This window comes from Adiantum capillus-veneris, chromosome 24 (assembly GCF_014529385.1).
Source record: "Adiantum capillus-veneris isolate H3 chromosome 24, ASM1452938v2, whole genome shotgun sequence".
NCBI classification, from domain to species: domain Eukaryota; kingdom Viridiplantae; phylum Streptophyta; class Polypodiopsida; order Polypodiales; family Pteridaceae; genus Adiantum; species Adiantum capillus-veneris.
This window is the reverse complement of record NC_140954.1, coordinates 135,119,481-135,263,659: the sequence shown is the minus strand read 5'-3', so window position 1 is coordinate 135,263,659 and position 144,179 is coordinate 135,119,481. Positions and strand designations below refer to the sequence as shown.

The 144,179-nt window shown below is 42.2% G+C and overlaps 1 protein-coding gene and 5 pseudogenes across 2 annotated transcripts in view; 2 read left to right on the top strand and 4 right to left on the bottom strand.

Moving 5' to 3' along the window:
- The window catches only part of LOC147427196 (uncharacterized), a 2,350-nt gene extending 2,241 nt beyond the window's left edge, over positions 1-109 (top strand). The window contains exon 6 of the mRNA XM_086498660.1: positions 1-109. This exon is cut by the window's left edge and continues 487 nt beyond it. The gene's annotated coding sequence lies outside the window, so the exon portion shown is untranslated.
- Positions 110-31,240: 31,131 nt separating this feature from the next.
- Positions 31,241-32,804, top strand: LOC147427195 (25S ribosomal RNA; annotated as a pseudogene).
- A 5,178-nt stretch (positions 32,805-37,982) lies between these two features.
- On the bottom strand, positions 37,983-39,162 carry LOC147427194 (putative phosphoribosylformylglycinamidine synthase, chloroplastic/mitochondrial pseudogene; annotated as a pseudogene).
- A 7-nt stretch (positions 39,163-39,169) lies between these two features.
- Positions 39,170-106,932, bottom strand: LOC147427193 (putative phosphoribosylformylglycinamidine synthase, chloroplastic/mitochondrial; annotated as a pseudogene). Its single transcript, XR_015186148.1, has 9 exons — positions 106,549-106,932; positions 41,010-41,060; positions 40,831-40,884; positions 40,695-40,751; positions 40,403-40,627; positions 40,223-40,331; positions 40,077-40,081; positions 39,817-40,012; positions 39,170-39,719 (listed from the first exon to the last, which is right to left on the bottom strand). The product of XR_015186148.1 is annotated as a putative phosphoribosylformylglycinamidine synthase, chloroplastic/mitochondrial (transcript).
- A 20,008-nt stretch (positions 106,933-126,940) lies between these two features.
- LOC147427192 (uncharacterized) lies at positions 126,941-129,046 on the bottom strand (annotated as a pseudogene).
- Positions 129,047-131,893: 2,847 nt separating this feature from the next.
- On the bottom strand, positions 131,894-134,081 carry LOC147427191 (uncharacterized; annotated as a pseudogene).
- Between the last annotated feature and the right edge of the window lie 10,098 nt (positions 134,082-144,179).

Genomic DNA, 144,179 nt, shown 5'->3' with positions numbered 1-144,179 from the left:
TAGTACACAAACGTGTTTGGCACTTTTATAACGATCGTTGCATGCTTTGTGCAATGTATTCAGTGGCATGGTTTGTAACTTTTATCATTGGATGTCGTACTTTTTGTTCCACCAATCGTTTTCTGCAGTTGTAATGTAGTCTTACTGATCGATTTGTTCCAGTCATATGCCTGGATTAAACTGCAGTTAAGTGGAAGTGTTTTTCTTAACTTTACTAGAGCTGATAACAAAACGTTGAGATGGTATTTTCTCTCCTTCAGTTAGTCATGGCCATGGTGGGACGTCTACGTGCGTTGTATCGTCTCATTCATTATGTTACTGTATGCTTTCATTCGACTATTGTAGGTGTAGGATTCTGTTTACTTTCCTGTTGTTGTGCAGGTTAAAAGTTGAGCTATTGATCAATAAGTGTTCATTCAGGCTTCATACCAGACGTATACATATTGAGGCTTCTGTTAACAACCTTTTAAGATTTGCTGTAGGAATTTAGTCGTTATGTTGAATGTCCTCAATGTGCTAGCTTCTCACAATTCGTGGTAAGTGGAAAAAGAGAGATGGATTTCATCTATTTCGATTAAGTTTCATCTATTTGCACAAGAGCAAAGAAAAGAGATTAATGCTGTTTTTGGTTTCATGTTCTTTCTTTTAGAGGCTTTTGTGGAGCTTGATTGTGCGTGCTACGGAGGTTTCTCACTGGTTTTAAAGTTCAGACTTCTTGTAAGCTTGTGAACATTCATGTGGGATTGATATAGAGTCATAGACCAAAGAGGGTTGGTGACATCGGACATCCTTGTTTAATCCCAAAAGTGCAAGAAATTCCTCTTTCCATGTGCGATCGACATATCACCTTCTAATAGATTCGAGAAATCGTAAGCACAAACTTATTTGGGACTTTGATTTCTTCCGTCCTCCACAAATTCTTGCGTGGAATTATATCAAAGGCTTTCTTGAAGTCCACAAAACAACAATACAATCATTTGCTTTTCAATTGACTTTTTGTCAGAAACGTGCTTGTTTTTTTACATGCTTTCCATTCTTTTCAACCCGATCACACAATTTCATTTCCATTATGCATCCAAATAACTTTACCATAAAAGACTAGATCATTATAGCTCAATAGTTATTTACATTCTTTACATCCTCACTTTTATGCAAAAGGCTTGTTCCAATTAGTGTTTCACAATCATGAGGCATATCATCTTGAAGCGCAAGGTTGAACATATTACACATGCAATCATGTGATAAATCACCTGTCCATTGGATCATTTCCGGTTTGATACCTTGATGATATCCCGCTTTGCAAGTGCCCAACTTTCCAAGCTTGCCGCACACGTATTCAATACTAAAAGCGAAGGGTCATGGAAATGAACCATAAAATGGCATGTTTTCGGTGGTTGGTTTCTCATATAGTTGCTCACAATGCATATATGTATCCATAAGACTCTAGTTACTAGTACTCTCAACCCACTTCCCTTTCAAGTTTCTCCAAAATCTTTTATATACAAGTGTCTTTTCTTGAACTTGAAAAGGTTAATGCTCGACTTTTCATGTTCTTCTCTTCTTTTGAATCAATGCTTTGTATACATGTAAATGACTTTGATAGTTATCTTTATCTATAGTTGCATTTCTTTGGAGCATTTTGACACTCCTTATCAAACCATCTTTTTCATGATCTACATTTGTTGATACCATGAACATGCTTTATGACAGAGCATTCTTCGGCACAAGAACAAATAACTTTTCTTGAAAGCTTCCCATTTCGTTTCAATGGTATGTCATATTGGAGCTTTTTTATCCATAACACTTGCTCAACCATTTCAATATATATTTGTACCTCATAACTTTTCTTTACTTTGGTTGGCTTTTAATGCTTAGTTATTTCTCTACATATAAGGTCAATACATAAATTTTGATGGTTTGATAGAGAGTCTCTACTTGTAAGCGCCAAAGCAGAAGATCTTCGGCCACACTCAAGAGAGTTGCAAGTGGTATGTGAGTGGGGACAGAGTATGCGTGTAGTGAGTGCGGGAAGAAGAAGACATATAGCATGTGGTAGAGTCCATTCTTCTCATCCACTCCTTTTATTATTCTATTAAACAAATAAGTGAATTGTGTTAGTGATGAGTTAAGTGAGTGCCTGGCTTAGTTATCGTGAAACCCCAACAAACTCCCACCAAACTCCCACTTGAAGGTCAACGTGGCTCAAGTGGCTTATATATGTATAAAACTCTACAATTGTGGAGCATGCATGTGGATTCACCCTACACCCATCATCTCAATGCAATGTACAAACCGCTCTGAGGCGAAGCTCTTTGTAAGAGCATCTCCAGGGTTATCATCCGTACAGACCTTGATTAACTCAATGTATTTGTTAGCAATATATCTTGTATCACATGATACTTGACCTCTATGTGTGTTTCAACTTTGAGTGAAACATGGGGATCTTGGCTAACGTTATAGCATATTGAGTATCACAATGCAACACTGGACACTAATGAATGCAAAGATCCTCCACTAAATGAGCTACCCATACAACGTCCTTTGCTAGCACTAGAAACTGCAATATACTCTGCCTTTGTGGTGAAAGATGAAGTGCGATCCCAAAGACATGACCTCCACGAAACGATTGCTTTGGCAACATTAATATACAACTAAATGTGGATTTTTGATTATTTATACAACTTGCATAATTTGCATCTATGTAACTCACTATGGACACATCGCTATTCCCAAAGATTAAGCACTTGCTCATTGTATCCTTAAAGTATTTCAAAATGTGCTTCATTGTAGGATTTGCCATAAATGTATTGGGTGTGTGACAAACGCACCACCAACTAGTGGAAACCCCCTTTACTTTGGAAGCCTATACTTTGACATCATCGATTATGTCATTGGATGCTCTCTCCCTACTCCATAAAAAAAGCCTGAGCTGCGCACTTTGTATCATGCATTTGCCCCATCATTTGAGCTACTTTGTATTCACCATTTTCATTTAGTTTATCATTAATTAAATCCATGTTTTGCTATTTCCATTAGTGTCAAGCTCTCTCTCTCTCTCTCTCTCTCTCTCTCTCTCTCGTAATTTACTTACTAACTATGCCATAAATGGTCCACTCTCATTTCTGCCATAACCCAATTTCCTTTCATGTGGTATCAGAGCCAATGGTTCCATGCCTAAGCCTATAAATTTCTCTAAGCTAAACCAAGCGAGTCCTCTTCTTGCTCATCTTGGTTGCATGATCAAGACCCCTTTGCACTTTGTATTGATTATACTCAACATACTTTTCATCGCTCTTTAGCATTATTCATGCAATTTAATAAGCCTTTTGATCCTTGCACTTAGTTAGTCACATTTGCAATTAACATAATAAAGCCTCGTTTTGGCATCATTTTGGTTCATGTTGTGGAGATAGCCCTCTTCCACAACTCTTGGATGAGCTTTTAATTACCAAAAATTTGAGGTCGTTAACACGTTCTAATCTCTCACTAGGATTAGGTGTGTGTGCAAAGAGTTTTCTTGTTGAGCACGTAGGCATTCTCCCTATTAGTAGAAAAAGCTCCTTTTTTTAAAAGATATGCTGCTTGCTTGGCTGTCCTAACCTTGCCTTTCCTTGTCACCCATGAGCAAGCGAGCACTTCTGTAGAAACCCATCATCAAGGCTAGCTGGCAGTAGCGATTTAGAAAATCACAAAAAATAATTGGTACCATTAGTAGCATAGAATTATTGAGGAGGTAGTAAGGTAGTTGAAAGCTACCACAACTGATGTGAGTCACACCTGTAATCCTCTAGGCACTCGTACATGGCCGCATTGAAAACACTTCCACTTGCAGACCACACGCCTATCATAACATGTACCCTTCGGCCTTGCCATGCTGTCAATGAGTGCTTATGAGGCGGGGGACAACCACATGAAGTTCTCCATCCAACCCTGCAATATATATGCCCTTGATATGCTATATATAGATCCCTTAATTGCATGTGAGTCCTAGCCCTTGGCTTGTCATTGCTCCCTTCTTAGAGAAGAATTTTCGTCCTCAAAAAAGAAAGTTTTGATATCTTCATCAGAATACTACTGCTTTCCACAGTGGCACCCCTCACGGGTCCAGTTGTTCATCTGAGTCATACATGGTTCAATAGGAGGCTCAATGAAACCAAGAAAAACATCTTCATTCTTCACATTGTTCTCCATTTGTAACTATTTGTGTAACAGGCTTGTATGTAACACAATATGTAGACTCTTATTTATAACTCATATGAGTACTTCTAATGAGTTACAACAACTAAGAGATCTCTAAATGAATAATCAAGTCTCAAACTTTTTGAAGGTGCTAGAATATATAAGAATACCTCTTCTCCACTTTCCAAGAAAGTGACATGATGACATAAGCCATCAACATAGATTAAGTACTTGACTTACTGTCACTTTCAATCAATAGGCAACACCACCGTAACTAGTGATCAAGGTTGACAATCTGTGAAAGGGCTAAATCTAGTTGCAAACATGCTTTGGATCATGGTAAGTAAACTTTAAACTAGAGAGATAACCTTTCCAATTGGATTGCTTTTTACTAACATATGCTCTTAGCATATCCTCTAGCATGATATTAACACTTGGAAACTACCTATCCATCTCTGGATGACTGACAATACTCATATTGAGTTGTTTCTTCCCAACTATTTATAACACTCCTCTATAAACGTGGGTCTCAATTACTCCCAATATGTCTGAGTAAGCTATATAATCAATACAAATTATAAACAACCAACTTGGTCAACGTGATAGATTGAATAGTGAACTAAATAAACTTTACAAAGTTTAGTCAACTTATCTACAAGCACCCATACTAAGCCATGACCTTGTATGATGATTGGTAGGTCCACACGGATTTCCATAAAGATACTGCATCTTCGGTGACGAATGCTTCATAATCTATCAATTTCATGAATTTGCATGCCTCTCCAAATCTACCTTTGCTAAATACTAGGGCCCATAACACCTAGTGTGTATGCATTTAGCAAAAATTGATCCAAGCTTGCATTTTTATGATAGTGATTGCCAATGCTTATGAACAATGTTATGCTCATAACACATGTGGAAGAGGAGGGTAAATAGCTTATGAAAAGAACTAAATAGTTTCGTCCATTGCAATCGCTTGAAAGATGTGCTTACATGTTTGAACCATAATAGAATGTGAGAAATAAATCACATCTAGGTACAAACAATGAAACATTTTCATTAACAATACATACCCTTACTATATGCACAAAAAATCATCCATTAATGTTGTTTAATAGTGTTCGGAAATATGACGTAGCTAAGTAGATATTTGAGTAGGTTACTTAATGGAGAGAGATAATTTACACACACAAGAGATTATAGAGTAGAGAGAGAGAGAGAGAGAGAGAGAGAGAGAGAGAGAGAGAGAGAGAGAGAGAGTACACACGATATACATGGTTCACCCAATGTGGGTTACATCCACGGGAAAACAACCACTTAATGGCTTTAGTACTTCAAACAAGAAGTAGGTTACAAAGGGATTATACCCTTAATAGAGCGTCCGCCTTGCTTCACTCTCACCACCTCACACCCACCTTGTTGCATCAACTTCACACTATGTAATGTGTGTAGAAATGGCCTCCTTTTATAGGCCAAAAGGGCTGCCCTCTCTCATGAGAGGCAGCCATGTGTAGCCTCCCTTGTGTAGATAAGTCCAAATCGGACCCTCCAATCCGCCCATGTGTGGCCGCCCTTAGGAAGACAAGTCCGCTTTTGAATTCGGCCACTGGCCACCGGCCATTGACCAACCGGCCAACCGACCAGTCGTTTTTCGACCACTTTCCGGCCGTCGTCCGACCATCATATTTCAAGAAGACCTGGGAAAAAAGAAAAAAAGACCTGGGAAACATACCCGATCCAACAAAGTTCCAAGTCATTGACCCTTTCATCTAAGGCCAAGTGATAATGTGATCCTAGTTGTAGCGATTCTACCATGATAAACATAACACATGAGTCCAATCACAATAGCATATTCAATATGCACAAACAATCTTCTCCAAGCATCAGACTGCACAGGATCTCTACCCTTACACGTCGACCCTTTCATCTAAGGCTAAGTGATGTAGGTGATCCTAGTCTTGTAGCGATTCTGCCATGAGGAACATAACACATGAGTACAATCACAACATCATCTTTCTTATGCACAAACGATCTTATCCAAGCATCAGACTATATAGGGTCTCTACCCTTACACATCTGCTATAAACCATCAAAACCATTTCATGATGAAATCCAAAACCACAAACCATATTTCACATCTCATCACATGGGTGATCACTCCACCCAACTCTGGGTGATAGACATCCAATCCTGCAAAAACAACTTTAGCACATAACATGGCAACATGACCATATCCCAAAACGAAATCCAAGATTTCACAATCAAAATCACAACCATACTCCATGAGGGATTTTAGCCCTTGACTATAAGACATATTTCATACTAACCCAACTCCCATACTTGGAGTTTGGCATATCCACTGCAATCAAACTGAGCCCACAAACATAGCCCTTAAAATATGAACTTTTTATGCATAAAAGATGTTTGACCAGCAACTAAACATGATATCAAAGTCCAATTTTAACAATGTATAACCATGCATAAGTGATGCAGTATGATTGCAGCTCACCTCCCTAGCACATAGAGCTAGTTTGACCTAGAATGGCAGAAAGTAATTTATTTACACATGCACGTCACATGACATCATCCCATCAAGATAATCATGATGAAAAACAGCCAAGTCACTTTGATCAACCATATAAGCAAAGTCACTTTGATCAACCATATACCATAACATCACACATATGCGAAACTTTTTGATATTTTCAAGTGCATGTATAACGTGCAAATGAAAGTAATCCAATACATCAGTCTCAGCTCCATAATATAGATTAACACCTTATCACATCACTTTGGCCGTATGAGACTCATGTAACAAACGGTAACACTGAAAGAAAGCCGCCTTATTCATCGTACGATTCAGGATGACTAACCATACATCCCCATATAAGTTCATGAGTATCAAACACATGAAATCAACTCATCAAAACAAACCATAAAACATATATAGATAGTTCACCAACTCACAACGTTATATGATACTCCGCCCTACATGCATAGGTAACTCCATACATGGAGCAGTGAATAACACACACTCACGAAGTGATCTCAGAGATTTAAATACATTCATTAGCAAGTTTAATCAAGCTTTTGATTGGCTAAGTGGGTTCTCTCATCTGATGAGTCAATATAGTGGTCCTCCAAGGAGCCTGGGGTCTAAAAATTTGGCTATGCAGTGGACAACAAGCGGTATTTTGATTATAAGTCTTTGCTCGTGCGAAATTTTCACATGATGCCCTTAGAGAAAATGTTCTAAATGATGTGTTTAATCTTTGGTTTGAAGGGTGTGGGATGTGTATCTAACCTCACTATCCTATCTTATTGCAGTTTTAGCGAGAACCACGATTAAATTATCAATCCATGGGACGAAGCTAACTCAACTAGTGAATAGAGGCTACAAGAGGTTGTCAATATCTCGGAAAACAACTAACAACTCGCATCTAACTCAAGCTACACACAAGTGACTAAAATCATCAAAAGCCAACTGCTCATTGGCAAACAAATCACACCCGTTATAGCATCAAATAACATCCAAATGTAAACGAAACTTCTAGGACATGTTTATAAGACCTAAGCACACATGCTTATGGTCTCAAGCCCCACTTTAGGTCAAGTGTCAAAATCGCGATTATTAACAACAGTGGATTTTTTACCTAGTGGATTTTTTTAGCAATGATGTCCCAATACCCCGCCTGTGCTTAGTTTTTTATTTTCAATGTGTAAATTCCTACTTATGATGAAATTAGGCCGCGGGTCAGCGATGCCAAAAGCTACAAAATATTGTAAAGTGTTTACGTCAATGCATAGACCTCTTACCTGCGGTTGCAATGCAACAAACGCGACTGCAATGTGACAATCGAGGAGGGAGTAGGAAGCGCGAGAAGGAGATAAGTGAGCGCCGTTAGCTCAAGATGTGTATTTCATTATCCAAAACTTACAATAACTTACAAAAATTGGCTTTTATACCTTAGCCAAGGTTTTTGGTGGTCACAACTAATAATTTGGGAGCTCTAACTAAAGATAGGCAATGAAAGGTTGATACAATCTGGAAGCTTGCAGCCCCAACTCATCAATTACAAGGTTTATCCAAAAAATAGGAGTTACAATATTTTTTATTTATAAAAAATAATAAGTGTTTTTATAATGAGAGCTTCAAAAAATGGTATTCGTGATATCCGTGTTAGCTTGCTGCTAAAATTTCCCCCCTCCTCGCATGTGTCGTTCCTTGACACAACTTTATGGGCTGAAGTAGTCTTGAGTTTGACGGCTGGCGAGGCGGTCTTTAAGTGACTCTGTTTTTGAGCTCCACTGTTTAGTAGACTACAAACTGTGATGTCAGGTTGCTGATCACTGGCTCAAATATTTTCGTTCGCCAAGTGAAGAATCTTGTGTAGAATGCTTCCTCAAACGCCAGCATATTGTGAGAAGGTAAAAACAGACATCTAGTGTAGAAGCCATAGAGGACTTCTTTGGAAGGTTGGCCACTGAGATAATAGCACAAACCTTTGTTACCATCGAGGAATGACATCCAAGGGGTGCCTACTTGCTCTGGCTCATGGAATACTTCGATGCAGGTGAGCAGCATTCGACAAATTTTATATATCATAGCACAAGATAAATCTGTTAGACTTTTGAAAAATGACATGGCGCCCGTTAGGGTTTTTACCATGTATTCTTCAGTCAGTGGTCCCTTTGCTAGAGCAGGCAATCTGGGGTAATTCAACCAAGTTGGCCGCTTCTTTGTTAGTGCCTCATGTGCTATCTAGGTCCTTACTCTTGGTACATGACGTAAAGTAGGATCCTTTTGTAGGGCCACAGGTGCTGTTGTGAATAAAATCAGATACCTTGAATTCTTGTTCAACCAGCTTAGCCTCCACTTCGGGTGGTCTTGATCTACGCCCTCGACTTGCATGTCGGTGTAAAGCCTTTCTTTAACTTGTAGCAACTTCATCTTTATTAGACAATAGGGCAGGGATTATTGGTGCCATTGTGCATTGATTTGATTGGGAGTGAGTTGTGTGACATTGACGGAGTGAAGTACTCTCAACTCCCAATCCATTGCTTCCTTCCACTGATCATCTACCTCTTGTGTCATTTTTTCCTTTAGTGCATCTTCCTCAACCTTTGAGAGCTAGACCATTGGCAATGTGTCTGCTTCGGTAATGTATACTTGAAACTCCTCCTCGCCACTTAGCTCTTCGGTTGGCTGTGTCTCCATCTCAGCGAATGAAACTGAGGGGATCTCTATCTATGGTTTCTCTAAAGCGCCTGCCTCTTCTTGTGTTTCCGACCTTCCCTTTCTCAATAGCTGGATGATTCTTTTAAGTTCTCGTATTTATTTCAATAGCTCGTCTTCTATTTGGACCCGCATTAAAGCTTGGTCTCTGTGCTGAGACTGCTCCAATTTAAGCTCCAACTTGAGGTCCTTATTCTTTTTCTCTAATGCTTTGTAGACCTCGTCTGTTCTTTTGATTGAGGCCACTGTGGGATTTTTTCTGATTTGCTACAGGAAAATTGCTTGATCATTTATTCTTTGCTCTGAGTACTGTAGGGAGGCATTTGCTACATCTAACTGAAACTTCATCTTCTAAACTAACAGGGTTGTAGTTAGAAGTTCATTTGTAACTTCTCTCAGTTGTTCATCTTTTGCTTTGCATGCATCTGATAATTTTGTAAGCAAATCACCAAGCTCCTCCATCTCTTTCTGCTGCTTATCTCTTGCGAGCTGATGTTGTTCAGCTTTCGCTTTCAACTCCTGCACTTGTCTTTGTAGATCAGTGATGACGTTGAGTCGTTCTAACTCCCCTTGGAGTGCGTCAATCACCATCTCTAATTCTTTGGCCCTTGTGCTACGGCTAAGTGCTGCTGAGAGAAGTCTTTTAGTCATGTCCTGCATTTGCTTAGCATACTCATGAACTTGCAAGATGACCTCATCATTTGATTGCCAATCTTCGTTTCTTGCCAGCTGACTTGATGTTTCTGCAGATTCTTGTGTATTTTTTGGCGGCGTCATGGCGGTTGGTTGATGTTGCCCTTGTGGTTGTGGCTGATCTTTTGTCATTTTGTCATCCTGAGGCTTCGTGGATGCCTCGGCCTTCTCTTGTTGTGTTGAGGTAGAGGGTGTTTCCTCGGCCTCCTATTCTCTTGGCTGCTCAAACTTCTTGTTGTCCTCTGATGGTGTAGAACTGGCTGCCCTTTCTAGCTCTTTGTCGCGCTATTTTTGTTGCTCTTGTGTAGATTCAACTGCCTGTTGTATTGATTCAGCTGTCTGTTGTGTTGATTCAGCTACTTCTCTTTGTTCAGGCTCTGTCTCCTTGCTGGGCTCAGGTTCTTTGGCTTTATCCACCATTAGTGAAGGTGGTGGACTCGGCATGGGGTGATCATGTTGTTTAGAAACAAGTGAAGAAGGGTGGGGAGACAGATCTCCTTGATTAGGTTGTGCTTCTCCTTGTTCCTTAGCTTCCTCTGCGTGCTTTTGTTGTTTTGCCGCCTCTTTCGCTTTCTTTGCCGCTTCTTGGGCTTCCCTCAGCTTGAAGGCTTCTGCTTCTTGATACATCTTTTCCAGGGATTCCGTGGGATCTTCAACCTGCTTCCTGGTATGATGCTTGGTTCTTGGTCCTTTAAGCTCAATGGGTACCCAATTTGTTGGGTCCTTGCCTCGTGCTTGGCGGCCGCATTTGTATGATTGCTTTTCTTTTTCAAATCTGGCTTGCTTTTGTACAGGTTCCTCCTAGTGTGTTTCCATGGCTTCTCTCTTTATTTCTTCAATTCGAGCTCTCCTTTCCTTGTTATCCGAGCGATCACTGTTGTGTCGTTCTGGCAAGCTCTCAGCAGACTCTTCATCAGACTTGTATGATCTCTTGGTAGATCTTGTAGCTCGACGAGAAGATTGTGCTGACAGTATCCAAGTGTTATGATCTGGGCAGGCGAAAAGTTGTCGGCCATGCCGATGGCATGGTAAGCAATCCTGGTCAAAACCTCTGGTGCACCCAAATATGTGATTTTCCCTTCTTTCTTTGTCCCTTTCAATGTGGACAAAACATATTGTGCATGGTCAATTGATTGCCTGGTTGTTGATTTGAGAACTTGTGTAAAGGTCGTGGCAGCCGCATGATTTGGTGTTGTATACCTTGGCGATCTTTTGGCAAGGAAGTGGAAATGCTGATGGTACAACATTGCGGGATCTTCCACCTATTTGTGGATGAGATCGGCAAATGTTGCAGCGATGGTTTCCTTGGTGAAAGTACCTATTGTCTTTCTATCTCTTGCCCTCATTGTCATTCCCTCTATTGGCAGTTTGAGTACCTCTGCTACTACCTCCTTGGTAATTACCACTTCAAGTTTATTCCCTTGTGGGTCAGAGATTTGAGGGGTTCCATCTTCTTTTATCATGGAAAAAAGCTCATAAGCTTTTTGGAAGTCCACTCCACACGGATCTTGTTCAAAAAATTCTCTTAGACCAAGCCTCCTATTGGCTTCTTTGGTATGGGGCTTTGCGACGACATCATGTACTTCTTTTGGTAGAAGTTGCAGCTCTACCTGATGTCCCTCTTCGCTCTTGAATCTTCCGATGAACACTGTGGTGTTATGCTCTTCTCTTGAAAGATAAGTTGCTTTGGCGGTTTTGACTGTATCGGGGTCCATTTGGTATGCTGTTAGCTCTTGTAACTTTTCTTTTTGGTTGAGCTTCTTCTTGGCCTTCTCTGCTGCTTGCATGGTTTTTGTTCAATGAATAGAGTGTCAAAGTAAGCAGATTTGACATATTTTTCTCTGAAATGTCCTTCAATCTAAAATGCTGACAACTTTGGTCCAATTTGCTTCAAATCAATTTTTGAACAAGCATAGATGCATAAAAACATGTAAGGAACAAAATTATAAAGTCCAAACAAAAAATTGCAACAAAAGTAAATAATCGCGATTATTTACAGCTGGGTAAATTTTTCAACTTTTTGCAAATTTGGCATTATAAGCTTGAAGTATATACCAAATAGATACTCTAAGTGAAATATGGGCTCATTTGGATGCATAGGATGAAAATGGTGCCAGATTTAGGCTTTAGGTCTCTGAAACAGTAGTTGTAAAGAGATTTTGAAATTTTGAGCTCCAAATTTGTTCAAACTTGGCTAGTGGACTTAGGACATCATATACTTTGGATGTATGATGGCAAAATTGCAAATTTCTCCCATTTTGTCCAAAAAGTAAATGATCGCGATCATTAACTTTTCTACCAAAATAAACATTTTTTGGTACAACTTGGTCCTAAGCATTGTATAGACCTTGTGTATGGGATATGGGATGATTTGGATCAAAAAATGTGACCCATAACTCAGAAATTGGCTTGCAAAGACTTCTTTGCTTTTTTTGGCAAATTTTCAAGTTATATGCGATCATTTTGGCTCATACTTGAATTTTGGCATGTAATAGGTGTGTATAAATGATATGTGAGATAAAGATGCAACTTTCAAGCCAAATTAGTGCAAAAGTAAATAATCACGATTATTTACAATAGTCACATTTTTCTTGCAAAACTTAAAATTTTTGACCTAAACACACTCTATACACCTAAAACAAGTCCTAAATTGAATTTGGTAAAGTTTGGTCTTGCCGGCATCACTTTGTGCTTTGTCGACTCTAAAATCACCAATTTTTGTGACTACACTGCGTGTTGAGTTGGTCTGTCACATTTAAGGCTATGGACTTGTCCGCAACATAGTTGTGAAGCAACTCATCCAATTTTGGCTCATGTGGAGTCAGTTTGACCCCGTATGTCAAATTTGACGATTTGTAGACTTCGAGCCGTTTTCTGCTTTTCAAGGGCTTTGCTTGATTGATTTCACGCATTGTGTATAGACCTCGTAGGTAATATGTCTGTGGAGTCAGAACCCAATTATGGTATCTGCCAAAAACCTAGCTTTTCTTGGGACCCCCTCGACCCTTGCCGAATGGTCAACTGTTGATATAGAAGTGTTCTAATATGTTGGGGCATGCTACAATTCAAATCTCATCTGATTTGGTTGAGCTAACGGGCCGCTATGGTCGATTTTTGGTCGTAGGTCTTCGTGCACTACTCGGATTCTAGGGTTTTTTCTAGGGGTTTAGACTAGCTTCCAGCCGTATAAAATGGATTGTTGATGAGTAAAGAACTTACCCCTCATGTATTGTGTGAGACGGTGCTGAAAACAGGCGACTGTGAACTCCGAAAAGACGCGCGAAAGAGGTCGAAAAGCTTTCTCTCCAAAGGCAACAAGTGGAAATGAGGTGGTTTTAGCCTACCTGGGATATCTATACCCGGACTTCCCGAACCTTTTTTCCCTAAATTCCCCCGTTAGTCCTACTAGCCCGTGAAATCTAAGTTATACTCAAAAATTTTCCCAATCAGGTTCTTGTAGCTCATTCTGCAAGAGTTCTGCAAAAGTAGGTCTGGCCGCCTAATTTAGGCTTCCCGCTTCCATCTTCCGATTTCATTGAAATTTTTTGTGCTTGTCTTTCTTGTCTTTCCGATCAGCACCGTGTCTTCAGTTTTTCCATATGAGCTCCTTTGCTATTTATTATTAATTTTTGACCTGTTTATTGAAAAAATCAAAGATTATAACAAAATGCGCTAAAAAAGCAAAGTGAAAATCCATTGAAAAACATAGCTTTATTGTTTTTTGTTGAATTTCTCCATTTTTAAGTCTCAATATCGAGAAAAATGATGAAAGATAATAAAAAAGGACTTTTTTGATGATTTTCTAGTAGTATATACGTCTAAGCTGTTGGTAACACTTTTGACTGTTGTCGAGCTTTTTCTCACCATTGATATCTCGGTTTGTCTTGGTCAGAATGGTGTGGTTGAGGTTTCCGAGGCTTAACTCTCCATTGCTAATTGGTTTTGCAGTTTGCAGAGAAGATAAGTACTCTTTTTCCTGCCAAATCCATTTCGTGTTAGGTTCCCTGCTCGAAGATGCTCGTCTCTGTGTTTTGACCTTTGGAACCGTCTTTGGTATTGTCGATGATGTTTTGGGCACCCATATTTGAATCGGTTTGTCCTTAAGCTGTGCCTTTGGTACCCAAATTTGCCCGACTCCTTGCATGCTACCTGTAGCATTTGCTTGTTGATAGGATGGAGAAGATTGGTTGCTCCGTGGTTTTCTTTGCTGGCAAGATCCTTTCCATTCCTCCTTGCTTGGTGCAATTGGAATCATGAGTTGCCCGCCTTTAGGCAATAGCTTGAGCTGATTTGTATCCCAATTTGGTACTGGTTTGTATGTCCACAGCCAAGAGATTCCTAGAATCATTGTCTCATTCATGTGTTCATCTGGTAAGCATACAAACTGATGAGGGCATGAACAACCATGTACTATCACGTTTAAGTTGACTACTCCCAATGTTGGTGTTGGGTTCTTGTTGCATCCTTTGATAGATGCTATTCCTGCCATCAATGCTTGACTTGTTGCTTTCTTACACGTGGAATAACTGACTGCATTTACTCGAGCTCCTGTATCGACCAATGCATTCATGCTATGATTGTTGAGTTGTACTTTGATGCCAAGGTCCATTCCATCTAACCATTCCTCATCTGTTGACATTGCATCTTTTGGCAATTCCCATTGTCGGTCATCTATTTCCAGGGTGTTGATGGAAATAGGTTGATGGTTCTTGATAGAAGCTTTTCTTTTGATTACCCGAAGCCGAGCTTCCTCTTGGGCTTCATCAATAACCTGCTGTCATTTTATCTTCCTCCTTTGCTTAGCTGCATGTATTTATTCTAGCAATTCATTGGTTAGTGGCAAATTGTACTTCTTTAAACAACATCCGCTAATCCAATTAGCCATTGGTTCACCATCCAGCGTGGATAGCTTAATTGCTCCACTTGGAGATACATCTTCAATAATAAACGGTCCATTTTCCTTTTTCTTAAACTTGGAAATGTGTTGCTTAAGGGAATAGACTAAAACTGAGTCCCCTTTTTTGAATATTTTTGTAATTAGATGGGAATCAAAACATTGTTTTTGTTTCCGCTTTTGTGCATAGATGTGAGCTACAGCAGTTAGCCTTTGCTCATCTAGCTTCTCTAAATCTTCAAGTCTTTCTGACAATTCATGTCCAGTCCACTCAAGATTCTTTGCTACCCTTAGTGTCGGCAATAGAAATTCTATTGGCAGTATGGCATCAAGACCATAAACAAGGTTAAAGGGTGTAGCATTTAAAGCTGTTTTGAATGAAACTCGATAAGCCCATAGAGCAACATGGAGATTCATTTCCCAGCCTGTCCTTCCTGAACTAATCACTTTGGTCAATACCGAGCTAAGGATTTTGTTCGTATGCTTAGTTTGTCCATTTGCTTGTGGGTAATAGGGAGCTGATTTGTTATGGATGACCATAAATTCATTAAGCAAATACTCGATTACCTCATTGAGGAAATGAGTTCCCCGATCACTGAAAATTTCTATTGGTAGTCCATATCTTCTGAACACATACTTATATAAGAATGCAGCAGTGGTTTTGGCATCATTCTTTTGAGTTTCTTTAGCCTCAGCCCACTTGGTCAAATAGTCCGTAGTTACAATAATATATTGAGCTTGGGTTCTATAAGCAAGTGGCTGTATTGGCCCAACAAAGTCTATGCCCCATTTTGCGGAAGCTCTAGTCCCCATCGTTGGTCTTAAGGGCATGCTATCTACTCGTGTTGGCATTTTTGCTCGTTGACAACCATCACATCTTTGAACATACTCTTTAACATCTGCAAATAGTGTTGGCTACCATATGCCTGCCATTAAGATTTCTCTTGTGACGGTCTCACTAGAAAAGTGACCTCTAACTAATCCAGCATGTACTTGTTCTATAATTGGAATATATTCGTCTTTATTTGCACAAAGACACAAATGTTGATCCTTACCTCTCCGATACAATTGGTTTCCAATGAGAGCATAGTCTCTTGCTTCAATTTCAATTTCTCTTTGACAGCGTTTACTCATATCCTCAGGAAATGTTCGGCTCGATAAGTCAGTGACTAAATAGTTACTCCACTTAGGAACAGGCGACATTTGAAACAATGTTACATGAGGTATAGGTGTTTGTTTTTTACATTGAGGACAATCCTTTATGAAAGATCGAACATCACTCCTCATAGTTGGCTAGAATACTCCAAGTCTCAAGATCCTTTGCATAGTTTGGTCTTCCGCAAAGTGAAGTCCCACTATGGTAATATGTGCTTGATTTAGGTATTGGTTTTTCTCTTCAAGATTAATGCATAAGAGTAATATTCCATCTTGGTTTCTTTTGTATAGCCTACCAGCTAGTAATTGATACATAGCCGATTGCTCAATTAATCCGATTGTAATAAGAAGTGGTATTTCCAAATCCACTTGAGCTATGTTCAATGATACCATATTTTTCGACCATCCAGGTATCATTTCCACAGAGAACAAATATTGGGAAACAATCCTGGACAAATGATCTGCTCTTTGACGAGTGGTGCCCTTTTTTACAACCACAGTGAAATCGAATTCCAGAAGAATGATGAACCATCTCACTATTCTTTCTGTGCTGCATGGTTTGTTGACCAAGTACAATAAAGCTTGGTGGTCCACAAAGAACACATATTTTTTTTCTAATAGGTAATGTCTATAGTTTTTTATGGCATAGATCATTCCTAATCGTTCCCTTTCAGTGGTGGTATAATTATTTTCTGCCATCTTCAACTGTCGGCTAGCATAAGAAATAGGGAAGTCAAGTTTCCCGTCTCCTTGTTGAGCTAGTATACAACCGATGGCAAAATTGGAAGCATCTACATGTATGTGAAATATCTTATTCCAATCTAGTACTTTCAATATTGGAGCTGAAGTGAGAGCTTGCTTAAGCTTCATGAAGGATTCTTCACATGCCTTGATCCATTCAAAGTGCGTGATCAAGCTATACATGGGTTTGCAATTATAGCATACATGTAAAATGAACTGTCTGTAATATCCACAATGCTCCATGAACGCTTGAACCCCCTCGACTGTTATTGGTCTAGGCAAATCAGCAATAACATGATTTTTTTCCATATCAGTAGCTATGCCATTTTTAGACACTCTATGTCCAAGAATTTTTCCTTGTCTATCCATGAATGTGCACTTTTCAGGATTTAGGCAAATCATATAAAGTCTACATTTTGAATTCTTTTTGAGGTGTTCAAAATGGTCAACCCGGATTGATGAATGTATGCATAGATCATCCATATAAACTTCCAAGAATTTTCTAAGATATTCTTTAAAATCATGGCTCATCAATCTTTGAAATGTGGCAGGAGCATTAATTAACCCAAACGGCATGACCCGATAGGCAAAAATACCCCATTCCGTTGCAAAAGCAGTTTTATGCTGATCTTTTGGGTCAACCAAAAGTTGATTGTATCCCGAAAAGCCATCTAAGAAGCTGTAAGCTTCTTTACCTGCAACTCGTTCTAACACATGCTCAGTGATTGGAAGAGGAAAGTTGTCTCTAATGGTAGATTCATTCACTTTCTTGAAATTGACGCACACTCGTAATTTTTCATTCTTCTTGGGTACTACCACAATTGGAGACACCCAATCTGTGTGTTCAATTTCATAAATGAATTCGTCTTCCTTTAGTTTTTCAATCTCTTCTTTGATCTTGCTCGTAAATGTTTCATTGTATGTGTATGGCCTTTGTCTACTTGGTTTCGCATCATCTCTCATGGGTGTGGTATGTTGGCAGATTTCTGGATCAACACCCTTGAGATCCTTGTAAGACCAAGCAAAGATATCTCGGTATTCTTTTAGTAAGCTTAGTAAAAACTCTTCTTCTTCTTCTGTTAGGTCATTTGCAATGTAGACAGGCTTAGGCTCTTCTCCTGGTTCAGCCAAATCTATCTTTTTCACGTTTTCAGGCCCTTCGTAGGACTCGCCCTGTTTTCGTAGTTCGCTAATAGGTTGTTCAACTATGATTTTTTAATCTTGGAGAGTATACTTTGTGTAATGGGATGGAACACTCATTACATCTTTACCATCCCTTCTGTGGTTTCCATTTTGGTTTTATATATCTCCTTTAGAGCTTTTTTCAGCTCTTGATATATTTTTTTCGCTCAACTCGTATGATGGTTGACTCCTTTTCCTGTTTTTTTGGCTTTGCTTGGATATCCTTCTTTGTTTTTCTCGAGGTTTTTGACATTTTTGGATTTTTGTTTGAAGGATATCTTCCAGTGATTTTGTCCTTGACACAATCATGTGCATCTATCTGCATCAGGAATTGTGTTCTACTGGAGACTGATGGCACAGGTCTAGCTTTCACATTTTTGGTGTCTCTTTTTCGTCTACACCATTTTTGTCTTCTCGATTTCTGGTTAGGAAAGTCAAAAAACTTCTCTTCCCCTCCTTTCATGAGTAGCTTAGCTCTCACATGTTCTTTTTCTGACCCTGAATCTTCTGAGGTAGCTGAGTGTTCTTCTAACTCATCTGTTGCAGGGTAGTAGAGGTCTAAAAAGACTTGTTGAGCTTTCATCAAGTCCTTGGGTTCCTCAATTTCATCTTCAATGTGGAGGGTTGAAATTATTTGGATGGGAATTATGTCATAGCCGTCCTCATTGCAAAATTGAGTAGGCATAGATGTATTCACACATACATCCATTGCTGCTAAAATTTGAGTCCACTCAAATGGCTCAAACACATGTTCTGGAAAGGGTTCATGTACGTAGACTTTATCTGTGCAATCCCTTTCTAAGGTACGTTCTTCTCTTTTTAAGCTCCCGTTTTCTGAAGCTCCGCACATTCAAATAGGAGTGTCTTTGTTTAATCAAGAGGGAAGCTTAGTTTCAGTCGAAGAGACTGCATCGAACTCTTGTATGGGCGTTTTCATGACATCTCTATAAGTGTGATCTTTTAAATTAACCCTTGTTATAGATCCCACTTGCTTCAAGTACAGATAGTTGTTTCCCCAATCTTTGATAAGTTGTACCTATCGCATGAAAGGTCTTTCCAATATGATTTTGTTATTGAGTTTCTTCTCAAAGTCTACTATGGAAAAAGTGTGTTGATATTCAATTCCACAGGAATTAAATATCACTTTTTCAAGCAGTCTTAAGGGTCTTTCAATGTGTCCATCAGCCAATTGCAATTTCATTCGAGTTTGTCTAATGGTTGGTTGTCCCCAGGATTCCCATATTCCATTCCACCGGAATTAACTATCACTTTTTCAAGCAGTCCTAAAGGTCTTTCAATGTGTCCATCAGCCAATTGCAATTTCATTCGAGGTTGTCTAATGGTTGGTTGTCCCCAGGATTCCCATACTGCTTTCATGGCTATGGCTATGCTTGCTCCACTATCCAGCATTACCATGGTTTCTATGTCATTATATTTCACTGGAAGGGTGGTGTTTCCTTCTTTCCCTTCGTAATATTCTCCAACTTTGCTCATTGGAACATATCGAATCTCTTTTTTGTCTATTTCGTGTTTCAATCTTTTCAAATTTTTTACGATGAGCCCCGTTATTATCACCTTCTCTAGGGTTTTCTTTAGATCATTCCATAAATACGGTATGATTTTTAACAGTTCTCTCAAAATAAGAGTGCATTGGATGGGTGTAGACATGATTGAATGAATGTTGTCTACTTCTAGGGTCTGTTCTGCTCTTTTTACTTGAGTGATCTTACACACTATGGATTCATCTTCGTTATCTCCCAAGTAAGAGGGTAATGTTTTCAAGGTCTATGGTTTAGATATCCCTGAAGCTTCAGATCCGCAATCCCCATACAAGGATTGTACATCCATGTCCATATCAGGAGGTAGGTTGTCTAACCAAACTTCCTCTATAGGAGCTGACTTTAGAGTTAGGCTCCCATCATTGATCTCTCGAACTTTTTTCCATAAGTGTCTTGGCCAATCTTCCTCTATGAATGGAATTCTGTCTAAGGCATTTTTGATGTCCGACACTATAAGTTCTGGCTCTTTTGGTTCAAAGTGAGGTTTTACCACCACTTCGGATTTTTCTTTAGTGTCTCTTACCACAAGCTCCTCCGGTTTTGCCATACTTTCGAGCTTGGGTGTTTGTTTTTCCAGCATTTCTTGTGTGATTCTTACCAAATTTTGATAAGCTTCAAGCTTAGCTGCTTCCATGTCTGGAGAAGGATAGTTCTTCCATTTGTTTTCCATGTTTTGGCCTGCTTTAAGTCCCGCTTGGTAGGCTTCCAAGGCTGCATTAATAGGCTAAAAAATTTTATCAACCAAAATTAATCCTCCAGAGTTTACGGTTGTTTCTTTGTTTTTGCTTCTAGGTTCTTTTACATTTTCTTGGAATAGCTTCTTTGCTTTCTCCTCAATTTCTGCCCGTTATTTCTATTTCCTCATCTCATACCTTTTGCTTCTGCTTCTTTTGGTCTTTTGAGAGGCAAATTTTGTGTTCTTCAAATCATCAGAGGAGTTATGTTTCTTTTTCTTAGCCTGGGTTCTAGTGATTACCTTGATTGGAACAATTGGTTCACTCTCAGATGAGCTACTAGGTATCACTTGGACTACGCTTACTATTGTTTTACACTTATTTAAAGTATTTTTAGGACAATCTTCTGGGAAGTGTCCTCCCTTTTTGCAACATTGTATGCAATAAGCTTCAACTGGCTTGAGGTTCTTGTCAGGCTCTGGGCATTCATTTTTCCAATGATCATTTGCACCACAGTTGTGACAATTTCTCGTTCTTGGCTTAATCATGGGTCTTACCATAGGGTGTCATAATAATCAATATCTAATTATCCTAAATGATTTTCTCATGTTAAACTGATTATTTAATATGGGAAAGTGCCAGGGGAGAAAAAGCTAGAATATTGGTTAAGTTAGCAGACCAGCCATAGTACGGATCCAAAGGGGGGGCCATCTGCAAAAGAGCTATGTGCAACAATGGGATTAAAAGACCCTAAGGTTCAACCCATTAAGACTTCCAAAACGCTAAGGTTCCAAAATTCAAAGGTTGTGTCCAAAGGTCAAACTTTAGGGAAATTGGATGCTTTGTGTGTGCCCCAAAAGTCTTCATCCATTCCTACATAGGAGGGGGCGAGCCTTGCAAGTAGGGGATGAGAGAGAAAGTCACACACACACACACACACACACACACACACAAGCTCCCTTTACACAAAGGGAATGAGGGACACATGTCAGCTCCCTAGCCCAGATGCCCACAAGGAGTACTCAAATCCTATTGGATGGCCTTGGAGGTGGACCAATGAGAATTAGGCTAGAGTAAATCTAGTTTGATTAATTTAAAAACACTTAATAAAAGAACCAATAAGAATTAAGCTCTCTATAAGACTATTGGATAGTCTCCCAAGGGGTCCAATGAGCATTCAACAGCCCAATGGCTTGCCTGATTCCTATTCGCCAGGAGGCAAAGGGGTCCAATGAGAGTTTAGTTGAATTATTAAATTACCTAAAGCTCTCACAAAAGGGGCAAGGGGGACACATGTCAGAAGGCTATCACTTATGCTGCTTAATTGTCATTGGCTAAGCTTGGCGAGGTCCAATAGGATGCTAGCATGAGTAATTAGCAAGGGGGGCCGACCAAGAGAGAGAGGGGGCTGATTTTTGCAAGGCATTATTGACACACACACACTCACACAATCAATGTGTGGATCAAGAAGACTCTCTCTCTCTCCTTCTCAAGCTTTAATGGAAAGCTTATCTCTTACTCCAAGCTTGTGAGAAGGGAGGCCTACACCAACAACTCTTGGCTTTGTGATGCAAATCCAACCAAGAGCCAAGCTTCAATGCATGTTCATCTCCTCTATCATGCTAATTACTAAGCTAATCTATGCTAATATGAGTGATTATGTGAGGAGATGTACATCTTTCTCGTAAGAATACTCCTTCTTCCTCTCAATCTACTCTCATACCCCGCTAGCTCTCACCATCTTCGAAGGTGTATGAGGTCTTGGGTCTGAGACCATGAGAGAATTGATGTTGTGTTTGATAAGTGTTTTGCTTAGTGCATGAAGTTTCTAGCTTCATTGCACTAGCTAGTCTTGAAGGAACACAAAGAATTGTATTGTACAATGTCTCTCTTTATGGGAGAAACCATAATACAAAGCCTTTTGGAGGGGGGACCAGCTCCATGTAAATCCGGTCCTCAGCTGTTGTCAATAGCTTAATTTCTCTCTCTTTTGAAGTATTGTTCATGCTATCTAACTAGGTGTTATGCTTTTTGTTGCTCTCTCCACTCAAGCACTCTTGTTATTCTCATTAGGAAGCTATTCTAATGAAATTCTCACTATGTTCATGCTATTTTCCGCTACACACAAGTTACTAGGCCATTAAATGTTACATTGGTATCAGAGCACAAGGTTTCTCTTTTCTTACTCAAGAAGGGAGGTCCTCAAGCTAGCTATAAATGGTTGGTATTATTAATTGCATGTGAGTAAGTAGAATAGGGATTTTTCAGCCTTACAGTGTGTCTGCCTTCATGCAGTTAACGGGGCATCACCGTCGAAATCTATGGTCTTAATAGTGGAGTCCTACGGGGCTTGCCTATGCCTTAACCACTATTGAACTGTTAGAAGCTTGACAGGAGCCGGTGTTGTTTTGTATTGAACGACCCTCTCTTCTATTCCTTGCAATTAATGGTATTCGAGCCACGGGTACAGTAGCTTGATTGCTTTTTCAAAAGGGGTAAAGAGGAGTAGCAACTAGGGCTTGAAGTACCAAAGTACACCTAAAAAGTTTACACCTAAAAGTTGTTAGAATGGCTGACAATAGTAAAGCGAGCGAAATTAATTTGATAACTTTGATTTTGCTAATGAGCAAGCTACTAATGATTCTTTGATGCTTGTTAATTATCTTATTTCTAGGCTTCAACAAGAACATCAATTTTTAAAAAAATGCTGAGAAGCTCCCATGGCGGACTGTGCGCTCTGCGCAGAGGAGAAATTCGCGAAGAAGTCTCCATCTAGGCCAAAGCCCAGGCTCCGTTCAGGTGACGTAAAAGGGTCCCCACAGCCTTGCGAACTCAACAAGGCCAAAGCCGCATGATTTGGTTTTGGTCGATGGCCTCCCCCTTCCCTTGCTTAGTGGCGTTGCCCACACCAGGTCTTTCCATCCTGCTGTGTAGAGAAATTTTCCACTTGTCGAGCGGTCCTTCCCACGGCCATGCCCTGTCTGCTTGTCCACAACCCGAGAGAGAGAGAGATAGATAGATAGATAGATTGAATTATCGCCCACGGAGGTCAGATATGACCTATGGGACCAGAAACAAAACATTACAAAAGATTCCTTCTGATACATATCAGTTAGGGACTGAGGGTCCATCGAGGGTGGAAAATTGAAGATAAGGTGGAGTGACCTAAGTTGGGGTAGGTGATGAGGAGGGAGCCGATTTGGGAGTTCGGAACTCTTGGATGATGGCTTTACCTCCTCGATAAACTGCCCATTTCCCTGCTATGCGCGCTTCTCGCATCTTTTGGAGTTCGATCTTCTTTTGTTTGAGTTGGGTGGGTGTGAGATCTTCAGCAAACCAGATTTTTGTGTCCTTGAGAAGCCTCGATTGCTCAAGGATCTTGACTCGATCCGCTTTGGTTTTGAAGGTGAGGATTGCATGGTTGGTACGATGCTCGTGATCAAGAGTGGTGATTGTTGCTGGATCCCATTGTACCATGTGGGTTGTTCTTTGGATGCGAGCGAAAGACTCGTGGAACTTGGGGTCCCCCTCTCCTTGCCAGTCGCTTGGAAGTCCGCCAATGCGAACATTGAGAGTGATGTCATCTTGTCGTTGTCGTTTCCGTAGCGTAGATGCCACACGATCTTCGACTTTGCGAAAGATGGCATCTTGCACTTGAGTGTTGACCTTGGTTTCTACCTCCGTTTTGTTTTGTTGAGCTTGATTTCTATCTGTTCCATCTCTTCCTTCTTGGAGCTCTCCACTGCGCTAAGTCGAGACTCGATGGCTACGAGTCTTTCCTTCAAATCTTCATTTTCCTTGCGAAGTCTTTCAACTTCAAAACCATGCATGCCTCCTCCTTCCCCCCTCCATCCATGAGCTTTGATACCAGTGAAAGGCCAAAGGATGGACTGGCATAACGTTCTCCTCCCAACCTCCCTACTTATAGCCCTTGGCCCTTGCAAGTAGGACCCCTTAACTTATGCTCGGTCCTCGGCTCCTAGCCGCACTGAGCCACTCAGTCCCTGGCCCTTGGCCTACTGCCCAGTCCTACCCTTGGTCTGACAGCACCCACGAGGGTCTTATGTGGTTCTACTTCTATTTGGGTTTGGGAGCTCCTTGTAGAAACCCCCAAGATGATGTTATGACGATGTGTATGTTGTGTTGTTGGGGACCGTTAGAACTATTGGTGCATGGGTTGTATGTATTTCTTTTTGTTTATATAATATAAATATCTCAAACTAAGTGAGCATTGCCAAAAAAGGGAAACATATATAATCTGGTCTTTAGGAAAGGACATGCAAAGTAAAGACAAATCAATGTCAAATAAATGGATCCCATCTTCTCTCAAGTTGTTCACAAGGCCTTTGGGTAAGGAGTAGTGAAGCTTGTTTTAGCAAGCCAAAATCATTATTTAATTCACATTTTCATAATAACATCCATATAGATGGGGAGGGATTGCGATCATTGTTTGGAGGTGTGTGGATGGGGATGCTATGTGGTAGACTCCAAAGCAGATAGGTTAACTCCACTCATTAAATTGTGGAAGGTGAATTGGTCAGAAGAGAAGTGGCTAAAGTGTGCAAACAACATTTGGGATGAGAAATGGCTAATTTCAATGAAGATCTTCACTTGGAAGGCACTACGAAGGGAGATTCTAACTTAGAATAAGATCCTTACAAGAGGACTTGGTACCAACACTTTCTCTAAATGCAGAGCTTCTTTGAAGGATCCCTTGCATCTTTTTTAAGATAGCCCTTCCTCATAGGATCTTGCCACCAAAGTCCACAAATGGGTGCAAAAGACTAGAAGGTGCTCTTCTTTAGGACTGACCTAGTTTTAGGAGAGAGAAAATTTTAGATCTAAGCAATTCTAGTGTGCACACTGCTAACCTAGTACTACTAGGATATCGTGTGTGAAAGAACTGAGCTTATTTACTTATTAGGATTTAGAGTAGGGCTAGCTACACAAGCCAAAAAAAAGAGTCATGCATTAAGTTGCATTGGCTACTCTAGTTATACCCTATCAGGGAGAACAAACCACTAGTCTGTGACAAGACTGGTTGGACAAGGAAAAATCAAGGTCTATTGTTGATGAATTGTACAATCGCTTTTTGAAACTTGTCCCCTCAAGGCACATGTAGTGCTTGAGGTTCTTTGCATATTCTTTGCTAAGTAAATAAAACATCTCCACTCACAATTGTGAGTATGAAAAAAGAGCAATAGGAGCCAATAAAAGTGTGTAAATATATCTATCCAAGAGTGTGTGTGTGTGTGTGTTGTTGTTGTTTTAAGACTTATCCTATACACAAAAGAACATAATAGTTCAAAAAATAGATGGCTTTAGACAAAGGACAATGATTAGCACAAAAACAACTCAGTCTTTGATTCATTTTTGTACACCATAGCGAGAATGAGGTATCATTCTAGTGTTTTGTATATAAGCTAGTCAAGAACAACTTATTCTGAAGTGAAAGAGGACACATCCGATAGTGATGGACAATAGCTAAGGCAAAAAGATCCTAAGTAAAGATCCTACATCCATATAAACAAGAAAAAATATTTGTTAACTTTAAATACATATTACAAATGTCAACAAACCTATCAGTTGTTATCCATGTCTTAACTTAAAACCTATTTAACTTATACCAACCATCCATGTAGTGTTAAATATTAGCAAGTATCTATTCTTAGAACAGCAAGCCACATATGAAAGTGACATGTGTGTGTGTGTGTGTGTGTGTGTGTGTGTGTTCCCACCCTAACCTAAGCACCGTACTACTCAATAAGTCGGCAGTAGGCCCATTGAGTATGGGCCTATTTCCTCATCAAATTGATGAGAATAGAATAGTTAAGTCTAAAGCCAAAGAGCCGTATCATATCAAAAAATACATGAGTCCCATCGAAGCTATAAGTGACAATGTTAACAGAGAGGATTATAATCCAATCAAAGTTTTAAGGCTTTGAAAGCCACTAGAGAGTAGTGTTAGCCACAGAGAGGATTATAATCCAATCAAAGTTTTAAGGCTTTGTTAGCCACTAGAGAGTAGTGTTAGCCATAGAGAGGATTATAATCCAATCAAAGTTTTAAGGCTTTGTTAGCCACTAGAGAGTAGTATGGATGTCGTTCATAGTCAGTCGTAAATATTTTTCATACTTTAGCCAGCTTCTGTGAATAATCCTTAAGCGAACCTTCCATCCAAGAATAGTTTTTTTATAGGTAAAATGATCTTGAAATCATAAGAATCAAAATAATTACACAAGGATAAGTAATTTTGGATTAACATGCAACCTAAAACTAGCAGAGTCAAAGACTACAATAGATGTGAGCAAGAATCGAATGTATAGACAAGGAAAGACTACGTCAACCTAGCAAAGGAATTATAGATAGTGGGTCCATCAAAGCCCATAGATAAAAATCTCCAAAGCCAACGTCCTAGTTTCCCAGCTTTTTGGGAGGACCTTGTGTTTAGGACGTGTGCGTTGTTGTTTTAAGACTTATACTTATACACAAAAGAACATAACAGTTCAAGAGATAGCTGGCTTTAGACAAAGGACAATGATTAGCACAAAAACAACTCGGTCTTTGATTCATTTTTGTACATCATAGTAAGAATGAGGTATCTTTCTAGTGTTTTGTATATAAGATAGTCATGAACATTTTATTCTGAAGTGAAAGAGGCCAAGTTCGACAATGATAGACAATAGGTAAGCCAAAAAGATCCTAAGTAAAGATATACTCCACACCTGTATTCATATAAACAAGACAACATATTTGTTAGCCTTGAATATGTATTACAGGTGTCAACAAACCTATCAGTTGTTATCCATGTCCTACTTAAAACCTTTTTTTTTTAAAGCGCTCTGATGCTTCACATCAGCTAGTTTACAGGATTGCGCCCACACACCCACACTCGCGTGTCGTAGGGGTTGAACCATAGTGGGCACACTTAGAACCCCTTGCCTTAACCACTAGGCCAACTCCCCTTGACAACCTACTTAAAACCTTTTTAACTTATACCTACTTTTTTTTAAAAAAAAGGCCTACTTAAGACCTTTTTAACTTATACCTACCATCCATGTTAGTGTTAAATATCACCAAGTATTCATTCTCAAAATAGTAAGACACAGATGAAAGTGACGTGTGTGTGTGTGTGTGTGTGTGTGAGAGAGAGAGAGAGAGAGAGAGAGAGAGAGAGAGAGAGATGTTGAATAAACGAGTGCTAAGCTTAATGATTAGTATGGTTTTTTGGAGTTGAATATTTTAGCATTAGAGACCATCATCTAGAGGATCACCACTCCAAACCATCATTACCTTATCTATAAAGCTGAAAAAACATAACCAAACACTAAGGCCTTTGCCAATGTGAGGTCAAAAACTTAATCTAGAACGAAACTATTAAGATATTACAAGAAATCTCTTTGTCACTTTCTTTTCAAAAAATAATCAGATTTTTGTTTTGGCAATACTCACAAATGTAAGTAACAGATAGTATATTCATTCTAGAAATCAATCTCTTTGTCACTTTCTTTTCAAAAAATAATCAAACCTTTTTTTTACAATACTCACAAATGTAAATATTAGATAGTATATTCATTCTAGAAAGAATTACAAGAGAAAGCCTTACTTAGAGCTATGCCATCATAGATCCATACATCATAGAGAAACGACTAACAAGGGAGCCACACTAAGAGATAAAGCTAGTTGAACTGGAAGCCACCCAAGTGAAAGTGGAATACATCCAAAGGAAACAGAAAATCCGGCAAGGGGATTCCACCAAGTAAAAAGAGCTGGCACCTCCAATCCACATGTCCACGTCGTCGATGCCGAGCAGGGAATTTGAACTTCATCAAAAAATCAAACCATTTCACCACACCAAAAGCCCACATCAGACCAAGCTCAACCAGGCAGGCAAAAGCTTTTCATAGAGTTGGAACCAACATCTCACTTTCAAGGCATGCTAGAGAATTGACCGTAATGAAAGCGTGTAGCAATTTTCCATGAGAAACACCACCAATATTATCCCACCACAGAGCTACACAAAGAGCAAGGGTGCCACAAAGCACTCACAACTTCCACCATGAGAATACTTGCCCTCAACTCTTATACGGCCATCTAACCCTAGTCCTTGATTTGACCCAAGAGAAAATGATTTTAAAATCTCAAAGGACTTGGATCTTCCTTTTTTTATGCTTTGCGAGGGACTATCTCTTCCAATTCTTCTCAGACAAGTGAATGGACAGCATGATCTCTTGGAGGTCTTTCGGAATGGTTGAAGGCTCGTGGCAGGATCCACCGGCCATGGTGGCACCGGAGCGAAACATTCGATGAGGTGGTTCCCCTCAAATCCTACTCTACAAATTGGGTGTTTTTTAGAAGTGCTCTCTGTTGGCCCTTGTTTTTTCTTATGCTCATTTTCAGAGGTAGTGGCTCTACTTTTTGCTAGTTTGGCATGGTAGTTCTCATTTTTTATTGCTGGTCTACTTTGTCTTATTTGGTATGGATGATCTCAAGGTCATGTACATCTTAGGGCAGGATGAAAGACCCCATGAGGGGGTGGCTTGCATGGCTTATATTCGAGATGGTTGTATATGGCCCGATGTTTGATTATGGCTAGGTGATATTTCATTAGCAACATTTCATAACATTCTGGTATGAATTCTTTGTTTGCGACGCAATCAAATAAATAATCTAATATGTATAATATTACTTAGTTGGTTAAGTATATTAACTATCTCGTACAAGACTGTCTCAAGCGTGTAGACCTGTCTACTGATCCCATTCAGGCTTTCCTTATATTAGTTTGGAACCTACAGGTATGTAATTTCTTTATGCATTTTAATAATATACATTTAACAAGATCATTTAAATTATCTCCAATGAGTTAGATCTCTTTATGTATCTTTAGGCCCAGATGCCATGTATAATGCACCATCCTAGCGCTTATTCTACTTCCTTAAGATCTCCAAATTTTGCACCACCTCTTACAACATCTTCTTAAACGACAATGCCCAGTTTAATATACTTGTTTGGTAAATTCTTATTTTATTTTAATTCTTTTAAGTGATTCTCTTTGTAGATATGCCTAAGAGACTCTCCCGGGGTGCACTATTCAATACCCCCCTATATAATATGCATTCGTGAAGTAATTCAAAAAACCCTTTTCAAAACATATTTGATTGAATAAAATGACCCCTTATTTTAGGGATTTTTTCCAAAATTGAATATTAAAAAATCTTATTTTAATGTATCTTTGTTAAATTGCTTAAATTTTTTGTATTTTTAAACCTCTCTTGTTGAACTGATGTGATACATTAACTCGATTACATAGTGCACTCCTCAAGAAGGGGCTACACTCAAGCAATTTTGCAACAAGGGAGAGTATTGTTGGACACTTTTAGAAGGTAGGGCGCTTTTACTTAGCTACATTACCTTATGAGCTATGAAATCAACCATTTGTAACCTCGTGATTTGTACTTGCATTGATTGGAACTGTTCTTGAGATGATTAATCATTAAGTTACAAAGCTACTCACATGAGCTCAGGTGATCTGGGATAATTGACAACACTTTGTATGCACTTCACTATTCCAACTCATATCAATTTGGTGTCAAACATGTAGTTAATGTTTTGGTTTTTTATGCTTTGCCTAGTCCACTGGTCACCTATACATAAACACGCCACTTTAGGCAGTGTATAAATGCTCATCTTGGTGTCGATTTGCCAATTTTAGGCAACAACAGTTAACCGTGTAAATTTATCAATTTAGAATCACATCAATAAATAAAAAATTCAATACTTTAAACAATATTAAGTGCACATTTTTTTATTTATGCAGCACGCTGAATTGTTGTTGATTCACAAATTTAAGAAACATCAATAACAAAACCATGTTGCACTACTGCCCCTAAACTGATTTTGTTAACCTATGTATATAATGGAAGTGATTTGGATTTAGATTTGATTTATGATGATTTAATGCCGATAATGTTTATGAAATTGGACTTGAATTAATGAAAATTGATTATTGAACGATGATTGTGACCAAAGATATTCTGGTACGTCAGCATATAGCATATACTGCTTATTCTCATGGTATGGGACACTAAAATATGTATTATGTGGATGAATTTAATGAAGAGGTATGTAAATGGATTTATTTATGATGCATTAACAATTAATTATTATAGATGATAGGTGGAAAAGCACACCCAGCTTATAGATGACGAGATATGATAGTATTTATGGATATTTGATTATTAAAGTGCTCTTTATGAGAATAATCAATCTATGTTCGCATAGACAGTTTGTAATCATTTTTTAGCATTAAACAATTTGTAAATAAATACTTGCAAGAGAAATGTGCTCACTCTTGCACTGGGGGAGACTGTACCTAGTGTCTGTGTTCTTCTTCTCTCATCTCCCCTCTCCTCTCTCCGTACACCTGTGTAGCACTCTGCTCTAGAAGGTTCACCTGCAGACGTTCTCATGCTTTCTCCCACTCTCTATCTCTCTTAGATTAGTCTCATTGTGGATCATGTGTGTGTATGCATCGCTAGGTATGTAAATCTGCTCCTTTTATCGTTCGTAGCATGGTACTTTGTGTATTTTGTAGGGACACCTCACCTTCCGATTGTTGCATACATGGCCTCCACAATAGCATAATATATGCTCCTTGTACATATAATACCAAGAAACTGGTTTTGAATTTCTTAGAGCCTACCCCCCCCCCCCCCCCCCCCCCCCCCCCCCACCGCAAGGGTGGTTACGCTCCCCAAGTACGAGGTACGCCCTCCGCGGGGATCGGCTTCTGTGGCCGGGGTATGGCTGGTGCCGCTGTGTCGAGAAAGGGCTCCGTCGCCAAGGAGCAGGGGGGAGAGGACGAGTACACGTCCCCCCTCCTGCGGAGGCCCAAACAAACACCCGGACCTCAGATCAGGCAAGGCTACCCGTTGAGTTTAAGCATATCACTAAGCGGAGGAAAACAAACTAACCAGGATTTCCCTAGTAGCGGCGAGTGAGAACTGGAAAGAGCCCAACTTGAGAATCTCCCAGCCCCGCCGTGCCAATTGTAGTCTGAAGAGGCGTCCTCTACGATGGACGGGGCCCAAGTCCCTCGGAAGGGGGCGTCAGAGAGGGTGAGAGCCCCGTTGAGCTCGAAACCTTTCGCTCCACGAAGCGCCGTCGGCGCGTGGGCTGTTTGGGAATGCAAGTCTAAGTGGGTGGTAGATTCCATCCAAGGCTAAATACGGACAAGAGACCGATAGCGAACAAGTACCGCGAGGAAAATATGAAAAGGACTTTGAAAAGAGAGTTAAAAAGTGCTTGAAATTGCTTGGAGGAAAGAAAATGGAGGCCGTGGGTGCGCCTCAATCAGATGCAGAACGGGGAGAGCTGGTCCGTCGCTCGACGCGGGGCGTTGGTCAGCGTGGGCTAGTGCGGTGGGACGAGAGCGGGCTTTTGTCGGCCTGTCTATGCCGTTGAGTCGACCGAGGCACGAAGCATGCGCCACTCGTGGTGAGATTTACGCACCTGCACGCTTGAATCGTTGGCGCTCTAGGCTTTCCACCCGACCCATCTTGAAATGCGGACCAAGGAGTCTAACATGTACGTGAGCCGGTGGGTGGCAAACCCACGGAGGCGCAAGTAACCTGACAGGTGGGATCCCTCTCGGGGGTGCACCATCGACTGATCGTGATCTTCTATGAAAGGTTTGAGTGGGAGTGTACCTGCTGGGACCCGAAAGATGGTGAACTATGCCTGAGCAGGGTGAAGCGAGAGAAAACTCTAGTGGAGGCTCATAGAGATACTGACGTGCAAATCGTTCGTCAGACTTGGGTATAGGGATGAAAGACTAATAATCAAACCATTTAGTAGCTGGTTTCCTCCGAAGTTTCCCTTAGGATAGCTGGAGCTCTTCGCAGTTTTACTAGGTAAAGCGAATGATTAGAGGCATTGGGTGTGAAACACCCTCGACCTATTCTCAAACTTTAAATAGGTAAGCGACCGGGGTTACTCTATTGAACCCAGGTGCGGAATGCGGAATGTGAGCCCGAGTGAAACGGTCCCAGGTCTTGGTAGTAGTAGCAAATATTCAAACGAGAACTTTGAAGACCGAAGTGGAGAAAGGTTCCATGTGAACAACAATTGGACATGGGTTAGTCGATCTTAAGAGATGAGGCAGTCCTATGTCAAGGACGCAATGCGCGTCGTTCATCGAAAGGGAATCGGTTTAATATTCCTAGACCGAGACGTTGCGGTGGACTACAACGTGACCAAATCCAAAGACGCCGGCGAAGGTCTCGAGAAGAGATCTCTTTTCTTTTTAACAGCCCGTCCACCCTGAAATTGGATCACCCAGAGATAGGGTCCAGCGGGCTGGTAAAGCACTGCACGTCTCGCGGTGTCTGGTGCGCCCCTGGTAGCCCGTGAAAATATGGAGAAGCAAACGCCGATCACGCTTGGTCGTACTCATAACTACATCAGGTCTCCAAGGTGAACAGCCTCTAGTCGATAGAACAATGTAGGTAAGGGAAGTTGGCAAAACGGATCCGTAACTTTTGAAAAAGGATTGACTCTGAGGGCTGGGTCTAGGGATCTGCGTTCCGACACCGGAGGCTGTCGGTGGTCTGTCCGAGCTGCCCTAGTGGCGAGGGCGGGCCTCTGTGTGCCCACTGGCCGACGACCGTAGAACGTCGCCCCTCGCAGGGCGGCCCTCCCTAGGCGGTGAATAGCAAAGCAAAGCATTGCGATGTTGACGCAATGTGATTTCTGCTCAGTGCTCTGAATGTCAAAGTGAAGAAATTCAACCAAGCATGGGTAAATGGCGGGAGTAACTATGGCTCTCTTAAGGTAGCCAAATGCCTCGCCATCTAATTAGTGACGCGCATGAATGGATTAACGAGATTCCCATTGTCCCTATGTATTATCTCGCGAAACCACAGCCAACGGAACGGGCTTGGAAAAATTGGCGGGGAAAGAAGACCCTGCTGAGCCTGACTCTAGTCCGACTTTGTGAAATGACTTAAGAGGTGTAGAATAAGTGGAGCCTTTGGCGCAAGTGAAATACCACTACTTTTAACATTATTTTACTTATTCTGTGAGGTGGAGGCGGGGCTCTTCCCCCTCTGTGAAAAACACAAACCATGTGAATGTTGTCCACCCAAAAACGCAACTGCGAGGTGATGAAAACTCTACTGTCCCCAACGATTTTTAGCGTGTTCGTACGCTCCTGACAGTGTCCGGAGTGGTGCAGAGGGTGTACCGAGGGCAAGGAATCAAGGTAGCAACCCAAAGTGGATTGAAAACAGACAAAGCAGCAGGGGAGAATGCCTGAAATCCGGATGAAATGGAGAGGATACGGACCATCAAGGCACCGGATGCCGAGCCAGTGTGTCAAAAGGCAAGATCGGGGGTAGAAAGCCCCGCGCTCCCCCTCTATCCTTGCTGTCCAAAAAATAGCAGTCCCAAAAATGCAGATCTGGCTGAAAATGCAGATGGAGCAAAGGGGTTTTCCGGTGAAGAAAAGTCCAAAAAAGGATAACAATGCAGCTAGAAACAAAAACGCAGGTGTTGAGACGAAAATGCAAGTGAACGTAGGGTCCTCCGTGACAGAAAACTTCATAGTCCATTGCGTGCTTTGCTTTTGCAAAACGTTGGCAGATCTGCAGAAAAAACGCCAATTGATCTGATCTTCTTCGTGGGAGGAGAAACTCTACAAGCGAAGTGCCAGAACGTGAAGAGCCTCAAGCTCTGACACCATGTGAGAGTGCGCGTGTGTGTGTGTGTGTGTGAGAGAGAGAGAGAGAGAGAGAGAGAGAGAGAGAAATGAAATGTTATATAACGTCTTCAAAAGGCCAAAATGACCTATGAGACCAGGAAGTTACAATGCGGTGTATCTGATACCAAGTCAGATTAACAAAATAAAATTTTAAACTAGGGATAACAAGATATAAATATTGCGGAATCCTAAACTAAGCGGATAGGTGTGTAATGCGAAAAGCGTGAAATGTGTGAACTGAGCAATACAATGTGTAGACAATTTGGGAGGGAAGTAGAGATCTATCTTCATAGAGATTCATCTTCATCTGCACTCTGGACGACGAAAAAGTATGGCTCGAATCCTTTGTTGTAGCCTCCTTCGAAACTGTGTAGCTCCTCTTCTCCATCGGGGTCGTCTAGATCTCCCTAGCTCAAATGCTCGGTCTATGAGAATGCCAGTAGTGCGGGTAGACCTCTTCACTGTTGGTTGCTCCTTTGTCTGTTCTTGTGGGTGTACAATATCTAGTGTAAAGAAATCTGTGATCTGTCTTTGGGGTTGTCTCTCTTCAGCTCTCCTCAGTAAAGTTGAGAGAGAGAGAGAGAGAGAGAGAGAGAGAGAGAGAGAGTGATATGGTGAGGAGGGGGTGATAAGATCACCCATGACTACCATGAGCAGAAGACCCAATACACAATAACCAGACGATGTAAGTGGGTACCCCCCTGGCCCCATAAATAGGTGCCCAAGGGGAGGTAGAGCAAAGCGTGGAAAATTCTCCCACGACCCAACAAGAAATAAATGAAATATGAGGGCGCTCAAACAAGGTGGGCGGACGGTCCCAAACTTGGGCGGTCGGACCAAGTACAACCTAGACTATGGGTAGACATACTTGCCGTACAAGTATGCCCTAGACCTATGTGAAGCAGTAGAGTGGTGTAAGTCTAACACCCCACTTGTGGTTGAGGCGCTCACCAGATGAGTCTCCTTTATACACCGCTTGTGGGACCTTCCTAGAGACAGATATGCCCGCCTAGCACTTGAGCCCTCTCGACAATTAGCTATGCAGGCAGATACAGCATGATGGTATGAAGAGATGACAACATGGTTTCAGGCACATGGGTCAGCATGGACAGATTTCCCCCCTTCCGATACTCATTCGATGCACCCTCTCAAACTCTTACAGAGTCCGAGATCACTAGGCTCATCCGCCAAGACCTGAATCAGCTAAACACCAGGAGGACTTGGATGCAGTTGCCACGGGAGCTGGGCACGAAGATGGCTTTCTACAGAGAGCATCTTCTCCAGCTAAACACCAGGAGGACTTTCTACATACTGCTTTGTGACGAGACCCAGATACATGGACACCTACTTGTCTCCTGGGATAAGAATGATGTGATGTCAGCCATATACGCACATCTTCACACGAGCTTCGGGTCGAGACTAGAAGATACAGCGGAGTGCCAGCAGAGGCCAAGACATGCCCCCTATGCCACATGGAGCCTGAGAAAAAGTTGCATTACACATGCCATTGCCCAGTCTACTATGAGATACGAGGCCGCTTCCACTGCCTGTTCAGAGAGGGCTTTGGACCACTCTCTAGTGTCATGGGGTACGAGAATCAGAGATTCCTGGATTGTTTTTGCTCGAGCTATGCAGACATAGAGAGAGACTCGTGAGTAGAAAGGCTAGCCAGTCCCAGAGACGGATCACAAACTTCATTAGAGCAAACACTAGACAACCAGAGGAGCTACTACCCACAGCAGAGCCCTCATTCTCCTCACACCAGAGGCATGTTGATGGACCAAGCAACTGAGTTAGGGAGATCCAGACGCCCGCGACTTCGAAGGACTACACAGCATTGACGAAGGTTGCATCAGAGGATTCAGATCACTTTGGCCCGACATGCAGACGCCCGCGACTTCGAAGGACTACACAGCATTGACAAAGGTTGCATCAAAGGATTCAGATCACTTTGCCCGATCTGACTACTGACGATGGAGGAGATTGATGAGATCCGCCAGCGCGACCGATGATGGATCTCCTGTGATTTAGCCCTTTTTGAGGATACACCCACATTGTGTTGTCTTGGCCCCCATTCACTTCACCCCCCCTACTAATCCTACACAATTCCAGCTAGCTGCTTAGCTCACATCTAGCAGCTTAGGATTCTATAGTACCCCCCCCCCTTTTTTTCAGCACCCCTTTTATTTTTTGTGACTCAGATTTTGTATCAGATTCACCACATTGTAGCTTTCTGGTCTCATAGGTCACTTTGGCCTTTTGAAAACGTGAATATAATATTTCAATCCATTTGTCTCTCTCAAATGGTATAACCTTTCTATCACCCAAGTATGGTAGATTGGTTATGCCATTTTCCTCTTGAATAACAAGTCTTGAGTCCAACTCTCCTCATCGAATAGATCTTTAAGGTCTCTTGGGATAGTTTCCTATGATGTTAAAATTCTCTTCTTCTTCTTCTCAAACGCTTCCCATTGTCTACACTATTGCATCGTCCACTTTCCATGCAAGAGTTCAACCCAAAGAACCATACAAAGATTTCCGAGTAACAATGCCAAAAATTAATAGGACCTCAATGAAGGATTGGTACTACTACCTTCCCTAATTGAAAAGAATTGTAGCACCAACATGAGAAAAAGACGGAGCTGCTCTTAAACTAGTACCACTTGGAAAGTGAATGACAAGGTAATGGCTTCAGAAATTGTAGCACGCTCTCAAGTGCATTTGAAGCAATAGCTTCTGAAGTTACAATCATTCAACAAAAGCCTCAATGTTAAACAAACTCAGCTTAAGGGGCTTCAAGAGTCTACAACATTGGAAACTAAAGAAATCTTGCCAAGGTTTTTCAACATCACAAGTCATGTATCAAGCATCTTAACACGAAAGAGTTATTATTGGACATGAGCGAATTGTGACATACAGACAAAAGACAAAAACTACATTCCAAAATCTTTCCTAGCACAACAGATCAAATTCCCAACTAACCATTTTTACCACGCTAGCCACATCAACAAACTTGCTCACTCAGTGTTGTGATGAGGTTTAATACAAATTTGTAGTCGTGCTCATGCATCTGTTTTCGTTGATTATTGCAAGCGAAAAAACCTAAATTTAACAAAAACTGCACACGTGGCTACCCACAGACAAGCAAATCAATGCAGCTTCGGGCAAAGCTGCCCACCATCAAGATTCCCAAGATGCTCATTCGAGAAAAACTTGACACGAGAGGAACACTTATTCAACCTCCATATAGCATGCAGCATCTTTTGTTGCACATTCAAAAAAAGCGACCTCTTTGGTGGAAACAAGGTGAAGCTTTGAGTGGGCATTCAAAATCAAAGAAGAGCACATGTGGCAATAAATATGAGGCCCTTCACGTCCTAAAACCACAGCCCAAGGAAATTGTATGCCTTGCTTTCTTCTCCCCTAGGGCATGTGTTATCATACCATACCATAAATAAACATCACCCAAATAAATGGGTTTCGCAACAATATGCCAACCCCTTATGGACCAACCAAATATTGAAGCAGATAGCCATAACTATAACATATCACCCTCGGGCCCGATTTCCATATTCTCAATTTATGCACATACAATGAGTAATGCTCACCACCAATTACATCTCCATGAGCAAAACTTATCATCCCCTACACTTTTGATAAAACAATGCATGCACTCATACTCCTACAATCCTTACATGTTCCAGATTTGCAGTAAATATGCGATGTGGCGATAGACATGTAATGGAGGATTGTCCAAGGGAAAAATGAACGTAAAATTTTCCTTGAAGGAATACTTCCTTCGTACACTTTTAGAGTATTACTCGTTCTTTAAGCACTATCACATGCTCTTTCATCCACTGCTCATTCCATATAACCACTTCCTCCACCTAAATCATAGTTAGCCCATACGGACGCACAGGCACATGCAACTTCAAACAAGAAAAAGTAAAAACAACCTGAACCAGAGGACAGAGGTTGCAAAAGGAACAAAGTTTCCATGACACGTTTCAGTAATCGTCATTGATATGGGCCAGATTCCATGTTTTGTTCGTGCTATGGCTAAAAACTTGAGCAGAGCACATTAACCACCCTGGAGATAGCACAGTACTCTCTTGCTGTAACCTACAAGGTGCTGACAGAATGCCACTTCTCCCCATGCATGGGCGCTCCGGCTCTATGTGTCATATACCTCTCTGTCTTTCTCAAGTAAGTTTGATGTTAATAAGGTGCACCGATTCACCCTCCTCTTTACTGCAAAGGTTCTCTTCAGAAGTCCCAACATGGGGTCTGCTGCTAATGCACACACATATGCACGGCAAAATCGGTGTCAAGGGGATATATTAGCCCACCATCATGCACCTTATTTTGTCAAGACTTTGTATTTTGTTACAATTCTTTGGTCACGCTCACTTTTTTTTTAAAAGGAGAGGCCATTCATGTTTGGAAGACAAGAGCCCACTATGTGAACCTCCAATAAGCGTGTCGGTTGTGTTACATGAAGCTGCCCTGCTGCTGCTGCTGCCGTTCGCACCATTTTCGAGCATTTTGAAACATTCGCATCCATGGACTGGGGCCTGCAGGATCCATTTCATGCCAATCCTTAGGGTACCATGGATATTGCCACATAAGAAAGCAGCGCTCAGGATGAGGCATCATGGCAAGGTGCCGACCATCAGGAGAGCACAACGCAGCAATACCCAAAGGTGAACCAGTTAGGATTGAAGGGGTAGTAGCGCTGTCATCACAATATCTCAGAGGGGCAAGATTGGAGCTGATAACCTTGTCCATAACTGCCTGATTGGGAAATAGTGCCCGTCCTTCTCCATGTGCAACCCAAATCCCTGTGGTTGTACCCGACATATTATAGCAGGGGAGTCTCCTATACACACAGAGCTAAACCTGCATTCAAAGCGACCGGACTCGTTTTGGATAAACCGAGGTTGTGAACTATCCATATTCTTGACCTCCAACCCACTGCCCACAATTCCAGGTACCCAGCCAAGGAGAGCCATGAGCTGGCATCCATTACACACGCCAAGACTGAAGTTTGTAGAACTCTTGAAACTGCAAAACGGCACCTTTAATAAGTGTATGATCTCATGCTAGAAACACCTGATGCAACAGGGACTCCTTAAAGCGAATAGTTGCCGCCCAACCTTTTCCAGAGTCTAAAACATCTGCATAGCTAAATCCCCCAACAAAAGCAACCCCTCTAAAATCCTTAAGGTTGACTCTATTTTTGAGAGAAGACCTGACATTGAAATATCCCATGGTTCAAAACCAGCAGCATGTACGACCGCCGACATTTCTCTGTCCCCGTCCCCGTTGCTTCCTTCCTCTCTAATGATAGCAACTTTAGGTTTCAAAGTACATGATAAAAACTTATCTGATGTCTTTGTGGGCATAAAAGAAAGTTTCCGTGAAGGCGCTTCTCTGCCTTTCATTCCAAGTTGCTCTGGAGCCTCTCTAGCATAAAGCTGGTCTCCTCCCAAACATCTCGTAGCTCTGGCATTGAAGCCCGAATACATTCATGACCACTCACTGAAATATCTATGACTGGTGAAGCTGTAACATGACCAATCACAGCACAAGACACACCAGCCGCAGCAAGTTCGGCAATCACTTCTTCCTGCTTGTGCTGATCAACCTATAAGCATCGACAGAGTCAATAATTTATTTTATTTATAAAATTAAAAAAAAAACTGTCTTTTATAAGTGGACGCACTCCTCTCTATGGTACATACCTCAAGAAGGAGACCTAACTCTTCAGCAAACAAGACTTCAAACAAGGGACGGCCCTTTAGTTGAACCTTTTCAGATGCTTCTAGACAGACCTTTAAACCACAATTACCGGAAAATTGCCATCTCCAACAATGCAACCACGATACCACCATCACTTACATCATGTCCCGCAGAAATAAGTTTCTTGTCTAGCAAGCACTGTAAAAAAAAAGTTTGAGATTAATGCATGGAAATCAATTAAAAGTACGGAAACAAAGGAGACCGGATCTGCTCTAGCTCAGGTCTTTGATCAGGTGATAACATCTCCATATTTATGCAATTAATTCCTGGTTTGGCCAATGTATCCTTAGTGTTCGGATTTGTTTCCAGATTGGTGATGATTGTCCCGATTTGGATGATGTTCCATACCTTGGAAAGGCTTTCTCTGCTGTGCGGATGATTCTCTGCTGTGCAGGTCTCCAAGACGGCGCTTTCCTTTTGCCAAATCAATAAAGAGGATTGCACCTTTGTCTCCAAGCTTCATAAAATGCAAGACTAATCAGCCCCAAAAATATTGCACTTTTACGGATATAAACAGCAGGCACTAACCTTCAAGTCAGGTGTGACAGTTTTGGTTATATGAGCTTTCACCAGTTCTCCACCTGCTTGGGCAGCCATGGATAGGCTGTCTTTTCCACCATCAATGGCTAATTTTAGGTCAATCATAGCATCTCGGAGGGCAACCGCAGCATCATACATGCATGCCCCTTCACCCCCCAGCTTCGCAGCATACATCCAATTCCCACTAGCTTTCACATCCTCTAATGCGCTCACCTGCCAAAACGTACGAAATAAGCAAAAAAGATACCCAAAAAAAACAGTGCAAATTGCTGTAGCTCACCTTTGTCAACGCCTCACCCATCGCCAACCTAGCCATTGCCTTAGGGTTGAGTAAGCCCTGAGGATGGAAGTGAATGAGTGAACACCACTCTTTCAAAAGCAGGTGCAGTAAAGTTTTGCATTGTGAAAATTCTCACCTTGACAGGCTGTTCACCAATAGCACAAGCACCACCAGTGAGACCTGTATATGACTGCAGCACCCACATACAGAATCAAGAATTTACCACCCCAATCGAACCTTCATTAGTCTTCAGTGTCAAGACTAATGAGCATATCCCACACAAAGTCGACTAGAAAATCCTGGAATATTACATACCTGAGCAATAACTGCTACATCTGAGAGAGAGAAATGAAATGAAATGTTATATTAACGTCTTCAAAAGGCCATAGTGACCTATGAGACCCGAAAGTTACAAAGTGGTGGATCTGATACCAAGTCAGAGTAACAAAATAACCTAACAACAGTACAAAACAAAGATATATACTATGGGGTCCTAAGTTGGTCGATGTGAGCCAAGCAAGAAACTAAGCCAAAAATGGGCGGCTTGTTGGGATAGCTGAATCACAAGAGATCTAGCATCGGTCGTTGGCGAATCTCATCAATTTCCTCCATAGTTAGTAGTCTGACCGGGCGTCGTGCATGCCTGGCCAGCGTGCTCCAAATTTTCTATCGTAGCCTCCGTCGATGTTGTGTAGTTCTTCGCAATCGCGGGCGCCTGGATTCCCCCAGTTCAATCGCTCGGTCAATCAGTGTGCCTCTGGTGTGAGACGAAGGGGAGCTCTGCTGTGGGAGTGGCTTTTGCGGTTGTCCCGTGTCTGCTCTGAAGAAGTCTGTGATCCATCTTTGAGACTGGCTAGCCTCGCCATTCATCAGGCTATCTCTGTGTCTACGCAGCTCGAGCAAGAACAAACCCAGACATCTCTGATCTTCGTATCCCATGACTCTTGAGAGTGGTCCAAAACCCTCTCTGAACAAGCAATGGAAGCGGCCTCGTATCTCGTAGTAGACGGGGCAGCGGCATGTATAGTGTAGCTCTGTCTCAGGTTCCATGTTACACAAGGGGCATGTCCTGTCCTCTGCTAGTACTCCGCTGTATCTCCCAGTCTCAATCCGCAACTGGTGAGAAGATGTGCGTAACTGGCCAATAGCACATCGTATCCCATGAGACAAGTGGGTATCCATGTATCTGGGTCTCGTCACAAAACCATCTTCCGTAAGCTAGAGAAGGTGGTCTCTGTAGAAAGCCATCTTCGTGCCCAATTCCTGTGCTGGTTGTATCCATGTCCTCCTGGTGTCTAGCTGGGTCAGTTCTTGGCGGATGAGCTTGGTGATCTCTGACTGTGTAAGAGTGAGAGATGGTGCATCCAATGAGTAATGGAATGGTGGCAGCCTGTCTATGCTGAACCCATGTGCCTGAAACCATGATGTCATCTCCCCATACCAGCATGTTGTATCTCCTTGTATGGCTAACTGTCGAGAGGATTCAAGTGCTATGCCAGCATATCTGTTTCTAGGAAGTTCCCATGCACGGTTTATGAAGGAGACTGATCTGGTGAGCGCCTTCACCACTAGTGGGGGGGCCGCTAGCTCTGCTCGGATAATGGCTCGTGGTACTGATGCCTTGGCTCTAATGAGCCGCGAGATCATAGAGACGAGAGGTTTCTCCATGTTCCCCCATCCGTCTGTGCGACCTGGCCTCCCGTGGTGATCCAGTGAAGGTCCCCATATCTCGGTTCTATAGAGCAATGCTGAAGCCACCAAGGTGTCAAAGAGCCAGAGCTTCATCCGGGGCTCCTGAAACTGAACCTGCGAACACATCCTCTCCAATCTACCCAATGCTGCGTGGGCTCTAGTAAGTCTGGTCTCAGCTGCTCTTCTGAGTGAGAATGCAGGTCCGCTAAAAACCACTCCAAGGTAGTGTAAGCGTCTATGTACTCCACAGTCTCCTGGCCGTATGTGAATGTAGGTGCTGACCTCCTGATCCACTGTGGGGTGGTATTAAACACCATAACCTTGGTTTTACCCAAGTTGACAGATAAACCACTTTCGTGGGCAAACGTATGCAAAGCATCCAATTGACATCTTCTATATCACCTCTACTCACTCTGATCCACCTTTGGTAAATTTACTGCTCTTCCCTTCCTCACTTCATTCACTTGTGTTTAAACGTTTATTGGATCTTATGCTTCAGAAATACTATAAGAGATCATCAAAATATTTATCTCTATGTGCAAGAAACTGAATCAAAAAATGGATCACAATACGGTACATTCTGCACGCTTGTTTGATCTTGCATGTGCCTATGTATACACATGCGAATCACTCACTCATCTTACTGTGCAGCTCTTCCAGCAATACACGAACAATGCAAAGGAAACACAACCCATGATACAACCTAAGAGATTTTACCTCACGACTAAGCAGATGAGGTTGGCTAACTCAGCAGGAGAGAAACCCCATGCGTACATTGAGGGGTTCCATACTTTTCAAGAGCGTCGCACCTTCACGAATAAGTGTGACGCAAGATATAAAGCTCTAAACCAAACGATGGAAACTTCAAACACAGATAGGATGGCAACATGTACTATTAGAAAAGAAAAATCTAATGTCTTTTGTCTGTCATGCTAACGAGCCTGCTCCTACATCCTACAGGTCTCATGAAGCAAATACTTGAAGAGCTTGATATCCAGTACAAGGATGATGAGAGTATGCTGCGTAATGTTGAAGCACAAAAACTCTTCGACACAAAAACTGAAGGAATTACATAGTATACGATGGAGCAACTGCGGTTTGGTTACAACATTGATTTGGCTGAACTTTCAAAATCTACTCAAGAAGATTGTGCAGCTATCTTGGCAAATTTCATGACTTCGGCAAACCACATGCACGGTGCAACTAATCCACCTATCACAATCCAGAAGGTAGCATGGCACTACAACGAACATAAGGCAGTAAGTTACGGCCAACCAGCCTCCCCATATGAGCCAGTTGCAACAGACCAAGGCAAGTATGGATAACAAGTATCACTAGCTTCCATTCATTTCTCCTTAGCACCTGTCAGGACACAGGTCATGTACCCTAAGAACTAGGCTAGGCAAGGACTACGGCCAAGGGCCGGGCTAGGCAGTGTGGACAGGGGATCCGTCTAGGGCAAGGGGCTAGGAGCCCCGCCTATAAAGGGAGGTTGGGAGGAGGATCTAGTAGAGCCTAGTGGCCTAGTTCATTACAGTGGTATCAGAGCTGGCAACTCTCTTCCACTCTCTCTCTCTAGGCGTGGTCATCCTTGGCCTCTAAACAATGCTCTTAGGATGAGAACCACTCCTTTTTAAAAGCTTTTCCATTTTTAGCCGGAGCTTTTGCCAAAACGGGGGGGGGGGGGGGCTTCCTTTTTGGGACGGGAGGCTACGGTGCAGGTTTGGGCGAGCAGCCAGGCTTGAAGGGGGCACCCTCAGAAGATAGAGCCTTGCGCCACTGCAACTCGGCCGTAGCCGGCCTGTGCAAGGAGAACCGAGCACGGCTTCACCCTCCTCGTCGTCGACATCCCTGCTGCAGCGAGAAGCTTCAATTTTTCGGGCTATTTCCACACTACAGAGGCCCTTTGGCCATTGTTTAAAGGCATTGGCCGCTACAGGCGGTCCTTCCCACAGGCCAAGCCAGCCTTTGTTTCCGGCAAGCATACGGCGACTCAAGGCGAGCATCTCGAGCAAGCTACCTTCACCGCGGAAAAGTCCCTCGATCGACACGGCCTCAAATTGTACTCGCGTATTGCAGAAATTTCCAGCAGAACCTGCGTGCTCGGGTGGAAGGCAAATGACCACAAATTCCAACAGATTTTCCGTTTGCATACGATGCAAATCCAATTATCCGCCACTATGACTTGATTGGTCTTCTCAAGTGCATCCTCGGCTGCAAAACCAATTGCTGATTTTGCGGTTGCTTGGGATTTACAATCCAACTTCAAATTGGGCGTTCGGTTTAGTTGAAAACATAATTACTCAGTTAATTATCGCAACCTGCTATGAGCACGTTCTGAATCAGGGATTCAAAACGTTTGCAAGACCGTTCATCACGTCTACATTAGACGACTTGCTATTTGCTAGATTGCAAACGATGCGAACAGGTTTATTGGGAAGCTCGACTTTCTCAATATTTTCAATGTCATCGGCAATTTGAATTTCCAATTCTACCGGGATTTGAAATTCACCTTCTTTACGACCACCGACGAAGTTAGCACGGCTAGCTACCGACATCTGTGTTCGATACGACTACGAGCTTTTTGCACTCCAAGGTACTGTTTTCTATTTGTTCGCACAACACAAATTCTCCATGAGTGCGGAAATTGATGATCAACACATGTTTGACTTTGAATACCTGGAATTAGCTCCACCAGTAGAGGTCATGAGGCCGGATACTCTCACGGAGAGTACCATAGTGGCAACAGGGATGGATGGTGCAAACCCAGGAGATCTATCTCTGTCTCCTCATTTATCAACCCCTCCTCCTCAGAGTGTGTTGGATATTCTAGAGGATGACAGTCAATTGTCGGATGCCAGGGAGTTTGTCACTCGACAGGACTGGCAAACTTTTGATGCACGATTTCGCAAGCTAGTTGTCAAGGTCCAAATATTGGTGACGCAAGTAGAAAATCTCACACAACTAATTTACAGAATGCTACCAGAATCAGCTTCTCACTCGCCAGCAACCCAAGGGGTTATCTACCCAACAATTATGACCAAAGAGGTCCAGCATGTACAAGAGAACTCGATGGTCGATACAGATTTGGTCGTGACCAACGTGGTCAGGAAACGACTCTCACAATCAGACTTCCAACGAGCAAAGCGTCAAAAATTATGCTTTTATTGCTTAGAAACACATCAAAAAAAGCAGTGTCCACATGTCCGACATACTTAAGCATGATGCATCAGTTCGTGATTTGCAAAAGCCTTCAGTTTTTGTGCAGGGCACAGTAGTTATATATTTTTGAACATGTTCTGCTTATCCTTTTTTAAAGTACTCTATGTTTTTGCATTGGGTAAGTGTTATGCCCATTTCTTGTTTGGTATCATGATTTTTGGTAAGACCAGTTTATATGATCAGTCCAACACATAATGAGTTGCAAATTTACAATTTGCATTTACTTTAGACAGTATGGGTTGTTGTACAAAGCTAATGCTTGACCAATTTTACGAGAAGCAAGGCTTCCACTGGTGCTCCAATTGACTTGGCGTCAAGAGCAGTAGCAATCAAGTATGAGGCATTTATGTTACCACAACATGCCCGATGACAACAACAGGAACCGAACCCCTCCTCGCAAGGCTCGTGCATGGCACTTATGTGTTGGTTTTTATGTTTAAGACCTTCACGGTAGCCAAAGGGCTTCCACTTTTTCATGCACGGCATGTTACCCAGGGGGTATAAAATATGTTTTTGCTCTTACCCAACCACTCTGTCAAGGACAAGTTGAGTAATGGATTGTTTAACATACTTGCTGGTTGCTGTCAACACACAACAACACTAACAGGAACCAAAAATTCGGACTTGATTCCCGGGCAAGGTGCCAATACCAAGTCATCCTCATACAATCACGACCCCTACAAGGTAGGTGGATCGGAATGAGTTTTCTGTTTTTCTATTACCTCTCTCGATGAGAGCGTCATAACCAAAAATTGTGGACTGCTTATCCGATAAGCGGAAAGTCAGGCATAAGATGCGTCAGGGCACACAGCTTGGGTATACACTTTACAACCTTAAGGAAAGTTCCTCAGCCCAGTATGCTCTTTCTCTCTCTCTCTCTCTCTCTCTCTCTCTCTCTCTCTCTCTCTCTCTCTTTAAGGGAATAATTAAAATTTTATAACAAGCTTTTGACACATGTTTTGCTGAAGAGTCAGCCTGAGACAAGATACTCTAACTCTCAGCTAGAAATTGGGTATTCCTCGATTGAAGACTAATTTCCACAAGGGCTAGGAGCCACACACACTGACTCTCGGGTAAGACCCAACTATTGGCATTCTTTGGGTGATTGTTGTCAAAGATATACCCAAGGAAGTACACGTCAACGTTAATGGACAAGCAAGAGTCTTGTCAGTACGAACATTTAGGGTGTCATTTTTGCACTACATGTTTTCAGTGCGACACTCAAGTTTTTGACTGGCGAGTGATTGTTACATCACCCCATAGGCATTAAGGATCACAGTTTGATCTCTTCCAGTTAGACTTTCAAGGAAATAATTCTACCACGCGGTAGCGGACAAATTCAACTTTTCAAGTTGATTTCAATCATTACGTACACGGTTAACTATGTTGGTTACTGTTACCTGCTAGTTGCACAGTTTTTACAAAGGGTCTTACCAAAGGGTTTGACTATGTAGATTTTAACCAAAGGGGTTGGATTGCGAGGGAAACACCCATGGTTCCCAGTGCAATGTTGTTTGTTTTTTTAGGTAGGAGACGTGCTCCTCCCATTTGAATACAGGTAAGTGAACATTACGTTCAAATTTCCAGGTACGCATCTATTGATTTGGTGTTATTCCATTTTTAGTATGCTTTGCTTGGTTTTTCAAGACGTCTAAGTACGCTTGACTGTTACAGAGCCATGCCAAGGGCATGACGGCACAAAGTATTTTGGGCCGAGTGTCCAATCTATCTTTTTGTCTTATGTTGTTACGAACCTACTTATCGGGTTCAATTTTGCACATGTTGTCGCATGGGATACAACATGGTCTAGGAACTCAAGGAGTTCAGTTTAGCCAGTGTGGAGCAAGATAATGAGGGTCCCTCTCACTCTTGTCGTAGAGTGTTTGCAGTTACCTCCACACACAAGTACGTCTTGTACTTGAAGGATATTCCTTTTTCACACATCCTTATATGAGACATATTCCACATGTGGAGAATATGAGTCTCTGGACTGACACTGGCGCCATTATGTTAATTATGTGTCACGACAAAGTTCCTAGGTGCTGGTCACATCTGTTTTCTAGACCATTTTTAGCACGACGTATCAAGAGAAATTTCGTGGCCAGAAATTGTCGGATACTTAGAATGACTTGTTAAGATACAAGTACTGCTAAACAACATTACAGATGGTTGTTTATACGTATAGCAAGGCTATAAGCTGTTAATGAAAAAGTTTCATTGTTTGTATCTAGAAGTGATCAATGTTTCACCTTTTATTGTGATTCAGACGTTTCAGCAAGGTTTGCAAAAGATTGCAACTAAAAGTATTTAGTTTCTTTTCAGAACTATTTACATTCCTTTTATTGCGTGCTAGGCGCATCACATTTGCCATACGTATTGGCAAGCAGCATTATGGATGTATAGGTTCGGTTAGTTTTTGCTAAATGCATGCACACTAGGTGTTATGGGCCCTAGTTTGTAGCAAGGGCTGATTTGGAACGGCATGCATATTCCACAGATTGTTGCTTATGAAGCATTTTGCACTCTATGTGCACTATCTCTCTGAGATTACTTTTGGATCCACTAAAACACCAATAGAGGTCATGGCTTGGTTTGGGCGTTTGTGGATTTTTTCAAGTTAATCACGATGGTTATTTCGGACATTGTTGATTCTTCACCAATGTTAAACACTACGGTGATTTCCTGTTTACCAGTCAGCTGGGATGACTGTCTGTAAACCATGAGGAAAACACACCTCAGTACTGTTATTTATCCAAGGGGATAGGCAGATTACAAAGATTACAAAGAGTAATCTTGTTCTAAAGGATGTGCTAAGAGCATACGCATTTCTAAATAGATGATTTTCTCCCTATTCTAGAATTTGGTTAAGTACGATTTTCAGCTTTGAACACCTCTTGTGGTGGGGTTGGAGATTGTGTCAATACTTTCATACGTCAAGGACTTACCAGGTGTGCTGACAGAGTATGTTGGCAAGTAACCTTCATTAGGGATGAATATGTAACGGGCTGTTCAAGATACTCAGGCGAGTAGGAAATCTGGCTCAAAACTGCATGGAAAGTTACGCCAAGGGTTCCTTGCATTATTCCAGTACCTTTAGAAGATCTGAAAACTGGTTATGCCTTTGGAAAACTTTTAGTTGTGGTTACTCCTTTACAACACTCAAGTGAGTTATAAATGGAGTTACCATTTAGACCCAAGTGGTTGCAAACGGACAACAATGTTGAAAATCAAGATATTCATCTTGGTTTCATTGAACCTCCTCACTGCACCAATTATCGATCATACAGACAACTGGCTCACTTATGGGACGTCAATAAAGAGAACACTAGTATTCTTAAGAAAATGTTACTACTTGTTTTTTCGAGGACGAAAACTCTTCCTTAAGGGGGAAGTAATGTCAGGACACGGGTCCTGTACCCTAAGAACTAGGCTAGGCAAGGACTACGGCAAAGGGCTAGGAGCCCGCCTATAAAGGGAGGTTGGGAGGAGGATCCAGTAGAGCCTAGTGGCCTAGTTCATTACAGCACCGTCATTTTTTTTGCTGACCTAACCAATCTGCATGGACTACAGATCTAGACACTCATCAACAACCAGAGACAAGCATCGGTCTTCCACCCTAGAAAAAGCAATGTCGTGGAAAGAATACATAGTCTACAGTATATGATGCATGAAAAACGATAGGAGATATATCGGAGTTACAAACAACATCCATAAACGCGTTGGCCAGCACAAAAGCAATCCTTTGAAGAGAATGCGAGTGGAAATTCATGCACATAGTCTTTTCGAGGACAATTTTAAAATTACCACTTTAGCAACTAGTACCAATATACATAAAGCTAGAAACTTATAACATTTCTATATTAAACAACTCAAAACAACAACTGCATTAAGTTATAATGTTTGTTCTGGACATCCACCAAGGTTGAGATTTTTTTTATTTTTATTTTTAAACACAAGAAAATATAGCTGCGAACTTTTGCCGTCTTTATTTCATTGTTTTGTTCATTGTCTTTGTCACATAACTTTGATCATTGGCTACAACAATGTCTTTTTGTTTCCATTCATACTATGACAGACATGACAACTTATCAACTGCTTTGATTTAAATGCTTCTTCTTTTTCTGTTCAGAATGGGTAGGCCAATTCCAGCTGATCTGATTGAGCAGCAGACGGAATTTGAGACTGCAATGTATAAGTTGCAATACTGTCTTTACCGAAATTTGCAAGAGCGGGTGCTCAAACACTACATGCATAAATGGAGCGAGTTCATTCCATGGCGAGTTCAACCACCTACCCCATGGCATCCACATTACATCACTTGGAATACACTCGATCGTCACCATCGACATCACTGTACTGGCTAGTTGCTCCACAAAACACCATTGTATGCTGTTCATGCAGATTGGGGACGTGCTCGGCCTACTCGAGACTATAAAATTACATTACTCTAATGTGGTCCCCAACCACCTTCAGTTAGCTAAACAATTTGTTTCACGCTACTTTCCTGACAACCAGCTAGCTACACGCGCAACTTTGAACACCATCTTACCGATGTAGCCCTTTCTTCCTGCATCAAAAACTCCCACTGATATGTGTAATTACCTAGTCCTCCTCCTCTTCTCCACAAAAGTTTTGTCCATTGCATAGTAAAGCAGTCATTGCATGCTATATTCAAAGTCTTCCCAACTCTCGCTTGCTTAGTTCCGTTCTTAATTCGTCAACTTTTTTTTTGGCATACTCTTTACATCAAATTTTTTCAGTGACTTATACTCACTTAGAGTTACAAGATTTGTGCAAAACAAATAATAAGCGCTCTCTCTCTCTCTCTCTCTCTCTCTCTCTCTCTTCTTTACGGATGTATACTCTTGTTCAATGCTTCCATGAGAACAAAACAGTGTATACATTCTTATATGTATGAGTGACTTCTACTCACTTAGGGTAACAAGATTTGTTGAAAACAAATAATAAGCGCACACACTCTCTCTCTCTCTCAGCTTTCACTTCTATGTTCTTTCTACTAATGTATACTCTTGTTCAATGCTTTGATGACAACAAAATAGTAATTATTGTGTGCGTATGTCGCACGTGTCAATGCAAGGAACTCGCCGATACACCGTGTGCAAGTCACAAATGGCTCCAAGCACACAACAAGCCTAAACTAGTAAGCTCAAAGAAGGCGATGGTGTGTCACTCACCGCTCTACGCTTGCTTCGTGGAGGATTCCTCGCTGCGAAGAAGAAGGAGCCGCCGCTTTGCCGCGCTCAACCGCTTCGCTGCCGCCGTGCCGTCGTCACAATGCTCGATCGCACACTCTCTCTCTCTCTCTCACGCATACACACACACACACACACACACACACACACACACACAAGGAGATGAAGAAGAAGAAGATGGAGATGGAGCAAGAGCACTCTTTTATTGCACAAATGAGAGAATGAGTGAATTTTAAGTTTAGTTGACTTTTATATGAGCTCACCCCATTCACACTTGGGCGCCCATGCTTAGCCAACTAATCCCTTGAATGTTCCAGTTAGAGTGCGCCTCTCATCGGCGATCACTCTTACCCTTTTCCTATTGGACCGACAAGCCCGGTACCTGACTCTACCAAATAAATAATACAATGTCCTCCGTAGGTTACAACGTCCGTCTCGTAGGTGATAGGGTGTCTGTGAGCTGTGAGGGTTAACATGCGCCCCTTCCTGATGTAGATTCCGTCCTCGAAAGCTATTGAGTTGAAGCTCGTTTGTCGAGGTGGAAGAGCATTTGGGATGAATGTCCTTAGCCTTCTTCAGTCACTGCAAAATCAAACAACATTGGCACAGTAATTGCATTCTCATAAGCGATTAAAAAGCATATGCAGTTTTAGACAGACAATTTGATTGGTAACGTAATTTAAACAATTTGTCAGCAATAATCATTAAATTGCAATATAATAAAATGCATAAACAGATGTAAAGGTAATAAATTAAACAAGTCTTGTTGGAATTAGGGTTGCAAAGAAACACACACAGCTTGGAGAGGACGAAGGAAGCTCAAGGCACACAATAGAGAGTGTGTTACTTAGTGTGCAATGGAAAGATAGATAGCCCTAGAGTGATGGGCGTATATACAATGCATGGGGGAAAAAACCTCCTAAAGAGGGAAAAAATGCCCTAACGGTCCTAGTGTGTTCACACACATCACTACCACGCGTATATGGTAACAAATCCCCACCTGGAGTGATGCGGTGAACAAGAGCTGGCACATGAGTAAAGGGAAGTGCCATGCCCTGAGGACAAGATCAGTCCACAAAGGGAAGTAGGCCCAAAGCTTTGCGGAAAGCTTCAAGCTTCTCACGAGACAATGCCTTTGTGAAAAGATCTGCAAGGTTGTCCTGTGTTGGCACATAAGCCAAGCTGATCTCTCTTGCTGAGAGCCTCTCCCTGACATAGTGGTAATGCACCTCAATGTGCTTTGTGCGAGCATGAAAAACTGGGTTCCTCGCAACTGCCAATGCGCTCTGACTGCTGTCAGTGTAGATAGTGTTGGCAGTGTCATGTCCAACACCCAAATCAGCCATAAGGCGTCTGAGCCATATACACTCAACCATAGCTGTGAAGACTGCCCTGTACCTAGCCTCACAACTCGAAGTGGCCACAGTAGGTTGCTTCTTGCTCAACCATGATATACATGAACTGCCAAGCATGAAACAAAAACCACTTGTGAACACTCGCATGTCAAAACAACCAGCCCAATCTGAGTCCGAAAAAGCATGTAAGTCTGGCGGCAATGAGCCCCCCTTGGGATAAAACAAGCCAAGATGTAAAGTGCCACTAAGGTAGCAAAAAATCCTCTTGACAGCCTGCCAATGCTTAGACCCTAGGCTATGCATAAATCTGTTGACTTGTGAGACTGCAAACTGAATATCCGGCCTCGTGTTGCATACATAAATGAGGCAGCCAACAGCAGTTTGGTAAAGAGTGACATCAGCAGGATCGCCAGCATCATGTAGACTCAACTTCAAACCTGTTTCCATGGGAGTGGCAATAGGTTTGCAATCCTCAAGTCCAAACTTACATAGCAATGTCTCTATGTAACTTTTCTGACAAAGGCAATACCACCACCACACTGCTTAAACTGTATACCCAAATAATGATGCAACAGCCCCAAATCTTTCATCTTGAAAGTAGCATTCAAATCAGCCTTAAATTCAGCAATATGTCTCTCATTTGGTCCAGTGATCAACAAATCATCAACATAAAGAACCGCAATGAGAACTACATCACCCTCACACTTTACATACAATGTGCTTTCTGTTGGACTGTTATTACGAAAGCCTCGTTTAACCAAATGAGTGTCAGTTTTCTCATACCAAGCACGAGGAGATTGCTTCAACCCATACAAAGCATTCTTACATCTGCACACTTTGTCCTCTTGTCCTTTTATGACAAAACCACGAGGCTACGTTACATAAACTTCCTCAAATATGTCACCATTCAAGAAAGCAGTAACAATGTCTGATTGATGTACATCCCAACCAAAATGAGCTACCAATGCACATAGAAAACACACAGTAGTCATATGACAAGTGGGAGCAAAAGTCTCTTCATAATCTACGCCTTTTTGCTGTGGATAACCCTTTGCAACAAGTCGAGCCTTATGGCGATAGATCTCACCATCCGTCTTGCGTTTCAACTTGTAAACCCACTTCGTACCAATGGCCTTTTTGCCAGGAGGCAAATCACATAAAGTCCATGTGTCATTCTCTATAAGTGCATCATATTCTGATTGCATGGCAGCCATCCAATTTTCTGAATTCTGTGCTTCATCAAAAGACAGAGGCTCCTCAACATCATGTAAACTAGACACAGCCAAAGCATAACAATCTGATGCATAAGATGCATGGCGAGAGCCTGAACGAGTACGACTAGACAAAGGTGCATCCAATTTACTGTCACGCAAAGTGTGCACCACCCATTTCAGCGTACCTCTAGCCTGCTCATTTTCAACCCTTTCCTCATCAAGTACATCATGTACATCTGCATCAATAATAGGCTGATCTAAAACATTTTCAGAAACCCCCATAGGCTGTACATTTGACTCATTGGAACTTACATTCGTATTTCCACCACTGAAAAGAGGCAACAAAGTGTCATAAATGTCCTGTGAGCTTACATTACTATCTCTAGTACATGACAGCAAGGGCTGAACAGAATCCTCCACAAACACTACATCCTGAGAAACCAGAATACGTTTTGTTTGCGGATGATACAACCTGTAACCTTTGCTTTCAACACTATAACCAACAAAAATACATTTGACAGCCTATGGCCAATTGCTAATTCCCGGAGTCCTTCATTTGCACTGCTTCCTTGTAACATGAAGGCTCATTGCAATTAGTCAACATGACATAGTTCATAGATGGAACAAACCTATCAGGAGGTCATGTGACACGTCCAGATCTACGCACAATAGGTGGCTCAGGCTCAGCCACAACCTGTGGTTCCACTCTATCCTGTCCTTGCTCCTCTTGAGCCCTGACATTTTGTCTTGCACGTGCAGATCCATCTTCTTGGAAGACAACTCTTCTAATCTCCTCAACCCTCTCTGGTTTAGAATGATATTTGGATTCATTAAAGTGAACATCATTGCTGCGGACAACCTTTCTGGATTCGGGATCCCAAAGTCTGTACCCCATCTCACCAGAATTACCATAGCCTAGAAAGATGCACTTTCTACTCTTTTGCTCAAGTTTGTTCCTAAATTCCTTTGCAACGTGAGTATATGCCTCACAGCCAAAGACTCTGAGATGCTTGTATGAGGGCATTTTGCCTGACCATACCATCTCTGGCACTGAATCCTTCTGCAAAACCTTGCTAGGAGATCTATTTACAAGATGAACAGCTGTTGATATAGCTTCAGCCCAAAACCCATTTGGCAGCTGTGCATTAGACAACATACTTCTGACCTTCTCTTGTATGGTCCTATTCATCCTCTCAGCAACACCATTTTGAGGAGGATTGTAAGGAGCAGTAAGTTCACGTTTTATACCTTTTGACTCACAAAAGTCCTGAAAGGCCTTTGAAACATACTCTCCACCATTGTCACTGCGTAAGCATTTAAGCTTCTTGCCACTCTGATTCTCCACAAGTGTCACAAACGTTTTGAAAACACTAAACGCTTCATCCTTGTGCTTGAGAAAGTAAACCCATACTTTCCTCGAGTAATCATCTATAAATGTCATAAAGTAAGAAGCTCCCCCTAGAGATAGGTTAGGCATAGGTCCACACAAATCACTATGAACAAGTGCCAACTGTGTATCTCTTCTACTGCTTCTATGCTTATGTGGCTGCTGTGTTTGATTACCATATAGACAATGTTCACAGAATTCAAAATCATTAAATGAAAAGCCAGGAAAATAACCAGAACGAGACAAGATTTCCATTCCCTTCTTGGACATATGTCCTAACCGGCTATGCCACAAAGAAACGTTCGGCTGCTCGGTTACATTGATTACATTTTTAGAGACATTTGATACATAAATCATGTAAAGTCCTCCAGACTTTACTCCATGTGCTACTGTCATAGAACCCTTGGATATCTTCCACATGTTCTGTCCAAAAGTGGTGACGTAGCCAGCATCATCAAGTAAACCTGTGTTGATCAAGCTCTTTGTAATTGCGGGAACATGTCTCACATTCTTCAGCGTGAAAGAAGAGCCATTCTGAAACTTCAATTGAACATCTCCAATACCTAAGATCTCACATGTCTGCCCATTGCCTAGCCGAACATGATCTTTAGTGGTCACATAAGAGGTAAACCACTCCTTGTTTGGAGACACATGAAGTGATGCCCCTGAGTCTATAATCCAGTCACTCAGTGCATTTCCATCAGATGCTGTAAGAAGAGCTGAGTCCATTGTATTCTTCAAGAAGTATATGTCTCCTGACACTAGACTGTCATCGTCTGCAACAGTGTTTGCCACATTTATTTCTTGAATCTTCACTGAGGACTTGTTCTTCTCACCATGGTCTTCAGCTTTCTCTTTGCCTTTTTCTGTTTTCCATTCTCAGCAGTCTCTTTTCATGTGACCCTTCTTGCCACAATGGAAGCATTCTATGTCACTCTTGCCTTTAGCACTGCGGGAATTTCTACGAGACTGATTCCTCTTTCCACCTTTGTACTTTTCTTTGGTCCTTCCCCTGACAACTAAGGCTGTTCCTTTGCCTTTGTCCATTGTCTTTCTATTGGTTTCTTTAGTAAGCAGACTTCCTTCTACACGTGCTATGTTCAAACCATCTGGAGGTGCAGAATTACTCAAAGCTGTGCGAAAAGTGTCCCAACTTTCCGGCAATGTGATCAACAGGAACATAGCTCTAACAGGTTCATCAAACTTGACACCTTGAGCTGACAACTGACTGTAGATTGTGTTGAATTCATTCAGATGATTGGACATAGGTGTCCCTTCTTTCATCTTCAAGTCAACAAGCTTCTTAAGCCAGTATACCTGTGAAGCTGCACTCTGCTTCTCATAAAGATCACTCAGCTTTAACCATGCTTGATAAGCCGATATCTCGTCTGCTACATTGAAGTAAACGCTTTCTGCCAAAGTCAGCATAATGGTAGAAAGTGCCAGTTCATCCATTTCGCTCCATTCATCTTCGTCCATATCTTCTGGTTTTATCCCCTTGAGCTGTATAGTTTTTATCTGCTTCTTTTGTACCAACACGTGCCAAATCTGCTGCTTCCACAATGGGAAATTGGTTCCATCCAGCTTCTTGATATTGTAAAGAGCAGTGTCCTGTGATCCAGTCATAGCTACGATTCATAGTAGTTTACTTTCCTGGGAAAAATTCGGCAGAGTTTCCCCTGTAAACTGACCTCTGAACCAATATCAACCTGTCAAATGAACCAAGAAAGCTTCAGATTCTGTAGAAATTTTGGCAGAGTCTCCTTTGTAAAATGGCTCGGGTGTACTCAAAAACAGACCAAAAACAACTCAAAAGACACTGTCTCTCTGACACTGTAAGCTGTGGGTAAACCTGTCCTGCACCTGTACTGTCTCTCACTGTCTTGTCACTATCCTGTAAGCATAGACTGTGACAATGCCTCAACGGCAGCAAAGCAAAGATGCAATCCCAACTGTCTAACTCACAGTCAATACATCCTAGCTACCTATCTAAGGGTGCTCGAGGGATCGCTCCAAGACCTGTATCACCGAAAGGATCTCAACATTCGAGAATCCCCCAGCTCAATAAAACCTCACTCGACCCTCAAGAAAGGCTACAGTAAATCTGACAGTACATAGACTTCCCACAAAGTCATACATCCACAAATTTCCCACTATATGCTGTAACTGTTGCGGCGGTTGTTTGCTGCGTGACTCACAACCAGCAAACTCTCAACAAACATACATCATCTCTGACAATACATCCCATGTGGAAGTACCTGCAATGTCAGGATGAAATCTGGAATATCAAGCAGGAAACAAAAGCTACCTGATGAACTAGTGGATGTCGCCTACAGTCTGTGTGTAGATGCGCCCGTGTCGTATGTGACACGCCTCCAAGAACTGTGAGCCGTCCTTCGATGTGTAGACAACCAAAAATCAGCACTCTGGGAGTGTCGATATCCTCAGCACCTGCAGTCGTAGGCCGAAAACCCCAAATTTGCAGAGTCAGATTTGCACCCGTCGAGACCACGTAGTCGAAAATGGCCTGCGCAGACCTTTGTCAAAGCCGAACGGTGGCCGAGATGACCTCAGAATGAAATTCTGAGAACACCGTGTCCTTTGGGCTCACCCATAGGATTTGGGGCCGTGTCTTCGCCTGTCAAATTTCACTCCAATCTAAGCTGGTGACTCTAGCCTCCTACAGTGCTGCCCCGAGCCTCGATCTGAGCTCTAATACCAGTTGAAGGAGTACGAGCGGAAGTGCGACGTGAGAGAGAGTGCGAGAAGAAGAGCACGACGATATGGTGAACTCGCTCTATTGTAATGTGTAGAGCATAGTGAGTTCTTATTAGGTTTTTACAAAAGAATATGTGTACATACCTGGCGGCCCGCCCACTTACCTGGGCGACCACATTGGACTTTATACCCCAACACAGTCTAGGTCCACATGTGACACATGCTCTGTATCCGCTTGTTTGAAGCCCTGCATGTATACACATGATAATAGATCAGCTTGAGAAAAACCAAGATTTACAGTGTTTGAGTCAGGAGTGTAAATAGATCAACTGAGCATTCTGTTAGTCCGGGATAGTCATGCATGGTCCACATTAAAATGCCTCTGATCAAAGCATTCCGTCAACCTGTGTGTCGGCTCATATCCACCACCTCTATGCCAATCCACAATTGTTGTAGCTCTTCCAATAGTGGACGAAGATACACATCCATATTCTTCACTTTATATAGCCACGACACAATCAAGCTTAGCCATAGGTGCCCCTTCTTCGTAGTCAACCACCACGGGGGAATGTTGTAGTTGACGATGACAACGGACCATACACTGTAAGATGTTGATCTTTGACCAAATGGATTTACGCCATCCATAGCCAGGCCTAAGCGCAAATTTCAAGATTCCCTGGAAAAATCCGACCATGTTCCATCTATATGTTTCCAGGCTGCACAATCTACAAGAATCCGTAGCACACCATCCGAAGATTTATTCTCCTCATGCCTGATGCGAGGAAGCATAGAAAAATGCTTGATGCGAGGAAGCATAGAAAAATGTCGCAAAACCTTTTGCGGAATTTTTGTTCCGTGGAGATCTACTCGATATCTTTCGGAATCACATTTCGGACACTTCTCCATGTCTATGTATTCCCCTCTGAAAAGAATGCAGTCATTAGGACAAGCGTGGATCAAATTGTAATCCATCCCCAAGTTTTGTAAAATCTTTCTTGCTTCCTCTCGAGAATCTGGCATCATATTATCAGCTAGTAGTATGTGCTCTTTGAGAAATCTACACAACATAAAAATATGGTACAATTGTGTAAAAATCTATCAGATCATTATACATTTAGAGTTTTATTAAAGTAAACTAATTGTAATAGATCACCTGAAAAGCGTTGTGACGCTAGTGTAACTCCATCCAAACTTTGTCTGCATGTTGAGAAGAACCAGGAGCGCTTTCAATTTAGACACACGTGCTCCATTATACAATGGCGTATCGGCTTCACTTTTCATATCATCATAGACAAGCCTTTCTGAATCCATGATCGTCTCAATCATTTCATCAATCTCGGACTCAAACATTGCCTCGTTGGGAATCTGGTCTGCATGATCATCCCCCGAGATGTCAGAGGCTACATCTTGTGGCCTCACATATGCTGCTTGACCAAAGTGCCTGCGATGAACACGTCTATTGGGTTGCAAGATTCCTGCCTGTTGGCCAACGTCAGAGTCTGATGAGTTATAATCGGCAACAACTCGATCTATAATAGATGGATCGAACTCGCCAAATTCGCGAACGTGCTGCAAAGAAACGCGTCTTGTCCGTCGCACAGCATGCTTGCAATGGTTACAAGGACATAAGATCCTCCTTGAGAGATAGGTGTTTCGGTTGGACGGCCCCACATCCTCCTCACTACTCATAATGAGGGCAAAAATCTTATAACCTGGACAACAAATTTAATCTTCTATTGGCATTCTTCGTCTTATCTCTCTCTCTCTCTCTCTCTCTCTCTCTCTTTTTCTCTCTCTCTCTCTCTCTCTCTCTCTCTCTCTCTTTGTTCACACTGTAAACTACCTCACATTCTCAAGTCATGTCCAATCCCCGCACACCTTGGTCTAGAGGTGCACGGAGATAGAACCACCGGGTTATAATCTCGTCTTTATTGGTCAATGCCTATATTTGTGGGTACAAAAAATCTACACACCCACGTCTACATGATACTGCATGTAGTGGACAAAATCCCTTTGCCTCTTCTCTAGCTGTAGCATTTCACAGCATCTTAACATCTTTTCACAGTAGATCTTTGTTTGTAGCATGCAGGTACGCCATTCTTGGAATGTAGTTGATGTCTGCTCAAGGCACTTAATTCTTAATCTAGATTTTACGGGATGTGGTGTATGTGTGTGTGTGACCCTTGGAATCGTCATCTTGCATCACTAATTTTTGTGTAGGCTCAATTTGCTCTTCCATTAGCTGAACATGACGGCTTATTGTATGGTAGCAGCAGTCGAACATGCAAGTGGAATTGCTGGTCCGCATGGACTGTCGAGGCTGTGAGCGTAGGAAATTTTCTCGCCATTTCTTCTAACCTTATCTTAAACGATTTTCTCGCCATTTCTTCTAACCTTAAATAACCTAAATCTAAGCTAATATAGCATAAATAAACCTAAATTAATAAACCTAAATCTAATGTAATATAACGTAAATCTAAATCTAACGTAAATAAACCTAAATCTAATCAAACGTAAATCTAACTAAAAATAAACCTAAATCTAATCTAATTTATCTTAAATAAACCTAAATCTAATTTAACGTAAGTCTACATCTAACCTAATCTTTAACGTCTTTTGGGATAGTTTCCTACGACGTTTAAACTCTCTTCTTCTTGTGTGTGTGTGTGCATGTGTGGGTGTATGTGTGCCAATAAAAAGAGAAAAATGGTATAACCTTTCTATCACCCAAGTGTGGTAGATTGGTTATGCCATTTTCCTACTGAATAACAAGTCTTGAGTTCAACTCCTCGTCGGTTAGATTTTTAGGTCTCTTTAATTAGTTTCCTACGACGTTGTGAGCGGGATGAAAACACACACAGCGTCTCTATAACGACCCGACACACACTCTTGGAATGATACACACACACACACACACACACACACACACTATGGGGCACCACTCGGCTTACACAACACACCTGGCCGAGACAGGGAACACACCTCTGGAGTGAGAGGAGAGAGACTATCCACTTGCCCACTCCACACAGACAGACACACACACACACACACACACACACACACACCCAAAAAAACTCATCTCAAAAGAGGATAATTTCTGATGTTTAGATACAATTGAGCTTGGGCCAACACCAATGGGGCAAATAGCTCACACAATATGGGTAAAAGATACCAGATACAATCACAAATTGGAGCAGAAGCTTCGCTCATAGGAGAAACTTACACAGCAAAAACAACACAAAAAGAGTGAGGAATTTGGAAAAATGGACAGCGCCATCGCGTCTGGAACGGCCCAAAACCCCAGTCTACAATGTCAAAGTGCTCAAATCCGACCTCGGATGAGCAGTTTAGGGCCAAAACAGGCTCCAAAAACACCAAAAACACACCTGCGGCTGTTCCTCCTCTTCTCTCCACGTTTTTTCTGGTCTTCTCTCAGTTTTTTCAGTTCCCACACTTAGCTTTATTAGTTGGGCACCCTTGGCCAAAACCTGACCTCGCAGTGCATAGTTGTCACCTTTTTGCATCATCTGCACACCTGGCACTCATTTCTTTCCAATAATGCGTCTCGCAACCACATGAAGTGGACCCAAAAAGTGGTCCTAATGATGACCTTTCTGCATAACTCGCACAAGAAAACACCCACGTTGTGTCTGTACTTATCCACGTGCAGGTATTGACCCCGTTCGGCCTCTTGACGCCACTCGATGCCATCTGATGCACCTGCTTACCTCATGTCGTCGGCCCGCAGATAGCTTCCTCGAGAAGTTTTACGCACTACCAACTCCTCTTTATTTTAGAAAAAACACAGTGGTACTGGTAATAGTGAAATCGATGCACTATGTACATGCTGTCCTACCTGTACACATGTGGGCCCCACGTAACCACCTGGCTCTGGAAAATGGGCAATCCTTTATTCGATGCACCATGCATGTGTATGTATATATGCGCAATCCATTGCTCCAAAAAACTCCTGAAAACATTAAATTAAACACTCTTCTTCTCGGGTGTGTGTGTGTGGGTGTGTGTGCACGCCAATAAAAAAAGGAGAAAAATGATATAACTTTTCTATCACTGAAGTTTGATTGATTGGTTATGCTATTTCCCTTATGAATAACATGTCTTGAGTTCAACTCTTGTCGCGACTAGATCTTTAAGGTCTCTTGGGATAGTTTCCTACGATGTTAAGACTCTCTTCTTCTTCTTCTTTTCTCTCTCTCTCTCTCTCTCTCTTTGTTTTATCTCTCTCTCTCTCTCTCTCTCTCTCTCTCTTTCTCTCTCTCTTTTCCTCTCTCAATGTGTGTGTGCATTCTTTGATTATGCATGTGTGTGTGTGCACGTTTTTGGTTTATGCATGCTCTCTCTCTCTCTCTCTCTCTCTCTCTCTCTCTCTCTCCCCCTCTCTCTCTCTTTTCCTCTCTCAATGTGTGTGTGCTTTCTTTGTTTATGCATGTGTTTGTGCCATTTTTGTTTATGCTTGTGCTCTCTCTCTCTCTCTCTCTCTCTCTCTCTCTCGTTCTCTCTCTGTCTCTCAAAAACACAATGTGTGTGTGTGTGTGAGAGAGAGAGAGAGAGAGAGAGGGAGAGAGAAAGAGGGGAAGGGACCATGAGAGTGAGGAGAGGGAAGGAGCATACCTGGCTCTCCTTCCTCTCCTCGTGTGTGTGTGTGTGTGAGAGAGAGAGAGAGAGAGAGAGAGAGGGAGAGAGAAAGAGGGGAAGGGAACATGAGAGTGAGGAGAGGGAAGGAGCATACCTGGCTCTCCTTCCTCTCCTCATGTGTGTGTGTGTGTGTGTGGAGAAGAAAGAGACAGAGAGAGGGAGAGCGTTACCTTGCTTGCTTGAGCGTGCGTCGAAAACTCAAATCTGAGATCTGAGTTTTCGGACGCTCTCGGTTATTTGTTTTAGCCCTAGCAGCGTCGCTATAGGTGTCGCTATGTTACAAGTAACATAGCGACGCCCTGCTTTTTCATTTTTGAGCGTCACACTACGAGCGTCGCTACTATTAAGCACGTCTTGTAGTGAGCATGGATGGGGCTATTTGATGAGAAGAAATAGGCATGGAGTTAGCGGACAAAGGTCAGCGGTGTTCCAATCCAGCTTACGAAACTGTCCGCCACACTCTTTTGCTCCTGTGTGTGTGTGTGTGTGTGTGTGTGTGTTGGAGATGCTTGGACCCATAGATGCCATGCTTGGGGTAGGTTGGGTGTGTGCTATAGCCATGCAACAAACCGTTATTGGCGAGTGGTGTATGTTTGATCAAAGGATGGTAGACACATAATATTTTAACGACGCATCGCATGGGGTAGGCAAAGTAGACCGACTCGCAATTGTCGAGGTCCGCTCTGTATTGCATGGCGGTACAATGCTGAGGTCGCTGATGTGAGGTCCGTTGCATCGCCTGCAGCCACTATGAGCACAAGCCACATGACGCCATGCAGGCAATTGTGTGTGTGTGTGTGTGTGTGTGAGTACTAGGGTTACGTCATGGTGAAACTTGAAAGTGGCACCAGAAAGCAACGGCTCACGTGCTCCGGGATGGTCAGTTTTAGTGGCCACTCGAGTTGATTTTCATGTAGGGTATCTGATAACGATATAAGCGGCATGCTGGTTCGATAACAGATAGCAACTGGTGGTTGATTGTGTGCTGCGGGCGATAAGGAACAACTTAGAGCCGAAAACAGTGGCGCTCCATACAAGGGGTTGGTGAGTTTCAAATGCGTTAGCTGTAATGAAATTGCATGGCGGCTCGAAGGTGAGTGGCTGGGAATGATAGCATGCATGCGGGTGGAGGTCTGCTCCAGTTGTTCAAGAGAAAAGTGGAGTAAAGGAGGTCGGCCGCCGCTTTGCATGCTCTTTACCCGCGCGCTCTCTTTGCTGGGTGACACTAATGACAACCGTTGGATAATAATAATAATTATTTTGTTAAATTTGTTTACTTGCTCTCCCTTTTCCACTATTCCTACCCCTTTGATGAACGTTAGCGTTTGTTGACTTCGTTGGCGCTGCTGATCGTCGTTGTCGGCGATTGATCTTCTACTGACGCCCTCTCAGTAATTCTCCTTGAAGTCCTATCTTTTAGGTCAATACCATTACTGTACTTTCCCATGAAGCTGTCACTTCATTCTTTCTCACGGCTCCCCTCCCTAGGGGCCCAAGGATTGCCCTGCACAGTCAAAGCCACCCGAGAGGTCTCACATGGGCAGAGGTCGAAAGGCCTTGCAAGGCAACAACCTTGTTTGGTGCCGACATAAGCCCTATTATTTTTGTTTTGTTTTGTTTCTTTTTTTCTTTTTTTAATAGGGTCTCTTTGTAGATTAAGGAAAACATTTTGTTAATGATATTAGAAAGAGACTTAACTTTTGTAGTATGAATATCATCACGACTCTCTTTGCTATTATGATTCTTTCTTTGCCAAGAGCGTTTGTACTGGCTCTGATCTATTATGATTCTTTTTTGGAGTTGTTCTCGCTACGGCTACCAAGCACATTGTCATGCTCATTATTGGCCGTATACTCATTGGTATCAATCTACCGTTGAGTTTTCAAGACTCGTCGGAAAGAATTTGAAGCCAATTGATCATCATAATTCTCCTAATTCCTTCTTCTTCTTCTTACAATTTTAGTTATCTTCTCCCTCGAATCTAAAGAAATTACTATAAATTTTTCTTTCATTCAGTATCCCTCTATAATTTAGTTTAATCCATATTATTATTATGTTTAATTATAAACATAATTACACTAACAATCACTATATCATGACAACCAATAAGGAATCTCTTTAATTTCAAAAATAAATCACTAATTATATCATGCATCCAACATAGATTACTATAAATTGAGGCAATTAGCGGAATCTACAAACATAAGAAATCAGCAAAATACTTAGCTGCAGTTTGTTAATGTTTGAGTCTTGGAGCGTAGCCTATGCTCTAATACCACTGCTACAGACGGGAGCGTAGAGAGCCCTGCAAAATACCGAAAACAATATACTGCAAGCCATAAAACGGACAAATCTCCATACCTGGCGAATCCACGAGCACATAATCGACGCTATATGCGAACAGAGAGAGATAAAGAGCGGGAGAGAGCGAAAGAACATGCGCAGGCACACCTCCAAGAGCGAAGTGCTACGCCTAGCATGGCGAGAGAGAAGAGGGGAGAGGAGAGAAGAAGTACACAGGCACTGGGTGCAATCTCCCCCCGTGCAAGAGTGACCATTTCCCTCTTGCACGCATTTGTTATATAGATTTCTTGAATGGTCAAATTGGTTACAAACTGGCCGGTCGGACATAATTGGCCAAAGCTCATAAAGAGCACTTGAATAATCAAATATACATAAAATGTAACATCCTTCTGCATAATCCATTATCTGGTGATGCTTTTGCCACGTGCCAGCTGCAATAGATAATAAAATATCAATTCTATAACAATGTGGAGGTCAATATAGGATTTTGGCCATGCCATGAAGAATAGGGAAATACAATAATCAAGCAATATCTAATACCATATGTGTCCTTATAAATCCTATCACAAAAATCTCCAACAAGGTATACCATAATGGTGGTCAGTATAGGATGTTGTCCATGCTGTGGAGAATAGGGCAATCCAATCATCAAGGAGTATCTAGTACCAATTGTGTCCTCACAAATCCTATCATAAGGATCTCCAACAAGATATACCACAATGCCCATGGCTGGCTCAAGACATCCTGTGGACTGCTCTCATTGGTATCTACATCCATAATCATCAACATAAGTCAATGTGTTCTCCCTTCTATGTAATTGCACTATCCAAGGATGTACTTGTGTGTCCAAACAATCATTAGGATGTGCTCTATCTACCACATTGTATGGGCTAATTGGTAGGGACATGTATGTGCCCTTGAGCTCATCAGCTGGATTTTCAAAGCCAGCAGGGTGATCTACTAGTGGGGTTTTATAGTTGCTTCATTGGGCTTGTGATCAGAAAATGGGGCAAGGGAAAGGTGACATCAAAGAGGTTTTTCATGGGGGTTATTGGGATTTTTTGGGGAGTTTGAAGAGAAATTCTTTGGGACCTACCATGTGGTGGCTATATAACCCACATACAAGGCTGATGGTGAAGAGCATGGAGTATACAACCTAAAGTGTGGCCTCTTAAGTTATATCTCAAGGGAGAGAGAGAGGATCTATGGAAGCTCCACCTCCCCCCTCACGCGTGTGCTCACAGATGTTGTGTGTGGCAACAACACTATTTGACAGTCTCATAGGTGGCCCTTGGGTGGTTCTTGGAGACGGTGTTGTCAGTTGTTTTCAAGTGGCAATGCAAGAGTGTCCACATGGCATGCTTATGTAGAACATTCACACGGGGGGCCAAATGGCCTCCCCCTTGTGAGACGATACCATGAAATCCAAGAGGGGGAGAGTTCATGCATGGATTGAAGTTTAAGTAAAGTCAACAATATAGCTACAATTCACATGCAACAAGCTTAAAAACGAGAAGTCAAGAAAAAATAGAAAAATGCTAAAAATACCCTACTCGCCCTATAAGGGGCACAATTTTTTTTTGGTAATTGAAGACGTCTTTGGAGATCCGTTGTGGAAGAGAAAAGGTCTATATTTGGTAAAGAATAAAGAGCTCCACCATCATTTTACTTGCATTTTTTGTGAAGAGTCAAGCAAGAACTACCCCCTTTTTAAATTTTTTGTCGTTCTTTTTGACCCTTCCTCTTTCTGTCGTTTACTCTATTGGTGTTGGTGTTGGTGTTGGTGCCGGTGTGTGTGTGTTTCCCTTGGGTCGTTCTTTTGTGAGAGAGAGAGAGAGAGAGAGAGAGAGAGAGAGAGAGAGAGAGAGAGAGAGATTTTAGAAGTGTTGTGCAGTGGTAGCATGTGTGCAACGAAAGGGGTAAGGGCTCTAGTGGGCATGGATTCTCCAAAGTGTGTACCGTGTTACTGGTAAGCAGTGTAGAGGGTGTGTTATGAAAATTGTCGTTTCAAAGGTGTATATGAGAGGAGTGGGGTGTTACAAGTACCAGTACTTGGATTTAAGACCAAAACCTTTATCTAATTCCATCCAAGCAGCATTTGAAGATTGCACATCATCCAAATAATGAATAAAGTTATCTTCAAGAGATGTCAAAATAATACCTAATGCTTGCTCGTCCTTGCATTGTTGCTCGATAGATTCGCTCTCGTAACTGCAGCGGATGTGCCTACTTAGTTTGCTGAAAGGGACTTGACCACGCTCCGGAGATTCTTGCTCCGGAGAAGTCAAGAAAATAGATTCACTTTGATTTTCCAGGTGTGGAAGCTGGATCGATTAAATTTATCAACCTTTGAAGCCATATTTGAATTTTGACAAACCGTAATGATGAGGATCGATGTTGACTAATATATCAAGCCAAATTATGCAGCACTAGCGTTGATGGAGAGTTCTGCTCGAAACGGCGGGCTGAGAAGAAAAAATTAATTAGGAGTAGCTTTAGTGTCGAAAGTTCATCAGAATTCCAAGGCAAACAGGTTGGTGCAAGTTGTGCTTGAATTTTTGCAAGTCAATGACCTCCCTATCACTTCCACAAGCGGCTGATCCGGCGCGGTTGTGGAGCCGAGGCCAAGCAAGGCAAGGTGCTGATACCAGTTGATAGGGAGGCTAGGGTGGACGATGGCAAGCGGAAGCCATGGAAGCTTAAGGGAGTGCAGAGATTGAACAAGAGAGACAGATTCGACATAGAGGAAAATCACGCTATATTTGATTAATTAAAAACCTTACATATAAAATGATGAGCTATCCTTTCCATGAAAACTCTATTAACAATTGAGGTTATATTGCATGCTATAATAGATTTTTCCACGAGCACAATTTTACCGGACGAACCTTGGGCTTGGAACCCAACACATTACCACTTTATCAAAGAGAGGAGTCTTAGCAGATGACATCGACCTTTAGTACATGGCGAAGGATGAGCAGGTTGTAGATGTTAGCGCATAGCTAACATCGGGAGCCTATACATTTGGCCTAAGATATAATGTTTACGTTTTTTATCATTGTGGACATCCATAGCCCTAGGACGTTGTAATTTACTTAATCTTGGAATTATTTTTTAACTATTATGTGATTATGAGCTAAACAAAGTGGGGCTACATGCTTCCATATTGTATCAAGGAAATCCTAGGTTGTTGCGAGTTAGAACCTTCTCTCATTTTTGAACCCTGAACCTTTGGTTAAGGTATAAAAGCCTTTTTTTGGAAAACCTAGAGGAGACTTTTTGGATAATAAAGCATTACGATTGACTTACAGAGCTCTGTGTACTCTCCTTCTACTTTCTCAATCTCATAACTCCCTCGTGAAGTGTTTGTTTGAAGTGTCTTCTGCTTCATTGCATTCATAGGTGAAAGCTCTTTGCGACATTGTGCTTTTATTGCAGTAATACTGTGTTTTTGTTGTTGCTCACCCACTCCTTAATCTGCTCATAACTCTCGACTTACTTAACAAAACTGCAATTTATACATTTGAGAGGTGTAGTGGCATCATTGCTAAACTCTAAGTTCAAATCTGCCTTATAGATAATAAGCGTGATTTTGGCAAGTTATCAAAAGGGGAATTTAAGGGGTCACGCATGTGTCATTAGATAATATTATCCCGTGCTATAAGTTTTGCCTCTTTAGATTCAGTTTGCTTGGTGAATCGAGGAGATTTGTATGCGGTGTTTAGCTTCTATTGCCCAACATGCAATAGAGTGTAGATTTGGGTGAGACAAAGATTAAGTGTGTTCTCCAAGAGATTGACAACCTCTTGTAGCCTCTATTCACTAGTCGAATCGACTTAGTCCCACGGTATGAGATTTATGTTCGTGGTTCTCATTGTCACTACAATAAGATAACAAGGCTAGGCAATAGGGAAAACCCACATTTTGGTGCCGTTGCTAGGGACAAGGTGACCTAAACTAGGAAAAAATCTCAATGCTTAGTAGTTTTGTCCAAAAACTCTCTCTAGGTTTTCCTGGGTACAAAACCATCTTTTAGAACGCATGTTGAGGTGTCTTGGGAGTAGTCCTACTTGTGAAGGACCTTTAGGCTTATATTAGGTCGTTTTTCAGTGGTTGACACAAACTTGGCTTAGAAACCTCAAACTAAACCAAACTTCGTGATACTAGGTTTGGCGCTTGATTAAAGTGCATACAGCCAATGCAAGCTAAAAAAGTTGAAGAATCACTTCATTTTGACCTTGGAGATAATAAGCACGCTTAATATCTCCTACCCTAAAAATTGAACTTTTGCAAGTTTTTTCAAAGGGGATTGGGTCTAGGGTAGTAATACAGTGCTTAGAAGAAGTTTCAACCAATTTGGACATCATTTGACTTGCATGACCACTAATATCACATTTAAAACTTTTAGATATAGAAACTATTGGGGATTGAGACCAAATTGACAAAAAATTGAAATAACCTCATTCAGAGCTTATTAAGGACATACTTGATCAATGTGGACAAGAAAAAATACAAAATTGTCATATTTTGGCCTAATACTAGACAGAGAGATCACATTTGATATTTTTTTAGTCCAGATAGCTGTTAGGCATCTCAAACAACTAGCCTAGCACGTTTGAAGTCATTTGGACATTGTTTGCTATTTGAAGTTGGGTTTTCTAAAATTAAAGGTTGCAGATTGACATTGTGGCTGTTTTGATAGGATTGAAGCAAAAATTTGCATCAAGAGTACTTGTACATTTATACATTCTTAATTTCATAGAGAATCAAGAATAGCTTGAGAAGTTGCCAGATTGAGATTACGACACCAGAAATGGATTGGTATCAGTATTGAAGGCCAGGTATTCATTTTCATTAAGAAGTTTAAGTCTTTATGTACCTAAGGCCAAACTGATTTGTTGTGAATCAAGGTTACAATCGAGACGCTGAGAGTAGAATATCTATAGAAGAAAGTGTAAACCAAGCGAAGTCTTTAGAGACTATAGCAAAAGAAGTATTAGACATTTACTCCGACTCAAGTTGCGAGTTGTTGGGGTAAAGGCATTGCGCCTTTGCCTGCGGCTGGATGTACGGTGTCCGACCGCCCACTGTGCGTACATACACATTTTTTATTCTTCATATACACAAAGAATAAGAAGCTCCTCACCACATTCTTGGAGGTTTCTCCACCCACACAATGTGTCTTCTACTTTTCTCCTCCCTCGCACTTTGCACGCACCGCACATCGCTTTTTCACCTAGCACTCTCACAAGTGATATCAGAACTTTGATTTTGCGCGTTTGTAGTGCGACAATCAAGTCTAAGGCTTTGAAATGACAAGCATATTGACAAAAGTCAATTTAAGAAAAGGGAAAAGGGAGCAGCTTGGCAATGTGTAAACATCACAGGTTTGGGAGAGGTTTTGCTCTCGTGTACAAAGAAGCTTCTATGACGGCATTGTGTGCACACAGATTGTAGCGCAAGAGAAGCCGAGATTGCAGATTTGAGCTTAAGAATGTACATTCAGCTTGTATAGAGCTTGTGTAGCAAGACATTTTTAAATTTTGTAGAGAAGAAGCAAGAGCAAGAAGTTTTTTGCTGTTTTCGTCCCCCAAAATAATGTTTTTTTCATATCTCTATCATATGATACATCATGCCGTGCAAAAACCAACACAGATACCAACGACTCAAAGCTTGTTTCAAAAGTTGAAAGCTCTGGAATAAGTGTCAAAATGACCGTTGGCATCGTATCGTCGGTATATGTTTCGGTGTTGGGCAACTCCGCTTCCATGATGGGAATAAGAGCAAAGAAATGCAAGCTAAGCTTCTTTGAAGCCTACAAATTTATGAGCAATGATCAAGGCTTGTTAGCAAGCCAAGTTTAATGCTAATTGTATGCCAGATGCGGCTTTAAGGGGCCAGAACTTATGTTTTTTATTCTAAACGTGGGTACATCTAAAGTGATACAAAATGGGATTTTATGGATTAGAATTGTAGTGCTCAAGGAGCTTTACATGCCTATCTCTATGGATCATCAATTGGAGCTACGGTGGAGAAGTTATGCATGTTTGAAGTTGGGACTGATTGCAGAACTATACCGGATTGGGCAACTGCAGATGGGGGATCATAGATGAAGTGAATGCATGGGCTTGAAGTGCTCACTTTGTGGAGTGTATCAGTCTTTTTAGATCGGTGATAGAAGCTTTGGTTGCCAAGATATTGGCAATTTAAGTTTCATCGGGGACCGGTGTACCACTTTGGTTGCCTCGATCGTCTGGGAATTTTTGAGCTTTAGCCAGGTTTTGGAATACGGTAGTAAGTGCTCGAGGAGTATCTTGTTCAGAATTTCATATCTTGCAAAATATTGATAGCGGGGTTAGTGCTTTGTAGGAGGAATATTTTCTTGAGGATTCACAAAGGGTGACCAGACAGAGCTTTATGAAGTCGGTGGAGAAGAAAAATAAAAATTTATTTGCACGATATCTATCTTTCCATTGCATACTAAGTAGCACACTCTCTGTTGTGTGCCTTGAGCTTCCTTCGTCTTCTCCAAGCTGTGTGCGTTTTTCTGCAACCCTAAATCCAACAATTGGTAGCAGAGTAGGCTACGTCCTCCCGCGCTTAGTCGCTAGCTGCTCCAGTACACGCCTGCTCACTTTGTTCGTTTTCAGTGAGCTTTGGTGAGTGTTCGCAGGTAGACAAATATTTCGGGAAGGCTTGTAGAGCAAAGTCTGCTCAGAGTTTTGATTCGGGCTCATTTCGGCCTTCGTTTCCAGTACAGACAGGTCTACACAGGCAATTTCGTCATTTTATGCAGAATTTCTATCAGTGCCAATTTCTTCATAACAAGTGCCTTATAGTCTTCTACGGTTTGTGCTATATAGCACGTGTTGTTCCCGCTCCATTTCTCCTATTTTTGGGTAGTTTTCACATCAGGTGCAACATTTACCATGGCTGACAACAACAACACAGATGTGTTCAAGATGTTTGCTGCTGAGGACAGGTTGGATGGGGACAATTACCCTATGTGGGCTTATATGATGCAACACGTTCTTGTGTCAAAGGGCATATGGAATATTGTGCAGGGCATTGATGTACGTCCTGGTTCTGAGGATGTAGGCGATGTTGAGGATGTTGCAGGTCTTGCTGCAAGGATTGCTGCTATTAGAGTTTTTTTGCCTACGGCAGAACAAGCTCGTTGGGATATAAAGGATGCATAGGCTCATGCATTGATTGCGTTGTCTGTGAAGCGCACCATTGTTCCTCACATCCGTTCAAAAAAATTTGCAAAACAGGCTTGGGATATTTTGGTTGGTCTTTATGCAAGTCGTAATGAAACTAAAATTGCTTTGCTGTGTAAAGAGCTGGAGTCGAAGATTATGCATGAGGAAGATGATATGGACACTTTTCTTGCTGGTATCAAGGATATCAATGAGCAGCTTATTTCTGCAGGTGAAGTCATTTCAGACAGTTCCCTTGTGCAGACTGTTCTTGATGCCTTACCAGATTCTTACTAGACTTTTGCTAGTACTTGGAGACTTATGACCCAAGGAAATCCAGAAGTTGTCAAGTTTGATGCATTATGCACATTGCTATTGCAAGAGTCACTTTCTAGAAAAAACAGGACTGGACAGCGTGCAGTTGAACATGCTTTTATTACTTCTCAAAGAAAGGGTGGTAACAGCAATGCAGCCACTTCTTATGGTTCTGCTGCGAGTGGCAAAACTTCTGTTCTGAATGCTTCTGCTGGCAGCACTTCGTCTGGAAATTCTGGTGATAAGGGAAAAAATAATATGCGTTGCCATTATTGTAAAGCTAATGATCACTTGATCAAGTCGTGTCCTAAGTTGAAGGCCAAAGAGACTAAGAAGAAAGAGGGTGGTTCCACTACAAATGCTGGTTCCACTACAAATGCAGCCATTGTTGAGTCTTCTCTGAAAGTAGACTATGTTGCTGATGTTGATGCAGAATGGGCTTTTACCGCAGAGTGCACTTACAATCTTGTTGTCCATGATGCATGCTTGTCAGTTGCTGATTCACATGTGTGGTATTTCGACAGTGGTGCTACAAAGCACATTACCTCACATCTTGAATTGTTTACCTCTCTCGAGTCTGTCCCTCATGGGAATTCAGTCACTTGTGCCAACAATGCCTCTTTTCCGGTTTAGGGAGTTGGAAAGATTGTGCTTACTGCTGCAAATGGCAGTTCCTTCACACTTGTTGATGCACTTTATGTACCTGGGATCAAGAAGAATTTCTTGTATTTATCCGCACTTGCTAGACTTGGACTTGTAGTCAAATTTGTGGATGACAGATGTACAGTTCATGATCTCAGTTTTGGTGATGAAATTGTTGCATCTGGCCTTTTGTGCCGTGGGTTGTATAAGCTCACTTTGTATGATAAGTGTGGACAAAATTTTGCAAATGCTGTTGCAGATTCAAGGGCTATTTCATATGCAAAACTTTGGCATGCACGTTTTGGTCATCTGAGTTTTGCCAGTTTGCTGCGTTTGCAGAAATCTGATATGGTAGCTTCTTTGCTGCCCCTTGAAGCACCTGTCAAACATGTTTATGAAGGCTGTATTTTGGGTAAGATGAAGCGTTCTAAGTTTCCAAAGGATGGTTCAGTTTGGGCCACATGTAGGTTGGAGCTTGTGCATAGTGATGTTTGTGGGCCCATGCAAACTCCGTCCTTGGGCAATTACCTGTACTTTGTGACTTTCATTGATGATTACTCCAGGCATGCATTGGTATTTCAGCTTAAAGCGAAGTCCGAAGTTTTTATGTGCTTCAAACAATTTCTGGCTATGGTTGAAAATGTCTCGAAATGTACTATGGGCACCCTCCATTCTGATTGAGGGGGGGAGTATATATCTCATGAATTTAATGCATTTCTGGCTAGTCATGGGATAAAACACCAATGTACAGTGCCTTATACACCTCAACAAAATGATGTTGCTAAGAGGAAAAATAGGTCACTTATGAAAATGGCACGATGTATGGTCCAAAGTCAAGCTTTGCCCCATTCTTTTTGGCTTGAGGCCATCATGTGTGCCACTTATGTACTTAACAGGTGTCCTAAGAAATCTTTGCAGTCTATTACTCCATATGAATCATGGCATGATAGAAAGCCTTCTATTGAGCACATGAGTGTTTTTGGCTGTTTGGCATATGCTTTGGTGCCACAAACAGAGCGCTGAAAATTGGATGATAAGGCTGTCAAATGTATTTTTGTTGGTTATAGTGCTAAAAGCAAAGGTTACATGTTATATCATCCGCAAATAAAGCATATTCTGGTTTCACAGGATGTAGTGTTTGTGGAAGATTATGTTCAGCCCTTGCTGTCACGTACTAGAGACAGTAATGTAAGCTCACAGGACATTTATGACACTTTTTTGCCTCTTTTCAGTGGTGGAAATACAAATGTAAGTTCCAATGAGGCAGATGTATAGCCTATGGGGGTTTCTGAAAATGTTACAGATCAGCATATTACTAATGCAGATGTACATGATGTACTTGATGAGGAAAGGGCTGAAAATGAGCAGGCTAGAGGTATGCCAAAATGGCTGGTGCACACTTTGCGTGACAATAAATTGGATGCACCTTTGTCTAGTCGTACTCGTTCAGGATCTCCCCATGCATCTTATGTATCAGATTGGTATGCTTTGGCTGTGTCTAGCTTATATGATGTTGAGGAGCCGCTCTCTTTTGATGAAGCACAGAATTCAAAAAATTGGATGGCTGCCATGCAATCAGAATATGATGCACTTATAGAAAATGACACATGGAATTTATGTGGTTTGCCTCCTGACAAAAAGGCCATTGGTACAAAGTGGGTTTACAAGTTGAAATGCAAGCCGGATGGTGAGATCCATCGCCATAAGGCTCGACTTGTTGCAAAGGGTTATGCACAGCAAAAAGGCATACATTATGAAGAGACGTTTGCTCCGACTTGTCGTATGACTACTGTGCGTTTTCTATGTGCATTGGCAGCTCATTTTGGTTGGGATGTACATCAATCAGACATTGTTACTCCTTTCTTGAATGGTGACATATTTGAGGAAGTTTATGTAACGCAGCCACGCGGTTTTGTCATAAAAGGACAAGAGGACAAAGTGTGCAGATGTAAGAAGGATTTGTATGGGTTGAAGCAATCTCCTCGTGCTTGGTATGAGAAAGTTGACACTCATTTGGTCAAACAAGGCTTTCGTGACAGTCCAACAGAAACCACATTGTATGTAAAGCGTGAGGGTGATGTACTTCTCATTATGGTTCTTTATGTCGATGATTTGCTGATCATTGGACCAAATGAGGGACATATTGCTGAATTTAAGGCTGATTTGGGGTTGTTGCATCAATACTTGGGTGTACACTTTAAGCAGTGTGATGGTGGTATTGCCTTGTGTCAAAAAAGTTACATAGAGACATTGCTATGTAAGTTTGGGCTTGAGGATTTCAAACCTATTGCCTCTCCCATGGAAACAGGTTTGAAGTTGAGTCTACATGATGCTGGCGATCCTGCTAATGTCACTCTTTACCAAACTGTTGTTGGCTACCTCATTTATGTATGCAACACGAGGCCAGATATTCAGTTTGCAGTCTCACAGGTCAGCAGATTTATGCATAGCCCATGGTCTAAGCATTGGCAGGCTGTCAAGAGGATTTTTTGCTACCTTAGTGGCACTTTACATCTTGGCTTGTTTTATCCCAAGGGGGGATCATTGCTGCTAGACTTACATGCTTTTCTGGACTCAGATTGGGCTGGTTGTTTTGACACGCGAGTGTCCACAAGTGGTTTTTGTTTCAAGCTTGGCAGTTCATGTATATAATGGTTGAGCAAGAAGAAACCTACTGTGGCCACTTCGAGTTGTGAGGTTGAGTACATGGCAGTCTTCACAGCTACGATTGAGTGTGTATGGCTTAGATGCCTTATGGATGATTTGGGTGTTGGACAAGACACTGCCAACACTATCTACATTGACAGTCAGAGCGCATTGGCAGTTGCGAGGAACCCAGTTTTTCATGCTCGCACAAAGCACATTGAGGTGCATTACCACTATGTTAGGGAGAGGCTCTCAGCAGGAGAGATCAGCTTGGCTTATGTGCCAACATAGGACAACCTTGCAGATCTTTTCACAAAGGCATTGTCTCATGAGAAGCTTGAAGCTTTCCGCAAACTTTGGGCTTACTCCCCTTTGTGGACTGATCATGTCCTTAGGGCATGTCACTTCCTTTACTCATGTGCCAGCTCTCGTTCACCGCATTACTCCAAGGGGGATTTGTTACCATATACATGTGGTAGTGATGTGTGTGAACACACTAGGACCGCTGGGGCATTTTTTTCGGAGGTTTTTCCCCCCAAGCACTGTATATACGCCCATCACTCTAGGGCTATCTATCTTTTCATTGCATACTAAGTAACACACTCTCTATTGTGTGCCTTGAGCTTCCTTCGTCTTCTCCACGCTATGTGCATTTCTCTGCAACCCTAAATCCAATAGGTTTTATCAATGTTGTCCGCTTGCAAGTGGCATTTTGTTTTCTATATAGAGTGAATCCACCAGGGAGGCACCCAAAAGCAAGGTAAGCCTAGGGGACCCTCTTATCAGCCTAAATATGATATTGAATTGCGTACAAATCTAAAGAAAGTTTGTGAAGAGCACATCCTGAATAGCAAAGTGGAGCTCACATTGGGTGATATTTTGGGAATTGCCAAACGCGAGTTCCATGAGGATATCATTGATATTATCAAGAGGAAGCGGCAGATACCAAGTGAGCACGAGCTAGAATTAGTTAAGACTTAGATGGTTCGGCACATTGAAGTAATATTAGAGGATTATGGAGAATATTTGGTAGATCTTGAAGAAGAAGAGTCGAGGTCTGTGGTGGCTTCAAACCCAATTGTACATGAGGTAAGACATGTTCATTTTAATGATGAGGAAGACAATGAAAGTATACCCAGGAGTCACTTCTCAAGGACTCATCGAGCAAGGGAAACAATCAAAACTGTTGTGAAGCTTTGGCCACATTGAAGAACCAGTCTTAGCACTAATAGATCATGGATTGGAGATAAATTTGATGGAAAAAAGCTTGCACAAAAAGGGAAAATGGCCTATTGATGTAGACCACAGTCGGCGGATTCAAGCTGCCAACATGCTTCCAAGCGACCTCTATGGTGCATGTGAAAATTTTAAGGTAATTGTAAGGGATGTTTGTGATGAGCAAATTTTCTTTATAGAGGAGCATTCCTCCTACCCACTGATTTTGGGACAACCCTACATTACCGATTTGCGGATGGAAACCAAGGTGTTGGATGATGGCTTAGCCTATGCCAAGGTTCGAAGACGAGATGGCGGAGCCGAGATGGTAAGAAAGCAGTTCAGTTCTTGATTGTATGTGTTGACCATGATAGGAACAAAGATAGTATATGTGATCATCCATTGCCGAAGATACGCAAGGAGTTCAAAGAACATAGGCTTGCACAAGATTTTCTCGGAGTGCCACTATAAAGCGGTACTATGGTGGTACAAGTGAGGAGAAGTTCTCGCAAAGTGAAGCTTTCTCTTCAAGGTTTTTGGGGTTAACATCTGAAGGTTCAATATCTAACAAAAAATTTAATGATTTTTTGAAGTGGGAGAAGCAGTAGCTTTCAAGTATCCAAAGTGAATTGCAGGGATGTGATGTGCTTGAATCAAATGATGTGATTTCAGGGATCTTTGAAGAGGTATCCTATGTAGATACTATGTCAGAGCTTGAGGAGAGCAGGAAATACAGGTTACAAAGCGGAATTGAAGTGGTTAACGTTCACTCAATGGACATGTATGAAGAGTTGGGCATATATGAGGCACTTATGTCGGGTAGATCCGCTTCCATGATGGGAAAAAGAGAAAAGAAATGCAAGCTAAGCTTCTTTGAAGCCTATAGAGTTATTGAGCAGTGATCAGGGCTTGTTAACAGGCCAAGTTTAATGCTAAATGTATGCCAGATGCGGCTTAAAGGGGTTAGAACTTATGTTTTTTATGCTAAAAGTGGGTAAACTTGAAGTGATAAGCAATGAGATTTTATAGGGTTGTCTGTCGAAGACCTCAAAAGGAGGGGCCGCCCATGGGATGGCCACCCAATTAAAGATTTAAGGGTTTTATAGTGTGGCAAGGAGGAAAGCATGCGGTAGACAACGAGAACATGCATAGAAAGGGGGAGATGACCTCGTAGCGGCTCATGGAGAGCTCGGACGGTGGCGACTATGAAACGAAAAACCCTCAGCACGGTCTGGTGCTCACATTTGGCATCAACAAAGAGAGATTTGGTGGAGGTCCAATGAACGGCGTACCACATCAACAGGGGGCGTTTTGCGTGCCACATCATTGACAGTGACGGGAGCAAAGCGAACCCCGAACCCCCGACGGCCTCTAAAACACCGGGGACCGAATGGCGCGCCTCGAGCCTGTCATGGTAAAGCAAACAGGGGGGCACCACTTAGCTTCAGCAGCTAGGACGCAAACAACACACCACCATAACAAAGTTTTCATCCAAGAGAGATGGATGCTTGGGAGCAATGATGAAGAGGAAAGGGAATGAGATCAAGTGAGAGAGTGAGAGAGAGAGAGAGAGAGAGAGAGAGAGAGAGAGAGAGAGAGAGAGAGAGAGAGTGAGGGAGGGAGGGGGTATAGCGGCTTAGTACTTATGCACCACAAAAGGATGGCGAATCCGCACACCCTTCACACATACACAAGCTCACTCCAAACACAAGACTAGGTGGCGATTCCGCACACCTCACATGAGCAAAACATTGCAAGAAAACATACTCACAAAACCTCAAGCTTTATTTAGAGAATAAGGCTATGAAATGGGGAGCATAGGGTAGGGGAATGAGAAGGGAGAGCGTGGTAGAGCACATGGCGGATAGGTGGGACTTGATGGCGAAGACTCGCACGAGGGTTATGGCCATCATCCTTCATTTAGTTGCCCTTCATCTTCCATAGCCAAGGGTGTAGAGGTCATGCTCAAGACAAGCATAGTGATTGCGGTGATGGTGATGGTGTGGGTGTGTGTGTGTGCACTAGACACACACAGTGCATAGTGTGTTCTTTGGTGATGTTGTGTGTGTATTTAGTGTGATGGTGACCCCTCTTTATATAGGGGAGGAATTCTAGAATTTAGAAATGAAGAAATCATTATCTACATAGGCCATGTGACTATGGGCCCCACTTGTCTGGCCGTGTGTATATGTGCGAGAACAGCAGTCTCATGAGAGAGAGACTAAGAGAGAGAGATGGGTTGATGAAAAAAAGTGAGAGGTGACATGGAGAATAAAGTAATTACAAGAGGGGAGAGAGGGGAGAGTGTTCAGAGGTGAATCTGTGTGCAGATGTGTGTGAACACAAGAAAAATCAGGTAACCACCGGGTGGGGATGGGTCTGTGGGCACCTTTTTCAGTGAAACTGAGTGTGTGTGAGTGTGAGGGAGGTTATTTAGCTACAAGACAAGAGACATGGTGCCATTTAGAGAGAGAGGGGGGTATTTGGGTCATGGGATATGATAGGAGAGAGAAAGAGGGGGTGGGGTATACTATTTTGGAAGATAGGGTAAGTTGCATGTGAGTTAGGGTGCATTATTGGTGAGTTATAATGCATTATTGGTGAGAGGTGGGGTAGCTTGAGGGGAGAGAGAAAGGATAAAGGACAAGGGGAAGAGAGAGGGGGTTGACCTTTTGAGTGGAGGAGAGGAAAAGGGACACCCGGCGGGGCAACAGTGAAGAAAAAGGAGGCAAGGTGGGGATGGGCTGCCCCGCAGGCATGAGGTGGCCTATTTTACCTTTCTTATATATTTAGATAATCATACTTTATTTTTTCTTACTTTTTCCAATGCCTTTTATCACTCTCTCCCTAAGAGGGGGTTTTCATGGGGTGGGGACGAGAGAAGAGGGGTATGGGGGCTTGGCTTGTGAAAAGCCCCCATCATTAGCCCTCCCCTTTTGGATAGAGGAATTCATGTCTCTAGCTCTGTTTCTTCTTCCTCTTAGCTATAGGATCGGATATCGAGTTGCCTTCTGAACTAGCCATTCCATTTGGCCATTGGTGAGATTTCTGGGATATTCATGAAATTGCAACAGGTCCGGGTGATAGCCTGTTCCTTGGAATAGTGTCGGTTGATTAAATGGGAAGCCCATGGCTTCCAGAACTTTGTGCCAGTGTCCTCCTGGATCCCAAGTGAAAAATAGGATCATTATCTGCAGTGTCCTGACAATAAAATTTGCATGCCAAATTGGACCAAATTTGTAACCATCAGTAGGGAGAGGGGAAATGAGCATCTTGGCTCCTGCAAAGACAGAACTGAAAATTAAGATTCCAAAGAGTGTGCCAAGAATCCACCATGTATGGCCGCCTTGTTGGTGTGGTGAGCTCAAGTTGTCTTTAGAATCCTGCTTACTGCCATGACTACAAAAAACTGCAAGCATATCATGCTTCTTTTGGGTGTGCTTAAACATGTCAGCTTCCTTTACTGATGCTAATAGCAAGCCATCTACCTTGCGGCTTAAATACAAGGGTAAACCACTTACCTTTCTCCAAAGAGAGGATGCACTATTTGTAAAAAATTGTACCAAATTGCGAATGAGGTCTTCATTCTTGCATTCTATCAAGCTTTTGTCTATCCATGGCTCCCTTGCTCTTATCTCCATGCTGATCTTCTCTCTATATGTTAGAGCAGCTAGCCATAGCCATAGGTCTGATGCATCCCATGCAAACACAATGCTGTGTTGTGGAGGAGTTTGGAACATCCTTAAAAGGTTGGCAGCATATTGATCATCAAACTTACTCTGAACACCCTCACATAAACTGGAGGCATTACCCATCTCCAAGTTTATAACACCATTCAGTAGACTAGAGGCATTACCCATCTCTAAGTCTATAACACTACACAATAAAGTCTTGCTTGGCTTCCAAGCCTCTGGAGAAATAGCCAACTCCAAACCTTCAGTCATACTTACCTCTTCGTTATGGTCCTCAAGTGAAACTGCCTTGATGCAAGATTCCTTTAGCTTGCTACACTGTCCTGGGTCCATGCTGGTGCACAGGCTTCCGTTTTCAAAGCCCTCCCCTTTGATTGATATGTTGTCCACCTTCTGCAAAGCCTTGCTAGCAGGCTGGTTTTCCTCTTCTCTTGTATCTTTCATGCCCTTTGCATTCCTCTTACTCTGACGAGGACTAATCAACACTTTACACCTTCTTACGCTTACTGCCCAATGCTGTCGATTGATCGCTTTGGTGCCTATTTCATTCAAGGTTAAAGATGTACTCACATTTGTAACACAATTTTCTTGACTTACCTCCCCCACCTGGGTAGCATCTTTTGATTCTTTAACCTCTTGTTCCATTGCTTCAGTTCTTTGAATAAACTTCTCGCTTGATCCTTCTACGGTTACCTTCATCTTGACCTCAGTGCGGGTACCAATTGATGGTGGGCGTAGGATGATTGTAAGTGGTGATTGTGGCAGTGGTTGCATTGGTGACTGGCGTTGAACTGGTGTGGCTAGCTGTGGTTGCACCGCTGGTGGTGGGATTTGAACAGGTGGGATTGGTTGCTTGAGTGGCGGTGGTGTTCTTGGTGGAGATATCTGATTCTGTCTCCCCCCTCTATTGAAATTCTGCCTCCTCGGGTGTGGGCAGTAGTAAATTCCACGGCCATCTTCCCCGTAGTTGTAACAATGGTACTCTGGGTTCTGCCTTTGTTGTCCTCTTCCTTGTTCTGGGTTCCTTCCAGGTGTATGCCCTTGCTGCACCAGATGCACAGATAAACTCTCTAGTTGGGTGGTGATGCGACTCAGCAGGTCTTGCTCTTCTGATGCCTCCTGTGGTTGGACTCTATGATTAGCTTTTGCAGTCACTTGGGTTGGTTGGGCCGAGCTTGTTTCCTCTGACTCGTTTACTCTTGCTTGCATGCGTAGCTTCTTGTCTTTAAGGCGGGCTACTTCGACTGCCAACTCATATGTTGCAGGAAACCTTCCCTTCACTTCTCTCTAAGCGGCGACCATAGACCAGCAATGAAACGGTCCTTCTTTAGGAAACTAGGTGCTCCTTCACCTTCCTCCAGCGAGGCAACCCATCTCTCCCATAAGTCCACAAATTTAGACTCGTAGGTGGCATACTCTAGCAGGCCTCCCTGCTTTAATTCTGTCAGTAACTGCCATAGCCTCTCCGAGGTTGTGCCTCCACCAAACCTCTTTACAAAAGCAGCCATTAACACATCCCATGCATTCTTGGTGGCCTGGGGCAATGCATTATACCAGGACTTGGCCTCTACTTTCATCAGTAGAGGAAAAATTCTAAGCCGTGAAGTGTCGTCATCTTTGTTGGAGACGATACAAGCAATGTCGAAATCATCCAAAAAGTCAGTGGTGAGATCGTCTCCCTTCTTTCCACTGAACGTGGGGAAAGAAACACTTGCCATGGTAGTGACTCAGGAAATTACAAACCTCTTTTTTTTTTTTTTTTACATTACATTAACAGTAGCGGCTCATAGCAGCTTTTTACAGGGGTGGGTGGATAGGTTAAAACAAGATAAAGATAGAAACATTAAAGGAATGATGGTAATCTAATATGGGGAGAATGATAGGGTTCGGGGAATTGAGGATTTCTCCTAGTACCGCCGCACCGAATAGGTGTACGATCTTCTGTTGGTAGAAGACTTTCCTATCTACATAGATATTCACATGCATATGCTGCAAGAATCTAAACGGGAATGCCGTTGGCCCGTTTTCCATCATGCACAGAGGATGAAATACTTACTTATACTCTTACCGTGCCAGTGTTGATGAGTTGGCACATCCACAAGAGGTCGTCGCCTTTCATGGGCTCTACCTTTCTTTCGTTGCTCAGCACGTACGGGGTGATGGCGACGCGTCTAACCACTCCCAGCCTCTTGGCTAACAGCAATTGCAGGTAATTTCCGTAGTCGGCGTGTTACATGAATTCTACTCCATTCAGTTGCAACTCGTCCCCAGCCCACTGGGTTTCTCCCGTGGTAGAGAGCTTTTTCAGGATAAGTTGTACAGGGAGAGGAGGAAGATCCTCCACTCTCTTTCCAAAACAGCGAGAGCAGTAGCCAAACCACTCTTCTCTAGGACATGGGAATCTTCTTACCACTTCTTCTTCCGGATTGTTGAAGTGGATTGGTAGCACTCGCATGCGTCGTGCAAATTGGTAGGCGACCTTTCGCCGCTTAGCTTCGGATGACTTCCTCTTTGGCAAACATGGTACAACCCGGCTTTCTGAGCTTGAAGCACTTGCTTGGCCAGATGCTTCTCCCTTTGGGGTCACGTGTTTCCAGACTGGCTTATCTTCTCCTTGCCTTTGGCTCGAGCAGCCCCTTTAGGCCACTTTGGAGTTATAACTTTGATTGTAGTTTCTTTAGGGAAAAGAGGTCTCACCGTTTGCTTCCCTTCCTTGATGTGAATGACTTCTTTGCGATGAATGTCGATGTAGATGATTTTAGCCCTTTCGCTACCTTCGTTGCTGGCACTCATTAACAGTGTGCCTTGGTTGACAACAGTGATGGCACTTCACCGACCTCCCACCTGATGCTCTCAATTTATAGTTAGAACGAGATGGAGAATTTACCTCTTGAATGCTGACGACACTGCAGCCTGGCAGCAGCACCTCAATGAAGGCGGCTAGTGCCTCCTTCGTCTCTTCTTCTTCCGTCCTCCAGTTAAAAAATTCCTTCAGCCATTCGTCCATGATTGATAGTGGGCATCACTTTCAGCATTGTAAACTGAAGGGTCTTAGAAAGCCCTCCTCCGTGGGGGCACCAAATGACGGGAGCAAAGCGAACCCCGAACCCCCGACGGCCTCTAAAACACCGGGGACCGAATGGCACGCCTCGAGCCTGTCATGGTAAAGCAAACAGGGGGGCACCACCTAGCTTCAGCGGCTAGGACGCAAACAACACACCACCATAACAAAGTTTTCATCCAAGAGAGATGGATGCTTGGGAGCAATGATGAAGAGGAAAGGGAATGAGATCAAGTGAGAGAGAGAGAGAGAGAGAGAGAGAGAGAGAGAGAGAGAGAGAGAGAGTGAGGGAGGGGGTATAGCAGCTTAGTACTTATGCACCACAAAAGGATGGCGAATCCGCACACCCTTCACACACACACAAGCTCACTCCAAACACAAGACTAGGTGGCGATTCCGCACACCTCACATGAGCAAAACATTGCAAGAAAAGATACTCACAAAACCTCAAGCTTTATTTAGAGAATAAGGCTATGAAATGGGGAGCATAGGGTAGGGGAGTGAGAAGGGAGAGCGTGGTAGAGCACATGGCGGATAGGTGGGACTTGATGGCGAAGACTCGCACGAGGGTTATGGCCATCATCCTTCATTTAGTTGCCCTTCATCTTCCATAGCCAAGGGTGTAGAGGTCATGCTCAAGACAAGCATGGTGATTGCGGTGATGGTGATGGTGTGGGTGTGTGTGTGTGCACTAGACACACACAGTGCATAGTGTGTTCTTTGGTGATGTTGTGTGTGTATTTAGTGTGATGGTGACCCCTCTTTATATAGGGGAGGAATTCTAGAATTTAGAAATGAAGAAATCATTATCTACATAGGCCATGTGACTATGGGCCCCACTTGTCTGGCCGTGTGTATATGTGCGAGAACAGCAGTCTCATGAGAGAGAGACTAAGAGAGAGAGATGGGTTGATGAAAAAAAGTGAGAGGTGACATGGAGAATAAAGTAATTACTAGAGTGGAGAGAGGGGAGAGTGTTCAAAGGTGAATCTGTGTGCAGATGTGTGTGAACACAAGAAAAATCAGGTAACCACTGGGTGGGGATGGGTCTGTGGGCACCTTTTTCAGTGAAACTGAGTGTGTGTGAGTGTGGGGGATGTTATTTAGCTACAAGACAAGAGACATGGAGCCCTTTAGAGAGAGAGGGGGGTATTTGGGTCATGGGATATGATAGGAGAGAGAAAGAGGGGGTGGGGTATACTATTTTGGAAGATAGGGTAAGTTGCATGTGAGTTGGGGTGCATTATTGGTGAGTTATAATGCATTATTGGTGAGAGGTGGGGTAGCTTGAGGGGAGAGAGAAAGGAGAAAGGACAAGGGGAAGAGAAAGAGGGTTGACCTTTTGAGTGGAGGAGAGGAAAAGGGACACCCGGCGGGGCAACAGTGAAGAAAAAGGAGGCAAGGTGGGGATGGGCTGCCTCGCAGGCATGAGGTGGCCTATTTTACCTTTCTTATATATTTAGATAATCATACTTTATTTTTTCTTACTTTTTCCAATGCCTTTTATCACTCTCTCCCTAAGAGGGGGTTTTCATGGGGTGGGGACGAGAGAAGAGGGGTATGGGGGCTTGGCTTGTGAAAAGCCCCCATCAACAGCTGAAGGGGATCAGGGAGCACCACAGACGGAGAGTGAGAGAGAGAGAGAAGAAGATACACACGATGTGGGTGGGGAGACTCAAAGAGTGAGCAGCCCCCTTTACACTTATGCTATGTATAAGGTATACAAGTCAGTGAGCGCCCAGACTCTGGGCGGCCGGGCAAGGCACAGGCGCCTATACCCCAACAACCTCCCACTTAAAGGCGATTGTGCCTTTAAGCAAGGGAACCTAGTCTAAAGACTACAAAAGGCGAGAGAAAACCGCTCTCGACCGATGCCCACTGGCTAACTATGATCGTGTGCATCTGGCTGTCCTGCTCCCGTGTAAGTCCATACACCACCAGACGTAACGCACACATACTGCAAGTATGTACACAATACCTGCATATCTCCCTCGTGCACTATGCCATCATCAGTCAACAAACGATTGACAACCCCAACTACAAATGCTCCCATTGCAACTGCGATATCTGGTCTCAAGATCAACATCTCATACATGAGACCACCGAATGCCGATGCAATGCTAGCGGGCCCTGCTAGCTCTACGAAGCATGCATCAACATATATATCCCTGGCAATAGGCATCTTTGACTGAAAAGGCATGTGAGCCACATGCATCTCCTGACTGTCCACAAAAGACGCATCAACCTGTCGTGCAACCTCATAGCAAACCAGCTGCTCTAGATGTCTGTTGGAAGACATATCCTGCACAACTATATCCCCATGCTCACTGTCGAGCATAGAAAGGAATGACTGTATAATCGATGACATCTCAGTCTCCTCTGCAATCATCCACTGCAAACATGACCACTCAATCTGTTGTGACTCACTAGAGCTCTCATGCTCTAACTCCGTATACATAGACTCTTGCACAACGTCCTCCTGTCGTGACTCACTAGAGAAAGACCGCTCTACCTCTCTATCCTGCATAGAAGTATCTCGCACAACTGACTCTCTGCTTTGCTCAGTCACTAGCAAAGCATGCATGTCTGACTCTGTCACCTCTCTGTGTGACTGCTCAAGTCGTGCCCCAACTGTGTGCACAATGAGCTCACTCCTCTGCACTCCATGCAAAGTACCCTGCAACCCATGAGCAAAAGAGACTCGCCTGCTCTCTCGCTCTCTACCTGGCTGCGTGATCACAGAGACAACACCATCTCTCCCGTGATCCACATGCAATGGGTAACGTGTACCACTCCTGGCACCTCTCGCAATCACTAGCGAACCCAAATGCATCACAAAATCTCGCTCTCCTAGCGAAATCTGACATCCACAATCTCTAAGCTGACCAATTGAGATCAAACTCACTGTCAAATCTGGTACATAGCGCACATGTTGTAACAAGTAAGATGCACCACTCGGTAATGACAGTCTCACATCTCCTGCACCTGCTATCGCATGCACCGATCCATCGGTCAAACGTACACTGCCAAGAATCCCGCTAGAATAGCTACAAAACCATGCACGATGCGGCGTGACATGAAACATAGCATCTGCATCTAGCAACCACTGCGAAGGGAGTGCACTATCCACATGTATAGCATCTCGTGCATAGGTCGAGGTAAAAGTGACATCCCCATCACTACATGTGTCTCAAATGTCAAAGCAACTGAGTCCATGGCATCACTACATACATCTCTGAGACTGCCATGTCTCCTATGATGTCGCATACGACGAAAACAGCGTCGTCTAACGTGTCCAGAATGACCACAATACCAGCATGTCACCTGTCGACGTACTCGTGAATGTACATGTCTCACACGAGTCCGTGATGACTCATATCTATCATACATTTCATGTAATATGCACCAAAGTGCTCTCGAAGTAGTCTCATACATAACAAGAGCATATACAGATTCCGCAAGGTGCAAAAAGAGTGTAGATAGTGCCATCTCCTCTAGCTCCTGCCACTGATCGTCAGACATGTTTGAAGGTCTACCTGCATCACCACTCAATGGTCGATGCAACCCTCGCTGTGTCAATGCATCAAGTATACAATCTCTCCATGCCGCAAAGTCTGACCCATCAAACACGCGCATTTATGAGAGGTCACAATCTGATCGATCACCTGTCTCTGCCATGAGCACAAGTAGCAAGCTAGATAGCAAAACCACCTCACCAACAACACCCGGAAACTGTCTACAAATATGGCCAGAAACACAATGTAAAACCTGTGAGACACACTCCAAAATAGAGCTCCCGCAATGTCAATACAAGCCTCGCATGCTCTAGTATCACACTGCAACCTGTGAGCTAATCACCAAGCCCGCACTGTGCGGTATCGATGCATACATACGCACAAATCTCCCACCTGCAGAGAACACCGCATACAATTGCTGAGTGCAACCCGCAATCTCTACCTAGATCACATAAATGATACGCATAAAACTCCTGGGAAAATTTCGCCAGAGTTTCGATGCACAATGGCTATCAACACAAAATAACCATTGTCTTGTAAGCTCAATACAATGAGCAATCAATGCGCATCAAAATACACTCAACATACATGCATAAGCTCTGCAAAACTATGGCAAACAATGCTCGAGATCACAAGACTCTCCCACCTGAGAGCAAACCACTGTCTCAAGCAAAGAAAGATACACAACTTCTCACTCTTGCGAGAGTGGATACAAAAACACAAAACTGTGTCCAAACTGACAAAACCTGTCAAAATGAGAGTAAACACTCGATCACAAACTATGGCAAGAATCTGGGAAAAATCCAACAGAATTTTCCCTGAAAACTGAGCAAAAAACTCAAGTACAATCTCTACCATAAACCATAACACTACTCAATGCCAATGAGTAGAAATGCCAAAATGGCTCCACATTTTCACATACAATGGCAATCCGCACTCAACGTACATCAACGGAGTGACCGCGCATAAGCAAGCGCCAAAAGATTTGCAATCCGGAAACTTATTCAATGCGAAAACAATGCTCTCAAGAGAGCTCACCGGCACTTGAAAGTGCTCGCCAAAATGCATATATAATGGGCATCAACCATGTGCCATAACCATATGAAAACCATCCGCAAAGACCATGAATCCAAGCACAAAATCACTGCCAAAGTATCCTATGAAAACCAGTGAAAGAAGCTCCACCTGTGTGCTCCAAAAACCTGCGTCTCTCAAGAGACCGCTTCGGTGGTGTGTAAACGCCTCCGTACTTCGTTGCCCAAGTCTACCAAAAAACCCTCAAACCACAAGCTTAACACAAGCTGCAATTGCATCTTCAGCTCAGAATTTATGCACTCAACTTCAAGCATCTCCCGTGCTTCCAAAAGTGCATCAAACTCGCACACAATGCGACAACAGAAAATCTGGAATTTCTGTATACAGTCAGTCTGAGCTGAATATCAGCAAAACGGTGAGGAATTTGCAAAAAGTTTCTTCTGCAAAGTTGTAGACCACATCGAAACGGATGGGCGAAGGAGGACAGAATTCTCAGATCTGCATTCTACAAGGAGAAAAACGAATCTGAAAACTGTACTGCTGCGCACACAGTTTTAGGGCAGCACCTTCACTTACACACAATCTTCTACACTCCTTTCTGAGCTTCCACAAGAGCATACATCACTCTCAACTGAGCTCATAAGCTCCCATTGCATTCTCACAGCAAGTCTTCTGTTTTCTTAATCTCTCTACCGTCGAGAGAGAGCGAGCTATCGCCTCGAAGCTCTCAAAGCCGTCGTGCTCTCCGCGGTCACCATAACTCTGATACCAATTGAAGGGGATGAGGGAGCACCACAGACGGAGAGTGAGAGAGAGAGAGAAGAAGACACACACGATGTGGGTGGGGAGACTCAAAGAGTGAGCAGCCCCCTATACAATTATGCTATGTATAAGGTATACAAGTCAGTGGGCACCCAGACTCTGGGCGGCCGGGCAAGGCACAGGCGCCTATACCCCAACAACAGCGTCGTCGGTGTTAAAAAAGAGGGCATGCACGAGGAGACCGGGGGGCTATTTTAAGAAAGGGAAATTGCATGAAGAAGGAGGACAAGAGGGTGAGCAAGGGGAATCAAAGACAAAGGAAGGATCTCTCTCTCTCTCTCTCTCTCTCTCTCTCTCTCTCTCTCTCTCTCTCTCTCTCTCTCTCGATCTTGACCTCAACTAGGTATGCAAGTGAGAGGAGAGGAAGGATAAGGAAGGCATCGGAGACCGAGGCCGGCGAGCAAGGTATAGACAAAAGATATCAAAGCTCTCTCTCTCTCTCTCTCCCCTCTCTATCTTTCTCTCTCTATATCTCTCCTATAGAGAGGAGGCAAAGCAAGCAAGAGCATCAATTGAGCAAGTAAGGAGATCAAGGGCATGAAGGGAAGAAGCAAGTCAGGTGGAACTTTTGCAGATAAAGGAAGCTTGGGTGAAGCTTCACTGTTTTTTTTAGATCTTGAAATCATTCAAAGAATTTTAATTATCAACACAAAGTAACAACAGATGCACGAACTATGGGCATGCTAAATTAATTTGGTCTAGCTTTTCTAAAAGGAGCTTAAAATCCTTAACCTTACTTAACTAAGTAACTTACGGTGCTGCTACATCACTCCTTGATAAACATGTGCCGGCCGGTTCTTGATAGTGTTAGTAAAATCAATTAGGTTTGTGTTCCATTTTCATTTTGAGTCAACAATTACTCTATTGTGCAGTATGGCACACACTTTCTCTCTCTTTTTTTCCCATAGCCAGTAGCCCTGCGGTGCTGACTGCTGGCTCGCCTTTCGAACCCAACTATCCCCGACAACGGTATAGCTACCGTCGAAAAAAGAAATGGAACTTACACCGATATACGTGCCCAAGTATGCGTCAGAAAACATATTTCCATACCGATGCAAATTCTGAGGCAGATAACAACGCTTATATCGATACATGTACCGGCAACCTACAAAAAAATATTTGGGCAGAGAGGGTTGGGAACTAATGCTGCATGTACTGCAATTAGCAGGAAACATCCCTCTCTGTCCAAAGGAAGAGTGCACAAGCGAGTACAGACTAGAAAAATTGTAAAAAGAACAAAACCACAAAATCAAAAGCTTAATCATAACAACTTTCCAAATAACCATAACATCGCTCCCAAACCATAGGCACAACGGCATGAAGATTTTATATCCATAATTAACCCATGACTTGAAAACCGCAAAACCATAAACATAACCCACTTTTCATACCATAACCATAACCATAACCATAACTTGCTTGTCATATCATAACCATAGCCTGCTTGTCATACGATAACCGTAATAACTATACCATCATTGCAAAACCATAACCATAATCTGAATGGAAAACCATAACCATAACATGATTGTCAAACCGTATTTGGAAAACCATAAACATAATTTTCTTGTCATACCATAACCATAACCATAACCTGCTTGTCATACCATAACCATAACAACCATACCATCATTGCAAAACCATAACCATAACCTAATTATCAAACCATAATCATAACCTAATTGCCATACCATCTTTGCAAAACCAAAACCATAACTTGATTGCCAAACCCTAACCATAACATGATTGCCATACCATCATTGCAAAACCATAACCATAACTTGATTGCCAAACCATAACCATAACCTCTGTGCCATACTATAACCATAACCTATGTGCCATACCATAATTGTAAAACCATAACAATAAATTAATTGTCATACCATAATCATAATTGTAAACGGAATGCAAAACCATAAACATAGGCATGAAACTATACATGTATACAATGAATGAGTACAACTATAGCAAGAGACCACAACTACAAAAAAAACATATATGGAGGATGTCACCCTCATGGTAATGCCTCCTAATTGATGGCCTCTCCCTCATCCTGTAGTAGCTGGGTCAAAAGGGCCACAAGTCCATGCTTGTACCCATACTTCTCCTCTCGGCGTGTCGGAGGGCGCTTCAAGGAAACTTCCTGCAAAATTATGGTTTAATCATAAGATAAATCTTCAAATAACATATACATTTTTGACAATTTAAAGCCTACGTATAATACTCACAAACTTATGCCGAAGTGTGTCGTAGCCTCCACTCCCAAGATGTGACTCTCCACTAGACTCCAAACATGCTCTGGCTGCATCTCTCTATTGCTGAAATCTTTCAGGATTGTCTTGTGTCTCTCGTGCAATCCCCACCCACTCCTCTGCATCCAACCATGCCGACTTTGGACTATCATCCTTGTATCTATCTCTTGCCTTTGACCAACGGTATGACATTGTGGCAATTGCCACGCTCAAAATTCAGTCATTCGAGACTGGATTGTACCCCTCTGTCGGCATCTTGATTATCCCTAATATCCATCATAGAGTATCCAACTAAATTTTATAGAGCTGCTGAATCCTTTGTCGCATGGCCTTCCCGACCCTATACACCACAATAGCCTCATCTCTACTCTTGTACACCTTGCTAGGATCATGCTCGTGTGATTCCCAAGGTGTACGTGGTGTACCAATCGGTGAACTATCTACTGAAGAGAGTGGTAGACGCTCTCTTGGTGGTGTGGACGCATCGATAGAACTTCTACCACTGCCTCCAAAACAATGCCTACCTTGTCTCAAAGATAAACCAACCTTCGGTGTAGGGGGAACACTCAAATGAGGTGTGGGGTTGGTCGGTGTAGGGGGCACACTAGTCATAGGAGTAGGGGCGGCCATAGTAGGTATAGAGGAACTAGTTGACCAATTTTTTAATGCGTAACTAACCTGCTTTGGTGTAAACTTTGACAAAAAGGATCCCATCTCCTCGAGTGACATGCCGGTCGGAGTGATAGAAAAACTGAAACTAGGAAATTGGCCATGGATGTATACACAAATAACAAAAAAACAAAGTTGCAACACAATTCGTTGAATCTATCCAATATTGTAGACTAATTAAAAGAGTTTTACAAAAGAGTTCCTAGAAAAAATCAGTAGTCAATCTCTCATCTTCTATGAGGGAGCTAATGTACCAAAGATGTCTATCTTAATCTGTACTTCTGCATCTTTGTCAAAACTTCACTTCTTTGTCACTCTCCACATCAGCTTCAGTATTTGAAAGGTCATTTTTAGGTTCAAGCTTCTACTCACCACTGACTGCAGCTCAAAATCCAAACTTACATCATTCATTGACCCTGCACTTTATTCATAAAGCTCTTTGACCTCAACTTCCAATCCTTCACACACTTGATTGCTCCGTGGAGCAACTTGAATAACATAGATCCAACACGGTTTAGACATATCTTTTTCATCATTTTCTCTCCATAGTGGATCTATTGTGAACACAACTTGTTCACAATGCTACGAAATTACGAATGTATCTCGCGCATTTGTCCACACCCGCCTAGAGTTCACTTGAATCAATCCACTCTTATCTTTGCGCACAATTGCATTAGGGCAGCTGGTAATAACTTTGAACCACTTGACATCAAAGATAAAAATATCAACCCTCCTAAAGCTAATCTTCAAGATGTCTTGGATGTAACCAGAGTATTCAAGCAGACTAGTCTCTGTGTTCTCATCCCTGGCAATACTCCTACTTTCTTGGACAAAGCTTGCCCTAACACCACTGTCAAAGGTGACCCTTTGTTCATTTATCCGTTGCACTCTAAAGTGTCTGCCATGATGTGACCACAAAGCTCCATATTTGTGATACTACAACCACAAAATTGAAACAAACTTAAAGTTATTAAAGTAATGTGATCATGTGGAGCTCGAAAAGGAAGTTGTGAAAATTTACATGCCAATTGCAACCCCTTGACATCTCCTCTTCCTCTTCAGTAATCGATTGAACACTTTGTTCTTTTTTGCCTCTGAAATTGTCGCATCTAACCACTTCCTAGTTGGAAAGTTAGGAAATTTTTGAAGATGGTCTGGAAAAGGAAGGTTTCTAGTGGCACGGTTGCGCTTGAATTGCAAGCAATTTGTCAAGTGTTGTTTCTTTTTCCCTTCGTACCTCTGTAGCCACTTTGGATGGTGTTCGAGTTGAGAAGGAAAAATCTCATAACCTTTTCTCGCATTGTAATATCCATCTTCCTAATTGTGCCTTATCCTTGTGGCCCGTCTCCTATCACCTTGACATTGACATCAGTAGTCCACATTCGGGGAATCTTTGGATCAATTGAGCCCAAAAATTCATTGATGAGGACAAGAGACCCCGGGGGATTCACCGTGGAAAACTTATCGCACCACCTAAGTGTAGGGGAGGCAGGTTTTCTTACAAGTTACATAAGCGTATAAGTTAGGGGGGACAAGCCCCCAATAATTTATCTCCCAAGCTTAAAAATAAGGGAGGAGGTATCATATTTAATGGGAAGAGAGGGGGGTGGGGGGGGGGGGGGGGGGGGGGGGGGGGGGGGGGGGGGGGGGGGGGAGAAATGAGAAAAGGAAAAAATGAGAGGAAGTCTTTGTGTTTCAAAATTATGGCTTCCCAAAAGAGTCTACCCTCAAACTTGTGAATCAATAGCTACAAAGATACATGCAAGAACTAACATAGCTTTGTATCAATTTCTTGTTTTGTGATTATAGTTTATTTGTTGAGAGATTAAACCTATAAAGAGTTTGTATAGATTGAAATTTACACGAAGAACCTAACACAACTTTATAACCATGTTTTTTGAGTAATTTAGATGGGTCAAAACTAGACAAGTAGCTAGAGTGTAGGTTGAACAGGCACATAGTTTGAAAGTCAAACTAAAACACATCGAGGGTACATCTAGTTATCAACATTAGTGGTTCCTTAGTACATTGATAGTCACTATGCTACACGCTGTTTGACTAGTTTTACTCAGTTGGATCATCTGAGACCTAAATTCTATATGTAAGATAGGGATATGATAGTTTTCTACGTTGATTTTTGTATAAGTGTAGAAAGGGGGTTCATATTCCCTAATATGAGTCGTATATATGTGTTTTATCAAAGTTATCCACTGGTAGGTGGCGTCTTGTTTTGTATATAGAGTGAATCCCCCAGGCAAGAGACTCTTGTACAAGCCATCCTTTGGCCATGCTACCCTTGGGATGATCCCTTTGACAAACGAATCCCTTTAAAGTCTTCATGAATCTCTCTAAGAAGAACATCCGGTAGGAGGCATGTAATTGCCTTCCAACAAGATTTGCTTGTTGAGCAACCTGTCGTTACATCAACAAGTGAACACAACAATCATATTATTGAACTATAATTTTCACTTTGGCATGCTTAGGATACAATGTATTTACTTGAAAATCTCTGTGACGGAGGTGTCATACCACCTGTAGACAGACTTCAAATTAAGCATTGCCAAAGCGGTACGGAGAAATGAGATTTTTGCACCATTTGTAAAGCTACATACGTGCAAGAGTTTGCATCATCTCACCCTCTTTATCATTGCTATCATGCCATCGATATGGCAGGATGACTCAGGTTGGTTCATAGTGTTGCCTTGAATGTTGTTGCCTTCTAGGTTTTCGATGACGAAATCCATGTTAAAGAATGTGTCTAACATTTTCTCCATCTCTACTTCTTGAAATGTGGAATCAGGTATTGGTTGGGTGGACTCAACCGATGGCTGTTCGTTTGAAAATCGTCTTCTTCGGGATGAAGTTGGAGCAATATCTACTTGTAGAGGTTGATCTACCGCCTCCAGACCATGACATTTATAATGCAGGTCTTGTAATTGCTCTATGGAAAAGAGTCCGTTATTGCGTATGTGCTGGTCGCAGGTTTTGCATTTTCAAAAGATCTAATGCTTGCAATGCGCACAAGGACACGCCGTCCTATCATCCATATTTTATCTACCAATGATGCAACAAATAAATAATTCACTCTTGATATAAGTACACACCACTAACGACATGACAACCTCACATTCTCTAGCCATGCTCAATCTCCACACACCTTAGTTTAAAGCTGCACGGAGATCAGGACCACAGGATAATAATCTCATCCTTATTGGTCAATGATTATATATTAGGGTTTCTGAATTCCGTGTGCGCTAGTGAAGTCCAATTGCATTATTTTACTTCGTTTGTCGAAGTCCGTTTACGTTTTTAAAGTACACAAGTCATTTATGAAGACTTTTGTATTTTTGAAGTACGTTTGCGGTTTTTCTACTATTTGCTACTAGCTCTAACAACCTCATATTCTCTAGCCATGCCCAATCCCTACACACCTCAGTCTAGAGGTGCATGGAGATCAAGACCATAGGATAATTCTTTCATCTTTATCGATAAATGACTATATATTAGGGTTTTTGAAGTTTGTGTACGTTAGTGAAGTCCGATTGCGTTATTTTACTTCGTTTGTCAAAGTCCGTTTGCATTTTTTAAGTACACAAGTCATTTCTGAAGACTTTTGCGTTTTTTAAGTTCGTTTGTGATTTTTCTACTAATTTTTGCTAGCTCTAACAAAACCTCACATGCTCTAGCCATGCCCGATCCCTGCACACCTCGGTCTAGAGGTGCACAAAGATCAAGACCATCCGGTAAGAATCAGTTTTTCCAGGTCAATGCTATATATTAGGGTTTGATACGCTTTTTTAAAATGTGTGTGTGTTTTTGAAGTATGTGCACTATTGAAGTCTTGTTGCTAACATTTTAGTCTCACATGCTCTAGCCATGCCCGATCCCTGCACACCTCGGTCTAGAGGTGCACAAAGATCAAGACCATCCGGTAAGAATCTCGTCTTTCATGGTCAATGCCTATATATTAGGGTTTGACATACGTCTTTTTTAAAATGTGTGTGTGTTTTTGAAGTATGTGTGCACTATTGAAGTCTTGTTGCGTTATTTTACTTTGGTTGTCAAAGTGCATTTGGGTCTTTGAAGTACACAATTCACTTCTTAAGACTTGTGTTTCCGTAGTCCGTTTGTGGTTTTTCTACCATTTGCTGCTAGCTCTAACAACCTCACATTCTCTAGCCATGTCTGGTCTCTGTACACTCGAGATAAAAGCCATTGGAAAAAGTAAGAAAAAATAAAGTATGATTATCTAAATATATAAGAAAGGTAAAATAGGCCACCTCATGCCTGCGGGGCAGCCCATCCCCACCTTGCCTACTTTTTCTTCACTGTTGCCCCGCCGGGTGTCCCTTTTCCTCTCCTCCACAAAAGGGTCTCTTGTCTTGTAGCTAAATAACCTCCCCCACACTCACACACACACTCAGTTTCACTGAAAAAGGTGCCCACAGACCCATCCCCACCCGGTGGTTACCTGATTTTTCTTGTGTTCTCACACATTTGCACACAGATTCACCTCTGAACACACTCTCCTCTCTCCCCTCTTGTAATTACTTTATTCTCCATGTCACCTCTCACTTTTTTTCATCAACCCATCTCTCTCTCTTAGTCTCTCTCTCATGAGAACCATCTCTCTCTCTTAGTCTCTCTCTCATGAGACTGCTGTTCTGGCACATATACACACACGCCAGACAAGTGGGGCCCATAGTCCACATGGCCTATGTAGATAAATGATTTCTTCATTTCTAAATTCTAGAATTCCTCCCCCTATATAAAGAGGGTCACCATCACACTAAATACACACACAACATCACCAAAGAACACACTATGCACTTGTGTGTGCCTAGTGCACACACACACACCCACACCATCACCATCACCGCAATCACCATGCTTGTCTTGAGCATGACCTCTACATCCTTGGCTATGGAAGATGAAGGGAAACTAAATGAAGGATGATGGCCATAATCCTCGTGCGAGTCTTCGCCATCAACTCCCACCTATCCGCCATGTGCTCTACCACCCTCTCCCTTCTCTCATTCCCCTACCCTATGCTCCCCATTTCATCGCCTAATTCTCTAAATAAAGCTGAGGTTTTGTGAGTTCTCTAAATAAAGTTTTTTGTGAGTGTTTTCTTGCAATGTTTTACCCATGTGAGGTGTGCGGAATCGCCACCTAGTCTTGTGTTTTGGAGTGAGCTTGTGTGTGTGTGAAGGGTGTGCGGATTCGCCATCCTTTTGTGGTGCCTAAGTACTAAGCCGCTATACCCCTTCCCTCACTCTCTCTCTCTCTCTCTCTCTCTCTCTCTCTCTCTCTCTCTCACTTGATCTCATTCCCCTTCCTTTTCATCATTACTACCAAGCATCCATCTCTCTTGGATGAAAACTTTGTTATGGTGGTGTGTTGTTTGCGTCCTAGCCGCTGAAGCTAGGTGGTGCCCCCTGTTTGCTTTACCATGACAGGCTCGAGGCGCGCCATTCGGTCCCCGGTGTTTTAGAGGCCGTCGGGGGTTCGGGGTTCGCTTTGCTCCCGTCATTTGGTGCCCCCACTGAGGATCTTTTCATGAAACCCTTCAGTTTACAAGACTGAAACCCCTAAAATATTGTGAATGGATGAATGGCTAGCAGGATTTGCTAATTGGACGACAGAAGAAGAAGAGCTCCAAGCACAACTAGACAAACTCCGCATCTCCATCGAAGCTCGAGTGCCAGGCGTAACGGTAATCGATTTGCAGTGGGAGAGTCAACCAACACACCAAACCCAGTGGATATACATAGGGCAAGTGCCAGGAAGAAGAAGGAGAAGGTCGAAACCATGTCCGCAACCTACAACCAACCCACAACAACAAAATGGAAGGAGCTCTACACAATAGAGAATCAACACTATTCTACTTTGAGAATCGGGTAACTCAAGTCACCGAGGTAATTATCACAGTCAGTTTTCAAGTCGCACCTGATGCTGCAGCACAGATAACGGAATCATTGGCTCACACTCTCACTAAAGAAACTAGGGATCTACTGAGTTTGTTTCAGGAAAGAACACCACCCTCTCCCACAAGCTTGGACAGTGACTAAGCACCTCTAAGCTTCACATGAATCAGTACAACCTACCTCAAGACAGATCACACATACCAACACGTGTACGCTCAATCAAGGTAATACTGGATTTGAAGGCTCACTACCAGCACGTCATTGACACCATGTTGGGTGGGGAGCGATTTTTTGAGGTTCTGGCATCAGATCAACCATTTGTCCTACCTTTGGTACAAGGCAATGTACCGTTTGAAGTTTTAATCTATGTCCTAGTATAAGAGGGTATACACGCCTCCTTGTAAAGAAGAAAAAAACTTTTGCAAGTTAAGCACTGTGTCTTTCTAGCTCTCTCTGAGTAATCATGGAAAGTGTAGCATTTCTAACATTTAAAGGAAAGAAGGGGGAGGATTTGGTAACAGACTTCCTAGATGACTTTGAAGTAGCATGTGTAGTGAGCAACAAAGATACGGATGAATCCCGGGTTAGAATCTTTAAGCATCTCATGAAGCTAGAAGCTAGATCATGGTACAATGCACTTCCACAAGCAACCAAGGATGACTGGGAACCCTTAAAAACCGCTTTTAAGAGGCGCTTTGGGGGAGGTACCACTTCAGAAAAGTTGTGGGACAAGTTGAGAGACTTGAAGCAGGAGGGTCTTTTAGAATATGCCACCTATGAGTCCAAATTTGTGGATTTGTGGGAACGGTGGGTTGAGTCACTGGCTAGGGGGGAAGCTGCACCCGGTTTCCTAAAAAAAGATCGGTTCACGCATGGCTTATGGCCGCTTCTCAAGGAGAAGGTGAAAGGTAGATTCCCAGCTACGTACGAGTTAGCCGTTGAGATTGCTCGCCTTAAGGATAAGAAGCTGCGAATGAAAGCCAAAGAAACCGAGTCAACAGAAGCAGGAACATCGCGTCGACCAGCAACTACGACAACCACCATACCACCACCACTGACTCTTGGGGTAAGAGATTAGCAACAAGATATGTTGGCCTATATTACTGACCAACTGCAGAATTTGTCTGTCCACTTAATACTGCAAGGGAGGAGTCAAGAAAGAGATCAAGACCCTGGAATAGCACGACGACAAAACAGGGAGTATCATTGCTACAACTGCGGAGAAGATGGTCACGGTATGTACTACTGTCCCAAACCACGACAAAACTATAATAGAGGAGGTAGGAGGAACCAATTGTCACCCCCTAGAGAAAGAACACCCCCACCCCGAGCACCACCCCCACAAACACAAATTCTACATCCACCCCAGACACCACTACAAGCATCCATCCCACCTCTTCCACCAGCCCCACCACCTGATCGCCCTGTAAACATCATAAGGCTAGAAGAGAAAGGAAAAGCCGTAGTAGTGGATCCACCCAGAGCAAAGGAGAGGGACAAGGGTAAGGAGAAGGTAACCTTTTTAGAACCACTTGAAGCCATGACTGTGAAAAGAGCTAGGAGGGAGAAAGTTACACAATCAGATGATGAGAGAAGCATGAGAGGAGAAACTAGCAAGAGGCCATCCAGGCCACGACGGAAATTGGGCATCACCGACTTCCAGCTAGGGGAAAGTTCTAAGCCCTATGATCCAACATTGGATGTGGCAGAGCAAGGACCAAAGATTACATGGCCACAGATGCTACATCTTGTACCTAAAGTAAGGCGACAATGGTCTAAAATGGTAAGTACAAGACGTTCCAAAACAAAGGTAGCCGGAGCAATTTCGGGATGCAACATGGATGACATCCTTCCAATTGTCGACGTAAACATAAAAGGAAAGAGGGTTGGAAACACCTACATTGATGGAGGTGCACAAATCTGTGTAATGAGCGAAGCTATGATGCTTTGATTAGGGCTCGAGGTTGACAGGCCTTCTCCATGCAAGGCAAAGATTACAAACAACGCAAAAGTTAAGTGTGTGGGTGTGGTAAGTGCCGTGAAAATCAAAGCTTTCAACACTGAGGTAGAGGTAGATGTTTTTGTGATGCCTACTAAGGGGGAGGGCTATCCACTAATTTTGGGAAGGCCATGGTTGATGGCCATGAAGGCAAAACAGGACTGGGGTACTGGCCTTCTACGCATGACCGGTAAGAAAGGGGAGACAATATACTACGACATGAGGATTGGCAAGCAGAAGCAAATGAATTTGGAAATATCGGCATATGAAACCACTAGCGAATCTTCCAGTTCTGAGGAGGAGACCACATCCACCAAAGAAAGTGACAGTTCCATTGATGTGATGGGTATCATTATGAAGGATCCACAAAGGGTAAGCACAACTGGTGATCCATCACCAAAAGGGCAACCCAATGAAGAGGAGAGCAAATCACCTGGCCTAGGAGGAAGTAGGTTGAAGGGTATGTTGTCTACGGAATTAACACTTGAGGAGAAAGATAGTTTTTTGCAAATGTTGATGGGATTTCCTAACCTGTTCATTGACAACTATGAAAGAATCACAGGCATTACAGTGGTGGAACATCATATTAAGCTGAAGGAAGGGGTAAAACCAGTTGTGCAAAAGCTACGACGACTGGGGGTCATACAAGAAAAGGCACTCTTGGCCGAGGTAAGGAAACTGCTGGAGACGTGATTCATCTATCCTGTAGAAAACTCAGAATGGGTGTCACCCGTAGTGGTGACGCCTAAAAAGAATGGTAAGTGGAGGATCTGTGTTGACTACAAACCACTAAATGCAGCTACAAAGAGAGACCACTTTCCTCTCCCTTTCTTGGATGAAATTCTGAATGAAGTAGCGGGTTTTGAATGCTATACCGTCTGTGATGGTTATTTTGGATACTTTCAAATACGCATAGCCTTGGAAGATCAGCTAAAAACCACTTTTATCATGCCATGGGGTTGTTTTGCATACAGGGTTATGCCATTTGGTTTCACAAATGCACCTGCCACATTCCAAAGATATGTCACATATGTTTTTCAACCGTTCTTTGGAACATCCATAAGAGTGTTCATTGATGATTTTTGTATATATAGCTCCCGTATTTCACATTTAGAAAAGGTAACTGAAGGTTTGGCCAGGTTGCAGAGCCTAGGTGGGCAATAAAATGTGGATAAATGCCACATTGGGGAGAGTAAAGTCATTCTACTAGGCCATGAAATTTCAGCAAAAGGTATCAACGCCGACCCAAGTAAGGTGTCCGCACTCATAGCACTACCTTCACCAACGACCGCACGTCAACTGGTCTCTTTTCTACAGAAGGTGAGGTACTTAAGTAGATTCATACATCTACTATCACAACTTGTTCTACCACTGCAACAACTCACTCAAAGATCAACTTTCGCTTGGGACGAGGAAAGCGAACATCACTATAACAAGGTAAAGGAGGTCTTAGCCACTCTGCCAACTATCTCACCACCTAAGTGGGATGAAAAATTCTATGTCACCTCAAGTGTTGGTGATGACTCATTGGGGGCTATGCTACTCCAAAAGGATACGACGACATCTTTCATGAGGCCAATCTACTTCTCTAGTCAAATGATGACAGCAGGAGAGAAAGGTTTCACCCATGTGGAACACTTAGTCCTAGCTCTTAGATTTGCAACTACAAAGTTTAGGTCATATTTGCTCCCTAAGCAATTTGTGATTCTAACCACGGATGAAATATTTCCCTATGTTGTACAACACATGGATGTGTCTGCTAGAATTACTAAATGGCTAGTTCGTCTACAAGAGTTTGACGACACGGTACAGGTAGAAAGCACGACAAGGGCAAGTTTGGGGGGACTCATGACCTACCAAGTCTTTGAAAGGAAGGAGAAGCAATCTAAGGAAGGAGAAGTCCGATTACCTCCAGTACCACCGATGGTAGAAGGAGCATACTCTTTCTACTTTGATGGAGCCTACAAGCGAGCGTCCGACAAAGCAGCTGCAGGCATAGTGGTCTTTGATGACAAAGGGACAAAGGTATTTTCGTTGGGCCAATTGTTAGATTCACATTCTAACAATGAAGCTGAGTATGCAGCACTAACCAAGGGTCTACAATGGTGCGTCTCGCAAGGTGTACAACGCCTTAATGTATTTGGGGATGCTCTACTTCTGGTAAGGCAAGTAAATGGAGCATGGACATGCAAGAATCCTAGTTTAAGGACTCACTTAAGTGGTGTAAAAACCTTGTTGGGTAAGTTTGAATAAGTTCAAATACACCATATCCCAAGGGCTCAAAACCAAGAAGCAGATGCCCTAGCAAGTGAAAGACTACAGGAAGTGGTGGTTGGAGCAATAAAACTAAAGCTCCCTCTATTTCAAGGCAGTGATGCCTTGCCTGACATCATGCATTTTTTGGAAACAGGGGAATGCCCATCAGATTTAACAAAGGGATAGAAGCAATGGCTGACGCGGAAGGCCACAAGGTATCGACTCATCAATGACGGTTTGTACTGTAAGGGTAAGGACCAAATACTCAGGAAGGTCCCTCCCTCTCAGGAAATCACGGGAGTAATTGCTAGCTGTCACGACGGGGTTTGTGGTGGTCACTTTGCCCTAGACATAACAAGTAGGAAAATCTTGCAGGCAGGATTCATATGGCCTAGCCTCAACCGTGATGTACACCACTGGTGCAAAACATGTAAGTTGTGTCAAAAGGCCGGCACTAGGTCACTTATGCCTGAACCACAGACACCTATTCTCTCATATGGCCCATTTGAAAAATGGGGTATCGATGCCATTGGGCCATTACCTAGGGCCAGCTCAGGAAAATTCTACATTATCATGGGAATCGACTACATGACTAGATGGGCAGAGGCTACAGCCACCACTAGAATCACAGCGGTAGAGGTAGCTAAATTTATCTACGAGCACATATGCTGTAGGTTTGGCACACCTTTAGAGATCATCTCTGATAGAGGGCCAGGTTTCAGAGCAGACTTGGTAGGAGAATTAATGCAGAAACTGGGCATTACAAGGAGGCACTCTTCACCATATTACCCTCAATGTAATGGCCTAGTTGAAAAGGTAAATGGAATGGTTTCTAAAATTATTACCAAGCAGGTAAACAATCATCCTGGAGACTGGGATAAGTATCTACTACCAGCTTTATGGGCCTACACAACTTCATTTCGTACATCCTTGGGATTCACACCGTATCATCTAGTATTTGGTAAGGAAGCAATCTTTCCCGTTGAAGTGCAACTACAAAGTCTCAGAGTAATGGCAAGCCAGCTTCAACAGCCCAACATGCATTTGAGAGATCACATCATCAACTTGGAAAGACTGCAGCTGGATAGAGAAGAAGCAATAAATTATTATGCAGCACAAGCAGCGCATAGACGGCTTAGCTTTAAGGAGCATCTCCGGAAAAAAGAATTGAAGAAAGGAATGTTGGTGCTCCGCTACGACAATCGTTTCGACACGCGCAAGGATAAGAAACTCCTACTCCGATGGGAAGGTCCTTTCATCGTCAGGAAAAAGTATGCCAATGGAAGCTACCAGCTTATGGAGGCTTATGGAAAACTTCATAAAACTAGGGTAAATGCTTGGCGACTTAAACCTTATTTTCTTTGATTTGACCAGGCTCCACCAATCGACATTCTAGATGAGAACACACCATCAGCCACCACCTCCGACGATAATGATCAAACAGATGAGCTAGAGACATGAATGCCTCTAGCCAAAAGGGGAGGGCTAATGATGGGGGCTTTTCACAAGCCAAGCTCCCATACCCCTCTTCTCTCGACCCCACCCCATGAAAACCCCCTCTTAGGGAGGGAGTGATAAAAGGCATTGGAAAAGGTAGGAAAAAAATAAAGTATGATTATGTAAATATATAAGAAAGGTAAAATAGGCCACCTCATGCCTGCGGGGTAGCCCATCCCCACCTTGCCTCCTTTTTCTTCACTGTTGCCCCGTCGGGTGTCCCTTTTCCTCTCCTCCACTCAAAAGGTCAACCCCCTCTCTCTTCCCCTTGTCCTTTCTCCTTTCTCTCTCCCCTCAAGCTACCCCACCTCTCACCAATAATGCATTCTAACTCACCAATAATGCACCCTAACTCATATGCAACTTACCCTATCTTCCAAAATAGTATACCCCACCCCCTCTTTCTCTCTCCTATCATATCCCATGACCCAAATACCCCCCTCTCTCTCTAAAGGGCACCATGTCTCTTGTCTTGTAGCTAAATAACCTCCCCCACACTCACACACACTCAGTTTCACTGAAAAAGGTGCCCACAGACCCATCCCCACCCGGTGGTTACCTGATTTTTCTTGTGTTCTCACACATCTGCACACAGATTCACCTCTGAACACACTCCCCTCTCTCCCCTCTTGTAATTACTTTATTCTCCATGTCACCTCTCACTTTTTTTCATCAACCCATCTCTCTCTCTTAGTCTCTCTCATGAGACTGCTATTCTGGCACATATACACATGGCCAGACAAGTGGGGCCCATAGTCACATGGCCTATGTAGATAATGATTTCTTCATTTCTAAATTCTAGAATTCCTCCCCTATATAAAGAGGGGTCACCATCACACTAAATACACACACAACATTACCAAAGAACACACTATGGACTGTGTGTGCCTAGTGCACACACACACACACACACCCACACCATCACCATCACCGCAATCACCATGCTTGTCTTGAGCATGACCTCTACATCCTTGGCTATGGAAGATGAAGGGCAACTAAATGAAGGATGATGGCCATAATCCTCGTGCGAGTCTTCGCCATCAACTCCCACCTATCCGCCATGTGCTCTACCACTCTCTCCCTTCTCATTCCCCTACCCTATGCTCCCCATTTCATCGCCTAATTCTCTAAATAAAGCTTGAGGTTTTGTGAGTATGTTTTCTTGCAATGTTTTACCCATGTGAGGTGTGCGGAATCGCCACCTAGTCTTGTGTTTTGGAGTGAGCTTGTGTATGTGTGAAGGGTGTGTGGATTCGCCATCCTTTTGTGGTGCCTAAGTACTAAGCCGCTATACCCCCTCCCTCACTCTCTCTCTCTCTCTCTCTCTCTCTCTCTCTCACTTGATCTCATTCCCCTTCCTTTTCATCATTACTCCCAAGCATCCATCTCTCTTGGATGAAAACTTTGTTATGGTGGTGTGTTGTTTGCGTCCTAGCCGCTGAAGCTAGGTGGTGCCCCCTGTTTGCTTTACCATGACAAGCTCGAGGCGCGCCATTCGGTCCCCGGTGTTTTAGAGGCCGTCGGGGGTTCGGGGTTGGCTTTGCTCCCGTCAGCGCTATTGAAGTTGCGTTAGTTTACTTTGTTTGTCGAAGTTCTTTTGCAGCTAACACTGAGCAACAAACACTAAGCGACTAGCCCTAAGCGTGTAGCCTTCAACGGCCTAAATATGGAGTAATCTTTTCTGAACGATAAGCGACTAAAGACCTAAGCGGTTCCCTATAAGCGGTTCCCTACTAGCCCTAAGTCACTATAAGTGACTAAATAACAAAACTAGCCGAGCCACCCGTAAGACTAAGTGGGCACGGCTAAACATTTCAATATGTAAGCAGCTACACGCTCTAATTAAGCAGCTAACCTTCACCGATCTTAATGCGGACTAGTCCTAAGCGATGAAACCACTTATTACTTAAACGATTAGTGTTAAAGGACTAAACCTAATTAAGCGAATAGCCTACGATAAGTCACAATTATATAAATAACAATATGTTTTTTAAATTTCTAAATTTTTTAACACAAAAACAACAAAATTAATTATAAAATAACATAAATCAAAATAAATCTTTCTTTTAATGATAAAATGTAGTTATCTTTCTTAGCTATTGATGATTTTTAATTAATATTATTGATAAAATAACATTTTATTATTTTTTTAAATTAAAAATTATGTGTGTGCGTCATGTATAGTGTGCACATTTTGTTTAGTGTGCATTTTTATTTACTTGCATGCATGTTTATGTGAATGTGTATGTGTATGTGTATACGCAACAAAAAAGAATGTTAGAGCACTCACATGCGACCTATTTGAGCAAGGAAAAATATCCTCAAACCTACACACACACACACACACACACACACACACACACACACACACACACTATGTTACATACAAATAGACAAATCTACAAGGAAACTTGAAAAGAAGCTCACCTTTTGTTGATGGAGAGTAGCCTACAAGTGAAAATCTCACCTCTAGCAAGTCGTGAGGCAACATATCTGTAACAAGTGAGGAGTAGGAGGGCAAGAGAGGAAGAGAAGAAAGGAGAAAAATGTGCAAGAAAAATCCGCGGTTTTGTTTTTGCAAAATCCATCGGTACAGGTGCCGGTTTGTGCACAAGTACAGCCACCAGTATGTACATCGATGTACCACATGTATAAGCGCTAGTATTTGCATCAAAAATTGGAAAAATAAAATTTTTAAAAACTTAATCTCCCTCCAGATTTACCTACACATATATCGATGCCCGGCATTGATGCCGATGATCTGACATTGGAATTTAAGCAATCTCTTGGATGATAGAGATCACTTCTACTACCCAGGACATGGCCATCATGATTAGGGTAAATCTGTATAGTAACCTCATGTTTATCATCATTGCTTTGCACTTGAACTTTGAATGGACAACCACATTTTTTTGATGTTCTAATTCTCTTCTTCTGTGAACCGTGACACTTTGGCTTTCCACCTCTATGACAAATGTAGCTAATCACAAGAGTTGTAGAATGATACTTCCTACAGATCGTACCATAACTAGTCTTACTTTGTGCTCAATCATTAGTTGCTCTAGTTGAAAATCCAAATTGGTTTTGAATGTACTTATTATATATGATGGAACCATGTTAAGATCAAACCTGCATTGAGACGCCATGTTAGTCTTCTTTTGATGGGTACATCCACAAGAGTTGACAAAATCTTTGATGTAGGATATGGGAATCCCATAGCGACGGGCATTAATGCACCATGTGGACTTCAATGTATCAAGTGTGTTTGCAAGATCTCTATGACAAGATGATCCATCTATGTTATGTCCACCCTCAACAATGGTTTGCGAATCCTCCACACGCGATTCTTACGGATGATTTCAGTTTGAGACAAATACAAAGTGAAACATTTTCTTCTTCTCTTAAACACAATGTCTCTTTCATTTTGCGCCACTTCTTAAGATCAAGCATCCCTCTATGATCAATCATTTTGAGTGTATGCAAAGCCATGGAGATATCCTCTTTGAGTGATGTGATCATTAAACTATATGCATCTCTATCAAATGAGAAGTACCTGGAAGATATATGTTGAGTCACATCCACTAACATGGAATCCTCAACTTTGGTTTTATCAAGGTCCTGTTCATTTTGTGTATATTTTTGTGCATCATCTTCTTCTTCACTTGAGCTAGTATAGGAGCTTCTCTGGATGCCAAAGTCGTCATCTGCATCATCTGTTTCAACATACCACTCCATGACCACAATAGAGAAGAGTGGAGGGGAGAAAGAAAAAAGGGAATAAGTATTCAATTGAGGTGTAAGTAAGAGGATATAAGGAAAAAACCACACCACATCCCACCCAAATTTACAAAACAACCCAAATTTACATAACAGCCCGGATTTACCATTTTTGAACGTAAGTTCTTCTTGTTCTTGATTTATTACATTACCTCCAAAATGATCATAATGTGAGGTTGTGAGCATATTCTTGCATTTAATGAACACATTTTCTCACTTTTCAGGCTCTTACTTCCAAAAGCGATATTATTCCGTCATCATTTATTAGCACCGCCCCCTTTCACCTGAATTTACCAATTTTTCCGAATTTACTACTTTTCCCAAATTTACTAATCGTTGTTTGCAAAAATTGACGGCCTGCATGCCTTGATTTGACTATTTTTCCTCCTCCACCCTTGATCCCCACTATTTTGTGGCATGCCATATAGAGAGGAGGGATGCATTTAGGAAATAAAAAGATTGTTCACAACTTCTAACACTATAAGAGGAGTTATCTATGACTGCTAGCATTGCCGGAGAAAAACAAACAAAAAAGGAGAGAGAAAAAATTGTGGGAGCGGCAATAACCACGGCTATGGAGGCGGTAGTGGTTTCTCAGCAATAAACACGATAACAGTCGCGGAATATACCCACTGCTATTACCACGAAAGTTGCCGCTTCTAAGATTTTTAATTTTTTTGGATACTTTATTTTGTAGTACTTTTAAATGTTTATTAATTTCATTTTTTAAGTTCTCTTTTAGTCAAAAATAAATTTACCACTCATTGTCATTTATTCTCTTTGAACTTAACTTTATGTAATTTTTTTAATGGAATTTAGGGCTTTTCTATATTTTTTAGGATACATGACTAAATAAACAACATTTTGCGTGTGCAGGACATTGACTGGGATGATCGTGGTCCCTTTGGAGGCCCTGAGTGCGATCGTTTGATCAAGGCAAAACTGCCTTGTCCTTGCGCCAAGTGCAAAAGGGAAATCCCTCTCTTGAGGTGCATTGCCTTGGAGCACGTGGAGAATGAAGGGCTTTGCCATCCTCAAAAAAGCACTTAGAGAGATGAGAGCGCAACTCACTCGTTGCTTGAGGAGGTGCCCCATTGGTCTGTGTTCGGTGGTGATGCACCGGCGTGCAAGGCCGAACGACAGAGGTAAGAGCGACTGGGCGATTTGGGTGCACCGCATGCTGATCCTCCCATTGGCTCTTCTTCGGTGGCTCCTATGGAGTCTTCGTCACACTTTGAGGCAGAGGATGATCACATGTTTGACATGTGTGATGAGTTACTAGCTCATGAGCGGGACGTGTGCGAGGAGGATTGTCAGCCCTGCACTAAACCAAAATGGAGGATAGATTGATGGTGAGTGCCCAAACACCTCTGTATGACGGTGCATGGTACTCGGTGCTCCAAGCATCATTGGAAGACCTCAACTTGCAAGCAAAATTCGGTTGGAGTAATGCAAGTGTCGATGCACTACTTATGTAAGTATGGAATGTGGCTTTTCTCTATCTCTCCACTCGCTTTATGGTGCCGTCTTCTAGAAATTATACTAATACACTTGTTTGTTGTAGTTTGATGGGGCAACAAAATGTTGCCAGAAGATCACCACATGCCTCCAGATCGTCGACGAGCTAGATCGTATCTCATTGCACTTGGAATGGACTATGAGCACATCCATGCGTGCATCAATGATTGCATGCTATATCACAATGAGCACGTACATGCTACCTCATGTCCCATGTGCGGGGAGGCACAACATAAGACCGGAGTGAGCGGGGCACACCTACCCCGCAAGATATTGAGACATTTTTCATTAATTCCTCGCATCCAGCACATGTTTAAAAGAAGGCTATCGTGGAGCTTCTCGCATGGCATGCCAACCACCGCTCAAATGATGAAATGATGTGTGTCCCTGCCGATTCACCTTCATGGAGGCACATCAAAACTCAATGGCCAGAGTTTGGGTTGGAGCCTTGACACTTGAGGCGTGGGTTAGCAAGTGATGGTGTCAATCCCTTTGGCACTAAATCTACTTCATGGAGCACTTAGCCCTCCAACCATTGTTGTGAAAAACTTTGATCGGGGACATTTGGAGATCTAGCTAACAATGCGTCCTCAATGTACCGTGCATGATTGGGATTTGGTCTCTAAACTTTATAAAACAGTTCTTATACATTGAATGTATAAGAATTGGTAGATGGCATTGAAATGCCCTGCCCTGTGCTATGCCGAAATCCACCTCCCCACCATATTGAACCCTGTAGTAATGTCCATGCGTGTCTGGCATGGGTGCGTCAGTATCCTTGTCCTCTGTGTCAGGGGCGGCACGCTCTGAAAGTGGGAACTCCGTTCCCCCACCACTACCAAAACAAGCAAAACCACAAGATCCACCGCCACTTCGTCTCTCACGGTGCTCGTTGTCTTAAGACGAGCGTCGACGCGTGTTGCTAGAGGAAGTTCATCGACGGTGTTCTTGCAAAGCAAGAGTAGAATGGAGTGGCGTAGGACCCTATGATGCGATGGGAGTGGGACCCTGCGATGGAATGGGAGTAGGAGCCTGTGATGGAAGGGGAGTAGGACGATAAGAAGGGGCTATAGACTGAGGTGCCGTCAATGTGAGGCTCTGTAGGTAAGGAGTCCCTGCCTGACTCCCCCATGGTGTAGTATGCGGAGAAAGTTTGTAGCTTGCAAGCTGCGGAGTGTAGCGACCAAAAAAATTCTCTGTCTCTCAGAGGTACTGGTCTCGTAAAGAGAGAGCCCGATGTAGGTTTGGATCTACAACCGGTGGAGGAACCTAAGAAGGGTAGCTGTAGGATGGCCATGCCTGCAAATAACAAAAATAAACCTATGACACTCATGGTTTAGGGTTAACTAGCTAGGAAAAAATTTTATTTCTTTGCTTGTTCTCACCGACTCAAGACTCGAGTCCACTTGAGGCAATGTCCACCCCAGGTGGGAGCCCACCTAGATGTGAACCAACCAAAAGAAGAGCTAGCTCGCTGCTCCCCACCAGGTGGTCTCTCGTCTGACATCTACATTGCAAAGAGCAATATAAGATTTAGCTTTCCCCCTTACTCACTCATCTATAAATACGTACACAAGTATATTAGCACACTAATATGTAGATACATATACATACTAGTAAACCTAAGTAGAGGCTAGTAGTGCCAAAGGTTAAGTGGCACCTCTTTAGATATCATCACAGTCTCAACCGTGGTAAAATCAAAGGTACGTTGCGGTAATCCATGCAAGAGTGGATCAATGACCACAACGCCACAATTAAAACGGGACTATACCCAAGAGAAAGCGTCTAACCTTCGGGTGCTATGCTCCCGTACTTAGTGCCTACATACATGCATAAACAAATATATATGTACACACAAATATATATACATATACATAATGTAGTCATCGTTTTGAGTAGCGATAAAGAGTTATGGTTGTAAATGTAGCCATCATTTTGCATTGTGCGCAGTACGAAAATGCTCGCTGCTTCTGTAGAGTGCTATGAAGAAGAGCTTCTTTATTGTGCTTCTTGTGCAACATCGCTTCACAAAATAGCTCCTTGTTTGAGGGATTACTTTGCCTCCATTCTGCACGCATGTCTGCCTCCATTCTGAGATAGGAAGAGAGATAGAGAAAAATATAGAGAAGTTAAGGAGAAGAGAGCAGAAAGTAATTTTCAAGGGTCTGTTGACGTCACATAAAAAAGGTCTTTTTCATAGCACTCTACAAAAGCAGGAGCATACCCGCACTATGCACACCACAAAATGGTTGCTCCGCATACAACCATTGCTCTTTATCTCCCTATTTTTTTATCTTCCTCTCTCTACCTATCTCTTTTTGCCAACGAAAATCTCTAATTCTCTCTCTTCCTCTTTCCCACTTTCCCTCTCTCTCTCTCTCTCTCTCTCTCTCTCTCTCTCTCTCTCTCTCTCTCTCTTTCCCCTCTCTCTCTCTCTCTCTCTCTCTCTCTCTCTCCCCCTCTATATATATATCTCTCTCTTTTCCTCTCTCTCTCTCTCTCTCTCTCTTTCTATTCCTCTTTATCTATCTCTCTCTCTTTCTATTTCTCCCTCTCTCTTTCCTCTCTTTAATTTCCCTATCTCTATCTATTTCCCTCTATCTCTATATCTCTTTCTTTCCCTCTCTCTCTCTCTCTCTCTCTCTCTCTCTCTCTCTCTCTCTCTAGCCGGTTGCTACATTCCTCACCATAATTCTCCTTTTTATGATTGCATGGATAGAGATCAGCCATTTTTTGATTTAGAAGAGGACATTGCTTATTTCAAAGGTGAAGGTGATGCTATTGTATTTGGGAATATGAATGCTCGCACAAAACATTGCAACATGACACTAAAAAATTTGATATGCCATACATTTCAAGGGAGTTGGAGGAAGTTCATTTGTATGATCATTCTTCAATGGATGAGAAAGAGCCAAATCACTATGGGAAGTTACTTTTACACATGTGTAATAGCACGGGTATTCTCATTGCGAATGGTGTATCTTTGTGGAGTGGAACCAATGGATTTACATTAGGAGATATAATAGGGATAGTGTGATTGACGATATGCTACTCTCTGAAGCCATCATGTATCACATAAAGAGCTTTATGTTTGGCCAATGGACCTCGGAATCCAACCATCGCACTTTATTTATTGACCTTTCATGTGGAGAAGCAACTAAACATGTTAATTTCAGTCAAAGGAAAGAGAAATAATCACTATGTATGGATTTCAAATGGGCACCAATGTATATTGAAATGGTTGAGCAACAGTTATGGATGAAGAAGCTTCAATATGATGCACCATTGCAAACTAAATGGTAAGCTTTCAAGAAAGTTATTTATTCTTGTGCCGAAGAATGCTTTGCTTTAAAGCATCTCCATGGTATCAACAAAGATAGATCACGCAAAAGAAGGTGGTTTGATAAAGAATGTCAAGATGCTCGAAAGCTCGAAAGTCCTTGATAAGCTTGATGCAACTATGGACAAAGACAACTATCAAAGTCATTTGCATACATACAAGGCATTGATTCAAAAGAAGAGAAGAATATGGGAAGTAAAGCAATAACTTTTTCAAGTCCAAGAAAAGGCACATGCATGTGGAAGATTTTGGAAAAACTTGAGGGGCAAGCAGGTTGAGAATTTTGGTAACTTGAGTCTTGTGGATATGTACACACATTGTCGACAATTATATGAGCAAGCAAATGCTGAAGAATGCTATTTTATGGTTCACTCCCATGTATGCCCTCTTTTTTTACTATTGAGTATGTATCTGGTGGACTTGAAAAGTTGGCCACTCACAAAGCGGGAGATCTTCAAGGTATCAAGCCAGAGATGATCAAATGGACGAGAGATTTTACCCATGAGTGGATGTGTGATATGTTCAACCTTGCACTTCAACATGGTATACCTTATGATTGGAGTGCTAATTGGGTTAAGCCTTTGCACAAAGGAGGGGATGTAAAGAATGTAAACAACTACCGCACTATAATGATTGGGTCTCATAAGGAAAATTTGTTTGGGTGCATAATGGAGATGAAATTGAGTGATTGGGCTGAAGATAATGACAAGCGTGCAAAGGGACAAGCAGGTTTTTGTCAATGCCATAGCACCATTGATCATCTTGTCACTCTTTGTGTTCTCATGGAAGAAATTCGATTGAAAGGAAAGGAAAGCCTTTGAAAGAAATTGTATTGTTGTTTTGTGGGCTTTAAGAAAGCCTTTGATATGATTCCATGTAACAATTTGTGGAGAAGGATGGAAGAACTTCAAGTGCCAAGTGAGTTTATGCTTGCGGTTTCTCGAATCTATGAGAAGGTGATTTGTCAATTGCGCATGGGAAGAGAAATTTCAAAAAAAATTGTAAGCACTATTGGGGTTAAAAAAGGATGTCCGTTGTCACCAACTCTCTTTGGTCTATGCATCGATCAATTGGAACAAATGGTACTTGAATTTATGCAAGAAGAAGGCATTGAAGAGGTCACTATTTGCAATGCGGTAATCATGCTTTTGTTGTATGTGGATGATGTAGTGCATCTATCACACACTTTAGAAGATGCACAAAAGCTTATAGTCGTCCTTGAGAACTTTTGCTTGCATAATGGGTTGATTGTGAACGAATCCAAGACAAAGTTTATGCTTGTGAAAACCAACCATAAAGAGAACCCATGCATTGTGTACAACAATGAGACACTTGAAGTTGTTGAAAGCTTTAAGTACCTTGGCCTTGAGGTTCCGTCCAATCACAAGTGGCATGAATGTGCTATATGTCATTTGGAAGCGAGAAAGAGAACATTTTATGCATTTGAGAACATGTGTAATGCGGGAAACATCAAGTGTTGGGTTCTCAAGAAGTATCTTTTTGATGCATTGGTGACACCGGTTCTTCTTTATGGAGTTGAAGTGTGGGGCGGGAGCATCTCAAAGTCTACTTGGAAAGAGTTTGAGAATGTCCAAAAGCGTTTTCTTATAAACTTTCTCCAAGTGAAGACACAAACACCATATATGCTCCTACTTCTTGAGTCGGGATGTCTTCCAATTGAGGTTATGAGCATGGAAAGGGTTGTGGAGTACATGATAAAGATGCGTCAAAACCCCTCACATCGACTTCCTACAATTGCATGGGAAGCAAACAAAAAAGTTCAAAAAATGCATATAAGCAAGATCTTGAGCACGGGATGGATGCAAGACATAAAGAAGTGGTTTGGGAGATGGGATGCATTACACTTCAATTGACTCCCAAGTGAATGAAGCTTTTCTACAATGCCAATGTATTACGGCTTGGGAGAAATCTGGTGGGTCATGCTTCATACATTACAACACCCATATTGCCCACAACTACAAAACCATGTTTTTCACTGAAAGAGGAAACAATACTCACACTTACATGATTGAGTCTATCCCCTTGTCAGTGATACGCACTATCGCAGCCATTCAGCTTAGATCCCATTTCCTTTGATGCAAGATAGGGCATTGGGGCAGTGGAGAAGAGTTAAATCGACTGTGCACATTATGCTCACTACAAGTTCAAGAGTCTGAGTACCACACACTACTAGACTACTCAACTTTTGGTCACATCTGAACTTGCTTCTCTCACATTTTCAGCCATAACTTAGACCTACACACTTTCCTCTCCTAGCCAAAGTGTGGGCTCTCCATTGAGACTCTTATCACCACAATTTTGGAGCATCAAGAGTCACTCCTCAGCCATACACATACTACATCACATGTAACTTTGGTCCCATAGGTCATATTTGACCTCCAAGGGCGATGATAAAATCTACCTATCATCTATCTCTCTCTCTCTCTCTCTCTCTCTCTCTCTCTCTATTCCTCTCTTCCCCTCTTTCTTTCACTCTCTCTCCCTCTCTCTCTCTCTCTCTCTTTCTATTCCTCTCTTCCCCTCTTTCTCCCACTCTCTCTCTCTATCCATCTCTGTCTCTTTCTCTTTCTCTCCCTCTCTATGTCTTTCCCTTCCCCTCTCCATTTATCTCTCTCTCTCTCTCTCTCTCTCTCTCTCTCTCTCTCTCTCTCTCTCTATTCCTCTATCAAAGAGCACGAAACCCTCCATGCATTGATGTAAAGACATAATTTCTTTGAGCAATGGAAGGCTTTGCTGTAATAGCATCTCAGAACTAAAAAAACTGTCAAAACTTTTTGTTTTTGTTGCCGACTTGAAGGCAGTGTCAGGCAAAACTCGCAAGGGTGGAAAATCCACACTCGCCATGGAGAATGATGCAAAATCTCCAATGAATTTGGATGTTAATCCAACCACATCGTCTACAACAACGGAAGCAATGATCATGGATTACTTGGTCTCATTACAAGAAACCGTCAACAAGCAAGGTTAAGAGTTGCACGCACTTGCAATGGAGAATCGCAATTTAAGAGTTCTTGTTGTGGAGAATGAGCACCTCAAGAAGGTTCTTGAAATGCAAACGACACGCTTAATGCATCTTGAGAATGAAGTTCAAGAATGTAAGCGCTCTCTTGTTGACATGAATGTATTGAAAGAGCTCTTCAGCAAAGTTGAGAGTGATCATGTTTTGAAAGAGAAAACGATAGATACAATACGACATGATGTATGTGAGATGAGAAATACATCCAACTCGTGGGTTAATATATGTAAGAATACTGTGTTTTCTACATCTCCTATCACACAAGTAGTTGTCCAAGCAAAGAATGTAGAGAATGTGGACACTCAAGAATTGCAAGAACGACAAAAATGCTCAAAGAACATCATCATTCGTGGAATCAAGGATGAAAGCATGGAGACACCCCAATTTCTTGTGGCTGCTATTCAAGAGTTTTGTGCTACATACTTTGGCATGTCTGAAATCATTTCTTATTGTGCACATCGAGTTGGAAAACAAGGAGCCCCTCACTCGGGAGAAAGACCTATTGTATGTACCATGGCTGATGAGTAAAGAGAAAGATTATCCTTGAAAATAGTTGGATCTACCTCAAAGGAACGGGTTGTAATGTATATGAGGATCGCACTCTTATGCAACAAAATGTATGTCACAAAGCATATGAGAAAAGAAGCAAGAAGGTTAAGGTGTCATCTCAAGAAGAAAAGTCACTTGAGGAGGATGCAAGTCCACACCCAACAAATAGGGACACGTGATCTATGAGACCAACTCACGCTTGCAAATAAGCTTTTGGAATTGTAACGGGTATCCATGGAATACGGGAATTGGCATTGATGAGCTTACCAATGACTCTGATGTGATACTTCTTGTTGAAACATGGGAGCATGATGCGCAATGAATGCATAGATTTGATAAATACGATGTGCATTCTTTGATGTGAGAGAAAAATGCAAAGCAACGTAGTGGCCAAGGAGGCGTAGCATGTATGGCCAAAAAGGATCTAAAGATATTTCCATTGTCAAAGAAGATAAGTATAAACGATACTTATGGCTAAAAATCAGCCCACCAAATGGTCAAGTCATGTTTGTGGCTGGGTGATACATTCCTCACTATGGCTCCAACTTTTATGCTCACTTGGATATGGATAGAGATCAGCCCTTTGTTGAACTAGAGGAAGAAATTGCTCATTACAAGGACCAGGGTGAATTCATTGTCTTTGGTGATATGAATGCTCGCACAAATACGTTACAACATGACACACAACAAGTCGACATGCCGCATGTCTCAAGAAGAATGGATGACTCATACATGTATAATCAAAGTTCTAATGATGCAAAAGAATTATGGAAAGACACTCCTACATATGTGCAATAGTACCGAAATGCTCATTGCAAATGGTGTATCTCTATGGAAAGGCACCAATGACTTTACATGTAGAAACCACAATGGTGATAGCGTGATTGACTATATGTTGTTTTCGGAAGCCACTCTAGAATGCATACAAAGCTTTACACTTGGTGAATGGAATCCGGAATCGGATCATAGGGTGTTATGTATTGACCTTAAGTGTAATAAAAGGCCCGAGCATGTAGCCTCCAATCATGATGTGAATCATTTGTACTTACGTCTAGACTTCAAACGGTCAATTATGTATGCTAATATGGTGGACCAAATGTTAAGCATGATGGAGCATCAAGAGACCCCAACATCACAATGCAAGAAAAAAGTTTTCAAAGAAGTAATTTTCTCTTGTGCGAAGGAATGCTTTTCGGTGAACATGTCTTGCAAAAGGTCTAAGAAGGGTAACACCAAGAAGAAATGGTTTGACATGGAATGTAGTCAAGCCCGAAAACGCTTGCTAACATTGGATGCAAGCAAAGACAAAGAAGTTTATTTTAAACGTTTGCACACATACAAAGCACTTGTTCAAAAGAAGAGGAGAAGGTGGGAAGTTAAAAAACAACTTCTTTTAGCGCAAGAGAAGGCGCATGCATGTGGCAAGTTTTGGCAAAATTTAAAAGGAAAGCACGCTGAGAGCTTTGGTGACTTGACTCTTGAGGATATGTATATGCATTGCAAGAACCTCTATGAGCAACCCAATGTCGATAAGATGGAGTTTTGTAGCTCCCTTTTGTTTATGCCTCCCTTCTTTACCATTGAAGATGTATGCCGCGCGCTTGAGAAACTTGTTACTTGCAAGGCAGGGGACCTTCTAGGTGTCAAGGCTGAAATGATTAAATGGACAAGAAAGAAAACATTACATTGGATATGCGATATGTTTAACCTTGCACTTTAGCATGGCATGCCTCACGATTGGACAAAGGAGGAGATGTAAACAATGTGAACAACTATCGCACTATAATGGTTTGTTCTTTGATGGCAAAGTTATGTGTATGTAGCATGGAGATGAAGATAAGTGAATGGGATAAAAAGAATAAAAAATGTGCGCTTGGCCAAGCGGGTTTTTGAAAGCATCATAGCACTATTGATCACCCTGTCACTCTTTGAGTTCTTACGGAAGCGTCTCGATTGAAAGGAAAAAAGTTGTATTGTTGCTTTGTGGATTTCAATAAAGCTTTTGACATGGTACCACAAGGAAATATTTGGAGACGTATGCAAAGCCTTCAAGTGCCGAGAGAATTTATGCATGCAGTCTTTCACTTCTACCAAAAAGTGATATGTCGACTACATATGGGAGATGGAATTTCAAATTTTATGCAAGCACCATTGGTGTCAAACAAGGATCCCCACTTTCCCCAACCCTCTTAGGGCTATTCATTGATGAATTGGAATGCATGGTTCTTGATTTTCTGCAGCAAGAAGGCATAGAAGAGGTTAAGATCGAAAATGCGGTGATCATGCTTTTGCTTTATGCCGATGATGTAGAGCTCTTGGAACATACCTTAGAAGATGCACAAAAGCTTATGAGTGTCTTGTAACACTTTTGCCTACATAGCGGGCTGATCGTGAATGGATCCAAAACCAGGTTATGCTTATAAAGACTTTCAATGACAAAAATCTATGCATTGTATATAGCAATGAGCAACTTGAAATGGTATATCACTTCAAGTACCTTGGCCTTGAAGTTCCATCCAATCATAAATGGAAGGATTGTGAAATGTGTCGCTTGGAAGCCGGAAAGAGGGCTTATTATGCATTTGAGAACATGTGCAATGCTAGAGAGATCAAGTGTTGGGCTCTCAAAAAGTACCTCTTTGACACATTGGTGACACTAGTGCTTCTTTATGGAGTGGAGGTGTGGGGTGGAAGCATCAAGAAGTCTACTTGAAAAGAGTTTGAGAATGTCCAAAAGCGTTTTCTCACCAACTTTCTCCAAGTCAAGACACAAACACCCTACATGCTCTTACTTATTGAGTTCGGATCGCTTCCATTGAGGTATTGGGCATGCAAAGGGTTGTGGAGTACATGCTTAAGACACAACGTAGCCCTTTGTATCGACTTCCTAGAATCGCATATGAAGCAAGTCAAAAGGTCCAAAAGACATGCAAGAGCAAAATACTAAGTTCGCAGTGGATGCTTAACATCAAGAAATGGTTTGGAAGATGGGATGCATGTCACTTTGGTCAAGGATGCGTCAATTGACTCCCAAGTTAATGAGGCCTTCTTCCATGTATCACGGCTTGGGAGAAATCTGGAGGTTCTCGCTTCAGCCATTACACCACACACGTTTCCCCAAACTACAAATCTCTCTTCTTCTCTGGACGAGGTAACCGAACCCATACTTACATCCTTGAGCCCATCCCATTGAGTGCAATCCACACCATTCCCTCCATCCATCTTAGCTCCCATTCTCTACGCTACGAGACAGGACGTTGGGGCACTGGCGAGAAGTCTCATTGACTTTGCACCTTATGTTCTCGTCAAGTGCGAGAGAGTGAGTACCACACACTACTTGAGTGCTCAGCTTTTGACCACATTAGGTCCTCTTTTCCCCATATATTCAGCCATGAGCTCTCCCTACATACCTTCCTCTCCCAACCACGATACAGACTCTCTATTGCGACACTTATTTCAGCCATTTTTGAGCATCGAGAGTCACTTATGACCTCCACTCGCACCACGTGACATGTTCATTTGGTACCATAGGTCATATTTGACCTCTGAGGACGATAATAGAACTATCTATCTATCTATCTATCTATCTCTCTCTCTCTTTCTTTATCTATGTCTCTCTCTCCATTTCTCCTTCTCTCTCTTTATTTCTATGTCACATTTCTATCTAACAAACTTAACATTCTATCTAACATTCACTATTTCTATCTCTATCAAACAAGCGTCTCTTCTCTGCCACACACGAACAAACATTTCAACAACGCAACCATTTGGGAAATGAATGTGGTATGTCATGATATCTCTAGCTTTTTTATTTTTCTAGGGTTTATGTATGTGTGTGTGTGTGTGTGTGTGTGTGTGTGTGTGTGTGTGTGTGTGTAGCAGTAGAAAACAATAGGGAAAGAGGAGGAAGGAGCATTGTTTTGTGTTAACCTTTCGTTGTAGTGCGGTTACCGGCTAGGTTGAGCTTCCAATGATGAACACGAAAAAACCCCTTCGACGAACTCCTCTTTGACCCGAACGTGCGTGTGTGTTTGTGTCTGTGTATGCGTTGATGTTGTGCTTGAGATGGAGTAGGGAGAGAAGGTGTATGGAGAGGGGGGGGAGGGGGGTGATGGTTTAGGAGGTAGAGAGGGAAAGGGTAGGGGGGAAGAGATGAGGAAAGGGGGGGAGCTTGGAGAGGGAGCGATGGTGCAGAGGAAGGAGAGCAGAGTATGCAGCAAAAATTCAACATACTCTATTTCCTTTCCTATTTTAGGCGCAAGCATTATCGCGACTATTACCACGTATATTATCGCAGCTATTATCGCAACCGGTCATTTCAAACGGATACATGTGAATACGAGGTTGCAAGGGGAGGAGAGGGGGCGGGGGGTACAAAACACCCCCTCTACCCTTAGCTATCCATTATTTCATTTTTTAGCCTTTTGAGTTTTTTAGAGATTTTTGATTTTTATGGATACTTTATTTTGTGGTACTTTTAAATGTTTATTAATTACATTTTTTGAGTTCTCTTTTAGTCAAAAATAAATTTACCACTCATTGTCATTTATTCTCTTTAAACTTAACTTTATGTAATTTTTTTAAAGGAATTTAGGGCTTTTCTATATTTTTTTAGGATACATGACTAAGTAAACAACATTTTGCGTATGGAGGACATTGACTGGGATGATCGTGGTCCCTTTGGAGGCCTTGAGTGCGATCGTTTGATCAAGGCGAAACTGCCTTGTCCTTGCGCCAAGTGCAAAAGGGCAATCCCTCTCTTGAGGTGCATTGCCTTGGAGCACGTGGAGAACGAAGGGCTTTGCCATCCTCAAAAAAGCACTCAGAGAGATGAGAGCGCGACTCACTCGTTGCTTGAGGAAGTGGTGCACCGCATGGTGATCCTCCCATTGGCTCTTCTTCAGTGGCTCCTATGGAGTCTTCGTCGCACTTTGAGGCAGAGGATGAGCACATGTTTGACATGTGTGATGAGTTACTAGCTCATGAGCACAATGTGTGCGAGGAGGATTGGCAGCCATGCACTAAACCAAAATGGAGGATAGATTGATGGTGAGTGCCCAAACACCTCTTTACGACGGTGCATGGTACTCGGTGCTCCAAGCATCGTTGGAAGTCCTCAACTTGCAAGCAAAATTCGGTTGGAGTAATGCAAGTGTCGATGCACTACTTATGTAAGTATGGAATGTGGCTTTTCTCTATCTCTCCACTCGCTTTATGGTGATGTCTTCTAGCAATTATACTAATACGCTTGTTTGTTGTAGTTTGATGGGCAACAAAATGTTGCCAGAAGATCATCACATGCCTCCAGATCGTCGCGACGAGCTAGATCGTATGCCACTGCACTTGGAATGGACTATGAGCGCATCCATGCGTGCATCAATGATTGCATGCTATATCACAATGAGCACGTACATGCTACCTCATGTCCCATGTGCGGGGAGGCACAACATAAGACCGGAGTGAGCGGGGCACACCTACCCCGCAAGATATTGAGACATGTTTCATTAATTCCTTGCATCCAGCACATGTTTAAAAGAAGGTCTATTGTGGAGCTTTTCGCATGGCATGCCAACCACCGCTCAAATGATGAAATGATGTGTGTCCCTGCCGATTCACCTTCATGGAGGCACATCAAAACTCAATGGCCAGAGTTTGGGTTGGAGCCTCGACACTTGAGACGTGGGTTAGCAAGTGATGGTGTCAATCCCTTCGGCACTAAATGTACTTCATGGAGCACTTGGCATGTGATGATCATCAACTATAATATTCCACCATGGGAGACAACCAAGAAGGGCAATATAGTTCTTTCCTTGCTCGTTCTAGGGAAGTACAAAGTGTCAAATATGTACGTCTAACTCGAGCCCCTCATCGAGGAGTTGGAGGAGTTATAGAGAGGCATTCTTGTTGTCGATGTCTCACTTGCAAAGGGGGGGGGGGGGAGAGGCCATTGTGAGGGGAATCCTTCTGTGGACTATGCACAACTATCCTGGCCTCAGAGAGATTTCTGGTAACCCCCTTTCCTCTATCTCTCTCTCTATCTTTCCCTCTCTTCCTTTCTTTCTTTCCCTCTCTCTAATGATATGATATGTATGCAGAGTTGTCCACATCGGGGCACAATGCATGTCCTACTTGTGGGTCATCGTTGGTGACGAAGAGGCCCGATTCCTTATGCAAGGTAATCTATCCAAACAACCATCATTTCTTACCCCAAGGGCATAACAAACACAAGGCTCCAACAAATGGGAAGACCCCTCTAAAGCTCATGAAGGTAGATTGGGCAACCATTTGACAAGAACACCACAACAAAAATCTGGCTCCGTGTCCTCCACCAAAAGGTATGTCAAGGTATTCTATATTTTCAAGGCTTCCATATTGGAAGGATTTAAAAATACAAAACCTCTTGGATCTCATGCACATATTCAAGAATGTAGCCCAAACAGTATGGGACCACATTATTGGTAAGAAGGACCCTTTGGGTGCGAAGGAGGATTTGAGGCTTTAAAAACGTCTCCCCGCCTGTGCTACTTCACCTCGTGCCCCAAATGGAAAGATTGTGCTTCCTAAAGCACCATGGATGCTAGCCAAATAAGAATTAGACAAGGTGAAGGGTACCATTGCCTCTATTCGCACACCAACATGATACATGAGATTGCTAAAGGGAGCTTTCACAAAAGCGAAGAAGGGTGGGAGCGTTCAATTGTATGGGTTAAAGTCCCATGATTGGCATAAGATGCTTCAAGTAAATTCTATCTATAGTTTGTGTGTATGACTTTCACTCACTTTCCCTTCCCCTGATTTACATTGTAGTTCATTCTACCGGTGAGTATGTGTATATGTCGGGACAAGAAAGTCAGGGATGCTATTTTCAAACTAGGAGAGCTAGTAAGGTACACCACAAGACTCCACTCAACTACACCTTTTTTATGTACACAATAATTTCAACTAGCACTTGGTGTATTCTTGTGTATTTTCTTGCAGATTTGGGAGCTACAAGGAAATTTAAATAGATGCTATCCCTGCTGCTCAAAAACTGTGTGTGCCATTGAAGATACATTTTCTCAATTGGTCCTTCTTAGTCAAATTCACCTCTTGGTTCACGTGGTGGAGGAGATGGCTATATATGGAGTAGTGTACGCACAATGGATGTTCTTCTTAGAGAGGTTTTTAAAGACTCTCAAAGATTTTGTGCGGCTACGGTATCAACCAGAGGCATGTATGGCCGAAGGGTGGATCTTTCAAGAGGCATTTGTTTACATATCAGAGTATTTGCCACAAATTGATCCTTCAATGCCTCGCATGTGTTCATATGAGGAAGATGCAAGGATGACTTCACACTTGCCAAGTGGACAGGGGAAACTAATTAACATGGATATGAATCTATACCGAGTGGTCAATAACTTTTGTATTCTCGTACAAAGATTATGACCAAGTGGGTGGACTTGTGGACAATGGAAAAGGCAAGGCGTTTGCAAGAGAGAGAAGCATGGAAACAAGCACATGGAGGAAGGAGGGCACCCCAGTGCCTAGACACCTTGTATGTTTCCCATATCTCATTAGTGCAAAGTGGATTCATGAGAGAATGACCGAGGCAAAAGTGCGTGAAGAAGACATCACTAGCAAAGAATGGGAGTATGCATGAGACTGCATACCAAAGTTAGAGTACTCATATACTTAAACCATATTGTAAATTTTTTTCTTGAAATTATCTTTAATATTTATTTGATAAATTATATTTTTCTATTTTGTAGTGCCTTTCCTTTAACTCTATGTGGACAAAGGATCGTCACTTTTGTACGTGCCACATTGACGAGCGCACAACCACCATGGGTTGTGCCATCATGGGTAACTTTGACACAAACGGTGATGAAGCCAGGTACTACAAAACTATTGAAATTATACTAAAGGTTAATTTTAGAACCTTTCATACCTTCATGTTCGAGTGCAAGTGGTTTGCAAATGTGTCTAAACGACATGAGAATGGCCTTTACATGGTAGACTCTAGTGTGCATCACATAGGGAGATATGACAATTTAGTTTTACCGTGCAATGGTGAGTAGGTGAGTGACATGTATCTTTTTTATTCTTATTTGCTTGTAGCATTAATTATACCAATGTTACTCACTTTGAGCTTCTCTTTTATAGGTCATCTATATCCCAACAATCCACCAACCAAAACTTTGGCTTGTAATTTCCGTAATACCTCAGGGGAGAACCATTTTTTCCACTAATGAAGTGGAGACCATCTTTGACCCTCTTCCACCTCTCAATTTGGATGAAGTGGAAACAGAGGAGAGGGAGTTCGATAAATCAAGTCCGGTGGCAGCAAGTCTTAGCGAGGATGATTGTCATGATGATGAAGATGATGAGATGGAGGATGATAAACTCGAAGATGATGAAGCCAGTGCATCCACAAACGACAATTCCGTTTCTCTCTTTACTGATTTAGGAGCCATGGACTTAGAATTGGATGATGCCTCATGTAGATATCTTTTGGAAGATGATTCATAAACATTTTGCAGTTATGAAGTTTTTTGGTAATGTAATCCATTCATCTCTCTCTCCTTCCTCTTCCTCTCTCTAGATTTGGGAACATGCTCAATTATGTTAATCAATTGACAATGATTATTTTAGTTGTAACCAAGTGTAATCTTATTATCCCTCCTCTCTCTCTCTCTCTCTCTCTCTCTCTCTCTCTCTCATCCTTCGTAAGGTACAAGACCGTGTGACATCCACGCTATACGAGCGGCAACGACAAGAGGATATCTCTCTCAACGTTCGCATCGGCGGCCTCCCAAGTGACTAGAAAGGGGAGGGGGATCTCACTCGCGAGTGCTTTGTCCGTATCCAAGCAATAACCCACTTCGTACAATGAGATCCAACAACAATCACCTCTCTTACACATGAGCATCGCACCAACCATGCAATTCTCACTTTCAAGACCAAGGCGGATTGAATCAAACTCCTTGAGCAATCAAGGCTTCTCAAGGATACTAAAATTTGCTTTGCAGAAGATCTCACACCAGCCCAACTCAAACAAAAAAAGGCAGAACTCCAGAAGATGTGAGAAGCATGCACAACAGGGAAATGGGAAGTCTATCGAGAAGGTAAAGCCATTATCCAAGAATTTTGAACTCTCAAGCCGGCTCCCTCCTCACCTTCCCCTTCCTAGTTTTGTTCATTTTTCTTCATTTTAGCTCTTCCTTTTGACACTTCTTTGGATCCTCAGTACTTAACTAAGATGTATCGCACGATCTTTCCGTTCAAAAGAACCTCTTTATATTGTTTTGATTTCGGTCCGATGGGTCATATCTGACCTGCACGGACGATAATTCAATCAATCTCTCTCTCTCTCTCTCTCTCTCTCTCTCTCTCTCCTTTTTAAAATTTGAAAATTTTATACAATATTCTTTAATTTTTATTGAGAGGAGGAAAACACCAAAATTTGAAAGGAAGGAGGGGAGGGGGAGTGTAAGCAAGAATTTGAAAGTTTAGGTGCTAAATTTTGTAATCGAAAATAAACGTGGTAATACATGCAATAATAATGGCGGTAATAAACGCGGTAATATTTTTAACACATAAAAAAAACCCGTCCTCCTCTCTCTTCTTTCTCTACCTGAGTTTGCACCTTCTTTCTACAAAACGCGATAAAACAGCGTGGTAAACACTTGGAGATCTTCATAGTGTAAGATGCAAAGAGACCCATCAAAATTTTTAGAAAAAGCAAACGATTGTGTCATTAGGTTGAAAACAATGTCAACCGTGTAAAAAGACAAGCAGATTTTTGGTAGCATTATAGCACCATTGATCATCTTGTTACTCTTCGTATTTTCATGGAACAAAGTCGATTAAAAAGCAAACAATTGTATTTTTACTTTGTGGACTTCAAGAAAGCCTTTGATATGATTCAAACAACACTTTGTGGAAAAGGACGAAAAACGATTGTATTTTTGCTTTGTGGACTTCAAAAAAGCCTTTGATATGATTTTACATAACAATTTGTGAAAAACGACCAAAAAACTTGGAAGTCCCAAGTAAATTTTTGCTTGCAAGTGAAATCAAGTTAATTGAGGTCTACACGGATGATAATCCTAGAGATGCTCTTACGAAGAGCTTAGACTCGGAGCGGTTTGCGCATTGCATTGAGATTATGGGTATAGGGTGAAGCCACATGCATGCTTCACAATTGTAGAGGTTTATACATACATAGACCACTTGAGCCACATTGGCCTTCGAGTGAGAGTTTCTTGGGGTTTCACGACAACTAAGCCGGACACTCATTAACCCATCACACTAACATAATTTACTTATTGGTTTAATAGAATAATAAGGAGTGGATGAGAATTCTTCTCATCCCGGGCTTCACCATATGTTATGTGTCTTCTCCTTCCCAAACTCACCGAATGCATACTTTGTCCGCACTCATATTCCACTTGCTACTCTCTTGAGTGTGGCTGAAGATCTTCTGCTTTGATGCCTGCAAGTAGAGACGCTCTCTATCAGACCATCAAAATTTATGTATCGACCTTACATGAGGAGAAACAACTAAGCATGAAAACTCAACCAAAGTAAAGAAAAGTTATCTCTTTGCATGAATTTCCAAAGGGCACAAACATATATTGAAATGGTTGAGCAAAAGTTATGGATGACAAAGCTCCAATATGACACACCATTGGAAACTAAATGGAAAGCTTTCAAGAAAAGTTATTCGTTCTTGTGCCAAAGAATACTCTGTCATAAAGCATGTTCATGGTATCAACAAAGGTAAATCATACAGAAGGAGGTTTGATAAACAATGTCAAGATGTTGCAACTATGGATAAAGATAACTATCAAAGTCATTTCCATGTATACAAAGCATTGATTCAAAAGAAGAGAAGAACATGAAAAGTAGAGCATCAATATTTTTAAGTTCAAGAAAGTACACGTCCATGTAAAATTTTGGAGAAACTTGAAGAGCAAGTGGGTTGAGAGTATTAGTAACGTGAGTCATATGGATACGTACATGCATTGTGAGCAACTATATAAGAAACCGACTGTCGAAAAAATACCATTTTATGGTTCACTTCCATGTAAATTCTCTTTTTTTAGTATTGAATATGTGTGTAGCAGGCTTGAAAAGTTGACCTCTTGCAAAGCGAGAGATCTTCAAGTATCAAACCGAATATGATCCAATGGACGAGTGATCTATCACATGATTGGATGTGTAATATGTTCAACCTTGCACTTTAAGATGATATGGCGGCTGATGATTGTGGAGCACTAATTGGAACAAGCCTTTGCATAAACTAGAGGATGTAAAGAATGTAATAATTAATGGACTACATTGATTGAGTCTTTTATGGCAAAGTTGTTTGGGTGCATAATGGAGATAAAATTGTGTGATTGGGTTGAAAAGAATGGCAAGTATGTAAAAAGATGAGCGCATTTCCGACCACATCATAACACCAGTGACCATCTTGTCACTCTTCGTGTTCTAATGGAGGAAAGTAGATTGAAAGGAAAACGGTTTTATTGTTGTTTTGTGGACTTCAAGAAAGCCTTTGCTATGAATTTATAAAAAGGTGATATGTCAATCGCGCATGGAAAGAGGAATTTCTTACACTATTGGGATTGAAGAAGAATGTCCGTTGTCACTAACCTTCTTTAGTCTATGACTCTATATGAATCCCACATGAATGTTCACAAGCTTACAAGAAGTGCGAACTCTAAAACCACAGAAGGTGGTGAGAAACCTCCGTGGGAAAGGAAAGAACATGAAACCAAAAACAGCATTAATCTCTCTTTTTCCTCTTGTGCAAATCGAAACTTAACTGAAAACAATATATAAGTCCATCTCTCTTCTTAGAAGCTGAGGACATTCAATGTAACAACTAGATTTCTACAGCAAATCTCAAAAGTTGACAGAAGCCTCAATACGTATTGGTCTGGCATATGACTGGACAACACGATCGGAAAGACTACGTTTGTGTACTAGAATCTATGTCAGGAAGGTCTGACCAAGAGATGCAGCTTACACTTTGATCACAGTAGGCCTACACGAAAGCACTGAAGCTAGGCCGATACACAAAGATGCAACCAAACTTCCTTGAAGTCCTCTCCAGCGGCAAGGAGTACCAAGCATTCCGAGCCATGTCAAACACCAGAGGCGGCCTAAAAGAGCGATAAGTAAACGGGTTGCAAAGGGTCATCCAGAAGATGCCTCCATCAGCAAAAAGGCTACAACGCCATGAATCTTCTCTGATCGAAGGGGGCCCTGTAAGATGCTGAGGAGTTCTTGCTACCTCCACCTAGTTGCAACTCCCAAACTCCAAAACCAAGTATATTACCATGATCAGGCCCAACACACGGAACACCCAGAAGAAGTCTCCCTTCGAATTTCACAATTGACTTAATTTGAGCAAGCACAATCTCACAGGGAATCAACGGCACCAGCAAACTGGTCCATGCATCAAGGCTTACATGATAAGCAAGCAAGCAATGTTCCCGGTCGTCCATGGACGATACCAGCCACCAGAAATCAGCATCTACCACACTCAGCTGATCAGAGGATGGATGACTCCATACAAAATTGCGCAGCGATTACCCTGACTTGAAATAAAGATGGGGGTTGTTGACCTCCTTCCAGCATGCGCTCCTGGAAGAGATGATCAGAGGATGGATGAGTCCATACAAACTTGCGCAGCGACTTCCCTGACTTGAAATGAAGATGGGGGTTGTTGACCTCCTTCCAGCGTGCGCTCCTGGACTCAAAGAACCGGACTTGGAAAACGAGTATTGAGGAGAATGTAGTAGCAGCTTGGATCCTTTGCATTGCGGGTCATGGAGAGGTTAAAACTATTGGGGCCTTGCATCGAGAGCGAGGGAGGAGGGAGTACTTTGACAGACCCAGTGAGGCAGTTGAAAACAATAAAGTCGTAGGACTCCGCTGCATCGGGCCTGCGCACAATGGCTGAGATGAGGCCTCCTGCAGAGCAAAGAAAGAGGTCGTGAAAAAAGGGGGTATCAATGTCCATAAACTTGAGTCTGCGGGCCACGTGAGAGCAATTGCGGCCACCCAGTAAGGCAGAGAGCGTGGAACGAACAGGGTTGGGAAGGGGAGGCCGGAAGAAAGCCTTCTGTTCAAGCTCTGAGGTTTCCTTCTTCGTCTTGTGTAATTAAGGAGCAGGTGCTGTAGGCCCTAAAGCGCCACTCAAGATGGCCATACTTGGACCTTACACGCCAGTTACGAGGGCCATACTTGGGGGGGGCGAGACATCACGAACCAGATCTCCTCCGACGTATGGAGCTATTCCATGCCGTGCAAACGCACCGCATCCGGCAACGCTGCCGCACAGGCAGCTGATCCAGAATGAGATCACGGGCGTGGGCAGGAAGCGGCAGCCCGTCGTCATCATCATCGTCCCCTGCATCCTGATTGGTGGGTTCAACGGGCTTTCTCTTGTCACGAGTCGCAGCGTCATATTCTGTCCAGCTAATTCTTGCCGATGACTCAAAACAATCCATCCTCCTGTGCTTGACCACATGCCTGATGGACGGCCTGTACCTAGGCCTACTCTGCTTCTCCATCGCCCCTTCAACAGGAAAAACTTCGCCTTTTCCGTGATTAAAAACTCCACTTTTACATACTAATGGCTCTACTGGCTCTACTTTTATTATATTTGTTTCATTCTCAGATTCTTGTAGATTCCATTTCCTTCCCTGAGGCTTTCTACTGCGCGAGGCTTTCTCTATTGTAGGCTTCGCAAAACAGCGGACCAAGGATTCGATCTCAGCCGAGGGGGATGACGACACCTGACGGCGCCAATCTACACCATGAAGACAAGAGCCCTCAATGTTGCAATCCATAGGTTCAAACATTAAAAAATATCTACCTCCCACCACAGCAATGACCTGCGCGCTCTCCTTCCAACCCCTACGACATCTATGCGGTACGCACGAGCTCCTTCTAGCTATCTTTGCCTACGTAATAGCCTGACCCGCTTCGCACACTTTCGCCATGCTCCTGCCTTCTAGCTTTTCAAATCAGGGGTATCTCAATTTGATTCGGCTTCTTTTTCGAATTTACCCCAGTCGGTACCCCCTACTAGATCTTGAAAAGCAAAATGCGCTTTTCAAAATTCAAGCGAGTGAGCGTGGATCCTTACTGCCCGTCAATGCCTTTATGGTGCTACCAGATCAACAGATGAAGCATCGTTGCCATCCAATGGATATGGGAAGGGGATGCATTAACGAGACTGTTCACAACAGCAGGACCGCCGAAGTTGCCTCTGGCTAGGGTCTACGAAAAACTCATATACAAACCAATAAAAAATACCTATATACCCAAATTTTAGCCGTGATTTCTTATACGTAACCGGTTGCAAAGGGTCAATGGTAACACTATCCGGTTTTGAAAAGGCACTATTGAATTTTATCCCTTTTTTCAAAGGCTCAAACACTAATAGAAAGAACATCAACACTAAGAACAATTATGAACTAAATAGCCAAAGACCTTAAGCAAGGTCTCATTATTATTTACACATGGCTTGACTTTCAATTAAAATATTAAAAGCCTACAAAAAAGCAATGTGTATTTAGCATTGAAAACTTATGTAGTAAAAGGATGTAGATTCAAAGTAAACATAAAACAATTTGACTCAAACAAATGTTGCTCACCCGTTCACAAGCTCTCAAATGAGACTCTAATACCACCTTAGCAAGATTCCTTTTGCAAGCCCTGTGAACATGAAATATATGCTCAAAAAAGAAATATCTTTGGAAGTAAGCTTGGAACCACATATGCAACTTAGACAATAATGACTAAACCGAGCTTGATAATAAATGTATACCTTGCTTTACAATCCACCACTTGTACTTAGGGAGACTTGGGACATGGAGTCCACAACTTGTTTTTGAGGAACCTGGAGCATAGAGTTAGAAGAGAGTTGGGGACTTGAACCCCATGACCATGGGTTACAAACCCAATGGCTACACCATGCTCTCTGCGGGAAGAGGATAGCTGGCCCACTCTCAAATTGAGTGAACCAACTATCCTCCTCCCCACTAAACATGGCAAAACATCAGTAGGAAAATGAATTTAACAAAGAAAGTAAAGCACAAAACATAATTAAAAAACTTACCACCTTTATTGTTGAAGAAGCAACCATGGTTTTCGCATAGTAGCCACGATGAGAATGTGACCACTATTGCCAAATGTGACGACTTTCACAAATTAGCCACATAAAGAATGTAACTCATTACCACTTTGGAAATGATCAAGATCTCTTGAGAATAGGACAACCATGATTCTTGCATATGAGATTAGAACCAATAACTTTTGTCAGATCAAATCTGATCAGAAGACACCTAAAGAGAATAAAATCAACTTCTCTACTCATAGCAAATCTCATATACATGACTGTATTCTCACCTTTATGCAATCAAGCATTTTTTGTGAACCAAGAAGATAAACACATCAATAGGGGTGCCTTTTATCAAATGGATTGAACCAGAAAGACTTGACACTCAATAGAGATGTCCTTCATGTACTTTGTGAGCATAAACCATAAGCAAGAACCATGGTAACAATAACCCACCTCCAAAGAACAAACTTACCAGAATCATGACCATATTGACTCCATAAGCACCCAAAACCACCAGTTTTTTTACATAATGTTAGAAAGACCATGATGAAACTGTATGGTTGCTACCCAAAAGTTGAACAACATTGTAAAATGTGTAATCATCTACAATGCAACGATCATGATAACAATAGTCAAACTCGAGTATGTGCTCAATGGCTTTTGCATAGCAAAAAGAAAAGGAGATCAGTATCTTGCCTCCATCAGGTCCTCAAAAGCACTAGTTTTTAACCTGTATTTGTTAGAAGCTTCAGTTAACGTTAGGAAGATCATAAAGAAACTATGTCTTTGCGTAAAACCAAAAATATATGTTAAGTATAGCAATCAATAATAACAACCGAACTCAAGCATGTGCTCAAAAGCACAAGGAGACCAAAAATTACCAATATACCAACTCCAGCATTTGGTCAAACTTCGGCGTGCTCAATAGCACTAGCATACCAAAAAGATGACAAAGACCAGCGTACCAACTCCAACATATGCTCGAAAGCACCATTATTACACGCATTTGTCAAAAAGAAAAATAGCATCATAAAGAGAGTATAACCCATGCATACCATGGAAGTGATAATCCAGCTCTATGTGCTCAAACGTAGCCGCATAACAAAGCCGATATAATCAAAATCTGTATGCTCAAAATTAGTTGCATATCAGAGCAGGTCACCAACATATCAAAAAGCTTCTCCAAAATGTGAGACATAGATCACCTATTGTATGACTAACGTACCAAAAGAACAATATACATCAAAAGTGTTTGTTTACTCACTTCCCAAGTGGCACTCCATTTACCCTTCAAAAGAAGGAAACACATGGTGAGCTCTAAAGATTCATATCATAACATCAATAAAAAAAACATCTAATACCTTCTAGATTCGCTGAAGATGTGACGACTAGTCTTTGCTCCATTTCTCCATAGCAAAATAGAGTCATCAAATGTACAAGCTCTCAAAGGGGGACCTTCAATAGATATACGCATGAGTGCATCTAAATTTCGAGTGCTCAAATGACTGCGCAATCTGGTCTTTATGAGGTTTTGAACACTAAAACCTCTCTCGCATGCAGCTGTGCTAGAACATTGTAACATAGCAAGTTCAGCTAGTTTCAACAGCATTGGATACTTCTCTCTAGTTGTAGGATTCCTACCAATTGAAAGCCATGTATCCCTCAAACTTTGACCTCTCCATTCATAAGGTGCTTGTTCTCTAAACACTTCAAACTCTCTTTTTGCACAAACCTTGTCAATGAGAGGCCCCATAGACTCTCCACTTAACATTTTTTGCTCGCCATAAAATGCTAATAGCTTATCAATCATGTCATACCCACAATGTTTGTACGCAATGCCCGAAGGAAAGCAACATGGTGACAAAGCTTTAAAGCATTCCAAAAGACCCATATCAGGAAATTGCTCAAGCAAATTTTGAATCAAAAACATAGAAAATTGCATTTGAAAAGCTATTGCGTTATCCATATCCTTACCAAATTTGACCCTTTTGATCTCCACAGATCTATACATGTTACTTCGCATAGATGCACGTAATGCTAAAAGCTGTCCATTGCGTGGTCCATAATCTGGAATTATGGGATACTCTAAACGGTCAAGAATGCAAGCATTCACATCAACGATAGGCATTTCCACAAATTGTGCAGTGATAATACGCATTTCTGCTTCAACAAGACCAACCACGACTGTTATATCAACAAATGCACTCTGAAAGATCTTTGACAAAGTGGCCAGTCGCTGCAATATATCAGCCATAAAGTGCAAACTATAAATAAATTGGAAGTTGTTGACCTTCTCAAAAAGAGACAAGTTATTCTCTTTCAAAAATATTAGCAATGGCTCAAGTGACTCGCACACTTTATGAACACACAGTGATCTGCTCAACCATCGCACCTTATGAATGCGACTCATCTATAAGGCTGAACATCCAAACTCTGACTCTAACTCTGTCAATTTAGCACTTTTAGTAGAACTCTTACTAAAAGTCACTGCAATTTCATTTACAACTTGATCAATGAATTTGGCATATTTGCTCGCTTTCACAGCATCAACAAGACATAGACTAGTGCGATGAGCAATGCAATGAATGGAAGTCATGAATGGATTTCACAGCATCAACAAGACATAGACTAGTGCGATGAGCAATGCAATGAATGGAAGTCATGAATGGATTCTCTCGTTTAAAATGAGTTGCTACTCCATTATGCCGACCAACCATGGCTGAGGCACCATCACTGCCTATACATACCATTTTGGATCGATCTAATTGCATCTGCGACAAAAAGAAACTTGCACGTTCATGTAAATGGTGAGAAGTACCTTCCTCAATCTCTAACAATCCTAGAAAAATTGTAACAGGGTCTGAGTCCTCTATGAAAGATGCATACACAATCATATGTTGATCCAAACTTACATCAGTTGAATCATCAAGCATAATGCTGTAGTAATTTGAAGCCTTAACACGTTGCAAAATTTTTCTTAGCAAATCTTCACTGATATACCGCACAAAAGAGTTGCATGCTTTATCATTTTGATAAAGGTCTCTCATCAAATCAGGACAATCACAAAACTCTAATAAGTCAAGAGTAGATGTGAACTTACTAAAATCCAAGTCTTCTTTCGCAACGTGATAGGCTGCAGCAAACAATTTTTTAGTGCTTACCATTGCAACATCTTGATGCTTTTGGATCCCATCATCAACTATCACCTTATTTTTTCCAAACATGTAACGTGCATCCTCATGAGATCTGGTCCCTGCATGCTCTGTTAATGCACTATGTTGTATATTGATGGATCCATTCTTTCCAAACTTGCTTCTTGAATTTTTTACTTGCTTACAATACTTACAAAAAATTCTAGCACTTGCCGACTCAAACTCAGCCCATTCAAAAGCACCATTACTTCCAGCCCATGCAGGATTCCATGCAAGCCTACGAAGTGCTTTTTGAGCTTCGAAATCTTTTTCGTGAGCATTAGGTTTATTTTTACTATTTGCGGCATCGTCATTACTTACACCTAAGTTGTTGCTATCATGCACATGCATCTCTGTGTCCTCCTCGAGAGTGAGACCATCTTTGATACGACGTTTCTTCTTTATTTTCTGGGGGGGGGGGGGGGGGGGGGGGTTGTTGTTTTGTGAAACGAGGCATAGCCCACAATGTTCTTTGAGACATGGCAAAATCTAAAAAGAAAATCAAACATACCCATAAAAAATCAAAACTTTGAGCTTGAGAACAACTTGACAACTAGACACAACACACAAAATTAATGCAATCGCCAGGTGACAAGGTTGACAAGCACTTGGACTATGAGGATTATGCTAAATCAACGACCCCAAGAGAACCTCAATCGAGGGATTCCTTGAGTCTTCAAGATTTTTCTATGCAGATCATCTAAGGCTCAACCTCAGAATGCATGATCTAACAACTAGATTTTCGTTGTCTATATTCTCAAATGGTAAGACACTTTAGTTGTGCTCTTGGCTGTGAGTGACTAAGCTTACAACAACGATTAAAAAAATCACCTCCTTATTTGCTTTCACCTGCTGGCAACACACTATCAATTTCAAGATTTTCGCATGAACAACTAGCTGTGGAAACAAGACAAAACATGTCAAGCCTTCACATGAAAAATTGGCTTTCATTCTTGCAACCAAGCATTATGGAAAGAGTGAAAAAAAACCATGTAATGCAGATAAGAAAAACCTCTTTTGACAAGAAACAAAGACAAAATTGTGCAAGAAGTAATGGCTAACAACTGGCTGCAACTATATTCAGGCATTTACTAAAAAAATTGAAACTACAATTTCAGTTTATAAGTTTATAAGGTACAATTAGAAAATGTGAATTGTCTGTCATGTTTTGGATACATCACCTACACAAATCTCCCAAAAAAAACGAAATAAGGCCACACCTTCAGTGCTTGAAAGCTCGAGAAAGCTTCTCATGTGCAACTCCTCTCCAATGTATAGGGGTGTTGCTACAATCCAAAAAACATAAATTCCCAAAAGAAAGGTGAGTATCAACCAGCTGCTAAAGGTTTGACAAAAGAAATTGATACAACAACGTTGAAATTGAGTCATGGTAGTTACTAGTCCCCCACAAGACAATAAACAGATTTTTGACTTAGTTATTTGCTTTTACATGCTTGCAGCCCAAGATCAATTTCAAGGTTTTTGCATGGTGATTTTCTTTCACGTGCTTGCAACCCACTATCACTTTTGACAAATGTGGTCACTTGCTTTCAAACTGCTTGCATCCCACGATCAGTTTCGACAAATGTGGACCTGTTGCTGTTGCCACTCAATGTTGACTCAATGAGTACTCTAGGCACTAATATGAAAAATTAGTCGCTTAATCTTTGTGTCCGTGAATCGCAAGCAACACTAAACTGCAAAAGCCAATGGGGACTGATTCGCAATGAGAGTCTCAGAACTAAATCATGGCTTGGCGAGCTTCAGTATCCCAAAGTCTATACAAATAGACCAACAAAAGAAGCACGGAACAAGTAGCACATACCCACCACACATGTTGCACACACAACACTCATGTGCACACCATATGCGCTCCCTTCTGCATAAGATGTAGGCCAAGCATAAAAATGATTATGTATATTATGGTACGCAAAAAAACATCGACACTGCAATTTGAAAAACCCACAAACCCACACGCAAGGGGGAGAGGGGGAGAGATCATACAACTTGGAACTCACCATCATTAAAAGCAAGGGGAGGGATGAAGCCAGCTGAGTAAAGCTGAGTAAATCTTCAAGGACGGGTTCAAGGCTAGAGCCTAGGGGGCGCTCATGCAGAATCCAAAAGATGACTTGCTCCCCAAGTTGAAGGTGGCATCAACCAATAGCTTGCTTAAGACCCTAATCTCCACATCATAGTGTTTGCCTACGCATGCTTCTACAGAGGCAATCGTCAGCACTCGAGACTCAAGCAGACTCAAGCCATAGTTCCGCACTATGCAAACAACTCCAAAAAGTCGAGACTCGAACTGGTTATTGGAGTCATGCTTGACGCTCCTCACATCTCAATCTTGATTCCTCAAAACTCCTGAGTCCTCACTAAGTCTCGCACTTGCTCAAGAGTGAAGTTGGAGCGCAGTGCCTCACTCAACGCTATTGGCAGTTGCGAATTAAATTTGCATGTCCCAAACTTCTAAGCTGCCAGCCTTGAAGCGTCCGAAATTGGAATTCTTTAAGTTGAAGTTTAAACTTTAGAAGTTTCAAATTCACTTTGTTGAATAATTTTCACATCTGAGAGCACGAATCTTGCTTCTAACCTATTACTTTATAAACTATTACCTGGCAATACCTGCTACCTAAAGACATAACCTTGAAAATAAGGGCATGCTTTTAAGAAATCCTTTTAAATAAAGCTTGCATACCTTTTAGCCTTGAAGATAATGGTTTCGTGCATTTATTGACCGGTTGTATCTAAGGGCATGTTCTTCCAAGAATTGGTTTTTGCAAATTTTAGCCTGTTAATTTACATGTAACCCTGGTTTTTTTCGGACACTACCTCTGGCAGTGCTATGTAGAAAGGATTTGAAGTACACAAACTTTAAAATTTTCAAATTTGCACAATCAAGCTCATTTTACATCACAACCTATTATTTACCTCTTTGTTGTGTAAAGGTTGTGTGTGTACTTGCAAGAGGAGGATGGTATGAGCAAAAGAGGTATGAAGCAAAGGGATGCTGAGATATGAAGGAGCAAAAATGTTGAATCGTATTGACTTTGCACATTATGCTCACTGCATGTTCGAGAGTCTTAAGTAACAGAGTGCTCATATTTTCTCACATTTTTAGCCACGACTTAGACCTACACACCTTCCTCTCGTAGGCACAGTGTGGGCTTTCTATTGGGATTCCCGTCACCAAAATCTTGGAGCATCGAGAATCACTTATCAACCCCATACACAACATATATCACATGTATCTTTAATCCCATATGTCATATTTGACCTCATCTTTGGAGGGTCTTGTTCGCTCTTACCACGACACGCATGGTATTTATACGGTGTAAATGAAACTTTCTTAATTAAATTGTGTTCGTATGACCCTAATTAGTTGTTTTCATATTAGCATAGATGATGGAGGGCTTGTTGAAGTAGTTTCCTACGACGTTAAAATTCTCTTCTTCTCAGGTGTGTGTGTGGGTATATGTGTGTGTGTGTGTGTGTGTGTGTGTGTGTGTGTGTGTGTGTGTGTGTGTGTGTGTGTGTGTGTGCAGCTAATAAAAAGAGGAAAACGTTATAACCTTTCTATCACCCAAGTGTGGTAGATTGTTTATGCCATTTCCCTCTTAAATAACAGGTTTTGAGCTCAACTCTCCTCGTCGGCTAGATCTTTAAGGTCTCTTGGGACAGTTTCCTACGATGTTAAAATTCTCTTCTTCTTCTTCTCTCTCTCTCTCTCTCTCTCTCTCTCTCTCTCTCTCTCTCTCTCTCTCTCAGCTCACTGGAGCGACTTGACTATACTCACCTAATTGAAGGCCCTTGCTGTGATAGCACAAAAGATGATGAGTCATGACAGCTTGACAGGCTACGACTAGGATTTTGGGGACTTTAGGGATTCTTAGGCAATGGAGACAACACTATGATGGGGTCCCGCATCACCACTTTTGTTGAAGGGGAGCCACAACAGAGGAGGCCATGGCATCCTGTCCTCACTAGTGCGAACTCGAAGACTTTCGCAAGGCAAGATGTTGCGGGAAGCGGAGCTGCAGGTGCTGTTGTGGGGCTCTTTCATATTCTCTGCAGCATCCAACTTCATCAATGACCATGGCTCCATCATCATCAACTACTAGCAGCGCAGCGTGTTTCTTTTCATCGCCCTATACACTGTAACATTTAATGGCCTAGAAACTTGTGTGTAGCGGAAAATAGCATAAACATAGTGAGCATTTCATTAGAATAAATTCCTAATGAGCATAGCAAGAGTGCTTGGATGGAGAGAGAAACAAAAAGCATAAGTGATAGCTTTTTGACATGTGTCTCCCTTTTCCCTTTTGTGAGAGCTTTAGGTAATTAATAAATGCAATTAAACTCTCATTGGACCCCTTAGTCTTCTGGCCACTAGGAATCAGGCAAGCCATTGGGCTGTTGAATGCTCATTGGACCCCGTGGGAGACTGTCCAATAGTCTTCTATAGAGCTTAATTTCTATTGGTTCTTTTATCAAGTGTTTTAAAATGAATTAAACTAAATGTACTCTAGCCTAATTCTCATTGGTCTACCTCTATGGCCATCCAATAGAATTTGAATGCACCTTGGGGGCAACTGGGCTAGGGAGCTGACATGTGTCCCCTATTCCCTTTGTGTAAAGGGAGCCTGCTAGAGTGTGTATGTGTTTCTCTCTCCTCCCCTACAATTTGGGCTAGCCCCCTCCTATCTAGGGATATGTGAAGACTTTAGGGTCTTCACATAAGCATCCAATTTGCCCTAGGTTTTGACCATTGGACCTAACCTTTGAATTTTGAAACCTTAGCATTTTGGAAGTCTTAATGGGTTGAACCTTGGGGTCTTTGAAGCCCATTGTTGCCCATTGCTCTTTTGCAGATGGCCCCCCCTTTGGATCCCTATTTTCCCTCCTTTGGATCCCTATTGTGACCGGTTTGCCAGCTTAACCAATATTCTAGCTTTTTCGCCCCTAGTACTTCCCCATATTAAATGATCAATTTAACATGAGAAAATCATTTAGGAGAATTAGATATTAGTTATTATGACATTACCTCTCTCTTGAAATCATAGTCATCCTCGACTATGGGGTAGAGAAGATAGAGCCTATTCATTCTAGCGGGTAGAGGATCCCTATCTTACCCTACGACGTCGTTCCAGAATGGATGACTAATCTATTTGGCGCTTGAGAGCCTAAGCTGTCGCAAGCATGTCTGCGCATGAGCTCTACTTGGTGTTTGGAAGACGTCGTCTCCGTAAACTTGATTCTAAGTATGTATACTTCTTAACATTTGTGCACAATAAAGAAAAAGAGAGTCTTATAAGACAAAAAAAACCATTGTTCGTTTTTTAAACATTTGTACATTTGCTTACTCTAGGGAAGCATTGTAAGCATTGACAAGGTTTAGTTTATCCTTTAATTGTATGCCTTGCATCCATCTAGCATCTTCGGAAGGATAGTTCTTAAATTTAATAAGATATCGTCGGATAATCTTACCGCCTCTCAATACCTTGTCTTCATGTCAGAGAATGGACTTGGGCTGCAGCAACTCTTCTTGGTCCTCGATCTCCGGTGGATCTTTAATAGTTGGTTCTTGAGGTGTCTCTCCTTTGTAAGGCTTTAGTAGGCTCACATGGAAAGCATTGTGTATGAGCCAATGACTGGGCAACTTGAGTTGATAGGCCATTTCATTGATTGGTCTAAGAATATGGAAGGGACCACAATATCTTTTTGCTAACTTAGCATAGTACTTTTGGTGTCCCGTAGGATTCTTGCCCGTCATGTGCCTTAATCGAGCCTTGGGAAATTTAAGCAAGACCCAATCATTTTCTTTAAAGGCTTGGGCTCTTTTGTGCTTATTAGCAACAGCCTTTTGCCTTTGCTGTGAGATAGAGATAGCATCCTTAATCTTTTGGAAAGATTCTTGTAGGTTTTGGTTATACTCATCTGCAGCGAAGACCTTTTTGTGTACCTTAAGTAGCAGGGGACTTCTTGATATTCCCTCAATTACCTCAAAAGGTGCTTTTCCCATGGAAGTCTGTATAGTATTATTGTAGGGATACTCCACCAAGGGTAAATACTTCTCCCATTGGGACCTTTGATCTACTTCCGTTATGCAAGTGTTTAGTAGATCAAGGATTGTTAGGTTAGCTATTTCACTTTGGCCATCCGTTTGCGGGCGATAGGCCTAAGAGAAGTTTAGCCGTGTCCCTAAATTCTCAAAGAGACCCTTCCAAAAATTATTGGTCATTCTAGGATCTCTATCCGACACTATGGGCATCGGCAAGCCATGGTACTTGAAGATTTGTGATATGAAGAGGGTTGCCATTTGATGGGCTTTGATAGTCTTTTTGTGTCATAATAACTAAGATCTAATTCTCCTAAATGATTTTCTCAGGTTAAACTGATCATTTAATATGGGGAAGTGCCAGGGGAGAAAAAGCTAGAATATTGGTTAAGCTGACAGACCGGCCATAGTAGAGATCCAAAGGAGGGAAAATAGGGATCCAAAGGAGGGGCCATCTGCAGAAGAGCAATGAGTAACAATGGGCTAAAAAGACCCTAAGGTTCAACCCATTAAGACTTCCAAAATGCTAAGGTTCCAAAATTCAAAGGTTGTGTCCAATGGTCAAAAAGCTTAGGAAATTGGATGCTTTGTGTGTGTCCCAAAAAGTCTTCACAAACTCCTACATAGGAGGGGGCGAGACTAAGAAGTAGAGGATGAGAGAGAAACACACACACACACACACACACACACACACACTCACAAGCTTCCTTTGTACACGAGGGAAAAGAGAGACACATGTCAACTCCCTAGGCTAAATGCCCACAAGGTGTACTCAGATCCTATAGAATGGCCTTGGAGGTGGACCAATGAGAATTAGGCTAGAGTAAATCTAGTTTAATTAATTTAAAAACACTTAATAAAATAACCAATAAGAATTAAGCTCTCTAGAAGACTATTGGACAGTCTCCCAAGGGGTCCAATAAGCATTCAGCAGCCCAATGGCTTGCCTGATTCCTATTGGCCAGGAGACAAAGGGGTCCAATGAGAGTTTAATTGCATTTATTAATTACCTAAAGCCCTCACAAAAGGGGAAAGGGGGACACATGTCAAAAAGCTATCACTTATGCTCATTAAATCCTATTGGCTAAGCTTGGGAAGGTCCAATGAGGTGCTAGCAAGAACAAATATCAAGAGGGGTCAACCAAGAGAGAGAGAGAGGGGGCTGATTTTTGAAAGGCAATTATCCACACACACTCACACAAGCTCATGTGTAGAGTAAGAAGACTCTCTCCCTCTTTTTTCAAAGGCAATTATCCACACACACTCACACAAGCTCATGTGTAGAGTAAGAAGACTCTCTCTCTCTCTCTCTCTCTCTCTCTCTCTCTCTCTCTCTCTCTCTCTCTCTCTCTCTCTCTCTCTCTCTCTCTCTCTCTCTCAAGCTTTAATGGAAATTTTATCACCTACTCCAAGCTTGTGAGAAGGGAGGCCTACACCAACAACTCTTGGCTTTGTGATGCAAATCCAACCAAGAGCCAAGCTTCAATGCATGCTCATCTCCTCTACCATGCTAATTACTAAGCTAAGCTATGCTAATATGAGTGATCATGTGCTGAGATGTACATCTTTCTCGTAAGACTACTCCTTCTTCTTCTCAATTTACTCTCATACCTTGCTAGCTCTCACCATCTTCGAAGGTGTGTGAGGTCTTGGGTTTGAGACCGTGAGGGAATTGATGTTGTGTTTGATAAGCGTTTTGCTTAGTGCTTGAAGTTTCCATCTTCATTGCACTAGCTAGTAGTGAAGGAACACAAAGGATTGTATTGTAAAATGTCTCTCTTGATGGGAGAAACCATAATACAAAGCATTTTGGAGGGGGGACCGGCTCCATGCAAATCCGGTCCTCAACTGTTGTCAATAGCTTAATTTCTCTCTCTTTTGAAGTAGTGTTCATGCTATCTAACTAGGTGTTATGCTTTATGTTGCTCTCTCCACCCAAGCACTTTTGTTATTCTCATTAGGAATCTATTCTAATAAAATGCTCACTATGATCATGCTATTTTCGCTACACACAAGCTACTAGACTATTAAATGTTACATTGGTATCAGAGCACAAGGTTTCTCTTTTCTTGCTCAAGAAGGGAGGTCCTCAAGCTAGCTATAAATGGTTGGTATTATTAATTGCATGTGAGTAAGTAGAATAGGGATGTTTCAGCCTTGTAGTGCGCGTGCTTTTGTGCAGTTAACGGGGCATCATCGTCGAGAGCTATGGTCTTAATAGTGTAGTCCTACGGGGCCTGCCTACAACTTAACCACTATTGAGCTATTAGAAGCTTGACAGGAGTTGGTGATGTTTTGGTTTTAAACGACCCTCTCTTCTATTCCTTGCAATTAATGGTATTCGAGCCACGCGTACAGTAGCTTGAGTTCTTTTTCTAAAGGGGTAAAGAGGAGTAGCAACTAGGGCTTGAAGTGCCAAAGTACACCTAAAAAGTTTACACCTAAAAGTTGTTAGAATGGCTGACAATATTAAAGAGAGTTAAATTAATGTTGATAACTTTGATTTTTCTAACGAGCAGGCTACTAATGATGCCCCGATGCTTGTTAACTATCTTGTTTCTAGGCTTCAACAAGCCATGGGCAATCCATCCCTCCAAAGTGAAGTGCAACGGAGCTTCGTGCTCATGGGATTCTCCAAGTCCACACCATGATGAGAGAGCACCTAGGAAGCCTCCTTGCGAGACTTCCAAAAGAGGCCTCTCTCCGATTCGGGAAGAAGAAGAGGATCCATATGAAGGGCTCAAAAATTTTCTTCTTGATGACGCATCTCCTTCTCCAAGGAGAATTCAAGAGCCTCCACCAAAGGAACAAGAAAGAAGTGAGTCTCCTGCCACCTCGGTGGAGATGGCTCCACAAAGACGGCGGGCTAAATGCTCTCCATCACCTCCAAAACGGAGAAGACCATCACATACATCCTCTTCCTCTTATGAAAGTGATGGTGAAGACAAAGAAGATCAAGGCAAGAAAAAGGCAAGAAAGAGTTCACCCTCTTCTCCATCTTCCTCAAATTCTTCATCTTCTGAAGAAAGTGATGGTGCAACCTTTGAACCATCAAAAAGAAGAGGCCATAGGAAATCCTATGCCGCATAGAAGAGATTTTCCAAGCTCAAGAATTTCAAAGAGGGAGGGAAGAGCATTGCTTTCCTTACCTACGATGGCACCTTTGGTGCTACGGACAAAGTCTTGGCCTTTATCCAACAATTCGATGCGGCATTTGAGATGAAGGCTTCACGGAGTCCTCTAAGCTACGCCATGTATCTATGCACTTTCAAACGTCCGCTAGACAATAGTGGTCTAGCCCACAGGCCAACGGTGAAGCTCCACGAACATGGAAAGCTTTAAGAGCTTCCATTATGAATCAGCTTTTGGCCACCGATGCCAAAGACAAAGTACTCACCAAATGGCAAAGCTTCAAGCTCTCTCCCTACAAATCCATTCACAAAAATATAGACAGGTTTTGGGACTTACAACTCAAAGCCGTTGTCTTCAAGAAGTTGGATTTTGGAGAGCAAAAGAAACAATTTTGTGCATGCTTAACTAAAGAAATGGCGGAGTATGTCAACTCCCAAAGGCCACACACCATATCGGCGGTTATACACCATACTATGGTGTATTCTCGAATCAATTTCCAAATGGGGGCTAAAAGAGATTCTAACCCCGCGGAAAACAAGGGTTCCAATGAGCCTAAGGGGAAGGACAATGTCCAAAATTCTCCTAAGGCCAACTCCAACAAGCTAAAGAGAAGGGAGTTTACAAAGGCAAAAATAAACTCTCTCCTGAAGAGCTTGAGAGTTATCACAAGGATAACTGTTGTTTCAAGTGCGGTGAGCAAGGGCATGCGTACTGCGCTTGTCTCCAAAAGAACACCTGCCATGAACCTTCTAGAGCTACCTTGGTCAAAATCCAAGAGGAGTAAACTCATCACAAAGGATCTCCTCTATGCCATGCTTGGGGAAAGGTAAGAGAACATGATGCTTTTATTCTCTTTGACCCTGGTTCGACCCTGGTTCTACTCACAATTTCATATCCACAGAGTTGGCCACCAAGCTAGGCATACAAGCTTACGAGATGGGGGATGTCCTACCCACAGACGGTGCTTTCAAGGGGCAAGAAGCTTCAGTTACTCCCTTAATCGGTAAGTTGAGGCTCCATGTCCAAAGCTATGTGGACAAAGAGGACTTCTTTATCTCTCCTCTCAAGCATGAGGATGTAATCCTAGGGGAACCATGGTTTGATTGCATGGCTACCCATGTTAAATTCCCTAAAAGGAGGATCTCCTTTAGGTTCACGAAAAAAGATATGTACATAGATGCTAAGGAAATGGGTAACACCATACCCATTGTACATACGCAAGCTTTCAATAAGTCAATAAAGAGCTCTATTTATGT